This window comes from Dendrobates tinctorius, unplaced genomic scaffold, assembly GCF_039654945.1.
Source record: "Dendrobates tinctorius isolate UK_male_01 unplaced genomic scaffold, ASM3965494v1 ptg000233l, whole genome shotgun sequence".
Lineage (NCBI taxonomy): Eukaryota > Metazoa > Chordata > Amphibia > Anura > Dendrobatidae > Dendrobates > Dendrobates tinctorius.
Genome location: NW_027361900.1, coordinates 1370446 through 1514624, shown reverse-complemented (window position 1 = coordinate 1514624; position 144179 = coordinate 1370446). Strand labels below are relative to the sequence as shown.

The 144179-nt window shown below is 45.8% G+C and overlaps 2 protein-coding genes across 2 annotated transcripts; both read right to left on the bottom strand.

Moving 5' to 3' along the window:
* Positions 1 to 32522: 32522 nt before the first annotated feature.
* On the bottom strand, positions 32523 to 110437 carry LOC141060257 (uncharacterized). The gene is made up of 4 exons (XM_073556482.1): positions 110422 to 110437; positions 99182 to 99279; positions 98893 to 98983; positions 32523 to 33754 (listed from the first exon to the last, which is right to left on the bottom strand). The coding sequence occupies exons 1-4, from the start codon at positions 110435 to 110437 to the stop codon at positions 32649 to 32651; spliced, it is 1311 nt and encodes a 436-aa protein (XP_073412583.1). The 3' UTR covers positions 32523 to 32648.
* LOC141060243 (uncharacterized) lies at positions 49023 to 55538 on the bottom strand. The gene is made up of 4 exons (XM_073556474.1): positions 53536 to 55538; positions 49556 to 49705; positions 49247 to 49426; positions 49023 to 49163 (listed from the first exon to the last, which is right to left on the bottom strand). Exons 1-4 carry the CDS (start codon positions 53770 to 53772, stop codon positions 49023 to 49025), a joined length of 708 nt encoding a protein of 235 aa, XP_073412575.1. The 5' UTR covers positions 53773 to 55538.
* Positions 110438 to 144179: the final 33742 nt, after the last annotated feature.

Here is a 144179-nt window from a genome sequence, read left to right as displayed (position 1 = left end):
ACATAGGGAAGCATTGCGCAGGGAGGGGGCTCCTTGCGTGCTTCCCTGAGACCCTCAGGCCAACGCGATGTTATCACATTGTTCCGAGCGCCTCCTCCCTGCAGGTCCCCGGATCCAAGATGGCCACTGGGTCCTGCAGGGAGGTGCCTTGTCAGAAGCCTTCTACACTGCCTGTCAGATCGCCGATCTGACAAAGTGCTCTGCAAAGTGTCAGATCAGCAATCTGACACTATATAGCAATGTTCCACCCTGGGAAAAAGTAAAAAAAAAAAATTAACATGTGCAAAAATAATTTTTAAAAAATTCATAAATAAAGAAAAAAAAATATTTCCCAATAAATTAATTTCTTTATGTAAATAAAAAAAACAAAAATACACATATTTAGTATCACCACGTCCATAACAACCCACTCTATAAAACTGTCCCACTAGTTAACCACCTTTATTGAACCCCTTAAAAAAAGGCAAACAATGCTTTATCATCATACCGCCAAACAAAAAGTGGAATAACATACGATCAAAAAGACGGATATAAATAAACATGGTACCACTGAAAACGTCATCTTGTCCTGCAAAAAAATGAGCCACCATACAACTTCATCAGCGAAACAATAAAAAAGTTATAGCTCGCAGAATCGATGCAAAAATAATCATTTTTTATATAAAATTATTTTCATTGTCTAAAAGCGCCACAACATTAAAAACGACATAAATGAGGTATCGCTGTAATTGCACTGACCCGAAGAATAAAACCGCTTTATCAATTTTACCACACGCGTAACAGTATAAACTCCCCCACCAAAAGAAATTCATGAACTGCTGGTTTTTGTTCATTCTGCATCACAAAAATCGGAATAAAAAGTTATCAAAAAATGTCATGTACCCGAAAATGGAACCAATAAAAACGTCAACTTGTCCCGCAAAATACAAGACCACAAGTGACTCTGTGGGCCGAAATATGGAAAAATTATAGCTCTCAAAATGTTGTGATGCAAAAACTATTTTTTGCAATAAAAAGAGTCTTTTAGAGTGTGACAGCTGCCAAACATAAAAACCAGCTATAAATAGTAAATCAAACCCCCCCGTTATCACCCCCTTAGTTAGGGAAAAATAATAAAATAAAAAAGTATTTAATTCCATATTACCATTAGGGCTAAAGTTAGAGTTGGGGCTAAAGTTAGGGTTAAGATTGGGGCTAAAGTTAGGGTTAGGGTAGGGGCTAAAGTTAATGTTAGGGTTGGGGCTAAAGTTAGGGTTAGGGTTGGGGCTAGGGTTAGGGTAGGGTCTAAAGTTAGGGTTAGGGTTGGGGCTAAAGTTAGTGTTAGGGTTGGGGCTAGAGTTAGGGTTGGGATTAGGGTTAGGGGTGTGTTAGGGTTAGGTTTGAGTTTAGGGCTATGGTTAGGGTTGGAATTAGGGTTAGGGGTGTGTTGGGGTTAGGGTTGAAGTTAGAATTTGGGGGTTTCCACTGTTCAGGCAAATCAGGGGCTCTCCAAACGTGACATGGCGTCTGATCTCAATTCCAACCAATTCTGCGTTGAAAAAGTCAAACGGTGCTCTTATCCTTCTGAGCCCTGCCAGGTGCCAAAACAGTGGTTTACCCCCACATATGGGGTATCAGCATACTCAGGATAAATTGCATAATAACTCTGGCTGTCCATTTTTTTCTGTTACCCTTGGGAAAAAAAATTGGGGCGAAAATATCATTTTTGCGGAAAAAAATATTATTTTTTCATTTTTATGGCTCTACGTTATAAACTTCTGTGAAGCACTTGGGGGTTCAAAGTTCTCACTATACATATAGATAAGTTCCTTGGGGGTCTAGTTTCCAAAATGGGGTCACTTTTGTGGATTTCCACTGTTTAGGCACATCAGGGGCTCTCCAAACGTGACATGATGCCCGCAGACCATTCCATCAAAGTCTGCAATCCAAAATGTCACTACTTCCCTTCCGAGCCCCAACATATGCCCATACAGCAGTTTTCTCCCACATATAGGGTATCGGCGTACTCAGGACAAATTAGAAAACAACTATTTCTCCTGTTACCCTTGGTAAAATAAAAAAAATAGGGCACTAAATATCATGTTTGTGGAAAAAAATATGATTTTTTTATTTTCACACCTGGTCGTTATAAACTTCTGTGAAGCACTTAGGTGTTCAAAGTGCTCACCACACATCTATATACGTTCCTTGGGGGGTCCAGTTTCCAAAATGGGGGGAGTTTCTACTGTTTAGGCACATCACGGGCTCTCCAAATGCAAATGACGCCCGCAGATCATTCCATCAAGGTATGAATTCCAAAACATCACTATTTCCCTTCCGAGCCCTGACGTGAGCCCAATACAGTAGTTTTCTGCCACATATGGGGTATCAGCGTACTCAGGACAAATTGCACAATAACTTTTGGGATCTTGTTACCCTTGGGAAAATAAAAATTGGGAGTGAAAAGATCATTTTTGTGGAAAAAAATATAATTTTTTAATTTTACGGCTGTACGTTATGAACTTCTGTGAAGCCCTTGGGGGTTCAAAGTACTCACCGCACATCTAGATAAGTTCCTTTGGGGGTCTAGTTTCCAAATTGGTGTCATTTGTGGGGGTTTTTACTGTTCAGGCACATCAGGGGCTCTCCAAATGCGACATGGCGTCCAGCCAATTCTGCGTTGAAAAAGTCAAACGGCTCTCCTTTCCTTCCGAGCCATGCACCCAAACAGTGGTTTACCCCCACATATGGGGTATCAGCATACTCAGGACAAATTGCACAATAACGTTTGGGGTCTTGTTACCCTTGGGAAAATAAAAATTGGGCGTGAAAAGATCATTTTTGTGGAGAAAATATGATTTTTTTTAATTTTACGGCTGTACGTTATAAACTTCTGAAGAACTTGGAATTTCAAAAATTCACACATCTAGATAAGTTCCTTGGGGGTCTAGTTTCCAAAATGGGGTCACTTGTGGGGGGTTTCCACTGTTTAGGCACATCAGGGGCTCTCCAAATGCGACATGGCGTCCGATCTCAATTCCAGCCAATTTTGCGTTGAAAAAGTCAAACTGCGCTCCTTCCCTTCCGTGTTCTGCCATGCACCAAAACAGTGGTCCCCCCCCACATATGGAGTATCAGCGTACTCAGGACAAATTGCACAATAACTTTTGGGGTCCTGTTACCCTTGGGAAATAAAAATTGGGGGTGAAAAGATCATTTTTGTGGAAAAAATATGATTTTTTAATTTTACGGCTGTACGTTATAAACTTCTGAAGAACCTCTAGTTTCCAAAATGGGGTCACTTGTGGGGGGTTTCCACTGTTTAGGCACATCAGGGGCTCTCCAAATGCGACATGTCGTCCGATCTCAATTCCAGCCAATTTTGCGTTGAAAAAGTCAAACTGCGCTCCTTCCCTTCTGTGCTCTGCCATGCACAGGAACAGTGGTTCCCCCCCACATATGGGTTATCAGCATACTCAGGAAAAATTGTACAATAACTTTTGGGGTCCAATTTCTCCTGTTACCCTTGGTAAAATTAAAAAAAATTGGACCTGAATTAATTTTTTTTGTGAAAAAGTTAAATTTTAATTTTTAAAAAAACAAAAAAGTGAAGTGCCTGAAGGGTTAATAAACATCTTGAATGTGGTTTTGAGCACTTTGAGGGTTGCAGTTTTTAGAATGGTGTCACTTTTGGGTATTTTCTTTCATATAGACCCCTCAAAGTGACTTCAAATGTGATGTGGCCCCTTAAAAAATGGTGTTGTAAAAATGAAAAATCGCTGGTCAACTTTTAACCCTTAAAACTTCCTAAGAAAAAAATTTTGGTTCCAAAATTGTGCTGATGTAAAGTAAACATGTGGGAAATGTTTGTATGCCATATCTCTGTGATTTAAGGGCATGAAATTTCAAAGTTGGAAAATTAAGAAATTTTCAAAATTTTTGCCAAATTTCCATTTTTTTCACAAATAAACGCAAGTTATATGAATGAAATTTTACCACTAACATGAAGTACAATATGTCACGAGAAAACAATGTCAGAATCACCAGGATCCATTGAAGCGTTCCAGAGTTATTACCTCATAAAGGGACAGTGGTCAGAATTGTAAAAATTGCCCAGTCATTAACGTGCAAACCACCCTTGGGGGTTAAGGGTTTTTTTTAATTTTACGGCTGTACGTTATAAACTTCTGAAGAACTTGGAATTTCAAAAATTCACACATCTAGATAAGTTCCTTGGGGGTCTAGTTTCCAAAATGGGGTCACTTGTGGGGGGTTTCCACTGTTTAGGCACATCAGGGGCTCTCCAAATGCGACATGGCGTCCGATCTCAATTCCAGCCAATTTTGCGTTGAAAAAGTCAAACTGCGCTCCTTCCCTTCCGTGTTCTGCCATGCACCGAAACAGTGGTCCCCCCCCACATATGGAGTATCAGCGTACTCAGGACAAATTGCACAATAACTTTTGGGGTCCTGTTACCCTTGGGAAATAAAAATTGGGGGTGAAAAGATCATTTTTGTGGAGAAAATATGAATTTTTAATTTTACGGCTGTACGTTATAAACTTCTGAAGAACCTCTAGTTTCCAAAATGGGGTCACTTGTGGGGGGTTTCCACTGTTTAGGCACATCAGGGGCTCGCCAAATGCGACATGTCGTCCGATCTCAATTCCAGCCAATTTTGCGTTGAAAAAGTCAAACTGCGCTCATTCCCTTCTGTGCTCTGCCATGCACAGGAACAGTGGTTTCCCCCCCACACATGGGTTATCAGCATACTCAGGAAAAATTGTACAATAACTTTTGGGGTCCAATTTCTCCTGTTACCCTTGGTAAAATTAAAAAAAATTGGACCTGAATTAATTTTTTTTGTGAAAAAGTTAAATTTTAATTTTTAAAAAAACAAAAAAGTGAAGTGCCTGAAGGGTTAATAAACATCTTGAATGTGGTTTTGAGCACTTTGAGGGGTGCAGTTTTTAGAATGGTGTCACTTTTGGGTATTTTTTTTCATATAGACCCCTCAAAGTGACTTCAAATGTGATGTGGCCCCTTAAAAAATGGTGTTGTAAAAATGAAAAATCGCTGGTCAACTTTTAACCCTTAAAACTTCCTAAGAAAAAAATTTTGGTTCCAAAATTGTGCTGATGTAAAGTAAACATGTGGGAAATGTTTGTATGCCATATCTCTGTGATTTAAGGGCATGAAATTTCAAAGTTGGAAAATTAAGACATTTTCAAAATTTTTGCCAAATTTCCATTTTTTTCACAAATAAACGCAAGTTATATGAATGAAATTTTACCACTAACATGAAGTACAATATGTCACGAGAAAACAATGTCAGAATCACCAGGATCCATTGAAGCATTCCAGAGTTATTACCTCATAAAGGGACAGTGGTCAGAATTGTAAAAATTGCCCAGTCATTAACATGCAAACCACCCTTGGGGGTTTAAGGGGTTAAAAATTTGCAAAAATTTCTACTTTTCTGTTTTTTTTCAGTCAAGATGGGGTGCAGCGTGAACATTAATGAGAAAAAAAAATTAACTGTTTTGAATTTACCAAATGGCTGCAATGAAACAAAGAGTGAAACATTTAAAGGGGTCTGAATACTTTCCATACCCACTGCATAAAGAGAGGAAAACCTCCATAGGTTCACAGAATCCACCATGTATATGCATAGCGTACATCAAATACATGAGATCACTTATACACACACTCTTTGCTATAATTATAATTGTATATATATATTATAATTATAGTGAACAGTGTGTCTATAGGTCATCTCATGTGTTTGATGTACGCTATGCATATACACGGTGGTTTCTGTGAACCTATGGAGGTTTTCCTCTCTTTATGCAGTGGGTACGGAAAGTATTCAGACCCCTTCTTTTTGGTGGTGCTTCTTACTTCCTCAGAAAACGCGAAGTCCACAACGCTATTAGTGGTATACTGAGGCATCTGAAAAGTTACTCGCCAGATATTATATTGCTTCGAGAAACCTATCAGGAAGAGGATTTTTTTAGGCTCAGCAAGTTGTGGGTGAGGAAAGTAGTGGGCTCGGCAGCTCAAGGTAGACACGCAGGGGTAGTGATACTATTCCATCGTAATTTTGTTTTTAATCTGCTGTCCCAGGAGTGTGATGATCAGGGGAGATGAGTTTGGGTCACCATAGAGCATGGAGGAGAAATCTATTCAATCTACAATGTATATGGTCCTAAAGGTTCACACAAAGTCTTCTTTGATGAGCTGGAGAGGAAAAATGTCTTGGACAACTCGCCTTTGATAAGATAATTACTGGGGAGACATGAATACGGTTCACAATGGGGAGGAGGACAGAAAAAGCCAGAGTCTGATCCCTCCAAAAAGAGAGACTGTTCTCCCCTCCTTCTTTGAACAAATTGGATTGAGAGATATTTGGTGTTGGTTACATCCAGAGGATAGAGAGTTTAACTACTCTCATGCCCACCAATCCTGGTCAAGGATAGACTATCTGTTGATCTCAGAGAGACTAGTAAAGAGAATGAAGTCAATGAAGATCCACGACCTGGTCATATCTGACCTGACAAATTATGGGGCTGGAGGGAGGAATTTCAGTTGGATAACAGAGATCATGGAAACCAACACGCTTTGTACTGAAATACAACGAAAGCAGTGCTAAGAGGCAAAATCATGATCTTTGTGGCCTCACTCAAGAAAAAGAATAGCGGAAAAATATTCAGATTCTAGTGTAAAGTTAAGAAATCTATATACAGAGTTCTTGCAGAGCCCCACAACTCAAAACTGGGAACAAAGGAAGCTGGCCAAACAAGAGTTTGAAACCTGGATTGATAGGAGGGAGCATCTGTTCTGCTCTAGGCAGGAGGTTGAATTTCTGAGATATGGGAACTGTCAGGAAATGTAAATTACATGCCAGCTCAGTACACACACGCTTCCCTTCCCCCATTAATATTGCATAGATGACATACACAAAGCCCTGCAGGCACATGTCTGCAAGCCCCTCTTTCTCCCTACTATAATTACTCCCCCCTTCCATCTCCCCTGCATACAGCTGTAACGCGAGACCCTAGTGTGTGCCAGCCACACAAAGAGTAGCTCTATGACCAGCTAAATCCGGTTTACCCGGAAGCACATGTCTCTTTGTCTCTGGACAGGGTTACTCGACTTAAAATATAATGGCACCGATTAAACGATATAGGGATGAAACATACATTTTTGGAATGTGCATCAGTAGAACTACACACCAGTGAGTTTTCTAAGCCCTGGGAAAAGCAGAATCCAAGAAATGGATTTCTCCATATCCGGGTCATACAACTACTTCATGTTTGGGCTCAAATTAACGCCAATCTCATACTCATAAGAATGATAGTCTTGCTGTCATGCTACGAGCCTAGCAGCCCAAGTTATGATGGTTATGAGTTTTTAGTAAGTTCTTAGTAACTTTGGAAAAGGGGAATACATCCCACAGCTCCACCCCCTCAGTGATGTCATGGACAGAGGGCATAAATATATTGAAGCTCACTTAGGACAGGGTCTTTGCCTGGGAAGTCAGCTACCAGAGGCTGTGCAACCTGACCTGATGCATTGGGACGTCTTCCCTCTCCCACCAAACATGGCTTGCCAGTAACTGAAATATCTAAGTCTTCACTTTAATCCCTTTTGTTTTTTAATTGTCTGTATACATTGTAATTGTCTCATTTGTAATATCTTTTTGTAAACACTGCCTATTTCTTTTTGGAGTAAAAGCTATAATAATTACTAGCTTCGTTTTCCTTGCTCTAATAACTTATTGCCATGACTTCCGACTAAGTCAACGCTACTGATTGGTTTATCTCCTGTCTAGTGATGGGCGAGCACTAAAATGCTCGAGTCAAGCAAATTGGAATACTCGGGTACTTGGACAGAACAACGAGCCCAATGTAAGTCTATGGGAGACCCGAGCATTTTTGCCGCGATCCCCCCATTTAAGGTGTAAAAACATCTGAAAATAATGGAAACACTGCTCAAATGACACAGGGGCATCATGGGGATCGCCCCTGGAAACATTCCTGACTCCTAGTTCACAGTTTTTTAACAATTTTTTCCGAGATTCGTGCCATTTTTCCCGGTGCAGAAAAAAACATACCAAAACGGATTTTACTGGGAAATATGTAAAGGTACATCCTTTCCAGATTAATGATGCCTGTAAGGCAAAATAATCAACCCCAGACCAAAATGTTCCTCCCCCACTTGGGATTAGGTCAGACGCAGCATTTTTTAACTTTGCTTTAACCCCTTTCTGACATCAGACGTACTATCCCGTCCATGGGACCCAGGCCCCTATGCCCATGGACGGGATAGTACGTCTAGCGCGATCAGCGGCGCCCACGTGGTGAGCGCCGCTGATCGCGGCCGGGTATCAGCTGATTATCACAGCTGACACCCGGCACTATGTGTCAGGGGCGGTCACGGACGGCCCAACATGTTAACCCCTTGTACACCGCGATAAAACACGATTGCGGTGTACCGGGGTTAAAGGGAAGCATCGGCAGGGAGGGGGCTCCCTCCGTGCTTCCCTGAGCCCCCCACAGCAGCGCAATGTGCAGCGCTGCTGCGGGGGGCTCTTTCCCTGCAGGTCCCCGAATCCAAGATGGCGACGGTGACCTTCGGGGGCCTGCAGGGAGCTGGCTTCCTCAGTGCCTGCAAAGCGCAGGCATGAGGAAGTCTGCGTCTATGCCTGTGACAGATTGCTGACAGTGACAGGGACAGTGATGTCCCCCTGGGACAACCTAATAAAGTTTAAAAAAAAAGTGTAAAAATAATTTTTTTAAAATCGCTAAATTAAAAAAAAAAAAAATATTCCCTAATAAATTGATTTTTTGGAAATAAAAAAAACCAAAACAATTAAAGTACACATATTTGGTATCGCCGCATCCATAACGACCCGCCCTATAAAACTGTCCCATTAGTTAACCCCTTTAGCCAACCCTTTAAAAAATAATAAAAACGAAGCAAAAAATAATGATTTATTATCATACCGCCAAACAAAAAGTGCAATAACGCGCGATCAAAAAGACGCATATAAATATCCATGGTACCACTGAAAACGTCATCTCGTCCCGCAAAAAACAAGCTGCCATACAGCATCATCAGCGAAAAAATAAAAAAGTTATAGCTCGCAGAATAAAGCGATGCAAAAATAATTATTTTTTAAATAAAATTGTTTTTCTTGCATAAAACCGGCAAAACATAAAAACACAAAATAAATGAGGCATCGCTGTAACCGTACTGACCTGAAGAATAAAACCGCTTTATCAATTTTATCGCACGCGGAATGGTGTAAACGCACCCCTCAAAAGAAATTCATGAAACGCTGGTTTTTGTTCATTCTGCGTCCCAAAAATCGGAATAAAAAGCGATCAAAAAATGTCACGTGCCCGAAAATGATACCAATAAAAATGTCAACTCGTCCCGCAAAAAATAAGACCTCACATGACTCGGTGGGTCAAAATACGGAAATATTATAGCTCTCAATATGTGGTGATGCAAAAACTATTTTTACAATAAAAAGCGTCTTTTAGCTTGTGACAGCTGCCAAACATAAAAACCGCCATAAATAGTAAATCAAACCCCCCGTTATCACCCCCTTAGTTAGGGAAAAATAATAAAATAAAAAGAAAATGTATTTATTTCCATTTTCCCATTAGGGTTAGGGCTAGGGTTAGGGCTGAGATTAGGGTTAGGGCTAGGGTTAGGGCTTGGGTTAGGGCTGAGATTAGGGTTAGGGGTGTGTTGGGGTTAGGGTTGGAGTTATAATTGGGGGTTTCCACTGTTTGGGCACATCAGGGGCTCTCCAAACGCAACATGGCGTCTGATCTCAATTCCAGCCAATTCTGTGTTGAAAAAGTCAAATGGTGCTCCTTCCCTTCCAAGCTCTGCCATGCGCCCAAACAGTGTTTTACCCCCACATATGGGGTATCAGCCTACTCAGGACAAATTGGACAACAACTTTTGGGGTCCAATTTCTCCTGTTACCCTTGGGAAAATAAAGAAAATGGGGACTAAAAGATCATGTTTGCTGAAAAAATACGATTTTTTTATTTTCACGCCCGGTCGTTATAAACTTCTGTGAAGCACTGGGGGGTTCAAAGTGCTCACCACACATCTAGATAAGTTCCTTAGGGGGTCTAGTTTCCAAAATGGGGTCACTTGTGGGGGATTTCCACTGTTTATGTACATCAGGGCTCTCCAAAAGCAACATGACACCCGCAGACCATTCCATCAAAGTCTGCATTCCAAAACGTCACTACTTCCCTTCCGAGCCCCGACGTGTGCCCATACAGTAGTTTTTTCCCACATATGGGGTATCAGCGTACTCAGGACAAATTGGACAACAACTTTTGGGGTCCAATTTCTCCTGGTACCCTTGGGAAAATAAAATCGCTGGTCAAATTTTAACCCTTATAACTTCCTAACAAAAAAAAATTTTGGTTCCAAAATTGTACTGATGTAAAGTAAACATGTGGGAAATGTTATTTATCAAGTTTTTTTGTGTGCCATATCTCTGTGATTTAAGGGCATAAAAATTCAAAGTTGGAAAATTGCAAAATTTTCAACATTTTCACCAAATATCCGTTTTTTTCACAAATAAACGCAAGTTATTTGAATGAAATTTTAAGACTATCATGAAGTACAATATGTCACGAGAAAACAATGTCAGAATCACCAGGATCCATTGAAGCGTTCCAGAGTTATTACCTCATAAATAGACAGTGGTCAGAATTATAAAAATTGGCCCGGTCATGAACGTGCAAACCACCCTTGGGGCTTAAAGGATTAAGAAGATACAATTTTGAGTTAAAATATTTCCAACATTTTGAACATGAGAAAAGCTTCTCCCCATATGACTTCCCTGATGTTTATTAAGAGTTGATTTCGGTAGAAAACATTTCCCACATTAAGAACATGAAAAGGCTTCTCCCCTGGATGAGTTCTATGGTGATGATTAACCAAATTTGATTTCTTTGTAAAACATTTCCCACATTCTGAACAGGAAAAAGGTTTCTCCCCTGTGTGAGTTCTGTGATGATTAACCAAATCTGAGTTCTGGATAAAACATTTCCAACATTCTGAACATGAAAAATGCTTCTCCCCTGTGAGTTCTCTGGTGCATAACAAAAAGAGATTTCCGTGTAAAACATTTCCCACATTCTGAACATGAAAAAGGCTTCTCCCCTCTGTGACTTCTTTGGTGCTTATCCATATGTGATTTCTGGCTAAAACATTTCCCACATTCTGAACATGAATATGGCTTCTCCCCTGTGTGAATTCTCTCATGTGTAACAAGATGTGAATTCTGAGTAAAACATTTCCCACATTCTGAACAGGAAAATCTATTCTCTGTTATGTCAATTTTTTCGTGTTTAAGAAAAGCCTTTTCAAGAAAATTATTTCCATATTCTGAATATGAAAATGGCTCCTTTCCTTTAGAATCAATTAATTTTTTAATGCTTATATTGTGACTTTGATTTTCCTTAGTAGTTGGTAATGAACCAAAAGATGGGACCTGTTTCATAGGATCAGATGACAGATCTTTGCTATGAAGGGATGATGGTATATCTGGAGTAAGGCCATTAACTTCAGTTGTATCTTGTAGGATCTCGAGATCATCAGATTTAAAAATTGAAGATGTCAGCTGTCCTTCTGATCTCCTGGTACAGTCATCTGCTAAAAATAAAACCAATTAATAATTTTGAATAAAATATCCTCAAATTTTATACTTTTGAACATTTCTACTTAAGTTGTCCATAAAAAATACAAGCTTTTTAATATTATTGAATTTTTCACCAAGACAATGACAGTTCAGTCTAATCGAAAGCCTCATAGCATGAACCAGTGCATCATGGTGTTCAATGATTTATTCATTCTGCTTCCCAAACATGGAATAAAAAGCCAACAATGTTATATAGGCAAAAATTATACCAATAACATATCTACTCATCTCACGGAAACACAAGACACCACTAAGGTCCATCATCTGTCAGAGGAAAACCAAAAGGTTTCCACAATATTTGTGGCTCAAAAGCTCTTGAAAAGCAACATGGCTTCCATAAACCAATCCAGCAATATCCGCTCTCCCAAAGTCAAATATCCACTCTCTTCTGAGCCTTGTAGTGCACCCAAACCATATTTAGCATCCATATATGTGGCATTACTATAGTGAGAAGAACCCACTTAATTTACGGTGTGTGTTTCCTGGGAGCACAATCTGGGCATTATGTGTTGGATAATAAAATGGCAAATGTGCAATTTTCATGTTGCAACTTCCAGTGCGAGCTAATTTCCATAAAGTGTCACTACTCCCATAGAATAATTCACTGAGGGTTATAATTTCCATAATGGAGTCACTTTATGGGGATTTCTACTGCTTTAGTTTTCTGTAATTTTGTTATATTAGGGCATCTGCAGATGGTGTGTCCCCTCTCCACTGGAATCTGCTCCTGCGATGTTTGATTCTATCACCACGCAGCGCCTTATTTATTGTGCAGGCGTTGCTGGTAATAGAAGAGACGTCAAAACCCGAAGTTCTGGGTGGCGCTGGCTCTGTCCAGCCACTAAGATTAGGGTGCCTGAGACCAGTAGTTTCATCCAGCCTGGCAGTATGGGTTTGTGTGCTGTCCAGCAATCTGGTAGCAATCTGCTACCTGCTTAAGCCAATTACAAAGCACCAAACCCTACTAAAGCTTGAAGCATATTCCCGGAATCTGCCAGATACAGCCTTGCTCTCCTCTGGTTCAGTCCTCTGTGCTCAGCTGGTGTATTTGTCCTGGTGTAATCCCAGCCCGCTTACTGACTACACTTGTGTCTTCTGATTTTGTACTTTCTCTGCCCTCCTGGTTATGACCAACTACCTGACTATTCTTCTTGCCATCTCACTCCACAGAATAGTGGGTAACACCATGGCCCAAGCCTAGGGGGTCTCTGTGTAAGTCCAGATCCATGTAGAGGCGTTAAAGGATGATGAGCAAGGTAATCACTGGGATCTGGAAAATAGAGTAGATAGAGCCAAGCCTTCTCATGGTGGCCATCTTTTGATCTGCCAGGTGATCACTAACAGTGCTCCCAATTAGAGTTGAGCGACTTTGGTCGGATCGGGTTTCATGAAACAAAATTTGTTTCAGATAAAACTGGTCCGACTAGGGCAAAATAAAGTTGGAGTTTCGTCCGAAACCTGACCCCAATGCAAGTCAATGGGGAATAAAAGTCGGCATTGAGTGGATGAATGTCATCCGCTCAGTGCCGACTTTTATTTCCCATTGACTTGCATTGGGGTCCGGTTTCAGACGAAACTCAGACTTTATTTTGCCCTAGTCGAACTAGTTTCATCTGAAACAAATTTTGTTTCATGAAACCCGATCCGACCAAAGTCGCTCAACTCTACTCCCAATACATTGTGTCTGCAAGCTATTCCATCAAGATCTGTGTACGAATAGCTAAATGGCGCTCCTTCCTTTCTTAACCCTACCATGTGCCCAGAGAGTAGTGTACATCCGTATACAGGGTATTGTTGGATTCAAGAGACATTGGGAAATAACTGGTAAGGTCCATTTGTTTCCTATTATCCTGGTGAAAACTCTCTAGGTAATTAGAGTATGGGGCTCGGTGGCTCTTGGCAATCTAAACTATGGTAAGCTCCAATATTTTCTGTCAGATGAGTTTCAAGAAGAAATGTTAGACATTTATAGAGAAGTGTTTATAATAATGCAGAGCTGATGTGTCTTAAATTTAGATCTCAGGCATCTGGCAGAGGTAATGGGACCTTATTTTAAAGGCTACCAGGTAGTTGGAGACTCACATAAGTGAGGCAGGCTGATCCCACCATCATCAAACTACCATACAAAATGAACCTGTACAAAAAGAACTAGAATAAAAAAAAATGTTACCGTATTTTTTGGATTATAAGACGCTCCGGATTATAAGACGCACCCCAAATATTGAGGAGAAAAATAAGAATTTAAAAAAAAACAAAACATGGTGGTGCTTATAATCCATGCGTCTTATTGCTGTTGAAATGGGGTCCCAGTGTTGCTGCTGGAGGAGGCAGGAGTGTGGTGATGCTGCAGGCCGCAGGGTGGGATGAAGGGGTGTCCGATGTGCAGTGCGCCGCTGCAAGTGTTTGGTGCTGCTGGGGTGCCTTGCGCTGCTGCCTGGGGTGTCCGCTGCTGCTGCCCGGGGTGGCCACCGCTGCGGGGGGGGCTCTGCCGACATTTCGTGAAAGGCCAGAGCCCCCTGCATGTCTGTGATTTCCTCCTGTGCGGTGGACTCCGTGAACATGGCCACCGGGGGGTGGCGCCTGCGCAGATGAAGATCTCGGTGTCAGGATCTCGGGAGATGAGATTTCAGCCCTGAAAGTAGATTTCAGGATTCTAGGAAGCCAACAGCATCATTACCCTCCGCTTCCTCTAAACAGGTCCATCATAATGTTTTTCTTCAAGTGATTTTCTAACTTGTCAGCACATTCTACGTACGCTGTCATTTGGCTTTATAGTTTACAGGTCTGGGCAGGTAACGGTCAGCATTTTGAGGTAGATGGATCCTCCAGGTTGTAAGTTCTATAGAAAAGGGCTTTCAATGCCCAAAGTCATTTGAACAGTTTTGGGTGGAGAAGAATGTTGTGGTCGGGAGGCAAAATGTTGATCATGGAAATACGGCCAGACTACACCACCGATAAAGCAGCCACAGCCGGTGACTGAGAAGAATCTGTGACTTCTCTGCATTCAGTGGTTACTACTCACTTGGGTAGTCATATGTGGGAATCTCCTCTTTACACCACTCATCATCTCTCACATATGTCTCTGTAGTATTAATATGGGTCAGATCTGCACCCTGAAACAAATATTTTAAAAGTCACAGGCAGATGGAGAAGTCCCATCTATGATCAGCTCTAATCCTGCCATCTCCACCGTTCTCATTACACAAGTTGTTGGAATATGTTTGGTGCAACAACTCCATTCCAGTCTATGAGTGTTTAGTTGCTAGTTTTGTATGCTGTTTATAAAGTTTAAAAAAACTCCCAGAGGCTCACATAGGAAGAGCATGTGACTGTACTTCCTGTTTTCCTGCTGTGTCTGTGTATGAGAGAAGCAGCCTGTTGTAGATGCTGCACAGATAGAGACACATAAATGATTTATTCTTGATCTATTAAGCTTATCATATATTGTTCCTGATTATTCCTGAAAAACCAAGTTCTGTTGTCACACGCTTGAAGAGAATCGTGAGTAATCTGCTGCCAACAGGTTATGGGCCCAGAGTGACACAGAACCCCAGAGTAACACAGCAACTATAGCCCAAAGCAAAAGCAGCACAGAGCAATAGAGATGTCCACTAGCAGCAATCCTGTCAAGTTCTCAGTGCCAAGCCTCACTAACCAGAACTACAAGTCCTGGAAATTCAAGGTGAAGATGCTGCTCATAAGAGAAGGTACGTGGAAATACACTCAGGATCAAGTGCCTCATCCATTACCAGATGATTGGCTAGAGCAGGATCAGAAAGAACAAAGCACGATCTCCCTCAGTGTAGATGATAATCAGATTGTGCATATACTGTATGCAAGTGTGGAACTGTAAAACAGATGTGGGATGAGTTACAGAAAGTGTATGAAAGATCAAATCTCAGCAATAACCTTTATATCATGAGAAAGCTGTATCAGTCTAAGTAAGTGATGGACAGAATATGCAGGACTAGATAAGAAACACCCTAGAGATTGTGGAGCATGTCAGTGGTATTGGAGAAGAAATTAAATATTTTCATGCTGCTGCACTTCTATTAAGTCATCTTCCAGAGAGTTATGACACACTTATGACTACACTAGATGCACGGCCAGATGATGAGCTGACACTAGAGTATTTTAAAGGCAAACTTGTGGATAAATTCAAGAGAAAAACCCAGCATTTAAGCAGCAGTAATGAATCCAGAGCAGAAACAGCATTAAAGACACAGGATTTCCCTAAATATAAGACCAATCTAAGAGACACTTGTGAATGTTTTGTCTGTAAAATGCCCGGCCACCTTAAAGCAGACTGCAGAATTTGGAAAGCAAGAATGAGTCAACTTGAAAAGCAGAAGTCATCAAAGGTTAAAAGAGCTGTAAAGGAAGATTCTGCATGTCGTGAAGCTGCATTTAATGCCAGCACAAGCCCATCTGCAAAGTGTATATGGTGTATAGATTCTGATGCAAGCAGCAATATGACAAATAATAAGGATTTCTTCACTGACCATAATGAAAGCAAATCAGAAAAGGTCATCTTAGCTAATGGTCACTATATGACTTCAGAAGGAGTAGTATATTGCTACCTCCACTGTCCAGTTTCCACATCACGAAGCAGAAAGATCCCAATAAAGGCATAAAGCTGCTGCAGCACAGTAGCATGCAACCTCCACCAGGGGGTGTTGGTGAGGAAAAAAGGTTGCACTCACAGCATACCACCACAGTGCAGCAGTGCAGGGGCCACTAACTGGTGAAAGAGTGGTCAGACAAGCCGGGTTGGTAATGGACAGGGAACACAGTACCAGAGGAAACAGCAATACACATGGTCAGATACAAGCCAGAGAAGTCGGAGCCGGTCGGGAGCAGAGATGTCAGAGACATGAGACAGTCAAACAGGTCAGAGAACAAGCCGGGTCAAATACCAAAGGGTAACAGCATGGGGAGCAAACACTAAGACAAGCGGGGTAGCAAGAGTGGGCAGACACGGGAACTCAGTAAACAGGCAGAGGACAAATCAGGGTTTAACGGGGTCAGCCGCTCAAGCCAGGGGCAGGAACTACAACTGACGCTGCCTGCAGGCAGCAGCGGACTGAAGTAGCCAAACAGATCCCAAAACGAGGCAGAGAACGTTAACCCCCTCATGACCAGGCCGAGGAGAGAATAACAAGAAACAAACCACGACCTGGATCATGACAAAAGGATGTTCTCTATGTACAGTGCTAGACAAGATCTGCATAAGAACTGTATCCATGTATGGCACAGACGTCTTTTTGGCACAGAGACCCAAAAGCAGTAAGGAAGCTAGCTCAACTTGCAAATGGTATTGAAATCAACCAGTGTAGTCAAATGATGAAGTGCACTAGCTGTCTTACAGGGAAAATGTCCAGAAAATCCTTTCCTAAAATAAGCACCACTAGATCTGCACAGCCGCTAGATCTGATACATACAGATGTATGTGGTCCACTGAGTGTTCAAACTCCTAGAAAGATGAGATATTTTCTCACATTTATTGATGACTACTCCAGATATACAGTCGCCTACCTGCTTCACAGTAAGGATGAAGTTCCACAGAAACTTGAAGAATATCTTGCTGTAGTGTTTAACAAATTTGGAAGAATGCCAAAAGCCATGCGTGCAGAAAATGGAACCGAATATACAAGTGGTAAGGTGCAAACCATTTTGAAAAAGGATGGAATCGTGTTCCAGACAACCATTCCATACAACTCAGAACATAAAGGCATTGCAGAGAGAAAGAACCGTACTCTCTGTGAAAGTGGAAGTAGTATGTTGTTTGATGCGAATCTACCTACAACGTATTGGGTAGAAGCCATCATGACAGCTTGCTATCTTCAAAACAGAGTGCCAGGTAAATCCACAAATAAAACTCTATATGAGCTATGGAACTGCGAGAAGCCTAACCTGAAGCACCACTAGATATTTGGAAGCAAAACATTTGTGTATGATTCCAAAGAAAAATGTTCCAAGTGGGAATCACACGCAAAGCAAGAAGTCCTGGTGGGCTATAGCGAAACTCAAAAGGGATACAGAATCCTACACTCAGAGACCAACACAGCAACAATCAGCAGAGATGTAGTGATTGATGAAAACTCTATCGCTCAAATTCCATGAGGTTACACCAGTTATTCAACCTAAGAAGCAAGAACAAGAATCACAATCACCAAACCCAGACACCGAAAAGGAAAACACTGAAGTGTGGATAAACTCTGAAGCCAAGGAAGACACAGAAGAACCAAGTCAACCTCCATCCAGGAGATCAGAAAGGCCAAACAAAAGTTATCCCAGCTAGACGCCTTTCTGATATGGTCAGAACACTTCCTGAACGAGAGCCACAGTCATGGCAAGAGATGCAAAAACTGCCTGTCCACGAGAGGCAGAAGTGGATAAATGCTGCTAATGAAGAGATGGAGTCCCTTCACCAACTCCAGACATGGGAGCTTACTGAGCTACCACAAGGAAAAAGAGCTGTCGGATGTAAGTGGGTCTTCAAAAACAAATATGAATCTGAAGGTAACGTTCATCGGTTTAAGACAAGATTGGTCGCAAAAGTATGGTGAAGATTATGATGCTACATTTTCTCCAGTTGTGAAGCAAACCACATTCAGAACTTTAATGTCCATAGCTGCAGTTCAACAGATGACAGTGAGACTTTTTGACATCAATACAGCCTTCCTATATGGTGACATTGATAAATCCACCTGAGGAAGACAGCGGTCCGCTGCCAAAATGCGTAGTGGCCTAATAAAAGGCTGTTCACTTATTGCAGTGTGCTCTTTTGCCATAGTGCTCCTCAAATTGACCACATATCATTTTTTCCAAAAAAATACATGGTGACATTGAAGAAGAGGTACATGAGCCCACCCAAGGGGTATATTAAAAAGGGTGAAGAATTCCTTGCCTGAGGAGGTGGTGATGGCGAACTTGGTCCAGGGGTTCAAGAGAGGCCTGGATGTCTTCCTGGACCGTAACAATATTGTATCTCACAGTTATTAGGTTCTTTAGAAGGACGTAGATCTGGGGATTTATTCTGATGGAATATAGGCTGAACTGGATGGACACATGGCTTTTTTCGGCCTTGCTAACTATGTTATTATATTTAAGAGCACCTTGTTTGTAAAATGCAAAAATCTCTCTATGGACTTAAGCAGTCGGCAAGAGCTTGGAACTCAAAAATGAACAAAGTCTTGATGGCTGAAGGAATTAAAAGATCTCAAGCTGATCCATGTTTGTATATGAAAAATGTAGCAAAGGAGTGGATGTATGTTCTCCTATATGTAGATGATGTAATCATGTCTTCTCAAGATGAAAAAGAAATTGCAAAGCTAGGTGAAATTCCCAACCAGCACGACTAAGGACCTTGGAAATATGACATATTATTTAGGAATCCTAATCCACAGAGAGGAAGATGGGAGTTTTCTTCTCAACCAACGTTCTAAGCCAAAGGTGCGTCAACACCAATGGATCCGTCCTACTTAACCCTAGAACGCATACCCATAGAAATCTACACATTCATGCACCTGGGGCCTTTTAGGCCTGTTTACAATTATCATGGAATAACTCAAATAAAAATACTTTTTAAAGTTTATTGCAAAGCATGCATTCCCACTAGCGCTGGGGTCCGCCAGGACGGGATTCCGTAATGGATCTGACCTCCTGGTGACCCCAGCTAAGGCTGGCGGACGCATACCTGGGGCCTCGCAGGCCTGCCAGGTTACTTGTTTTCTATTTTCTGTAAAATTACTTGTTAGAATTTTGAAACTCTAGGTATTCCTCAGGTATATAGTTGTTAGTAATTTCCAGTTGTTCATATATTTTTATGTTATAGGCATTTCGGTATAACAACTTTTTTTTGGGACTACCCCATATTCACGCACTTGGGGCCTTTTAGGCCTGTGTGCAAATAACACGGAATAACTCAAATAAAAATACTTTTCAAAATTTATTTTACAATTGCAAAGTAAGGATGCATTCCCACTAGCGCTGGGGTCCGCCAGGAGGTGATCCGTAATGGATCCGTAATCCGTAGAGCAAGTGTTTTTACTATGTCGGAACATAGGTCTTTCTGGACTGGAGCATCAGCTTCTTTGCCACAGTAAATCAGACCTTTCATCCCATAATAGCTTGCTGAATCGCACATCCAGAAAATTTTTATGCCATACTTAGCTGGCTTACTGGGCATATACTGAATGAATTTGCAACGTCCCCTAAAGGCAAGAAGTTGCTCGTCCACTGTCACATTATCACTGGAATGGTAAAGCTTTGTACAGTTCTTGATAAAAAGATTCCAGATATAGCTAATAGGGGCTAATTTATCGGTTGCCAACCTCACAGGGCGAGTTCTCTTTTCATCAAAACGAAGGCATCTCCGAATACCCTCAAATCTATTGATGGACATAGTAGCTTTGTAGTGTGGATCTGCAAATGGGTTCTGAAATAACTCTCTGATTGGAACATCGTATGAATTTGTCGACCCTGCCAGAAGAGTAAGGCCAATATAAGCATATAGTTCCTCTTTAGTTATATTTTTCCATGTTTCTTTTCTTCCTGACGCGATACGTTTTCCTTCTACGTTAGTACACAAAACTACCTCATCTGCAATATCATCTGAAACAAATTTACAGAAAACATCTCTTTTGGGCATGAATTGGGGAATTCCGACAGCTCCTTGAGCAACTCTAATAATGTTATGTGATGGGGTACGTGCAGGAGCCGCAGCAGTACTGTTCCAAAAAATATTCGTTTTAGATGTTCTATTTGAACGTTCTGCTGGATCCACTACTTCTTCATCATCTGAAGAATCGCTGGACGATGAAGTTGATACATTAGCTGGTGGCATGTACTCTTCATCAGACAAAGAAATTTCACTTTCTTCATCACTATTGAAAACAATCACCTCGATTTCATGGTCAGTCAATCCCCTGGAAGTAGACTGTGCCATTGTAATTTTAGATGTCAGTAAACTAAAAAGAAAAAAAAAAAAAGATTACAATCAGGCTTGTGCACTGTAAACAGTATGTGATAAGACTCTTTGTTAGGGTCCCAGCACACCAAGCGATATAAAGCAGGTAAAGTGCAGCCCCCCTCCTCTTACCTCCAACAGATCACTTTCTTGTAGTGCAGTAGAAGCCTCTGGTTTTGGAGCTCAGAAAGTTTCTATTTCCAGACAAAAGAAAGCTGACTTCTTCCTCCAAAGTCTCTCCAGCAATTAGGACAAAAAGACCTGCGATAAGGTCAGAGACACATGACTTTGTGAGGCAGCCTCCCTTCCAAGATCACATGACCATGTTGTCATGCAGAACCCACACTCTTCCCAGCAATAGCAGAGTCATAAAAGTTCTTCCCCAGCAACAATACAGACAAAAAGACTGAGTATCACATGTAAACCTAGTACAGGCCTAAAAGGCCCCAGGTGCGTGAATATGGGGTAGTCCCAAAAAAAGGTTATTATACCGAAATGTCTGTAACATAAAAATATATGAATATCTGGAAATTACTAACAACTATATACCTGAGGATTACCTAGATTTTCAAAATTCTAACTAATGTACTTTTACAGAAAATATAAAACAAAGTAACCTGGCAGGCCTGCGAGGCCCCAGGTATGCGTTCTAGGGTTAATTACAGCAGGGTTTTTTCATTTTGTCTTTTATAGATTTTGTATGCTTTTTGGCCATGTGAACATGCATTTATATGCTGCATGTGGACCAACTCAAACCAAGCTCAATTTTTGTGCTTTTTCTATACAGAGGCCTGTAACCTATTTTTAGACTAAACAAGTGTCCCTCATTCAGTATTTCCATAAAGGGTAAGAATGGAGATGAGATTATTATAGCATTACTTGATTATTTAAACTATTTGCATAGTTTTTCCCTCTCTGCTTTAGAAGTCAACAAACTGGCTCCATAACACAATGCATAATTAGCATATCAGCAAACATCACCAGTGATCAAGGATAAGCGCACAATAAAAGTCACTATTACCGACTTACACAAACAAAAGTCTGTTTTCTTGACCAACCAGAATTCTTCGTTTGCTAAAAATAGTCGTCTGGTTAATTAAGATACAATGCTGTATGTCTTCACAATGCCAAAAGTAAAAAAAAAGTTTTTAAAAATATTTAAAAAATATCAAAGTTAAAATCACCCCCCTTTCGCCCCTTTCAAAATAAAATAAAAAAATCAAACATACACATATTTGTTGTAGCCGCGTTCAGAATCGCCCGATCTATCAATATAAAAAAGAATTAACCCGATCGCTAAATGGCGTAACGAGAAAAAATGTCAAAACGCCAGAATTACTTTTTTTGGTCGCCACAACATTGCATTGAAATGCAATAAAGGACGACCAAAAGATCGTATCTGCACCAAAATGGTCTCCATAAAAATCATCAGCTCGGCACACAAAAAATAAGCCTTCACCCAACCCAAGATCATGAAAAATGGAGACGTGACGGGTATCGGAAAATGGTGCAATTCTTTTATACTTTACCTAATAAAGAGGAGTTATTTTTACTGATACAGTGGGTATGGAAAGTATTCAGACCCCTTTAAATGTTTCACTGTTTGCTTCATTGCAGCCATTTGGTAAATTTAAATTCATACTATCTATTCCTGACACTGGAATGGCTTATAAACTTCCGAAGTATATAGTTTGAGGTAGAATCATACAATCATAGAATCGTAGAGTTGGAAGGGACCTCCTGGGCCATCTGGTCCAACCCCCTGCTCAAAGCAGGATTTGCTAAATCATCCAAGTCAGATGTCTGTCCAGCCTCTGTTTGAAGACTTCCATTGAAGGAGAACTCACCACTTCTCGTGGCAGCTTGTTCCACTCATTGATCACTCTGTCAAAAAGTTTTTTCTAATATCTAATCTGTGTCTCCTCCCATTCAGTTTCATCCCATTGCTTCTAGTCTTTCCTTGTGCAAATGAGAATAAATTTGATCCTTCTATAATGTGACAGCCCTTGAGATATTTGTAGACAGCTATTAAGTCTCCTCTCAGTCTTCTCTTCTGCAGCTAAACATTCCCAAATCCTGCAACCTTTCCTCATAAGACAGGGTTTGCAGACCGGTCACCATTCTGGTCGCTCTTTTGAACTTGCTCCAGTTTGTTGATGTCTTTTTTAAAATGTGGTGCCCAAAACTGGACACAATATTCCAGATGAGGTCTGACCAAAGAGGAGTAGAGGGAAATAATGACTTCACGTGATCTAGACTGTATGCTTCTGTTAATACATCCTAGAATTGCATTTGCCTTTTTGGCTGCTGCAGGTCTGAGATCTGTCAATATGGGGCTAGTTTTCTGACTGTTTCGAATAACATGATTCATGATTTTAGTTCTTTTTCCGATTAGTCTCGCTTGAATATAGGTAAATATTAAATAGTCTCTTGATGAGTCATCTTTGGTGAGGACGATGAAACCCATAGAAATGAGAGGCTTGGAGAGTAGAGTTGAGCGACTTTTGGTTTTTTAGGGTCGCGTTTCGTTTCGTGAAACCCGACTTTTCCAAAAGTCGGGTCGAGCAAGATCGTCCGATTATAGGGAAAAGTCGGGGTCGTCCTGAAACACGAAACCCAATGTAAGTCAATGGGGAATAAAAGTCGGCAGTGAGAGGAGGACAGGAAACACACCTACAGTGCCCATTTGAATGCCAAAAGCATCAATTCTTCTTACTTAAGCTTGTCAACCTTAATTAACTTCATAATACAAGTTACGCACTGAAAAATGGGGGTTATTTGGCTAAATTTGTGGGGGGGGGAGGGCTGGCTGCAGGTTTTCATGTGCCCTGGGCGAAAGAGCGCCCCTTTAACACATACCACAACTCATCATGCTCCGATACGGCAGAGAAATAGCGGTATAGTACAATGAAAAATACCTCACTTTTTACATCTCATGACGAGGCCCATCTATTTCTCCATACAGAATCATTGGTCCCATATAATGTTTGAAACAGTATATGATGAGCTCCACATAATGCTACAGTATATGTTGGTCCCCATGGATGAAGCTCCACTGTCTTATGGGCCCAAATAATGCTCCAAACATAATGGGCCCCATTTCTAATGCTCTAGTGTATAATGGGCCCTGTAAATGCTGCTCCGGTGTCTGATGTCCACCTTTGGAATGTTCCAGTGTATGGTGGGCCCCATCTATCATTCTCCAGAGTATAGTGCTCCCCAAAAATTGCTGTCCCAACATAGAAAACAATCAAATAAGTCTCCTCGCTAGGGAATCCCTGTACTTGTCTGGACAGGTGCTGTAGCTTGCTTAACAGCTCGCCAGCCGTTCTCACACCCAGTATGGATTGCACGTGATTGCACAAAGGTTAGAAAGGGTACCGTATCCCTGGATAACATGTATGGATAGCGTACACATTCAAAATATATGTCTATACAGCATGAGGCAGGCTCAGACGGTGTTAGACCCAGTATGGATTGCACGTCATTGCACAAAGGTTAGAAGGGGTACCATATCCCCGGATAACATGTATGGATAGCGTACACATTCAAAATATATGTCTATACAGCATGAGGCAGGCTCAGACGGTGTTAGGCCCAGTATGGATTGCACGTGATTGCACAAAGGTTAGAAAGGGTACCGTATCCCCGGATAACATGTATGGATAGCGTACACATTCAAAATATATGTCTATACAGCATGAGGCAGGCTCAGACGGTGTTAGGCCCAGTATGGATTGCACGTCATTGCACAAAGGTTAGAAGGGGTACCGTATCCCCGGATAACATGTATGGATAGCGTACACATTCAAAATATATGTCTATACAGCATGAGGCAGGCTCAGACGGTGTTAGGCCCAGTATGGATTGCACGTCATTGCACAAAGGTTAGAAGGGGTACCGTATCCCCGGATAACATGTATGGATAGCGTACACATTCAAAATATATGTCTATACAGCATGAGGCAGGCTCAGACGGTGTTAGGCCCAGTATGGATTGCACGTCATTGCACAAAGGTTAGAAGGGGTACCGTATCCCCGGATAACATGTATGGATAGCGTACACATTCAAAATATATGTCTATACAGCATGAGGCAGGCTCAGACGGTGTTAGGCCCAGTATGGATTGCACGTCATTGCACAAAGGTTAGAAGGGGTACCGTATCCCCGGATAACATGTATGGATAGCGTACACATTCAAAATATATGTCTATACAGCATGAGGCAGGCTCAGACGGTGTTAGGCCCAGTATGGATTGCACGTCATTGCACAAAGGTTAGAAAGGGTACCGTATCCCCGGATAACATGTATGGATAGCGTACACATTCAAAATATATGTCTATACAGCATGAGGCAGGCTCAGACGGTGTTAGGCCCAGTATGGATTGCACGTCATTGCACAAAGGTTAGAAAGGGTACCGTATCCCCGGATATCATGTATGGATAGCGTACACATTCAAAATATATGTCTATACAGCATGAGGCAGGCTCAGACGGTGTTAGGCCCAGTATGGATTGCACGTCATTGCACAAAGGTTAGAAGGGGTACCGTATCCCCGGATAACATGTATGGATAGCGTACACATTCAAAATATATGTCTATACAGCATGAGGCAGGCTCAGACGGTGTTAGGCCCAGTATGGATTGCACGTCATTGCACAAAGGTTAGAAAGGGTACCGTATCCCCGGATAACATGTATGGATAGCGTACACATTCAAAATATATGTCTATACAGCATGAGGCAGGCTCAGACGGTGTTAGGCCCAGTATGGATTGCACGTCATTGCACAAAGGTTAGAAGGGGTACCGTATCCCCGGATAACATGTATGGATAGCGTACACATTCAAAATATATGTCTATACAGCATGAGGCAGGCTCAGACGGTGTTAGGTCCAGTATGGATTGCACGTGATTGCACAAAGGTTAGAAAGGGTACCGTATCCCTGGATAACATGTATGGATAGCGTACACATTCAAGATATATGTCTCAGGAGGCAGGCTCAGACGGTGTCAGGCACAGTATGGATTTGACGGCCCAGATTACACAGCGGAGAAGCAGGGAGAGGTAAAGATTGCAAATGCTGGGGCCCTGGCCAAGCAAGGGGGGCCCACTCGTGGGCGTCGGTACTGGCACTGGGCCCCTCATAGTACAGCGGTGTGTCTGACGGCGGGTGTGCACCACCACCGTCAGAGACACTTGATTGCACTATGAGGGACCCTGTGCCAGTGCCCGCGCCCAAGAGTCGGCCTACCCACCTGTCCAGGGCAACGGCACTCGCACGGTGTCGTGCGCTAGGTGGTGACCCCGGCCATGGGGGTGGGGAGGCAGCACAGTTAGGGAGTTTTAGAAAGTGGCATATGTTGATGTTGGACATTCAACTGATGCAAATGGCGAAATAGGTGAAGTACCAGGAAGAGGTGGACCAAAGCAAGCCATTTTTCTGTCACCCTATGTGTCATCAGGGGAAGGTGGGACAAAATCCTTGGAAACCCATGCGTGGTTCATTTTAATGAAGGTTAGATCATCCACATTTTGGGTTGACAGACGGGTCCTTTTTTCTGTCAGGATTGATCCAGCTGCACTGAAGACTCTTTCCGATAGCACACTTGCAGCTGGGCAAGCGAGCTCCTGTAAGGCATATTGTGCCAATTCAGGCCAGGTGTCCAGTTTAGCGGCCCAATAGTCAAAGGGGAATGACCTGTGTGGGAGAACATCGATATGGGAGGAAAAGTAGTTTGTAACCATAGTTGACAACTGCTGTCTCCTGTCACTTTCCATCGATGCAGTATTACCAGTTGTGTGAGCGGTATTTGAAAAATCAGTCCACAACATTGTCATGAAACCCCTGTCTCCAACGCCACTTCTGCTGTGTGCACCACGAACACCTCTGCCAAGCTGCCCCTGGCCCGTACGGCTCGTGTGAGAACCATCACCGCTGCTGTGTGCTGGGAATGCCTCAAGCAACCGATTTACCAGAGTTGCTTGTTTATTAGCCAATATTAGGTCAAGGTTCTCCTGTGGCATGATGTTTTGTAATTTGCCTTTATAGCGTGGATCCAGGATGCTGGCCAACCAGTAGTCGTCATCGTTCATCATTTTGGCAATGCGGGGGTCCCTTTTTAGGATCCGCAAGGCATAATCTGACATGTGGGCCAATGTTCCCGGTGTCAATGATGCACTGCGAGTGCTGGGTGGAGGAGCACTTTCTGGCAAATCCACATCCCTCCAGTCACACACAAACCCTGTACCAGACCTTGCCACGCCAACATTTTCACTTGCCCCACGAGATGCATCCTCCTCCCCTAAGTAATCATCCCCATCATCCTCCTCCTCCTCCTCTTCTTCCTCCACCTCGTCCAGGAGCGGTCCCTGAGCAGACAATGGCTGAATGTCATCAAGGATTCCCTCCTCCTCTTCCTCCTCATCAACATTGGCTGCAGACGCCTGCTCCTTAAGGTGCGTCAAAGTTTGCATGAGCAGACGCATAAGTGGGATGCTCATGCTTAGGATGGCGTCGTCTGCGCTTACCAGCCGTGTGCATTCCTCAAAACACTGAAGGACTTTACAAAGGTCTTTCAGCTTCGAAGACTGCACGCCTGTCAACTCCATGTCTGCTCTCAAAGTGCCTGGCCGTGTATCCTCCCACAAATGCATTATGGCCTGCCTCTGCTCGCACAGCCGCTCCACCATGTGCAGGGTGGAGTTCCACCTTGTTGCAATGTCGATAATGAGGCGGTGGTTGGGAAGGTGGAGCAATCGCTGCAGCTTCTGCATACGAACGGAGTGTACAGGCGACCGGCGGATGTGCGCGCACAGTCTTCGCACCTTCTGGAGCAGGGCTGTTAACTCCGGATAATTTTTGAGGAAGCACTGCACCACCAGGTTCAAGGTGTGAGCCAAGCAAGGTATGTGGCTGAGTTTTGAAAGGGCTATGGCTGCCACAAAATTACGGCCGTTATCACTAACTACCTTGCCTGCCTCAAGATGTACACTGCCCAGCCATGACTCAGTTTGTCGCTTCAAGTACTCGGCCAGCACCTCGGCGGTGTGTCTGTCGCCCAAACACATCATCTGCAACACAGCCTGCTGACGCTTTCCACTAGCTGCTCGATAGGGGGACACATCGTGTGCAACAGTGGCAGCTGCAGATGGAGTGCTCGTACGACTGCGCTCTGTGGACGAGCTGTCGCTTCTGGAGGAGGAGGAGGAGGAGGAGGGTCGAACGCCTACAGCCAACTGTTTCCTATACCGTGGGCTAGGCAGCACTGTCCCACCACCGCTGTCCCCTGTGGACCCTGCATCCACCACATTAACCCAGTGCGCAGTGATGGACACGTAACGGCCCTGGCCATGCCGACTGGACCATGCATCAGTTGTGAGGTGCACCTTTCCGCTCACTGACTGCTTGAGTGCATGGACAATGCGGTCTTTCACATGATGGTGGAGGGCTGGGATGGCTTTGCGAGAGAAGAAGTGGCGACTGGGTAGGTCATAGCGTGGTACTGCATAGGCCATGAGTTCGCGGAAAGCTGTGCTTTCCACCAACCGAAAGGGCATCATCTCAAACGAGATTAGTTTGGCAATGTGGGCGTTCAAACCCAGTGTACGCGGATGAGAGACTGAGTACTTTCTTGACCTACTCATAGTGTCTGGGAGGGTGAGCTGGACTTGAGAGCTGCATATGGTGGAAGTAGCGGTGGACAGGGCGGACTGAGAGAGGGTTGATGATGGTGATGGAGTTGTTGTTCTTTCTGATGGCCTAGAATCAGTCTTTCGTTGATATAACAGTGGGATTCCCTGACTGCTGTGGCCTTGCAACGACACCTCAACATTTGCTGCTGTGCTAACCGGTGGGCTTACAGTGGGGGAAACAATGTAGCGTTGCTGACTACCTTCGTTGTGATCAGTTGCACATGTGGCACTTGAGGTTTGGTGTTGTGTCCACGCTTGCAAGTGCATGCTGGTTAAATGTCTAAGCATGCAACTGGTATTCAAATTTTTCAGATTTTTCCCTCGGCTAAAGGTCTTTGCGCACTTCTTACAGATAACCTTGGCCTGATCATGAGGATTTTGTTCAAAAAACTGCCACACTGCACTCTTCCTACTTTGGCAGACATTTTGCGGCCTAGCACGCTGTGATCTTTTGACCCTCTGGACAAGCTGTCCAGCAACTCTTTTGATGTTTGGAACCTGTCTTTGGAGTGCTCCGGGCCTGCCAGATAACAGCTGTTGTGATGTCGATGTCTGCTGTGGATGCTCCTCATCTGAGCTATTGGAAGCAGCACCCTCTTCCCCCAATGGATGCCAATCTGGGTCAACAACTGGGTCATCCATCACCTCCTCTTCTATGGCATGTGCACCTTTCTCTGTGTCACCGTGTATGGTGGTATAGTGTGCGGGAAGGGGCACCTGAGTCTCATCAGGGTCAAAATCTGGCTCTGTACACTGCGAGGACAATGTAGTGCTCTGAGTGAATGTACCAGCAGAATCATCCATCAGCGGCTGTGCATCAGTGCACTCCATGTCAGATTCATCTTGGCCTGGGTAATTCACCATTTGACTTGATAATCCAGGCATGGTATGTGAAAACAGCTCCATGGAGTAATCAGTAGTATGGCCTGCGTCATCCTTCAATCTTGGTTGGGGTGAAGGACACAAGGAAAGGTGTGGTTCATGAACATGAGCCTCCAATGACGACTCAGTGCTTTTACTTTTTACAACTGAAGAAGAGGAGGCGATAGAGCTGGAGGCTGAGTCAGCAATGTAAGACAAAACTTTTTCCTGATGCTCTGCCTTTTAAAAGCGGTTTGCCAACTCCAAGAAAACTAAGCGTTCGAGTCCTTATGTAGCCAGACGATGACGCAGGGTCAGCACCTCCTGCATTCGGTCCTATTTTGCTCTTGCCACTACCATCAGATCCACCACCAACACCATCATTACCAGCTGCCAACCCCCGCCCAATTCCACGGCCTCTTCCACCAGCCTTCCTCATTTTTGGTAGAAATGTAGACAAAATCCAACAAACTATATAGTAATGTAAAACAAGGTACAAGGTGTCTATAGGACAGGGGAGATTTAGAATTTCTGCACACACTTGTGGACAGTGGACACTTGTGGATTGTGTGCGGCCCACTGATATCTGAGCGCTATGTGACACGCTCGATGGCACAGCTGCCTGTGACCAAAGTGACGAGAGGATAATGGAGATTTTGAATCTCTGCGTACACTTGTGGACAGTGGACACTTGTGGATTGTGTGCGGCCCACTGATATCTGAGCGCTATGTGACACGCTCGATGGCACAGCTGCCTGTGACCAAAGTGACGAGAGGATAATGGAGATTTTGAATCTCTGCGTACACTTTTGGACACTGGACACTTGTGGATTGTGTGCGGCCCACTGATATCTGAGCGCTATGTGACACGCTCGATGGCACAGCTGCCTGTGACCAAAGTGACGAGAGGATAATGGAGATTTTGAATCTCTGCGTACACTTGTGGACAGTGGACACTTGTGGATTGTGTGCGGCCCACTGATATCTGAGCGCTATGTGACACGCTCGATGGCACAGCTGCCTGTGACCAAAGTGACGAGAGGATAATGGAGATTTTGAATCTCTGCGTACACTTTTGGACACTGGACACTTGTGGATTGTGTGCGGCCCACTGATATCTGAGCGCTATGTGACACGCTCGATGGCACAGCTGCCTGTGACCAAAGTGACGAGAGGATAATGGAGATTTTGAATCTCTGCGTACACTTTTGGACACTGGACACTTGTGGATTGTGTGCGGCCCACTGATATCTGAGCGCTATGTGACAGGCTCGATGGCACAGCTGCCTGTGACCAAAGTGACGAGAGGATAATGGAGATTTTGAATCTCTGCGTACACTTTTGGACACTGGACACTTGTGGATTGTGTGCGGCCCACTGATATCTGAGCGCTATGTGACACGCTCGATGGCACAGCTGCCTGTGACCAAAGTGACGAGAGGATAATGGAGATTTTGAATCTCTGCGTACACTTTTGGACACTGGACACTTGTGGATTGTGTGCGGCCCACTGATATCTGAGCGCTATGTGACACGCTCGATGGCACAGCTGCCTGTGACCAAAGTGACAAGAGGATAATGGAGATTTTGAATCTCTGCGTACACTTGTGGACAGTGGACACTTGTGGATTGTGTGCGGCCCACTGATATCTGAGCGCTATGTGACACGCTCGATGGCACAGCTGCCTGTGACCAAAGTGACGAGAGGATAATGGAGATTTTGAATCTCTGCGTACACTTGTGGACAGTGGACACTTGTGGATTGTGTGCGGCCCACTGATATCTGAGCGCTATGTGACACGCTCGATGGCACAGCTGCCTGTGACCAAAGTGACGAGAGGATAAATGGAGATTTTGAATCTCTGCACACACTTTTGGACACTGGACACTTGTGGATTGTGTGCGGCCCACTGATATCTGAGCGCTATGTGACACGCTCGATGGCACAGCTGCCTGTGACCAAAGTGACGAGAGGATAATGGAGATTTTGAATCTCTGCGTACACTTGTGGACAGTGGACACTTGTGGATTGTGTGCGGCCCACTGATATCTGAGCGCTATGTGACACGCTCGATGGCACAGCTGCCTGTGACCAAAGTGACGAGAGGATAATGGAGATTTTGAATCTCTGCGTACACTTTTGGACACTGGACACTTGTGGATTGTGTGCGGCCCACTGATATCTGAGCGCTATGTGACACGCTCGATGGCACAGCTGCCTGTGACCAAAGTGACGAGAGGATAATGGAGATTTTGAATCTCTGCGTACACTTTTGGACACTGGACACTTGTGGATTGTGTGCGGCCCACTGATATCTGAGCGCTATGTGACACGCTCGATGGCACAGCTGCCTGTGACCAAAGTGACGAGAGGATAATGGAGATTTTGAATCTCTGCGTACACTTTTGGACACTGGACACTTGTGGATTGTGTGCGGCCCACTGATATCTGAGCGCTATGTGACACGCTCGATGGCACAGCTGCCTGTGACCAAAGTGACGAGAGGATAAGGGAGATTGGATTGCTTTTAAAAAAGCAGTTTGCGGAGCAGTGGGTAAACAGCAATGCCAGCGTGTCAGGAAGCCTTAAAAAGCAGCCCAACAACCAACACCACTGATACACCACAATATAGCCTCCCCTTGCACTGCACACACAGTGACTTGTGTGTTGTGCAGGCCAAATCGCTAGCAGCAGAAGCAGTTTTTTTGTCTTCTTCCCTGCCTAACGCTCACCCTACAGAATCAGCAGCAACCTCTCCCTATACTAAGATCGGCAGAAGTAAGATGGCGGTCGGCGTGCACGCCCTTTTATACCCCCTGTGACGCCCACCAAAGCAAGCCAATCACTTGCATGCCCTTCTGAAAGATGGTGGTGACCCGTGCCTATGTCATCACGTTGCCCACAGTGTCCGTGGATCCTGATTGGCTGAAAAAGAGCGCAAAACAAACTTTTGAAACGCGACTTTGGCGCGTAAGTCGCCGACCTCGTGGCCGACCTCATCCTAGGGTCGGGTTTCGTTTCATGAAACCCGACTTTGCCAAAAGTCGGCGACTTTTGAATTTTTTCGACCCGTTTCGCTCAACTCTATTGGAGAGTGAATGTGTACACGTCACCTCACCCTATATACTGAGATGTGGGGTACATGTTTTTTCTATTAGTCACCTACTGACTAACCTTCAGGGGGTGAATTATGGGTATAGTTTTACATTTGGAATTAATAAAGTTTAGTTTTATCCTTTTGTCAGCAAACATGAGGAATGACAAGAGACAACCCATTTAAGAAGATTTAATTTTGGGTAAAACTATTCCAACATTATGAATATAAAAAAGTCTTCTCCCCTATGTGACGTCTCTGATGTTTATTAACAGTTGATTTCCAAGTGAAATATTTCCCACGTTAAGAAAATGAAAATGGCTTCTCCCCTGTGTGACTGCTCTGATGTCTAACAAGATTCCCTTTATGGTTGAAACATTTTGCACATTCTGAACATGAAAAAGGCATCTCCGCTGTGTGAGTTCTATGGTGTTCATCAAGACTCCCTTTCTGGTTAAAACATTTCCCACATTCTGAAAATGAAAAAAGTTTCTTCCCTGTGTGAGTTCTATGGTGCCTAACAAGATGATGTTTCAGTTTAAAACATTTCCCACATTCTGAACACGAAAAAGGTTTCTCCCCTGTGTGAGTTCTGTGGTGACCAATAAGATGTTCTTTCATGTTAAAACATTTCCCACATTCTGAACAGGAAAAAGGCTTCTCCCCCGTCTGAGTTCTATGGTGATTAACCAATTGTGATTTCCGGTTAAAACATTTCCCACATTCTGAACAGGAAAAAGGCTTCTCCCCTGTGTGAGTTCTCTGATGTCTAACAAGAATCGCTTTCTGGCTAAAACATTTCCCACATTCCGAACAGGAAAAAGGCTTCTCCCCTGTGTGAGTTCTTTGGTGCCTAACCAATTCTGATTTATCGATAAAACTTTTCTCACATTCAGAACATGAAAAAGGCTTCTCCACTGTGTGAGTTCTCTGGTGAGTAACAAAATTAGATTTCTTGTTAAAACACTTCCTACATTCTGAACAGGAAAAAGGCTTCTCCCGTGTGTGAGTTCTTTGGTGCCTAACCAATTCTGATTTATCGATAAAACATTTCCCACATTCTGAACATGAAAAAGGCTTCTCCCCTGTGTGAGATCTATAGTGAGTAACAAAACGTGATTTCCATGTAAAACATTTCCCACATTCTGAACATGAAAATGACTTTTTTGCTTTAGGAGCAGTTTGTTTTTTAATGTCTCTTTTGTGACTTTGATTTTCCATAGTAGTCAGTAATGAATCAGAAGATGGGACCTGTTTCATAGGATCAGATGACAGATCTTTGCTGTGAATGGATGATGATATATCTGGAGTAATAGCAATCACTTCAGTTGTATCTTGTAGGATCTCAAGATCATCAGATTTAAAAATTGAAGATGTCAGCTGTCCCTCTGATCTCCTGGTACAGTCATCTGCTAAGATAAAAAAACATTTTTTTAAATAAAATATCCTTGAGTTTTATATTTTTGAACATTTCTACTTAAACTGTACATAAAAATGGCAAGCTATGTAAAAGCTTTAATTATTTACCAAGACAATGACAGTTCACAGTCTAATAGAAAACCTTGTTGGATGAGCCAGTAGTGTGTGGTGTTCAACTGTTTGTTCATTCGGCCTCCCAAATATCAAATATAAAGAAACCAATCAATGTTATGTAGGCGAAAATAATACCAATTCTCATCTCACAAAAAATAAGTCCCCACTCAGGTCCATCATTTGTCAATAGAAAAACAGATAAGGCAGGTTAGAGTTAATGCTATACTTATGGTTAGTGTTAGGCTAAAGATAGGGTTTATTCTAAAGTTAGGGGTAGGGTAAAGAATTAGGCTTTTCTCAATTGTCTCCCCAATAATTTGGTCACATCAGTCATGTCAGAGATTTCTATTTCCGGAAAAAGAAATAAAAATGAATAAAATGTCCCGTCAGTATTATAGTGCAGAGGAGGCTTATGCACTTTTATGTTCTGACAGTGAAGAAAGTGCAGTGTCAGATGGCGATGTGGATTTCGAGGGCTTTAGTAGCAGTGACAGTGATAGCTCAGAAATGAGCAGTGATTCTGGTCCATCCTCACACACAAGGACCAGTACAACAAGAAGGACAAATAGCGCTTCTGGAGAAATGTCTCCAACTCAGGGAACAATGCCCAGTACTAGCGCTGTCCCTAGTGCTCGTGAATTGGCGCACACCAATGTCCAAGGGGCTTTGCCTCTTGATGTAGCATTTCCCAGATGGGAGGCTTCGGATTCGGCTACTCCATTCATCCCTAATTTTAATGCCATTCCTGGTATAAATGTGGAGGTGGAAAATTTTGGACCAATTATTTTTTTAAATTTGTTTATGACAGATAGCTTGCTAGAGGATATTGTCCTACAAATTCATATGTGTCCCAATTCATCAGCCAGAATCCACGATCCTATTATGCTAGGTCAAATTTATGGAACCAACTAATATCCTAGAAATGAAAACATTTTTAGGACTTACATTCGCTATGGGGCTTGATAAAGAAATGAGCATTCGGTCCTATTGGTCCAACCGCCCTGTTCAAGCCACCCCAATGTTTTCTGCTGTTCTTCCTAGGACCCGTTATGAAAGCTTTTCGCATGTATGAGGGGAAAGATAGCCAACTAAACCCACCAGGACGCCCTACTTATCTGGGGACATCTGGAAAAATGGTTTGGGAGCTGATAACTCCATTTTTACAAAAAGGCTACAATCTGTATGTTGACAACTACTGCACCAGTATACCCCTATTTAAAAGTCTGGTTGAACATAACATAGGGGCTTGTGGGACCATTCGCAAAAACCGTCACGGGTTTCCAAAATCATTGGTCAGCAAAAAGTTCTGAAAGGGGCAGTCAGGGGCTTTACACAATGGAGAGCTGCTTGTCCTTAAGTATAAGGATAAAAAAGATATTTTTATCCTGACCTCGATCCACACAGATGCCACAAGGGCCACTGCAGACCAACAGGGATCCACTACTCCAAAACCTGTGTCTGTCATTGACTACCACAAATATATGGGGGTGTGGACCTTACAGATCAGGTTCTACAGCCATACCAGGTATCAAGAAAATCATATATCTGGTATATAAAGTTAGTCATGTATTTGTTTTCAGGTGGCCACATATAATTCTTTTGTGTTTTTAATGGAAAAAAAAATTGTCCATTAAATGTCACCTGCTTAACCCAGCAGGAAGTACAGCGGCGTCTAAAAATCACTAAAATTGGCAAATCCCCGGGCCCGGATGGGATACACCCCCGAGTACTGCAGGAATTAAGCACAGTCATAGATAGACCATTATTTTTAATCTTTAAAGATTCCATAATAACAGGGTCTGTACCACAGGACTGGCGTATAGCAAATGTGGTGCCAATATTCAAAAAGGGGACAAAAACTGAACTTGGAAATTATAGGCCAGTGAGTTTAACCTCAACTGTGGGTAAAATCCTGGAGGGTTTTCTAAGAGTTACTATACTGGAGTATCTGGAGAAGAATAAACTTATGACCCAATATCAACATGGGTTTACAAGGGACCGTTCCTGTCAGACTAATCTGATAAGCTTTTATGAAGAGGTAAGTTCCGGACTGGACCAAGGGAATGCAGTGGACGTGGTGTACATGGACTTTTCAAAAGCTTTTGATACGGTGCCACACAAAAGGTTGATACATAAAATGAGAACAATGGGGATAGGGGAAAATATGTGTAGGTGGGTTAAGAGCTGGCTCAGGGATAGGAAACAAAGGGTGGTTATTAATGGAGCACACTCGGACTGGGTCACGGTTAGCAGTGGGGTACCACAGAGGTCAGTTTTGGGCCCGCTTCTTTTTAACATATTTATTAATGACCTTGTAAGGGGCATAGAGAGTAGAATTTCAATATTTGCAGATGACACTAAACTCTGCAGGGTAATCAATTCAGAGGAGGACAATTTTATATTACAGGAGGATTTATGTAAACTAGAAGCTTGGGCTGATAAATGGCAAATGAGCTTTAATGGGGATAAATGTAAGGTCATGCACTGGGGTAGAATGAACAAGATGTATAATTATGTGCTTAATTGTAAAACACTGGGCAAAACTGTCACTGAAAAAGACCTGGGTGTATGGGTGGACAACAAACTCACATTTAGTGGCCAGTGTCAGGCAGCTGCTGCAAAGGCAAATAAAATAATGGGATGCATTAAAAGAGGCATAGATGCTCAGGAGGAGAACATAATTTTACCTCTATATAAGTCACTAGTGCGACCACACTTAGAATACTGTGTACAGTTCTGGTTTCCGGTGTATAAGAAAGACATAGCTGAACTGGAGCGGGTGCAGAGAAGAGCGACCAAGGTTATTAGGGAACTAGGGGGTCTGCAATACCAAGACAGGTTATTACAATTGGGGTTATTTAGTTTGGAGAATTGAAGGCTTAGGGGTGATCTTATTACAATGTATAAATATATGAGGGGACAATACCAAGACCTTTCTAAAGATCTTTTTACTCTTAGACCTGTGACGGGGGGACAAGGGGGCATCCTCTACGTCTGGAGGAAAGAAGGTTTAAGCATACTAACAGACGCGGATTCTTTACTGTAAGAGCAGTGAGACTATGGAACTCTCTGCCATATGATGTTGTAATGAGTGATTCCCTACTAAAATTTAAGAAGGGCCTGGATGCCTTTCTTGAAAAGTATAATATTACAGGGTATATACACTTAGTTTCCTTAGTGTTGCGTTGATCCAGGGAGCTAGTCTGATTGCCGTATGTGGCGTCGGGAAGGAATTTTTTTTCCCTAATGTGAAGCTTACTGTTTGCCACATGGGGTTTTTTGCCTTCCTCTGGATCAACATGTTAGGGCAAGTTAGGATAGGATGGGTTGAACTAGATGGACTTAAAGTCTCCCTTCAACCTTAATTACTATGTTACTATACAAAAAAGCCGGAAATGCAGATACTTTCCTTGATTATCAGGAAAAGGTCACTGAAAATCTTGTTTTTGAAAATTTTGTCCCCGCCAATCCTTTAGAATGTGAAGATGTAAGAAGACTCACTGAGCGACATTTTATTGCACTCATCCCAGTAACTGAGACAAGAAAGAACCCCCAGAGAAGATGTCGTGTATGTTCCTAGAGAGGAATGAGGCATGATCCCCGCTATTATTACCCACAATGCCCATCACTGCCAGCCTTATGCCTCCATGACGGCTTTACAATCTTCCACACAGAACCACGTTTTCGAACTGTTTTGACATTCAAGCATTTGATTTAGTGACAGACACATTTGAGTAGAGCTGACTTAACAATTTCCGGGGGTAGGTGGGGGGAGGTCTCCAGAGACACAAGCTGGGCACAATATATTGGGCACCACAATGACATTTTTGCAATTTTTGCCCTAAAATTCTACTAGGTGTTTCTAGAAATTATCCATGTAGTGAAAATGGTCACTATATCGATAGATGAATTCCCAGAGGGGTGTCATTACAAAAATGGGGTCACTTCAGGGGGGATTCTGTTGTTCTGGTACTTATCGGCTCTCCAAAGTGCCATAAAAGCAGAATCCCCCTGAAGTGACTCCATTATGGAAATGACACCCCTCTGGGAATAGGAAATGACCCCCTTCTGTGAATTCATCTCTGGGTGTAGTGACCATTTACCTGTCTATATATTTTCCAATGTAAAATCTGGGGTTAAAACAACATTTTAGTGGTAAAAATGTAATTATTTTTTCTTCACTGCCCAATGGTATAATATTCTATGGAACAGCTGTGGTGTCAGTATGCTCACTGCACCACTAGAAGAATTCATTCAGGGAAGTATTTGGTAAAATGCAGTCACTTTTGGGGCTTATGCTGTTCTGGCACCTCAGGGGCTCTGACAATGTGACATGTCACCCACTAACAATTCCAGCAAAATCTGCTCTCCAATATGGCGCTCCTTCCCTCCCGAACTCTGCCATGCGCCCAAACAGTAGTATTCTCCCACATATGGAGTATCGGCGAGCACAGGAGAAATTGCACAACAAATTGTTTGGAACAATTTCTCCTGTGGCCCTTATAAAAATGCAAAATATGGAGCTAAAAAGATTTAGAAATTTTTTTTATTTTTTTTATTTCCACGGTTCTACGCTATAAACTTCTGTGAAGCACCTGTGGGTTCAAGATGCTCAATACACATCTAAATAAGTTCCTTAGGGGGTCTAGTTTCCAAAACGGTGTCACTTGTTGGGGGTTTCCACTGTTTAGGCACATCAGGGACTCTCCAAATGGGACATGGCTGTAATGCTGCTGCAGCGCAGTAGCGTGCATCTTCCACCAGGGGGTGATGGTGAGGGAAGGAAGGTTGCACTCATAGTGTAACAGCACCATGTGGCAGCATAGATGCCACTAGGTGACGTGAGGGTGGTCAGACAAGCTGGGTCAGGAATGCACAGGAAACGCAGTACCAGAGTAAACAGCAATACACGTGGTCAAATACAAGCCAGAGAAGTCGGAGCCAGTCGGGGGTAGAGATACCAGAGACGTGAGACAGTAAAACAGGTCAGAGGACAAGCCAGATCCGATACCAAGGTCACAGCACGAGGAGACAACACCAAGATAAGCGGGGTAGTAGGAATGAGAAGGTACAGGAACTGAGTAAACGGCCAGAGGACAAATCAGGGTGTAACGGGGTCAGTTGCTCAAACCAGGGGCCGGAAGTGTAACTGACGCTGCCTGCAGGCAGCAGCGGACTGAAATAGCCAAACATATCCCAAAACGAGGCAGAGAAAGTTAACCCCCGCAAGACCAGCCTGGGGAGAGAATAACAACAAACAAACCCCGGCCTGGATCATGACAATGGCAACCGCTAATTATTGCAGCATATTTTGCCTTCCCTTCCGAGCCCTGCCGTGTGCCCAAACAGGAGATTTCCCCCACATATGGGGTATCGGCATGCTCAGCAGAAATTGCAAAACAAAATGTATTGTCCATTTTCTCCTGTTACCCTTGCGAAAGTAAAAAAAATTAGGTGTAAAGGAAAATTTGTGTGAAAGTAAATGTTTATTTTTTCCTTCCACATTCCATTCATTCCTGTGAAGCACCTGAAGGGTTAATAAACTTCTTGAATGTGGTTTTGAGCACCTTGAGGGGTGCAGTTTTTAGAATGGTGTCACTTTTGGGTATTTTCTGTCATAATGACCCCCCAAACTCACTTCAAATGTGACGTGGTCCCTAAAAAAATGGTTTTATAAATTTTGTTGTAAAAATGAGAAATCGCTGGTCAACTTTTAACCCTTATAACTTCCTAACACAAAAAAATTGTTTCCAAAATTATGCTGATGTAAAGTAGACATGTGGGAAATATTATTTATTAACCATTTGGTGTGATATGACTCTCTGATTTAAGGGCATAAAAATTAAAATTTTGAAAATTGTGAAATTTTCTAAATTTTCGCCAATTTTCCATTTTTTTGACAAATAAACGCAAGTCATATCAAACAAATTTTACCACTAACATAAAGTACAATATGTCACGAGAAAACATTCTCAGAATCACCAGGACTTGTTGAAGCTTTTTAGAGTTATGACCTCATAAAGTGACACTGATCAGAATTTAAAAAATTGGTCACAAAGGCAAAAACAGGCTCTGGCGCAAAAGGGTTAATGTTTTGTTTCACAACCTTTTGAGGCAATCACTGCGATCAAACGATTCCTGTAACTGTCAATGAGACTTATGTGGTGCTCTGATTACATATTCCTCTGTATCGGCTTATGACAGGTCGCTGACCCCTCACTGACCTGCCCCCATTATTACATAATGCATATAATAGCATTGATATTATTGTTGATACTGCCTATAATATTGTGGCTATTGTGAGACTTAGAAAAAAAATTACATCCAGCAAAATGTCACCGGCGATGGCGGCGCCTGCACAGTAGCCTCTGTCTCTTACTTATAGATGATACTACGCAGGCGCTGCCATCGCCGGTGACATTTTGCTGGATGTAATTTTTTTTCTAAGTCTCACAATAGCCACAATATTATAGGCATTATCACCAATAATATCAATGCTATTATATGCATTATGTAATAATGGGGGCAGGTCAGTGAGGGATCAGCGACCTGTCATAAGCCAATACAGATGAATATGTAATCAGAGCACCACATAAAGCCCTGCCCCCAGCCCCACCCACAGCCCCGCCCCAGAGCACGAGAATCTCATTAACTGAAAACTACAAATACAGATTACACAACAGTAAACCAGAGTTGCCCTCATTTATGGTGGACCATTGGAGCTACTATGGATCCTGACCAGAAGATTAGAGAAAATAATATTGGTCCCCATTTCAGGAGAGATTGTGCAGTAATCTGAATTCCTTAGGATCAAAAACAATGTAATGTATGATGTGGAGTGAATCCATGACACCAGGGCTGGAGCCAACACATCTCCTGCAGGCGGGAATAAATGTATATTACAGCCCTCAGCCACGCACAGCTTAGAGATCTATCATGGCACAGGCGGAATGTTTGTCCTGGAGATTATCACAATCCTCCTGGAAGTTAGTTGGTTTTAATACAAATTGAAAAGTCAGGATAAAGGGAAACTCTGCTGTTATTGGACAGAAATTCACACTTGGCCTCACTGCACATTTACTGGTGTCACTCATAAAAGGGAAGTTTGGCCAGAAAGACTGGACCTGGTCTTGTAGGGACCATGAGACATTCAGCAGCACAGAAGGCTTTAAACTAGAAGAGGGGATGGGAGGAAAAACAGCCGACAAGAACATGCAGCAGAAGGACAAACTAATCAAGGATACTAGATGTGGTAAAGAGGACCCAAGACAGGGTACTCAGAAGGAAGCTTAGAAAAATTAAGCAAAACTTCTTTCCTGCATGCTGACCAACGCAAGAAGCCTGACCAATATGATTGAAGATCTGGAGTTGGTAATGTATGAGGAAAAATACGACATAGTAGGAATAACTGAGACATGGTTAGACGACAGCTATGACTGGGCGGCTAACTTGCAAGGATATGATTTGTTTAGAAGGGATCGTAAAAAAAGGAAAGGGGGTGGAGTCTGTCTATATATAAAGCCCACACTAAGAGAAGATATACAAGAGTGAAATGAAGAGGTGGAGTCTCTATGGGTGGAGATACAAGGAGGGAAAAGTAATAAAATCCTCATAGGGGTTTGTTATAAGCCACCAAATATAACAGAAACCACTGAGAATGTATTATTGAAACAAATAGACAAAGCAGCAAATCCCAATGAGGTGATTATTATGGGGGACTTCAACTACCCCGACATAGACCGGGAAACTGAAACCTGCGGATCTCAGAAAGGAAACCAATTTCTGTCAGTGACCAAGGATAATTCTCTGTCATAACTTGTGCAGGGCCCAACTAGAGGGACGGCCCTTCTGGACTTAATGTTAAGCCACAGGCCAGATAGAATAACAGAAGTCCGAGTCGATGGCACCGAGGGAACAGTGACCACAATATAACACAATTCCACTTGTCCTTCAGTAAGGTGCCCTGGAAGGGGGTTACCAAAACGCTGAATTTCAGGAAAGCAAAGTTTGATCAGCTTAGAGAGGACCTTTGCCGAATTGATTGGGACAATGTCCTCAAAAATAGGAGCACAGAAAATAAATGGGAAATATTTAAATCAGTTTTACACCCCCACTGCGAGCTAGCCATACCGTACAGAAATAAAAGGGCTAGGAACAGGAGAACACCAATGTGGCTAAATAAGGATGTAAAAAGGGCAATAAATAACAAGAACAAGGCATTTAGGAAGCTAAAACAAGAAGGCAATGAAGAAGCATTAAAAAGTTATAGAGAAAAAAATAAAATGTGTAAAAGACAAATACATTTAGCAAAAGTGGAAACTGAGAGACTCATTGCTATGGAAAGTAAAACAAACCCCAAACTATTCTTTAATTATATAAACAGTAAAATGATTAAAATTGATGGTGTCGGCCCTTTAAAGAACAATGAGGGTGAAATCATAGAGAGCGATGTGGGAAAAGCAAATGTTTTAAATACTTTTTTCTCAACAGTTTTCACACAGGAAAAGGATTTGCCAGGGGAAATGCAGAGTGATAATGTAAACTCCCCATTAAGTATTACCTGCCTAACCCAGGAAGAAGTGCAGAACCGCCTTAGTAAGATTAAAATTGACAAATCACCAGGCCCTGATGGCATTCACCCTCGGGGATTAAGGGAGTTAAGTCATGTGATAGACAGGCCTCTATTCCTTATATTTAAAGACTCTATAGAAACAGGGTCTGTTCCTTTTGATTGGTGGCAAGCAAATGTGGTACCAATATTCAAAAAGGGGTGTAAAAGGGAACCTGGAAACTATAGGCCGGTTAGCTTAACATCTGTTGTGGGTAAAAGTTTTGAAGGATTTCTAAGGGATACCATTATGGAATATCTCAATGTTAATAAATGTTTAACTCCATATCAACATGGATTTATGAAGGATCGCTCCTGTCAGACTAACCTGATCAGCTTCTATGAGGATGTAAGCTCTCAAATGGACCCAGGAGAATCATTGGATGTCATTTATCTCGACTTCTCTAAAGCATGTGACACTGTCCCACATAAAAGATTGGTAAGTAAGATGAGAAAGCTTGGGCTAGGGGAAAATGTGTGTAGATGGGTAGGTAGCTGGCTTAGTGATAGAAAACAAAGAGTGGTTATTAATGGGGCATACTCAGATTGGGCCAGGGTTACTAGTGGGGGACCACAGGGGTCTGTATTGGGCCCCCTACTATTTAATATGTTTATTAATGATCTAGTGGATGGCTTACACAGTAAAATATCAGTATTTGCAGATGATACAAAACTATGTAAGGTAGTTAACACAAAGGAGGACAGTTTGCAACTACAGACAGATTTGAGTAAATTTGAGAATTGGGCTGAAAAATGGCAAATGAGGTTTAACACAGATAAGTGTAAGGTTATGCACATGGGAAGGAGAAACAGATGCTACAGTTACTTACTAAATGGGAAACTGCTGGGGAAATCAGACATGGAAAAAGACTTAGGCATCTTAGTCAATAAGAAGCTAAACTGGAGTGCCCAGTGTCAGGCAGCTGCCACCAAAGCAAATAGTGTCATGGGATGCATTAGAAGAGGTCTGGGGCACGAGATGAAAACATAATTCTCCCTCTGTACAAATCACTCGTCAGACCACACTTGGAGTATTGTGTGCAATTTTGGATGCCGGTGCTCAAGAAAGGCATTACTGAACTTGAAAGGGTTCAAAGGTGGGCTACTAAAATGATAAATGGAGTTTGTTCACTACAATACCCAGAAAGGTTATCAAAATTAGGTCTATTTACTCTAGAAAAGAGAAGACTTAGGGGAGACTTAATACATATGTACAAGTATATCAGAGGGCAATACAGAGATCTCTCCAATGAACTGTTTGTACCAAGGACTGTGACAAGAACAAGGGGGCATTCTCTTCATTTGGAGGAAAGACAATTTCTGCACGAGCATAGAAGAGGGTTCTTCATGGTAAGAGCAGTGAGGCTCTGGAATTCTCTTCCTGAGGAAGTGGTGATGGCCAACTCACTGAATGAATTTAAGAAAGGAATGGAGGCTTTTCTTGTGAGTAACAGTATAGAAGGTTACGAATAATATAATATTATAGGTAGATGGTTGACCCAGCTTTGGGGAAGGAATTTTTTTCCCTATGGAGAAAATTGGCTTCTACTCTGTGGGTTTTTTGCCTTCCCCAGGATCAACAATACAGAACAGCTGCACTAAAAATAGGCTGAACTAGATGGACATAAGGTCTTCCTTCAGCCTTCAAAACTATGTTATGTTATGTTACTATGTTACCAAGACAATGAGACTTTACAGTCTAATAGAAAACCTTGTTGGATGAACCAGTAGTGTGTGGTGTTCCACTGTTGGTTCATTCTGCCTCCCAAATATCGAATAAAAAGAAACCAATCAATGTTATGCAGGTGAAAATAATACCAATTCTCATCTCACAAAAAACAAGTCCCCACTCAGGTCCATCATCTGTCAATGGAAAAACAGAGGTTCCCACACTATCAGTGGCTAAAAGCCGGTTGAAAAGCTCCAGGGTTTTAAAGCTCCAGGGTTTTGATAAACCAATCCAGCAAAATCCGCTCGCACTTCAGAGTCTTGCAGTGTGCGCAAACAACATTTAGGATCCCTGTATTTAGCAATATTATAGTGAGAAGAACCCACTTAATTTGCGGTGTCTCCTGGAGCACAATCTGGGCACTATGTGCTGGGTAATAACATGGCAAATGTGTAATTTTCACTCTCCAACATCCACTGTGTGTTAGTTTCCGGAAAGTTGCTGTGGAGTCAAAATATTCACTGCTCCTACACACGTGGTCAAAATTGTTGGTACCCCTCATTTAATGACAGGATAACCCACAATGGTCACAGAAATAACTTTAATCTGACAAAAGTAGTAATAAATCAAAAATCTATGAAAATTAGCAAATGAAAGTCAGACATTGCTTTTCAGCCATGCTTCCACAGAATTTAAAGTAAAACTCATGAAATAGGCCTGGACAAAAATGAAGGTTCCCTTAACTAAAATATTTTGTTGCACAACCTTTTGAGGCACTTACTGCAATCAAACGATTTCTGTAACTGTCTATGAGACTTCTGCACCTCTCGACAGGTATTTTGGCCCACTCCTCAAGAGCAAACTGCTCCAGTTCTTGAAAGTTGCCTTTTCCAGATGGCATGTTTCAGCTCTTTCCAAAGATGCTCAATAGGATTTAGGTCAGGGCTCATAGAAGGCCACTTCAGAATAGTCCAATGTTTTCCTCTCAGCCATTCTTGCATGTTTTTAGCTGTGTATTGCATGTCATTATCCTGGTGCAAGACCCATGACCTGCGACTGAGACCAAGCTTTCTGACATTGGGCAGCACATTTCTCTCTAGTAGAATCCCTTGATAGTCTTGAGATTTCATTGTACCCTGCACAGATTCTAGACACCCTGTGCCAGATGCAGCAAAGCAGCCCAAGAACATAACAGTAGGAACAGTGTTGATTTTGTGATATGCTTCATTTTTCCATCTGAGAACATAGAGCTGATGTGCCTTGCCAGAAAGTTCCATTTTTGTCTCATCTGTCCATAGGACATTATGTGAAGCTTTGTAGCTTGTCAACATGTAGTTTGGCAAATTCCAGTCTGTTTTTTTATGATTATTTTTCAACAATGGTGTCCTCCTTGGTCGTCTCCCATGAAGTCCACTTGGGATCATACAACGATGGATGGTGCGATCTGACACCGATGTTCCTTGAGCTTAAACTTCACCTATAATCTGTTTAGAAGTTTTTCTGGGCACTTTTGTTACCATTCATATTATCCATCTCTTTGATTTGTCATCAATTTTCCTCATATGGTCATGTCCAGGGAGGTTGGCTACAGTCCCATGGATATTAAATTTCTGAATAATATGTGCAACTTTAGTCACAAGAACATGAAGCTGCTTGGAGATGGTCTTATAACATTTACCTGTAACATGTTTGTCTATAACTTTCTTTCTAATCTCCTGAGACATCTCTTTCCTTCGCTTCCTCTGGTCCATGTTGAGTGTGATACACACCATGTCACCACACAGCACAGTGAGTATCTGTAGCCTCTATACAGGCCACTCACTGATTCCAGGATTGTAGACACCTGTGATGCAAAGTAGTGGACACACCGCGATTTACACATTCTGTGGAAGCTTGATTGAAAAGCAATGTCTGACTTTCATTTGCTCATTTTCATAGATTTTTTATTTATTATTACTTTTGCATTACTTTTGTCAGATTCAAGCTATTTCTGTGACCACTGTGGATTTTTCTGTCATTAACAGAGGGGTACCAACAATTTTGACCACGTGTGTATAGATTATAACCCTCAGTGAATTAATTAATTACATGGAATCACTTTATGGGGATTTCGACTATTCTGGTTTTGTGTGATTTAGTTATATTAGGGCTTCTGCATATGGTGTGTCCAATCTCATCTGGGATCTGTTCCTGCTGTCCAGCTGGAGTAATCTGCTCCCTACTTCAGCCAATTGGAAAGTACCACACCCTACTAAAGCGCAAAGCACATGGCCGGAATCTGCCAGATACAGCGCTGTTCTCCTCTGGTTCAGTCCTCTGTGCTCAGCTTGCGGCTTGTGTATTTGCTTCCTGCTGTGACCGTGGCCCGTTTACTGACTACTCTTGTGTCTTCTGATTCTGTATTCTGTCCTTCTGGTTCTGACCCAGATACCTGACTATTCTTCTTGCCATCTAACACCACAGAATAGCAGGTAACACCATGGTCCAAGCCTAGGGGTCCCAGTGTAAGTCCAGATCCATGTAAGGGTATTGAAGGACGATGAGCAAGGCAATCCTTGGGATATGGAAAGCAGAGAAGATAGCGCCAAGCATGTTCATGGTGGACATTTTTTGAGCTGCCAGGTGACCATGAACAGTGCTCCCAATACATTGTGTCTGCAAACTATTCCAGCTAGATCTGCATTCAAATAGCTAAATGGCGCTCCTTCCCTTCTGAACACTGCCATGTGCCCAGACAGTAGTGTACAATCGTATATAGGGTATAGTGCGAAGCTGGAAAATAATTTGTAAGATCCATTTGTTTTCTATTATCCTCTGTGAATAATTTATCACCACATAAAGTGACACACGTCAGATATTAATAATGGGGCCTGATTAAGAACACAAAACTGGCTGCAGGAAGAGGTTAAATCAGAGGATTTTGGACACTACAGTAATCAAACACTGTGACTATACACAATAACATCTACTGAAATGATCAAACTCCACAGTCTCCATCAGTAATAAATGAGCAGCTAGTGGTGAAACCTCTCTGGGGTAATTAGAGTATGGGGCTCGGTGACCTCACAATCTAAACTATCGTAAGGTCCAATATTTTCTGTCAGATGAGTTTCATGGAGAAATATTACACATTTATAGAGAACTGTGTATAATAGTGCAGAGCTGAGAAGTCTTAAAGGGAACCTGTCAGCAGGATTGTGCTCAGTAACCTACAGACACTGTCAGGTCAGCGCCGTTATACTGATTACAATGATACCTGGTGATGAAATCCGTCTTGTGGTTGTTGTTTAATCTGTATTTGTAGTTTTCAGTTAATGAGATTCTCGTACTCTGGGGCGGGGCTGTGGGCGGCATGTGGGCAGGGCTGTGGGTGGGGCTGTGGGCGGGGCTTTATGTGGTGCTCTGATTACATATTCATCTGTATTGGCTTATGACAGGTCACTGATCCCTCACTGACTTGCCCCCATTATTACATAATGCATATAATAGCATTTATATTATTGTTGATAATGCCTATAATATTGTGGCTATTGTGAGGCTTAGAAAAAAATTACATCCAGCAAACGACACCAGTGGCGCCTGCGCAGTAGCCTCTATCTCTTACTTATAGATACTACTGCGCAGGCGCCGCCATCGCTGGTGACATTTTGCTGGATGTAATACAGATGAATATGTAATCAGAGCACCACATAAAGCACATATTTTTCTACAAGTGATTTTCTATCTTCTCAGCACACTCTACGTACGCTGTCATTTGGCTTTATAGTTACAGATCTGTGCAGGTAACGATCAGTGTCTCCTAATGTGAAGTAGAGAATGGCTACTGAAATCAATTATTAAACCTTATATAAGTCAGTTCAGATATGGTGTACCAAGATGGCGTCTGTGTCTTCAGACAACACCCTGGAAGGAATCCTTGGAATGCAGAAGCTGAGATACTGGATACCATATATGGAAGTGAAGCTGAAATGGACCTATCATAGACTGACACTGGCTACTCAGAAGATTGTGTGACACCCATTTCCTGTCTCTCTGTCTTGAGAATAAACTTCAGTTGTGTGCAAGCCTTTGCTGAGAAAGGAGTAGACATCTAACTCTGTGCTCAGTGTGACTCTTTAAGCGCGCACTCGGCCTATATTGGGTCAGGTACGAGCAATCATACAGATCTTGCCTTAAGGGATCACCCTCACACTAATCCCAGGGGGTAGGTGGATCCTCCAGGTTGTAAGTTCTATAGAAAAGGGCTTTCAATGCCCAAAGTCATTTGAACAGTTTTGGGTGGAGGAGAATGTTGTGGTCTAGAGGCAAAATGGTGACCATGGTAATACGGCCGGACTACACCACTGATAAAGCAGCCACAGTCGGTGACTGAGAGGAATCTGTGACTTCTCTGCATTCAGTGGTTACTACTCACCTGGGTAGTCATATGTGGGAATCTCCTCTTTACACCACTCATCACCCCTCACATATGTCTCTGTAGGATTAATATGGGTCAGATCTTCACCCTGAAACAAATATTGTGAAAGTCACTGACAGATGGAGAAGTCCCATCTATGATCAGCTCTAATCCTGCCATCTCCACCGTTCTCATTACACAAGTATAAAACATATAATACTGGTGGATAAAACAAGACTGAGCACAAGACCTTCACAGCCGTCTACACATCATAGGGGAGATCTCCTGACACCTTCTCTCCATCTACCTGATGATCCTGAGGAGCACTGGGATCTTCTTGGTTACAGTCCTGTGGAAGAAGAGGACGGGGACATCTCTCTGGTGTTGTCCTCTTACTGGATAGATCTGGAGGAAACACATACAGGGACTGAATTCATTCTCTACATACAGATAATTATAGGCCATGTGTATTTAGTCGTGTCTATTACCTGGTGATGTGAGGGGCTGGGGAACCTCCATTATGACGTTCTTGTACAGATCTCTGTGTCCTTCTAAATACTCCCACTCCTCCATGGAGAAATAGACAGCGACATCCTGACACCTTATAGGAACCTGACACATACAATGATACCGTCATCCCCCCGATCCCTTCATAGCGTTACTGTATAATGTCCCAGCATTCCCAGCAGTGTCACCTCTCCAGTCAGCAGCTCAATCATCTTGTAGGTGAGTTCTAGGATCTTTTGGTCATTGATGTTCTCATGGATCAGGGGGTGAGGAGGAGGCCCTGTGATTGGGCTCAGGGGTCTTCCCCATCCCTCAGACACAGGGTCCTGACAGCGATCACTAGAGGTCTTCTTCACCACTGTGTAATCCTGGTAATGGAGAGACACATTAATAACTCTCACTCCAGACATTTCCAGAGTCCTCACCTCTCCAGTTCTGTCCATCTGTTATTCCCATAGATAAGAATGATGTAATGTGACGTCATCAGAATCTCTCACCTCTCCAGTGAGATGGAAGAGGATCTCTAGGGTGAGGTGTAATATCCTCTCCGCCATCTTGTCTCTGTCCATATCCATCCTTGATGGGTAAATCAGGAAAATTCTCTTCTGTAGAAGATCTTCACTGAGAGGATCCGATATTGTAGAGACCTGAATGAGAAGAAGATGATCCGATGTAACATCATAAGAATCCTGTGTAATAATACAATTACTGGAGATAATAAGGGAAACATATGAGGAGATTTATTATCTTACAGGGTTTTGTTTTCTTCCCTGACATCTACTAATAAAACCTATATATTTAGGCCACAGACAACAAGCAGTTTCCTCCTCGGAGTCGGCAGCTGAACACGTTCCTCATAGACTCATCTTCCATAACGCTAATTCTCCTCTCATTACCGACACTGGAATCGGCATTAGCAATACTGCAGGAGATATTCATTACACGCGACATGAGAAATAACTCCTTCATGATGAGGACGACATCTTCATCTTCTACTATGGCTCTAGAGACATATTTGGCCAAAGTCGGTCACTGACTCCATCCCCACCGGCCGTCTATATGAAGGTTTCCCGTCTTCCCCGCACTGGAATCTTCTCTCACGTTAGATCTCAGCTCTCAGTCACACACAGAAGTTTGAGGCTTTTAGAAAAGATTTTTTGTTTCGACAAACACAACGGACAGAAATGATCTGATCCCAAAATCTCCATGTACAGTGATTTATGGGGATTATTTCTGGCCTTAGGCTTTCCTATATTAAAGAAAACTCCAGATAAAGCCGATATTAAAATGTTTCTAAAGAAAATTAGCTCCAACAATTCTTGTAAGAAGAAAAAAATATGCAAAAAGCAGAAGACACATTTTATAATTTTTAACATGTTGAACATCTATTAAAAAGAAATTAAGCTTTTTGTGCACCAGAACATAGATGTACACCGCAGGGACGGCACAGATGAGGCTGCAACAAAACCACTTGCTGCTGTGAAAAGCAAACATGGCATCTAAGAAGGTGTGACAGAGTTTGGCTGAATGCCCTCCGCCTCCAAGTACTCGATAGTATGGGGCGGCCTAGTTACTCCGATACTTACATGCCTAATAATGGGGTCTAGGCTGCAATGTATGAAGGTCTATTAGGCTGGGCCAGAGGCAGCGTCCAATAAGTTACCTTATAACGCCCCCATACACATTAGACTAAAGTTCCATGAAAGCTCTGATTTCGGGGGGTTTGGCCGACCATATAATGTATTTGGGGGCCTCCCGACAGATGATGTCAGGGCAGAGAAGGATCTGACATCCTGAATTTCAGAGGATAATCCGTCTGTTCTTCCTGTAGATAATCCTCCTCTACAGGAGTCTGGAGGCGACTCTCTCATACAGACCACAGGAAAGCTGGAATATTTGTGTGTATGAGGGAGTCGGGAGAGATCGCCGTCTGACAAATGACCATTCAGCCAACTCTGATCTCATGTGTATGGGGCCGTCAGTACTACACTGACAGGCAGTGATGATACACGGCACTACAGTAGTACAGGGCATCACCGGAGACATCAGAGGCTTGTATGTTGTATGATCGCACTGATCAGAGGGGTTAAAAAAAGGTTTAAAATGGAAAAAAATCACAGTTTCAGCAACAAGAAATATCCATCAGCCTACTTTGCACTCCTTATGTCACTCCCCCGACTTGACATGTTCTTGATATGTCAATAAATCAGTGAAACTTCAATCTCGATGAGTGCGACCTCTTCTCTTTGCATGGATTCCCAGGATTGACTGTTTCCAGGTCTGGCACCCGAGGTTTCCAGATGCTGGGCTTCTGCATGCCGCACATCATTTGAAGTCACACGGTAACAGCGGTGCCGTCCGCTTTTTATCTTGAGTTTTGTGATTTAGTTTTGGGTTGCACCCATTCTCTAATTGGTCGGATCTTGGCAGGATTCATGCAGAACCCCTTAGCAGAAATCATGTACCCCAAAAATTGTACCTCCTCAGCCATAAAAACACACTTCTCCAGCTTGGCAAATAGAGAATGTTCTCTAAGTCTCTGGAGCACAGAACGGACATGTTGCGCGTGTGTAAGAACATCAGCAGAGTAGATCAGGATGTCATCTAAATAAACCACTACATATAACCCACAGATATCCCTGAAGATATCATTCACAAAGTTTTGGAACACGGCAGGTGCGTTACTTAACCCAAACGGCATCACAAGATACTCAAAATGACCAAGGGGCGTTGTTATGAATGGGTCACCGAGAAGGAACAACAAAAAAGCTAAGTCCCAGAAAAAACAGAGAGGTTGGTAACTATGCTGATTGCAGATCCCTGATCTTAACCACACAACTAACAGTAGTAGTGGAGCGTTCCTACGATGTTCCTAGACGCCTCGTCACCGCCGGAGGACCACATAAACCTAAAGCAGGAAAAGGGAAAACTAACTGCCCCAGAGCAGACCCCAAAGGAATAGATAGCCCCCACACATGTATTGACAGTGAAGCAAGATGAAAACACAAACACAGGCAGGAAAATAGGCTGAGCAAACGATGGGGCCCGACTAACTATAAAGGAAAGGAAAGGAAAGCCACTGTCTGCAATCTGCCAAAAAACCCTACCAAAATAATGTCCAACTCGTCTGATAGCAAAATTAACCCTGAAGTCACTAGACTTCTCCCACTATATCAGCACTCTGAAATATTCTGAAACAGAGCAAAAAGAGGCCAATCTAATAAGGGCCACAAAGGCAAATTGTCAAATACAGATAAATAGGAGTGGAAGTTCAGCATAGCCCCAGCTGGGGCAAGCTGACCACACAAGAAACTGAATTGACCAACAAGCGCAAGTGTGAACATTAGCAAAAAACAAACTTAACTTGAGAAGACTGGAAGAGAGCTGAAGTCCAAGACCTGAGAAGCAGACTGAATCACCAGCACTAGGATAGGGCATCGGCTGTCTTATATCCAGTCTGATACTCCAGAGATCCAATCGTTATCCTCCTCATCAGGTGGTAGATCACTACCACTTAAACCAACCTCACTACCTCCTGTCACCACCAGAGGGAGAACAGAAGGAGAACTCTCAACTGGTGGAGCAGAAAATGAGCTCATAACAGATCGTGTTAAACGCGGTTTTCCACTCATCTCCATCTCTTATGCGGACAAGATTGTAAGCTCCCCAGAGATCAAGCTTAGTGAACTAACAGGCTCCCAGTAGCTGGTTAAACAGATCAGGGATGAGTGGAAGCGGATACTGATTTTTTACAGTAATAGCGTTCAGCTCACGATAATCAATACAAGGTCTGAGTCCACCATCTTTTTTTCCACAAAGAAAAACCCAGCCCCTACAGGTGAAGTGGAGGGTCTAATAAAACCTTTTCGTAAGCTGTCTGTTATGTAGTCATTCATGGCTACACGCTCTGGACCAGAGAGATTAAATATTCTCCCCTTAGGGAGACGAGCACATGGGACCAAGTCTATAGGACAGTCATAATCTCTAAAGAGGTAATTTCTCAGACTCCACTATGGAAAAAACATCCTCATAGTCCCTGAATGCATATGGTATAAAGGGTGTTTTAATTTTAATTTGGTTCACTGAGAGCGACATACAGAGATTCTGACACTGTGGACTCCAGCGCACGATATCACCTAAGTGCCAGTCAATAACAGGTTTATGCTGGTGCAACCATGGCATGCCTACCACAACTGCATGTGATAAATTGTGAATAACAAAAAACGACATCTGTTCGGTGTGTAATGCCCCCACTGACATAGCAATTTCTGTAGTGACAAATTCCACTCCACCCTGGACAATAGATGTACCATTAATTGCAGTGGTGTGAATTGGGGCATTAAGTCTTAACAAAGGTACACAAAGATTCCTTGCAAGCAAAAAATCCATGAAGTTGCCTGCAGAACCACAATCCACATAAGCCTTCACACACAGAGATTTCTTAGAAAACGAGAGAGAGACGGGTAACAAAACTTACCGGAGCCTCTGGGCCAGCACGACCAGAGCTGCCCAGAGGCCGATGTCCCAGGAATGTGGATTTCTGACGCTCAGCATTTCCCTTGAAGTCTCCAGGCTGCAGCATGCTAGTATAGGAAGATGGGAGTGTTCCTGCAGGCTGTGCACTGAAGCAGGTGTTAGGCCAAGAAATCAGCTCAGGCAGGAGAAGAAGGGGAAAAAAAAAGTTCAGGAGACTGCTTTTATATATGATGGACATATATACAAAAAGCAGTTTTTTGGGCCGGATATAATGTCATGGCCGTCTGTGAATCTGGGCTGCAGTAGGAACAGCACCCCGAGTAACCCCGAGACCCTTAACCCCTATACAGGGATCTGGAATTGTAGCAAGGCCCATGGGGTAGCTGTTTGGTGGAGCAGTGGACCAGAGCTGGACAGCCGCCAAGGGGTTAAAACTAAAACCCTAATCGTGGTCAGGAGGCAGTAGTCGGAGGCCGGAGGGCAGCAGAGGTGCAAAATCAGCAGGCAGAGAAAGAGTCAAAAGTCTGGGCCAAGGTCAGTAAAACCAGAAGGGCAGCAAAGGTACAGAATCAGCAGGCAGCAGAAGGGTCAGAAATCCAAGCGAAGGTCAGTGTCAAAAAACCGGAAGAGAGGCAGAGGTACAAAAATGGCAGGCAATAGAATGGTCAGAAATCCAGGCTGAGGTCAGAGTTAACTATAGCAATTCACACAGTAACACGCAGGGGAACCAAGAATATATCTGGCGGCTTGCAAGACCAGTCCCAAGGTATTTGAGGGATCAGGTCATCCCTCACAGGTTCCCGGACTGATGATGAAATTAGGACCGCCCCCAGGACCAGGCCAGATGGTGATGCAATAAGCCCTACATGACTGACAGAGGGGCGGAGCCTGCGCCCACCAGATGCCTGCGCAGGAGCCTCTTCTCTGTCACCACCCTCACCCAGGGGCAAACCACGGTGCCTCCCAGTGGCCGAGGCAGGAACAGCCGTCCCCGAGTCCGATGACGACGAGACGGCCAGGCGCCTCCTAGTGGCCGAGACCGGAACAGCAGGCCCCGAGTCTGGTGGCGACGTGTCAGTCCGGCGCCTCCTAGTGCCCGAAGCCGGACCAGCAGGCCCCGAGTCTGGCAGCGACATGCCAGTCCGGCTCCTCCTAGTGGCCGAAGCCGGAACAGCAGGCCCCGAGTCTGACAGCAACGTGACATATATACATGGTTCAAAAAAATAAAGGGAACACTTAAACAACAGAATATAACTCCAAGTAAATCAAACTTCTGTGAAATCAAACGGTCCACTTAGGAAGCAACACTGATTGACAATCAATTTCACATGCTGTTGTGCAAATGGAATAGCCAACAGATGGAAATTAATGGCAATTATCAAGACACCCTCAATAAAGGAGTGGTTCTGCAGGTGGGGACCACAGACCACATCTCAGTACCAATGCTTTCTGGCTGATGTTTTGGTCACTTTTGAATGTTGGCTGTGCTTTCACACTCATGGTAGCATGAGATGGACTCTACAACCCACACAAGTGGCTCAGGTAGTGCAGCTCATCCAGGATGGCACATCAATGCGAGCTGTGGCAAGAAGGTTTGCTGTGTCTGTCAGCGTAGTGTCCAGAGGCTGGAGGCGCTACCAGGTGACAGACCAGTACACCAGGAGATGTGGAGGGGGTCGTATGAAGGCATCAACCCATCAGCAGGACCGCTACCTCCACCTTTGTGCAAAGAGGAACAGGAGGAGCACTGCCAGAGACCTGCAAAATGATCTTCAGCAGGTCACAAATGTGCATGTGTCTGCACAAACGGTTAGAAACTGACTCCATGAGGATGGTCTGAGGGCCCGACGCCCACAGATGGGGGTTGTGCTCACAGCCCAACACCGTACGCTTGGCATTTGCCACAGAACACCAGGATTGGCAAATTCACCACTGGCGCCCTGTGCTCTTCACAGATGAAAGCAGGTTCACACTGAGCACATGTGACAGCCGTGACAGAGTCTGGAGACGCCGTGGAGAGCGATCTGCTGCCTGCAACATCCTTCAGCATGACCGGTTTGGCAGTGGTCAGTAATGGTGTGGGGTGGCATTTCTTTGGAGGCCGCACGATGTTGGGCTGTGAGCACAACCCCCATGGAGACACAATTGTGCCTTTACCTGGAGATAAATTCCCAGTGGAGGCAATTTCCAAAATGCAATAACTTAAGTGGGGAATTCAGCTCTTTTCACACTTAAGGGATCTGTATATGGAGTCTACAAACTACAGTGGGGGAAATAAGGATTTGTTACGCTGCCAATTTCGGGGTAAACTCACATTTTTGTGAGGAAATAAAGTAAAATTGTCATTTTTTCCTTCCACATTGCTTATATTACTGTCACACTATCCGAATTCAGATATTGTCCTGTCAGAATGGAGAATACAGGGAGCGAAAGGGTTAATAGGACTCACAGGAGGAACCGGCCCAGAAAGCAGAAGATCCAGGAGTGTCCGCCACATATATGACTGCTCTGTGCACACAGGACCTGTGATGAGGTCACAGGAGGGGAGGAGTCAGGGGTCACATGATCAGGGGCCTCAGTGTGTGCAGGACTCAGTGTGCTGGAGCGCTCCCGATAATCAGCTGCATGTGTCACGCTGTGTGATAGTCACAGCACCTGCATGGAGGGCGACACATGCAGCTGATTATCGGGAGCGCTCCAGGGATCCGGGGTCCCGATGAAGCTATTCGGTAAGCGATATTAGCCAATAACAACTTCTCCGAGGATATTCGCTCATCTCTAGTAATAACAGCTCAAAGAAATTCACCAAACTTTTCATTAAGTTTAATAGCAAGACCCTATTAAATATTGAGCACCAGCGGGATGAAGCATTGACAGCGGCATGTAAAAGTGTGGGCGCCCCGGGTCAAAATGACCGTTATTGTGAGCAGTAGTAAGATGAAGATGAAATGATCTCTAAAAGGCCAAACCTCTAAGATTGCACATGGCCTTTGTATTTTAGGCAAAAATAATAATAAAACATATATTAGACTTTTTTACAATTTCATAATTGCAAAAAGGAAAAGGGGCGATGCAAAACTTTGGGCACCCTTGGAGATTTGTGTACTGAGATAATTTTGATCAAGATTTCACACCTTAATTAGCTTGTTAAGGTTATGGTGAAATCACATGGTGCCCAGGAGCTACAGTCTGAGGAAAGGGCTAAAAAGCCTTCACTAGACCCCTGTACAGCTGTATAATGAGGCCCAGGCTTTATAGTGAAGGGACAGGAGTGAGGGCCTGTTCCCAGGAGCTACAGACTGAGGAAAGGGCTAAAAAGCCTTCACTAGACCCCTGTACAGCTGTATAATGAGGCCCAGGCTTTATAGTGAAGAGACAGGAGTGAGGGCCTGTTCCCAGGAGCTACAGTCTGAGGAAAGGGCTAAAAAGCCTTCACTAGACCCCTGTACAGCTGTATAATGAGGCCCAGGCTTTATAGTGAAGGGACAGGAGTGAGAGCCTGTTCCCAGGAGCTACAGTCTGAGGAAAGGGCTAAAAAGCCTTCATTAGACCCCTGTACAGCTGTATAATGAGGTCCAGGCTTTATAGTGAAGGGACAGGAGTAAGAGCCTGATCCCAGGAGCTACAGACTGAGGAAATGGCTAAAAAGCCTTCACTAGACCCCTGCACAGCTGTATAATGAGGCCCAGGCTTTATAGTGAAGGGACAGGAGTGAGGGCCTGTTCCCAGGAGCTACAGTCTGAGGAAAGGGCTAAAAAGCCTTCACTAGACCCCTGTACAGCTGTATAATGAGGTCCAGGCTTTATAGTGAAGAGACAGGAGTGAGGGCCTGTTCCCAGGAGCTACTGTCTGAGGAAAGGGCTAAAAAGCCTTCACTAGACCCCTGTACAGCTGTATAATGAGGCCCAGGCTTTATAGTGAAGGGACAGGATTGAGAGCCTGTTCCCAGGAGCTACAGTCTGAGGAAATGGCTAAAAAGCATTCACTAGACCCCTGTACAGCTGTATAATGAGGCCCAGGCTTTATAGTGAGGGGACAGGAGTGAGGGCCTGTGCCCAGGAGCTACAGTCTGAGGAAAGGGCTAAAAATCCTTCACTAGACCCCTGTACAGCTGTATAATGAGGCCCAGGCTTTATAGTGAAGGGACAGGAATGAGGGCCTGTTCTCAGGAGCTACAGTCTGATGAAAGGGTTAAAAAGCCTTCACTAGACCCATGTACAGCTGTATAATGAGGCCCAGGCTTTATAGTGAAGGGACTGGAGTGAGGGACTGTTCCCAGGAGCTACAGACTGAGGAAAGAGCTAAAAAGCCCTCACTAGACCCCTGTACAGCTGTATAATGAGGCCCAGGCTTTATAGTGAAGGGACAGGAGTGGAAGGGCCTGTTCACAGGAGCTACAGACTGAGGAAAGAGCTAAAAAGCCTTCACTAGACCCCTGTACAGCTGTATAATGAGGCCCAGGCTTTATAGTGAAGGGACAGGAGTGAGGGCCTGTGCCCAGGAGCTACAGTCTGAGGAAAGGGCTAAAAAGCCTTCACTAGACCCCTGTACAGCTGTATAATGAGGCCCAGGCTATATAGTGAAGGGACAGGAGTGAGGGCCTGTGCCCAGGAGCTATAGTCTGAGGAAAGGGCTAAAAAGCCTTCACTTGACCCCTGTACAGCTGTATAATGAGGCCCAGGCTTTATAGTGAAGGGACAGGAGTGAGGGCCTGTGCCCAGGAGCTACAGTCTGAGGAAAGGGCTAAAAAGCCTTCACTAGACCCCTGTACAGCTGTATAATGAGGCCCAGGCTTTATAGTGAAGGGACAGGAGTGAGGGCCTGTGCCCAGGAGCTACAGTCTGAGGAAAGGGCTAAAAAGCCTTCACTAGACCCTTGTACAGCTGTATAATGAGGCCCAGGCTTTATAGTGAAGGGACAGGAATGAGGGCCTGTTCTCAGGAGCTGCAGTCTGAGGAAAGGGCTAAAAAGCCTTCACTAGACCCATGTACAGCTGTATAATGAGGCCCAGGCTTTATAGTGAAGGGACTGGAGTGAGGGACTGTTCCCAGGAGCTACAGACTGAGGAAAGAGCTAAAAAGCCCTCACTAGACCCCTGTACAGCTGTATAATGAGGTCCAGGCTTTATAGTGAAGGGACAGGAGTGGAAGGGCCTGTTCCCAGGAGCTACAGACTGAGGAAAGAGCTAAAAATCCTTCACTAGACCCCTGTACAGCTATATAATGAGGCCCAGGCTTTATAGTCAAGGGACAGGAGTGAGGGCCTGTGCCCAGGAGCTACAGTCTGAGGAAAGGGCTAAAAAGCCTTCACTAGACCCCTGTACAGCTGTATAATGAGGCCCAGGCTTTATAGCGAAGGGACAGGAGTGAGGGCCTGTGCCCAGGAGCTACAGACTGAGGAAAGGGATAAAAAGCCTTCACTAGACCCCTGTACAGCTGTATAATGAGGCCCAGGCTTTATAGTGAAGGGACAGGAGTGAGGGCCTGTGCCCAGGAGCTACAGACTGAGGAAAGGGCTAAAAAGCCTTCACTAGACCCCTGTACAGCTGTATAATGAGGCCCAGGCTTTATAGTGAAGGGACAGGAGTGAGGGCCTGTGCCCAGGAGCTACAGTCTGAGTAAAGGGCTAAAAAGCCTTCACTAGACCCCTGTACAGCTGTGTAATGAGGCCCAGGCTTTATAGTGAAGGGACAGGAGTGAGGGTCTGTTCCCAGGAGCTACAGTCTGAGGAAAGGGCTAAAAAGCCTTCACTAGACCCCTGTACAGCTGTATAATGAGGCCCAGGCTTTATAGTGAAGGGACAGGAGTGAGGGCCTGTGCCCAGGAGCTACAGTCTGAGTAAAGGGCTAAAAAGCCTTCACTAGACCCCTGTACAGCTGTATAATGAGGCCCAGGCTTTATAGTGAAGGGACAGGAGTGAGGGCCTGTGCCCAGGAGCTACACTCTGAGGAAAGGGCTAAAAAGCCTTCACTAGACCCCTGTACAGCTGTATAATGAGGCCCAGGCTTTATAGTGAAGGGACAGGCGTGAGGGCCTGATCCCAGGATCTACAGTCTGAGGAAAGGGCTAAAAAGCCTTCACTAGACCCCTGTACAGCTATATAATGAGGCCCAGGCTTTATAGTGAAGGGACAGGAGTGGAAGGGCCTGTTCCCAGGAGCTACAGTCTGAGGAAAGGGCTAAAAAGCCTTCACTAGACCCCTGTACAGCTGTATAATGAGGCCCAGGCTTTATAGTGAAGGGACAGGAGTGAGGGCCTGTTCCCAGGAGCTACAGACTGAGGAAAGAGCTAAAAAGCCCTCACTAGACCACTGTACAGCTGTATAATGTGGCCCAGGCTTTATAGTGAAGGGACAGGAGTGAGGGCCTGTGCCCAGGAGCTACAGTCTGAGTAAAGGGCTAAAAAGCCTTCACTAGACCCCTGTACAGCTGTATAATGAGGCCCAGGCTTTATAGTGAAGGGACAGGAGTGAGGGCCTGTTCCCAGGAGCTACAGACTGAGGAAAGAGCTAAAAAGCCCTCACTAGACCCCTGTACAGCTGTATAATGAGGCCCAGGCTTTATAGTGAAGGGACAGGAGTGAGGGCCTGTGCCCTGGGGCTACAGTCTGAGTAAAGGGCTAAAAAGCCTTCACTAGACCCCTGTACAGCTGTATAATGAGGCCCAGGCTTTATAGTGAAGGGACAGGAGTGAGGGCCTGTGCCCAGGAGCTACAGTCTGAGGAAAGGGCTAAAAAGCCTTCACTAGACCCCTGTACAGCTGTATAATGAGGCCCAGGCATTATAGTGAGGGGATAGGAGTGAGGGCCTGTTCCAAGGAGCTACTGTCTGAGGAAAGGGCTAAAAAGCCTTCACTAGACCCCTGTACAGCTGTATAATGAGGCCCAGGCTTTATAGTGAAGGGACAGGAGTGAGAGCATGTTCACAGGAGCTACAGTCTGAGGAAAGGGCTAAAAAGCCTTCACTAGACCCCTGTACAGCTGTATAATGAGGCCCAGGCTTTATAGTGAAGGGACAGGAGTGAGGGCCTGTGCCCAGGAGCTACAGACTGAGGAAAGGGCTAAAAAGCCTTCACCAGACCCCTGCACAGCTGTATAATGAGGCCCAGGATTTATAGTGAAGGGACAGGAGTGAGGGCCTGTTCCCTGGAGCTACAGTCTGAGGAAAGGGCTAAAAAGCCTTCACTAGACCCCTGTACAGCTGTATAATGAGGCCCAGGCTTTATAGTGAGGGGACAGGAGTGAGGGCCTGTTCCCAGGAGCTACAGTCTGAGGAAAGGGCTAAAAAGTCTTCACTAGACCCCTGTACAGCTGGATAATGAGGTCCAGGCTTTATAGTGAGGGGACAGGAGTGAGGGCCTGTTCCCAGGAGCTGCAGTCTGAGGAAAGGGCTAAAAAGCCTTCACTAGACCCCTGTACAGCTGTATAATGAGGCCCAGGCTTTATAGTGAGGGGACAGGAGTGAGGGCCTGTTCCCAGGAGCTACAGTCTGAGGAAAGGGCTAAAAAGCCTTCACTAGACCCCTGTACAGCTGTATAATGAGGCCCAGGCTTTATAGTGAAGGGACAGGAGTGAGGGCCTGTTCCCAGGAGCTACAGTCTGAGGAAAGGGCTAAAAAGTCTTCACTAGACCCCTGTACAGCTGGATAATGAGGTCCAGGCTTTATAGTGAGGGGACAGGAGTGAGGGCCTGTTCCCAGGAGCTACAGTCTGAGGAAAGGGCTAAAAAGCCTTCACTAGACCCCTGTACAGCTGTATAATGAGGCCAGGCTTTATAGTGAAGGGACAGGAGTGAAGGCCTGTTCCCAGGAGCTACAGTCTGAGGAAAGGGCTAAAAAGCCTTCACTAGACCCCTGTACAGCTGTATAATGAGGCCCAGGCTTTATAGTGAAGGGACAGGCGTGAGGGCCTGATCCCAGGAGCTACAGACCGAGGAAAGGGCTAAAAAGCCTTCACTAGACCCCTGTACAGCTGTATAATGAGGCCCAGGCTTTATAGTGAAGGGACAGGAGTGAGGGCCTGTTCCCAGGAGCTACAGTCTGAGGAAAGGGCAAAAAAGCCTTCACTAGACCCCTGTACAGCTGTATAATGAGGCCCAGGCTTTATAGTGAAGGGACAGGAGTGAGGGCCTGTTCCCAGGAGCTACAGTCTGAGGAAAGGGCTAAAAAGCCTTCACTAGACCACTGTACAGCTGTATAATGAGGCCCAGGCTTTATAGTGAAGGGACAGGAGGGAGAAAAGTGGGGAAAGGAGCCAGAAGAGCCGGACTGCCCATCACTAACCTGCAGAGCCGCACTCCACATATATGGCTGCTCTGTGCACAGGACCTGTGATGAGGTCACAGGAGGGGAGGAGTCAGGGGTCACATGATCTCCGGAGTGAAGAGGCTCCATGGAGCCTTCTCCTCAGTGACATTCCCGCCATTATTCTCCCCTCACTACTGGCACAATTACCCCGCACCTCCTTTTCTACACAGTGTTATGTGTGGAATGTAACGTGTGATTTCTCTGGAGGGAAATAGACCCCACACATGAGGGAATTATCACCAGTTACCGGCCGTCTACTATATGGCGGCATATGATTGTGCTATCGACTCCACACCAGGAGCTAAAATGCCCAAATCTCTAATGTAACCGCTAGAGTTGAGCGACTTTTGGTTTTTTAGGGTCGCGTTTCGTTTCGTGAAACCCGACTTTTCCAAAAGTCGGGTCGAGCAAGATCGTCCGATTATAGGGAAAAGTCGGGGTCGTCCCGAAACACGAAACCCAATGTAAGTCAATGGGGAATAAAAGTCGGCAGTGAGAGGAGGACAGGAAACACACCTACAGTGCCCATTTGAATGCCAAAAGCATCAATTCTTCTTACTTAAGCTTGTCAACCTTAATTAACTTCATAATACAAGTTACGCACTGAAAAATGGGGGTTATTTGGCTAAAGTTGTGGGGGGGGGGGCTGGCTCCAGGTTTTCATGTGCCCTGGGCGAAAGAGCGCCCCTTTAACACATACCACAACTCATCATGCTCCGATACGGCAGAGAAATAGCGGTATAGTACAATGAAAAATACTTCACTTTTTACATCTCATGACAAGGCCCATCTATTTCTCCATACAGAATCATTGGTCCCATATAATGTTTGAAACAGTATATGATGAGCTCCACATAATGCTACAGTATATGTTGGTCCCCATGGATAAAGCTCCACTGTCTTATGGGCCCAAATAATGCTCCAAACATAATGGGCCCCATTTCTAATGCTCTAGTGTATAATGGGCCCTGTAAATGCTGCTCCAGTGTCTGATGTCCACCTTTGGAATGTTCCAGTGTATGGTGGGCCCCATCTATCATTCTCCAGAGTATAGTGCTCCCCAAAAATTGCTGTCCCAACATTGAAAACAATCAAATAAGTTTCCTCGCTAGGGAATCCCTGTACTGGTCTGGACTCCTCGTCGTCCCCATCTTCCATCTCACTGCACAGTATTTCAACCTTGCAAGTGCTGTGATCCTGAGCAAGCAGGGGGGGCCCACTCGTTGGCGACGGCACTGGCACAGGGCCTCTGATAGTACGGTGGTGTGTCTGATGGCGGGTGGGCTGAACCTGCACTTTCATCTGCAGCTTCCTCTTTGTCACCGTGTAAGATGGAACTGTATATGGGAAGGGTAACCTGAGTTTCATCAGGGTCAGATTCAGGCCGTGTAGCGTGCGAGGGGAATGTAGTGGTCTGGGTCAATGTACCAGCAGATTCATCGAGCAGTGGCTGGGCATCAGTGCACTTGTGTCGCCCCCAGGAGTACGGTCGCCACAGTGGCATTACCTTCTTCCTAGGGAGTGTGATGTCATGCTTGGGAGCAACGAACGATCTCTCTAGCAGGTTAACTGATTGGGCGGCGTTATTCCCACGAGTCATGACCCTCCAAACAGCGTTCATGAAGGCAAAGTGTTTGTTTTACGTGGGCAGTATGGTTGCAAAGCTGAACCTTAAAGGAATGTCCAGAAGGGCACCACCAGGAGTGGAGCCTACGGTTAAATTCGACTCCACCTGGGAAACCTCAACCATGCCAGCTACAGAACAGATGCACACATTGCAAGCTTAATTCCGTTAACGAACGAGACTCCGTCATGCCCCGCGGTCCGAGTCCGGCTTACTAGAGGGACACGTGAGGCTCTGGAACATGAGATTGGCCAATAACTGGTGTGTCATGCCCTTACATGTCCGTGGCTGCATGTGCGCTACACTGAAAAGGCCAGCGTTTGTCGCTTACAGGTGCAGATAACCCGCTGAACAACGTTAGTGATGGGAATCACTGATTACAATTATTACCCGCGAACAATGATTTCCCAGTAAGTGCAGGTCAACTGCAGTTCCGGAATTAGGCCTAACCGTCATTCCTGAAAAAATGAAAAACTTACGTGTGCAAACCACAGGTGCTGTAGCTTGCTTAACAGCTCGCCAGCCGTTCTCACGCCCAGTATGGATTACACGTGATTGCACAAAGGTTAGAAAGGGTACCGTATCCCCAGATAACATGTATGGATAGCGTACACATTCAAAATATATGTCTCAGGAGGCAGGCTCAGACGGTGTTAGGCCCAGTATGGATTGCACGTGATTGCACAAAGGTTAGAAAGGGTACCGTATCCCCGGATAACATGTATGGATAGCGTACACATTCAAAATATATGTCTCAGGAGGCAGGCTCAGACGGTGTTAGGCCCAGTATGGATTGCACGTGATTGCACAAAGGTTAGAAAGGGTACCGTATCCCCAGATAACATGTATGGATAGCGTACACATTCAAAATATATGTCTCAGGAGGCAGGCTCAGACGGTGTTAGGCCCAGTATGGATTGCACGTGATTGCACAAAGGTTATAAAGGGTACCGTATCCCCGGATAACATGTATGGATAGCGTACACATTCAAAATATATGTCTCAGGAGGCAGGCTCAGACGGTGTTAGGCCCAGTATGGATTGCACGTGATTGCACAAAGGTTAGAAAGGGTACCGTATCCCCGGATAACATGTATGGATAGCGTACACATTCAAAATATATGTCTCAGGAGGCAGGCTCAGACGGTGTTAGGCCCAGTATGGATTGCACGTGATTGCACAAAGGTTAGAAAGGGTACCGTATCCCCTTTCTAGGATAAGTGAGATTTTGAATCTCTGCACACACTTTTGTACACTGGACACTTTTGGATTGTGTGAGGCCCAATGAATATCTGAGCGCTATGTGACAGGCTTGATGGCACAGCTGTGACCTAAGTGACTAGAGGATAAGTGAGATTTTGAATCTCTGCACACACTTTTGGACACTGGACACTTTTGGATTGTGTGAGGCCCAATGAATATCTGAGCGCTATGTCACAGGCTCGATGGCACAGCTGTGACCTAAGTGACTAGAGGATAAGTGAGATTTTGAATCTCTGCACACACTTTTGGACACTGGACACTTTTGGATTGTGTGAGGCCCACTGATATCTGAGCGCTATGTGACACGCTCGATGGCACAGCTGTGACCTAAGTGACTAGAGGATAAGTGAGATTTTGAATCTCTGCACACACTTTTGGACACTGGACACTTTTGGATTGTGTGAGGCCCACTGATATCTGAGCGCTATGTGACAGGCTTGATGGCACAGCTGTGACCTAAGTGACTAGAGGATAAGTGAGATTTTGAATCTCTGCACACACTTTTGGACACTGGACACTTTTGGATTGTGTGAGGCCCAATGAATATCTGAGCGCTATGTGACAGGCTCGATGGCACAGCTGTGACCTAAGTGACTAGAGGATAAGTGAGATTTTGAATCTCTGCACACACTTTTGGACACTGGACACTTTTGGATTGTGTGAGGCCCACTGATATCTGAGCGCTATGTGACAGGCTTGATGGCACAGCTGTGACCTAAGTGACTAGAGGATAAGGGAGATTGGATTGCTTTTAAAAAAGCAGTTTGCGGAGCAGTGGGTAAACAGCAATGCCAGCCTGTCAGGAAGCCTTAAAAGGCAGCCCAACAACCAACACCACTGATACACCACAATATAGCCTCCCCTTGCACTGCACACACAGTGACTGGTGTGTTGTGCAGGCCAAATTGCTATCAGCAGCAGAAGCAGTTTTTTTTTCTTCTCATCAGGACAAAAAAAAAAAATTGGGATTGCTTTTAAAAAAGCAGTTTGAGGCCCAATGAATATCTGAGCGCTATGTGACAGGCTCGATGGCACAGCTGTGACCAAAGTGACTAGAGGATAAGGGAGATTGGATTGCTTTTAAAAAAGCAGTTTGCGGAGCAGTGGGTAAACAGCAATGCCAGCCTGTCAGGAAGCCTTAGAAGGCAGCCCAACAACCAACACCACTGATACACCACTATATAGCCTCCCCTTGCACTGCACACACAGTGACTGGTGTGTTGTGCAGGCCAAATCGCTAGCAGCAGAAGCAGTTTTTTGGTCTTCTTCCCTGCCTAACGCTCTCCCTACAGAATCAGCAGCAACCTCTCCCTATACTGAGATCGGCAGAAGTAAGATGGCGGTCGGCGTGCACGCCCTTTTATACCCCCTGTGACGCCCACCAAAGCAAGCCAATCACTTTCATGCCCTTCTGAAAGATGGTGGTGACCCGTGCCTATGTCATCACGTTGCCCACAGTGTCCGTTGATCCTGATTGGCTGAAAAAGAGCGCAAAACAAACTTTTGAAACGCGACTTTGGCGCGTAAGTCGCCGATCTCGTGGCCGACCTCATCCTAGGGTTGGGTTTCGTTTCATGAAACCCGACTTTGCCAAAAGTCGGCGACTTTTGAATTTTTTCGACCCGTTTCGCTCAACTCTAGTAACCCTATAAGAGAAGATATAACAAATTTCCCCTAAACTCACACAGCGGAGGAGGCCTCACTTGGAGCAATGTGACTCGCGCACAGAAAATCTATTCCCGGTTCTGTGATTAAGTTATCGGCCGACAGGAAGAAGAAAGGTCTGAATTACAGCCCAGACTGGAGGAGAAACTGCAGGAGTTAGAATTGGCCAATCAGCGCTCTTCACCCCTATACTTATCTACACAAATACAAGATATGAAATGACAATTAGACGCCATTCTCACCACCAGAACGGAGAGGCGCTAACTTGGAGTAAAGCCGCGTTTTATCACCATGCCAATAAGCCTAATAAGTTGCCGCTCGTAAGCTCAGAATGAGAGAGTCACTGCATATAATCTCCTCTATAAAAGACCCTAAGGGTCAGACCTCAGCCCACCCCGATGTCATGTATAGCACTTATAATGAATACTCCCAGAGTTTGTATTCGCCCCCACAATCACCCCCCCCTCACTACTGGAGTCATTCCTTCACACACTACATCTACCTAACCTGACTGAGTCCGCGGCACAACAACTCCATTTACACATCTCTGAGGAGGAAATAGTTTCAACAATCAAAAAACTAAAAAGAGGAAAGGCCCCGGGGCCGGATGGTCTTACAGCAATATATTATAAAAAATGCAGCGATGTGCTGACACCACATATAAAAACCTCTGTAATTCACTACTAAATGGCTCACAGCTGCCCCCTGAGCTCTACGTGGCGCATGTAACCGTAATCCCTAATCCTAAGAAAGATCATCTCACAACAAATTATAGACCTATATCCCTCTTATTCATTGACTTCAAAATCTTTACATCCATTGTGATTAACAGGATCAATAAAATCCTCTCTCACCTCATCCATCGGGATCAGGTTGGTTTTATACCAGTGCGACAGGCCCCAGATAATATTAGGAGAGGGTTAAATATTATTCATACAACTAACCTACAACGAAAGCGACTTCTCCTGCTTGCATTAGATACTGAGAGGGCTTTCGATTCGGCGTCCTGGACGTATCTCTTTACGGTTCTATCGGAAGTCGGATTCTCCCCTAAACTTATAAAGTGCCTCCAATTGTTATATGATAGCCCTATCGCTTATGTAAAACTCCCGTCACCACACCCCCCTCCAATTAATATTCAGAGGGTACCAGGCAGGGCTGTCCTCTATCTCCGGATCTTTTTGCACTTCCAATGGAACCCATTGTGGAAGCAATAAGGAGAGATCAGAATATCCTGGGCCCTGAGAATATGGGAGACCAATATAAAGTCAGCCTCTTTGCGGATGATCTCCTGCTAACATTAATAAGTCCCCACACTACACTCCCTCACTTGTTTTCCCTCCTTCACGAATTTGAGAAGATCTCAGGGTTAAAGATTAACATTGATAAATCCAGAAGCATTATTTGTAAATTTTCCGAAGAGCAAACTAATATAGCCTCCCATTTTGGGTTTATACACAAAGAACATTATCTAACATATCTGGGTATCAACTTAACAGCCAACAGGTCACCTCTGTTTAGGTGGAATTACACTCCACTGATCCAAAACTTCCAGAGGGACCTGGATAGATGGGCTTCCTCAAAGTTATCCTGGCTCGGCAGAACACAGGCATTAAAAATGGTGTCACGGCCTCGCTTCTTATATCTATTTAGGTCCCTCCCAATTATGGTACCAGCCAGAACGTTCACTCATTTACACTCTATGATGTCTAGAATCATAGAATCGTAGAGCTGGAAGGGACCTCCTGGGCCATGTGGTCCAACCCCCTGCTCAAAGCAGGATTCGCTAAATCATCCCAGACAGATGTCTGTCCAGCCTCTGTTTGAAGACTTCCATTGAAGGAGAACTCACCACTTCTTGTGGCAGCCTGTTCCACTCATTGATCACTTTAACTGTCAAAAAGTTTTTTCTAATATCTAATCTGTGTCTCCTCCCATTCAGTTTCATCCCATTACTTCTAGTCTTTCCTTGTGCAAATGAGAATAAAGTTGATCCTTCTACAATGTGACAGCCCTTTAGATATTTGTAGACAGCTATTAAGTCTCCTCTCAGTCTTCTCTTTTGCAAGCTAAACATTCCCAAATCATGCAACCTTTCCTCATAAGATAGGGTTTGCAGACCGGTCATCATTCTGGTCGCTCTTTTCTGAACTTGCTCCAGTTTGTTGATGTCTTTTTTAAAATATGGCGCCCAAAACTGGACACAGTATTCCAGATGAGGTCAGACCAAAGAGGAGTAGAGGGCAATAATGACTTCACGTGATCTAGACTGTATGCTTCTGTTAATGCATCCTAAAATTGCATTTGCCTTTTTTGCTGCTGCATCACACTGTTGACTCATTCAGTCTGTGATCTATTAGTATACCCAAGTCTTTTTCACATGTGCTGTTGCTTAGCCCTATTCCTGAATCATAGAATCATAGAATCATAGAATCATAGAATCGTAGAGTTGGAAGGGACCTCCTGGGCCATCTGGTCCAACCCCCTGCTCAAAGCAAGATTCGCTAAATCATCCCAGTCAGATGTCTGTCCAGCCTCTGTTTGAAGACTTCCATTGAAGGAGAACTCACCACTTCTCGTGGCAGCCTGTTCCACTCATTGATCACTCTAACTGTCAAAAAGTTTTTTCTAATATCTAATCTGTGTCTCCTCCCATTCAGTTTCATCCCATTGCTTCTAGTCTTTCCTTGTGCAAATGAGAATAAAGTTGATCCTTCTACAATGTGACAGCCCTTTAGATATTTGTAGACAGCTATTAAGTCTCCTCTCAGTCTTCTCTTTTGCAAACTAAACATTCCCAAATCCTGCAACCTTTCCTCATAAGACAGGGTTTGCAGACCGGTCACCATTCTGGTCGCTCTTTTCTGAACTTGCTCCAGTTTGTTGATGTCTTTTTTAAAATGTGGTGCCCAAAACTGGACACAATATTCCAGATGAGGTCTGACCAAAGAGGAGTAGAGGGAAATAATGACTTCACGTGATCTAGACTGTATGCTTCTGTTAATACATCCTAGAATTGCATTTGCCTTTTTTGCTGCTGCATCACACTGTTGACTCATATTCAGTCTGTGATCTATTAGTATACCCAAGTCTTTTTCACATGTGCTGTCACTTAGCCCTATTCCTCCCATTCTATATATGCTTTTTCCATTTTTATTGCCCAGATGTAGTACTTTGCATTTCTCCCTGTTAAAAACCATTCTGTTAGTTGCTGCCCACTTCTCCAGTTTATTTAAATCTTTTTGAATCCTCTCTCTCTCTTCTCTAGTATTAGCTATCCCTCCTAGCTTTGTGTCATCAGCAAATTTAATCAGTTTACCCTCAATTCCTTCATCTAAATCGTTGATAAAGATGTTGAACAATACAGGGCCCAGGACAGAGCCCTGTGGTACCCCACTTGAGACATTCTTCCAACTGGATATGCAGCCATTTACGACCACTCTTTGGGTCCGATCACTAAGCCAGTTATGAATCCACCTAACAGTTGCCTTGTCCATTCCATACTTAATCATTTTTTCAATAAGGATTGTATGAGAGACTTTGTCAAATGCTTTGCTGAAGTCAAGATATACTATATCTACAGCATTTCCTTGATCCACCCAATCAGTGATACCGTCATAGAAGGAAATTAAGTTAGTCTGACATGACTTATTAGTTACAAACCCATGCTGACTCTGTTTAATCACTTCATTCTTATCCAGGTATTGACATACATGTTGTTTAATAATTTGTTCAAAGATCTTTCCTGGTATAGAAGTCAGACTCACCGGCCTATAGTTACCTGGGTCCACCTTCTTCCCCTTTTTGAAGATAGGAACAACATTTGCTCTTCTCCAGTCTTCTGGCACTTCTCCTGTTCTCCAAGAATTTTCAAAGATTATAGAGAGGGGTTCAAAAATTTCTTCTGCTATCTCCTTCAGTACTCTGGGGTGTAATTCATCTGGACCTGGAGACTTGAATTCATTTAGGCTAGCTAAGTGTTTCCTCACTATCTTTCTGTTTATAGATATCCTGGATTCTTCTATTCCCTTAATAGGACAGTGAATAACAGTTGATGTTACATTTCCTTTCTGAGAGAAAACAGATGCAAAATAGGAATTTAAAAGTTCAGCCTTCTCAACATCCTGTCTTACCATTTCATCATTTTCATCCTGTAAAAATCCTATAGCATCTTTGACTTTTCTTTTACTTTTGACATATCCCCAAAATCCTTTATTATTGCTTTTGACATCTCTTGCAAGCCTCAATTCATTTTCAGCTTTAGCTAATCTGATTTGTGCCCTGCAGGTTCTGTATATGCTTTTTTTCATTTTTATTGCCCAGATGTAGTACTTTGCATTTTTCCCTGTTAAAAAACCATTCTGTTAGTTGCTGCCCACTTCTCCAGTTTATTTATATAATTTTGAATCCTCTCTCTCTCTTCTCTAGTATTAGCTATCCCTCCTAGCTTTGTGTCATCAGCAAATTTAATCAGTTTACCCTCTATTCCTTCATCTAAATCATTGATAAAGATGTTGAAAAATACAGGGCCTAGGACAGAGCCCTGTGGTACCCACTTGAGACATTCTTCCAACTGGATGTGCAGCCATTTACGACCACTCTTTGGGTCCGATCACTAAGCCAGTTATGAATCCACCTAACAGTTGCCTTGTCCATTCCATACTTAGTCATTTTTTCAATAAGGATTGTATGAGATACTTTGTCAAATGCTTTGCTGAAGTCAAGATATACTATATCAACAGCATTTCCCTGATCCACCCAATCAGTGATTCCATCATAGAAGGAAATTAAGTTAGTCTGACATGACTTATTAGTTACAAATAGAGTTGAGCAAAACGGGTCGAAATATTTCAAAAGTCCCCGACTTTTGGCAAAGTCGGGTTTCATGAAACGAAACCCGACCCTAGGATAAGGTCGGCCATGAGGTCGGCGACTTAAGCGCCAAAGTCGAGTTTCAAAAGTTTGTTTTGCGCTCTTTTTCAGCCAATCAGGATCCACGGACACTGTGGGCAACGTGATGACATAGGCAGGGGTCACCACCATCTTTCAGAAGGGCATGCAAGTGATTGGCTTGCTTTGGTGGGCGTCACAGGGGGTATAAAAGGGCGTGCACGCCGACCGCCATGTTACTCATGCTGATCTCACAATAGGGAGAGCTGCTGCTGCTGCTGATTCTGTAGGGAGAGCGTTAGGCAGGGAAGAATACACCAAAAACTGCTTCTGCTGCTAGCGATTTTGCCTGTACAACACACCAGTCACTGTGTGTGCAGTGCAAGTGGAGGCTATATTTTGCTGGATCAGCGTTGTTGGTTGTTAGGCTGGCTTCTAAGGCTTCCTGATGGCTGCATTGCTGTTTACCCACTGCTCTGCAAACTGCTTTTTTAAAAGCAATCCCAATTTTTTTTTGTGTCCTGGTGAGGTACTGAGCGTGCATTTTTTCACACCATACAGCGGTGCACACTCCTCACACAGTACCGTGTAACGGCTGTTATCACAGCCACAGTGAAGCTATCTGTGTGTCACTCTGTAAGAATAAGTCGAGGACATGTTCCGTTCTTACAGACCTGCACCTTCTAGTTTTGTCTAGTTTTCAAACAGTTAAATATATTTGCTGTTTGATCACATTCAAAACTATAGAGAGACAGCGTGTGTCAGTCCGTATACTTAAAAAACACGGAGCTTGACAATTTTACGTACACCAGACAGCCGTGTACGTGCACGCTCCTCTCTCAGTACCGTGTAATGGCTGTTATCACGGCCACAGTGAAGCTATCTGTGTGTCGCTCTGTAAGGATAAGTCGAGGACATGTTCCGTTCTTACAGACCTGCACCTTCTAGTTTTGTCTAGTTTTCAAACAGTTAAATATATTTGCTGTTTGATCACATTCAAAACTATAGAGAGACAGCGTGTGTCAGTCCGTATACTTAAAAAACACGGAGCTTGACAATTTTACGTACACCAGACAGCCGTGTACGTGCACGCTCCTCTCTCAGTACCGTGTAACGGCTGTTATCACGGCCACAGTGAAGCTATCTGTGTGTCACTCTGTAAGAATAAGTCAAGGACATGTTCCGTTCTTACAGACCTGCACCTTCTAGTTTTGTCTAGTTTTCAAACAGTTAAATACATTTGCTGTTTGATCACATTCAAAACTATAGAGAGACAGCATGTGTCAGTCTGTATACTTAAAAAACACGGAGCTTGACAATTTTACATACACCGGACAGCCGTGTACATGCACGCTCCTCTCTCAGTACCGTGTAACGGCTGTTATCACGGCCACAGTGAAGCTATCTGTGTGTCACTCTCTAAGAATAAGTCGAGGACATGTTCCGTTCTTACAGACCTACACTCTAGGGAGATTCCTATTCTGCCCAATTCTATATACACCTTGTAGTTTGTCATACACTAGCCAATTTCTGCCTGTGACATAGTGCTGTGATATTCACTGGGCCTCACACAATCCAAAAGTGTCCAGTGTCCACAAGTGTGTGCAGAAATTCAAAGTCTCCGTTATCCTCTAGTGACATTTTTCACACTTGCGACATCGAGCCTGTGACATAGCGTTGTGATATTCAGTGGGCCTCACACAATCCAAAAGTGTCCAGTGTCCACAAGTGTGTGCAGAAATTCAAAATCTCCGTTATCCTCTAGTGACATTTTTCACACCTGCGACATCGAGCCTGTCACATAGCGCTGTGATATTCAGTGGGCCTCACACAATCCAAAAGTGTCCAGTGTCCACAAGTGTGTGCAGAAATTCAAAATCTCCCCTGTCCTATAGACACCTTGTACCTTGCTTTACATTACTATATAGTTTGTTGGATTTTGTCTACATTTCTACCAAAAATGAGGAAGGCTGGTGGAAGAGGCCGTGGAATTGGGCGGGGGTTGGCAGCTGGTAATGATGGTATTGGTGGTGGATCTGATGGTAGTGGCAAAAGCAAAATAGGACCGAATGCAGGAGGTGTTGAGCCTGTGTCATCGTCTGGCTCCACAAGGCCTCGAAGGCTTAGTTTTCTAGGAGTTGGCAAACCGCTTTTAAAGCCAGAGCTTCAGGAAAAAGTTTTGTCTTACATTGCTGACTCAGCCTCCAGCTCTATCGCCTCCTCTTCTGAAGTTGTTCTGTCCCCACTTAATGGCGATTAAAGGTATGCAGACATGTAAGTGAGAGAAGTTCCTACCTTTGTGTATCCAATAAGCGAGGCAGACATGACCCTTAGCAGCTTCTCAGATAAGCATACACGCGTTGTGATGAAGAACAATGTTGGTTTATTCCGTAGATAACGATCCAAACATTACATTGAATCTCTTGCATGGAGCTTGTCTCTGGAGTCGCTACTTGCGGGTCAAAAGACTTTGCTTCCTCAGCTCATGAGGGAGAACAGTTCTCTCAGGTAAGATGTCTGCCGATGACTGAGCAAACAGGAAGAGAAGAGGCTGAAGAGAAGCCCCTCCCCATAGGCTGAACAAGGAAAGACCGAGGAACTAAATGGTCTGGCCAGTAGATGGCAGCAGAGACAAGCGAAAAAACATAAATACATTTCTTTAACTAGAAACATGCATGGAACAGCACACTCCCCGTCTGGAATTCACTATGGGGATTCCACTATTGTCAATAATAATAATAAACCTAAAAGAAAGGGCATGTTAAATGCAACAATTAAAGTTCAAAAAATCAGAAAAACGGCCAAACTTCGGGTGCAGAACGCTCATCCCGTAGTGGCGCTCTCGATAGGCAGTAAGAGGACGAGTTCATGGATTGGCCTCGCAAAGATCTTCGTCTCACCCTTCCTAAAGACCCTCAGCTCCACCTTCCGCACGTTGCCGTCCTGGCTAGGCAGTGTCCTGGTAACAAGTCCCAGAGGCCAGTCAGTCCTTTCAGTGGTCTGGTCTTTCATGAGGACCAGATCTCCTTCCTTGATATTCGGCTTGGGATGTCGCCACTTCCTTCTCCCTTGAAGAATGGTAAGGTATTCCTTCCTCCATCGGTTCCAGAAGTAGTCGGCCAAATATTGGACTCGTTTCCAGTGTCTTTGGTAGGTGTTGGCATGAGTGAAGTCTCCGCTGGGAATTACCGCGTTGTCGATCTTCTGGGTAAGAAGGATGTTGGGAGTCAACATGGTTGGTACCTCTGGATCCATTGACACCGGCACAAGGGGTCTCGAGTTGATGATGGCTGAGACTTCGGCTAAAAGAGTCACTAGAGTCTCGTGCGTGAGTCTCGAGGAGTTGACGTCCTTTAGCATGGAGTTCAGGATGTTGCGTGAGATTCCGATCATCCTCTCCCAGGAGCCTCCCATGTGAGAGCTGTGAGGAGAATTGAAGATCCAGGTGCAACCCTTGTCTGCCAGCTGGTCTTGGATTGGCTTGGTGTCGATGTTCAGCTCTCTACATGCACCGACGAAGTTGCTGCCGCGGTCGGACCTCAGCTGCTTTACTGGTCCTCTGATGGCGAGGAATCTTCTCAAGGCGTTAATCAGGCAGGAGGTATCCATGGACTCTAACACCTCGATGTGAACAGCTCGGATGCTCAAGCAGGTGAATAGCACAGCCCACCGCTTACTGTCCGCACGGCTGCTACGAGTTCTGTGTGTGGATACCATCCATGGTCCGAAAACGTCTAGGCCCACATAGGTGAAAGGTGGTTCCATGGAAAGTCTATCTGTAGGTAGGTCGGCCATTTGTTGGCACAGTTGCTTTCCTCTCACTTTGCGACAGTGCACACAATCGTGAAGTATTTGTGCTACACGTCTCTTCATCCCGACAATCCAGAGGCCTGCAGACCGTAGAGTGCCCTCTGTAATTTGCCTGCCTTGGTGTTCAGCCCTTTCATGATGATGACGGATCAGTAAGACTGTAACGTGGTGTTTGTTGGGAATGATGAGAGGATTTTGCTCTGCGACACCGAAACGAGCCTGGCTTAAACGACCGCCAACCCTCAGTAAGCCGAAGCTGTCCATTACTGGGTTTAAATTGGCGAGGGGGCTTCTTAATGGAATCTGCTGTTTGTTATTTAAGCACTTCCATTCGGTGGCGAATTCGCTCTGTTGGAGGTGGCGTATAATGAGGGACTCACTACGGGAGATGTCCTCAGCAGAAAGAGGTCTGTGGCATACATGCCAGCGATGACAGTCCTTGTCTTTAAAGTCTGCACGATAACATCTGGCGATGTGCACTAACCTGGCAACAGTCCTGACGAGTCTTAACCAGCTGGAGAAACGTTCAAAACGTTGGCAGCCGAGGTTGGATGTTTTCTCAGCACTGGTGGTCAGGGTATGGACCTCAGTTCGGACATCTGGATCGTTGTCTGGATCTAGGATGCTGAAGTCTTCCTGGACACCTTCTTCTGACTGTCTCAGCAGGAACTCTGGACCTGTAAGCCAAGAAGAGTTAACGAAAGAAGATATAGACATGGGTCTGGTTGCAAGATCTGCTGGATTCAGCTCCGATGGTACGTAACGCCATTGTTCCGGTTTGGAGGATCTCCTGATCCTTTCGATGCGGTTACTGACATACACGTAGAATCGTCTCGATGTATTGTAGATGTAACCCAAAACGACCTTGCTGTCGGTGTAGAATTGGACCTCATCTATTTCGATACACAGTTCTTGTAGTATGAAGTCAGCAATTTCCACTGCCAAGACGGCTCCACAGAGTTCGAGTCTGGGGATGGTGTGGTCGGGCTTCGGGGCTAGCTTCGCCTTGCCGAACACCAATCCGACGTAGCTTTGCCCGCTGGCGTCCATCACCTTCAGGTATGCAACCGCCGCTATGGCTTCTGTGGAGGCGTCTGAAAAGACGTGGAGTTCTTTCCTTCCGCTAGAGGCAAGGGAGATTTTGGTGTAGCATCTCGGGATGTGAATATTGTTCAATCCGCACAACGACTGTTTCCAAGTTTCCCATTTTTTCTCTTTGTCGGAGGGGAGCGGGGTATCCCAATCCTTGACAGTTTCAGATAGTTGTCTCAACAAGGATTTGCCTTGTATGGTGATGGGCGCCACGAACCCCAGCGGGTCAAATAAGCTGTTCACTATGGAGAGGACACCACGTTTTGTGAACGGTTTGTCCGAGCAATTCACTTGAAACCCGAAGGAGTCGGCTGCGAGATCCCATCTGATGCCTAGGCTCCTCTGCACGGGTGGGCTGTCTAGCCCCAAGTCAATGTCCTTGAATCCAGGGGCGTGATCACCCGAATCAAAGGCTCTCATTACGGTCGGGCTGTTTGAAGCGATTTTATGAAGCCTGAGCCTTGCCTGGGCCAGCATACCTTGGGTCCTCTTGAGCAAATCAATGGCTGCTTCTTCAGTGGGCAGTGATTTGAGCCCGTCGTCTACATAGAAGTCTCTTTCAACGAAGTCTCTTGCGTCTGTGCCATACTCAGACTCTCCCTCTGATGCGGTCCTTCGGAGACCGTAGGTTGCTACTGCGGGTGAAGGGCTGTTCCCGAAGACATGGACTCTCATTCGGTATTCCACCATCTCTTTGTTGGTGTCGTTGTCCTTGAACCACAGGAATCTGAGGAAGTTCCGGTGGTCCTCCCTGACTAGGAAACAGTGGAACATCTGTTCGATATCTGCAGTGATGGCGACGAGTTCTTTCCGGAACCTCAGCAACACTCCTACTAAGTTGTTCGTCAGGTTGGGACCTGTGAGGAGGACATCGTTGAGTGATACGCCTCCATGTTTGGCGCTGGAGTCAAAGACAACCCTGATTTGGTTCGGTTTCCGTGGGTGGTAGACACCAAATGAAGGCAGATACCAGCACTCTTCGTTCTTCTTCACGGGAGGAGCGGGTTCCGCGTGGTTGTTGCGAAATATTCTGTCCATAAAGGCGACAATATGCTCCCTCATTTCAGGTTTGTGGTTCGTTGAACGTTGAAGAGAGTTGAATCTGTTCTGAGCTTGGTCTCGGTTGTTTGGCAGTCTTACCCTGGTGGATCGGAAGGGTAATGGAGAGACCCAGTGGTCGGTTTTGTCCTTAGAGAACTCACGGTCCATTATGTCGATGAATTCTCTGTCCTCCACTGACAAGGCTACTTTATCGTCGTCCTTGGTGATGTGAAAGACTGATCTTCCCAAGTTGTCGGTACGCAGAGAAGAAGCGATGTCAGGCAGCTGTATTGAGTCTGGGGGCTTCTCTTTCACTTCATAGTGATGAGGACATGGCCTTAGGCAGGTTGTGCGTCCGTCTCCATGGACGTAGGTCCTGAAGGAGTCGATTTCTGATCGATCAACGCACACGTTTCCTATGACTACCCATCCGAGGTCCAGTCTCTGGGCGTATGGTGCGTAGTCAGGTCCGTTGCACTGTTGTCGCACCTTGTGTACCCTCAGGTTGTCTCTGCCGAGCAGGAGTAGAATCTCCGCGTTGTTGTCCATAGGTGGGATGACGCTTGCGAGGTGCTTCAGGTGCGGCTGATGAAGTACAGCTTCTGGGGTAGGAATTTCACTCCTATGGCTGGGTATTTGGTCACATTCAACTAGCGTTGGCAGAGGTATTTCAGTCTTCCCGTTGATAGGAGAAGCGATGAATCCCTGGGCTCTTCTGCCGCTAGTCTCTATGCGGCCTGAGCAGGTGTTCAAGGTGTAGGGCTCTGATGGTCCACTAATTCCGAAGGCTTCAAAGAATTTGGCTCCTGCCAGGGACCGGTTGCTTTGGTCGTCTATGATGGCATACACCTTCATTGCCTTTTCTGGATGTCCTTCGGGGTAAACCTTGATGAGGCATATTCGGGCGCAACATTTCTCCATGCGGCCCTCTCCACATACTTCTGAGCATGAGCAGGAGACAGTTGTGGCGGTGTCGGTCTGATTCTGTGGCTCCCCGCCATGACTTGGAGCGGGAGCGGTGGTGACTGCAGCCGGTGTGTCTCTAGCTATTCGGGTTGAGTGCATGGCTGAAACATGCTTTTCGCTGTGGCACTCCCCACACTTGACTGTGGATTTGCAGTCCTTGGCCATGTGCTCAAGTGATGCGCAGCATTTGAAGCAAACCCCGAGCTCTGTGAGGATCTTCTTGCGCTCCTGTAGGGTTTTGGATCTAAACCCTTTGCACTTGGTCAACGAGTGTGGCTTCTTGTGGATGGGACATTCACGATTAAAGGATTTATCTCGTGATGAGACGATGTTCTGTTCGTCTGTGGGCGTTGCAGGTGACGGTAGCTCGGTCTTCCTAACGCTCACAGCTCTCTTAGTGTCTCTGCGTTTGTTTGTGGTGTTTTCATACCTTGGCGCAGGAGTTGGTGCGGCTGTCGAAGCGTTGGACTCTAGGAAGTCGAGGCTGGGGTCATTCCTCATCTGGGCCTGTTCATCGATGAACCTGCAGAAGTGGATGAATGGAGGGAAGGTAACGTCGTTCACTCTTTTGTATCTTGATACTGACATTGCCCACTTTTCCTGCAGGCTGTATGGCAGCTTCACCACGATCGGGTTTACTCCATGGGCTGAATCCAGATAGCACAGCCCAGACAGACGAGGGTCTCTTTTGGCGAGCTCCAGCTCCATTAGCAGGTCACTTAGGTCTTGCAGCTTGTGGACGTCTTTAAGGTTGATCTTTTGGAAATCCTGCAGTCTCTTGAATAAGGCTTTCTCTATTGCCTCTGCGCTGCCAAAGGTGCGTTCCAGCCTTTGCCATGCGGCAGCGAGACCTGCATCTGCTTGTCCCACGTGGACCGCTCTGAGGCTCCTGACGCGGGTTGAAGAGCTTGGACCTAACCACTTTATCAGGAGGTCAAGTTCCTGTTCTTCAGTTAGGTTGAGATTGGCGATGGCTGCCTTAAAGGTTGCTTTCCAGGTCCTGTAGCTCTCTGCACGATCATCAAACTTCGTAAGACTGGTGTTGATTAGCTCTCTGCTCACCATGAACCTGGCGAACTCGGACATATCCAACTTCTCACCACTCGTTGCCACGACGACTCGTGATGCCCCTGGGGCGTATGGGCCGCCTGGTGTGAATGGATGAGCTGTTCCCGGATAGAATGATGTTGCTGCAGGGTTGAGCTGTGGTTTAGCCCTTGAAGAATCTGACGAATACCGCTTGAGCTGTGAAGGTGGGTCAGGAAACACTTGGTTGCCATCTTGTGGTGGTGACTGTGTTTGAGAAGGTATCTCTGGGTGACTGTCATTAATCAGCTCGGGTGCCTTCGAGGGTACTGGCGCCTCTGGAAGTACGTTGGAGGTTTTGGTGTCGTCGACTTGGACGGTACTGTAGACCGGGGTTGCTACAGGTAGCTGGTTTAGTACATAGTCTTTCGTGCGATTGACTGGATCGTCTGATTCCAGTGGTGGCGAGTTAGCTGCATCAGGACCTTGGATCAACGCCTGCTCAAGTAGTCTCACTTTAGCTAATGCGACCTCCTCTTCCATCTGTGACCGAAGAATCTTCAGCTGAGCCTCCGCTTCTGCTTCTGCTCTCTTGGCTTCCACTTCTGCCCTTTTTGCTTCCATGTCTGCTTCTGCCCTTTTTGCCTCTGCCTTAGCTTCTCTCTCAGTGAAAGAACGTCTCACTCTGGATTCCTCTGCCTTTATGCGGGCCTCTAGTATCCTGTCGCTCATGGTTGAACTTCTTGAGGACGATGCCCTGGATGACCGAGAGGAACGTTTAGATGAGGTCGATCGGTGTGACCTGGTTTCTTGCAGGTGAGAGATATGGTGTTCAGCCTTGTTTATGGCATGTTGGACCTTGGCGTCTCTCTCCTTGTCCGTCTCTAGCGCCTCACTGAGGTCTGGAAGAGCTTCATCAGAATTAAAATCTTTTAGAAGAGCGATGTACTTTGCTGATAGTCTCTTGTACCTTTCACGGGCGGTGTTCAGCCGCTCCATGACGGATTGCAAGCTTGCGGCATTGCCTGATGAGGATTCGAGTCTTGACATATAAGAGGTGACGCATTCCCACTGTTCTTCCAGGTGATCACATAGCTCATCTTTCATATTGTGATAGTTTTCAAGCACCTTTATAGTTGGTTTGGCAGAACGTTTTGGTCGGGTGACTTGGTCTGCTTGAGATGTGGGGTCTGCCTCCTGGGCTTCATCGTGGACGGTATCAGGTTGTATTTGCACTGTTTCAGCAGTAGGGACCTGTCCGAGGTCTTTTTCGGCCATTTTGAATAAAGGTGTACTGTCTCTTTAAAAAATTCAACTTTTGAATCGGGGTCCGAAAATCGCTGTGCGGCTCTGCGGGAGGTCCCGGATGAGATTCCCAGAGTGGCTTTGGCGAAACTTGGGGGTTCGCGGATCGCTGATGCGCGGTAATGAGGTATGGAGTACTGCAGGCCTTTAGGAGCGATGTGGCCAGAAGGAAACAGCAGGTGCATAGACAGTCCTCATTAACAGTACGAGCAGAGTTATTGCAAGATGTGGCAGGTGGTGGAGCTACTTCTAGGCTTGTCCAGACGTGCACTGCTGCAGGCAGACTGGTGTGCGAGGCTTGTTGCTGGGCAGATTACACATAGGGAGACGGGGCAGATGGAGATCTGTAGCTGGGGTGCTGGGCTATAAGGAGGTTTTCTAGCTGCTTATGAGCTTTAAAAGTAGTCTTCTGACTTGTATGGGCCGGCAAGCTAGTCTTTTGACTGTTCTGTCCCCACTTAATGGCGATTAAAGGTATGCAGACATGTAAGTGAGAGAAGTTCCTACCTTTGTGTATCCAATAAGCGAGGCAGACATGACCCTTAGCAGCTTCTCAGATAAGCATACACGCGTTGTGATGAAGAACAATGTTGGTTTATTCCGTAGATAACGATCCAAACATTACATTGAATCTCTTGCATGGAGCTTGTCTCTGGAGTCGCTACTTGCGGGTCAAAAGACTTTGCTTCCTCAGCTCATGAGGGAGAACAGTTCTCTCAGGTAAGATGTCTGCCGATGACTGAGCAAACAGGAAGAGAAGAGGCTGAAGAGAAACCCCTCCCCATAGGCTGAACAAGGAAAGACCGAGGAACTAAATGGTCTGGCCAGTAGATGGCAGCAGAGACAAGCGAAAAAACATAAATACATTTCTTTAACTAGAAACATGCATGGAACAGCACAGAAGTTGTAAAAAATAAAAGCACTGAGTCGTCATTGGAGGCTCATGTTCATGAACCACACCTTTCCTTGTGTCCTTCACCCCAACCAAGATTGCAGGATGACGCAGGCCATACTACTGATTACTCCCTGGAGCTGTTTTCACATACCATCCCTGGATTATCAAGTGAAATGGTGAATTACCCAGGCCAAGATGAATCTGACATGGAGTGCACTGATGCACAGCCACTGATAGGTGATTCTGCTGGTACATTCACTCAGAGCACTACATTGTCCTGGCAGTGTACAGAGCCAGATTCTGACCCTGATGAGACTCAGGTGCCCCTTCCCGCACACTATACCACCATACACGGTGACACAGAGGAAGGTGCACATGACATTGAAGAGGAGGTGATGGATGACCCAGTTGTTGACCCAGATTGGCATCCATTGAGGGAAGAGGGTGCTGCTTCCAATAGCTCAGATGAGGAGGAGCATCCACAGCAGACATCGACATCGCAACAGCTGTTATCTGGCAGGCCCGGAGCACTCCAAAGACAGGTTCCAAAAATCAAAAGAGTTGCTGGACAGCTTGTCCAGAGGGTCAAAATATCACAGCGTGCTAGGCCGCAAAATGTCTGCCAAAGTAGGAAGAGTGCAGTGTGGCACTTTTTTGAACAAAATCCTCATGATCAGGCCAAGGTTATCTGTAGGTTATCTGTAAGAAGTGCGCAAAGACCTTTAGCCGAGGGAAAAATCTGAAAAATTTGAATACCAGTTGCATGCTTAGACATTTAACCAGCATGCACTTGCAAGCGTGGACACAACACCAAACCTCAAGTACCACATGTGCAACTGATCACAAAGAAGGTAGTCAGCAACGCTACATTGTTTCCCCCACTGTAAGCCCACCGGTTAGCACAGCAGCAAATGTTGAGGTGTCATTGCAAGGCCACAGCAGTCAGGGAATCCCACTGTTATATCAACGAAAGACTGTATCTAGGCCATCAGAAAGAACACCAACTCCATCACCATCATCAACCCTCTCTCAGTCCGCCCTGTCCACCGCTACTTCCACCATATGCAGCTCTCAAGTCCAGCTCACCCTCCCAGACACTATGAGTAGGTCAAGAAAGTACTCAGTCTCTCATCCGCGTACACTGGGTTTGAACGCCCACATTGCCAAACTAATCTCGTTAGAGATGATGCCCTATCAGTTGGTGGAAAGCGCAGCTTTCCGCAAACTCATGGCCTATGCAGTACCACGCTATGACCTACCCAGTCGCCACTTCTTCTCTCGCAAAGCCATCCCAGCCCTCCACCATCATGTGAAAGACCGCATTGTCCATGCACTCAAGCAGTCAGTGAGTGGAAAGGTGCACCTCACAACAGATGCATGGTCCAGTCGGCATGGCCAGGGCCGTTACGTGTCCATCACTGTGCACTGGGTTAATGTGGTGGATGCAGGGTCCACAGGGGACAGCGGTGGTGGGACAGTGCTGCCTAGCCCACGGTATAGGAAACAGTTGGCTTTAGGCATTCGACCCTCCTCCTCCTCCAGAAGCAAAAGCTCGTCCACAGAGCGCAGTCGTACGAGCACTCCATCTGCAGCTGCCACTGTTGCACACGAGGTGTCCCCCTATCGAGCAGCTAGTGGAAAGCGTCAGCAGGCTGTGTTGCAGATGATGTGTCATGGCTGGGCAGTGTACATCTTGAGGCAGGCAAGGTAGTTAGTGATAATGGCCGTAATTTTGTGGCAGCCATAGCCCTTTCAAAACTCAGCCACATACCTTGCTTGGCTCACACCTTGAATCTGGTGGTGCAGTGCTTCCTCAATAATTATCCGGAGTTAACAGCCCTGCTCCAGAAGGTGCGAAGACTGTGCGCGCACATCCGCCGGTCGCCTGTACACTCCGTTCGTATGCAGAAGCTGCAGCGATTGCTCCACCTTCCCAACCACCGCCTCATTATCGACATTGCAACAAGGTGGAACTCCACCCTGCACATGGTGGAGCGGCTGTGCGAGCAGAGGCAGGCCATAATGCATTTGTGGGAGGATACACGGCCAGGCATTTTGAGAGCAGACATGGAGTTGACAGGTGTGCAGTGGTCGAAGCTGAAAGACCTCTGTAAAGTCCTTCAGTGTTTTGAGGAATGCACACGGCTGGTAAGCGCAGACGACGCCATCCTAAGCATGAGCATCCCACTTATGCGTCTGCTCATGCAAACTTTGACGCACCTTAAGGAGCAGGCGTCTGCAGCCAATGTTGACGAGGAGGAAGAGGAGGAAGGAATCCTTGATGACATTCAGCCATTGTCTGCTCAGAGACCTCTCCTGGACGAGGTGGAGGAAGAAGAGGAGGAGGAGGATGATGATGACGGGGATGATTACTTAGGGGAGGAGGATGCATCTCATGGAGCAAGTGAAAATGTTGGCGTGGCAAGGTCTGGTACAGGGTTTGTGCATGACTGGAGGGATGTGGATTTGCCAGAAAGTGCTCCTCCACCCAGCACTCGCAGTGCATCATTGACACTGGGAACATTGGCCCACATGTCAGATTATGCCTTGCAGATCCTAAAAAGGGACCCACGCATTGCCAAAATGATGAACGATGACGACTACTGGTTGGCCAGCATCCTGGATCCACGCTATAAAGGCAAATTACAAAACATCATGCCACAGGAGAACCTTGACCTAATATTGGCTACTAAACAAGCAACTCTGGTTAACCGGTTGGTTGAGGCATTCCCAGCACACAGCAGCGGTGATGGTTCTCACACGAGCCGTACGGGCCGGGGGCAGCTTGGCAGAGGTGTTCGTGGTGCACACAGCAGAAGTGGCGTTGGAGACAGGGGTTTCATGACAATGTTGTGGACTGATTTTTCAAGTACCGCTCACACAACTGGTAATACTGCATTGATGGAAAGTGACAGGAGACAGCAGTTGTCAACTATGGTTAACAACTACTTTTCCTCCCATATCGATGCTCTCCCGCACAGGTCATTCCCCTTTGACTATTGGGCCGCTAAACTGGACACCTGGCCTGAATTGGCACAATATGCCTTACAGGAGCTCGCTTGCCCAGCTGCAAGTGTGCTATCGGAAAGAGTCTTCAGTGCAGCTGGATCAATCCTGACCGAAAAAAGGACCCGTCTGTCAACCCAAAATGTGGATGATCTAACCTTCATTAAAATGAACCATGCATGGGTTTCCAAGGATTTTGTCCCACCTTCCCTTGATGACACATAGGTTGCCAGAAAAATGGCTTGCTTTGGTCCTCCTCCTATTCCGTGAACTTTACCTATTTCGCCTTTTGCAGCAGCTGAATGACCCACATCTACATATGCCACTTTGTAAACATCCCTAAGTGGGCGGCCCCCCCCATGGCCGGGGTCACCACCTAGCGCACAAAACCGTGTGAGTGCCGTTGCCCTGGACAGGTGGGTAGGCCGACTCTTGGGCGCGGGCACTGGCATAGGGTCCCTCATAGTGCAATCAAGTGTCTCTGACAGTGGTGGTGCACACCCGCCGTCAGACACACCGCCGTACTATGAGGCGCCCAGTGCCAGTACCGACACCCACGAGTGTGCCCCCCTTGCTTGGGCAGGGCCCCAGCATTTGCAATGTTTACCTCTACCTGCTCCTCCGCTGTGTAGTCTGGGCTGTCAAATCCTTCACTGGGACTGCCACTACAAATTGATTGAACTGAAAGATGATGGTTAAGATGTAGCTATGCCCTGTCCTGCTGGCCGGGCTCTAGCTCCAGATGATCAATGGCTTCCATTTCTTATGGACGTCGACTCACAATTACATGCAGTGGTGGTTTATCATCAGCTTTCACAGTTTTCCTACTCACAAACGTGTGACATTCCGGCGCACATTTCAAAATGTGCCCTCTCATGCCAATCAAATAGAATCGCCTACGGCCTGTGGCTTCTGTCTTTTGCACTCCAAAGTTACGTGACAGATCATGATAGCCAGTGAGCACCATGTTTACATCGCTCCCTGTGATAAAAATTGGATTGAGATGAGTAACAGTGATGGAATCAACGGAAGTGCGATACAGCAAGACTTTATTCACAAAAAAATGTTTTCACTGTCTCAACACACAAATTAATTGAGGGTCAGCTTCGCCTATGAGAATTGTGACGGAAGTTTTTCCCGTGAATAATAATTCCTAGATTTCTGCAATCAATAGCCTTTATGTCACTAATTGTATGCATCTCATTTCCTATTGCGGAGAGGCTGGACTGTATTACTGAGACAGAACTATATATGAAGATTTAAAAATAACACCAAAAGTACAGTATATAGTTGTGTACGCCTCAAATGCATTTCCTTTTTTCCACTTTTTAGATTGCTGTGTAATCCATACTGAGAACACAGAGATTTTACTTGTTTAAACTATGCTATATATACCTGCTATCCAGTGATAAAGTACCCTTTCTCAACTTTGTACAATCTGGTCAAATCCATACTGGGCCTGAGAACATCTGAGTCTGCCTCCTGATCTATAGACATATATTTTTAATGTGTAAACTAGGCTACATATATACGTGTTATCCGGTGAAACTGTACCCTTTATCAACTTTCTACTGTCACACGGCGGCTGCCGCGGACTTCTCCTCTTACCTCCCTCCGGCCCCGGCTCACCCGCTCTCCGGGGGTCTCCTCGCTGTCGCGCCGGCCGCTGCAGGCCTCGGCGCGGTCTCTCCCGGTCTCTCGTCCACGGCCCACGGCCGCCTCGGTCCAGCCCCCTGGTGTGCGCTCCCGCTCCTCCTCCTCGGCAGGCGCGTTTCCTCGCTATGGCCGGGCGCGCGCCCTCCCCCACCTGATGACGCGCGTCTCCTCCTCCAGCTGGAGGTCATGACCTGGAAGCCCTTCTCTCTCCCTATATCAGGCCGCCTCCTTCTGGAGGCGATGCCTGACTATCACTAGAACTTGCTAGTGACTCTGGCCGCCCTCCTAGTGCTCCCTAGCTTTCTCCCGTGCATTTACCCAGTTCCTCTTGTGCTCTCCTTCCTAGGTTCTGTGGCTTCAGTCCTCGTCCGTTTCCCTCCTGTGTCTTCAAGCCGTGCCATCCCTCCTGTCTCGCCAAGCTGTGCCGTTTCTCCTGTGTCTTCTAGCCGTGCCATCCCTCCTGTCTCGCCAAGACGTGCCGTCTCTCCTGTGTCTCCGAGCCGTGTCGTCTGTCCAGTACCTGCTATTTGGATCTACCCGTCTGTCCGCTTATACTTTCCCGGGTACCGGCTACCGTGGTGATAGTTACCCGTGGGCTTGCCCCATACACTCCCTGTATAGGGGGTGGTCCACCTGGTCTGCTCGCCCTCGGGAGGTTCGTTGCCACTTTCTAGTGGGTCCACCCCAGGAGTACCTTACAGGATAGTCAGGCCATGGATCCCGCTGGTACCTCGACCCCGACCCAAAAGGAACTTTTGTTCCTTCGTGAGAACCAGGCGAGGATCATGTCGTTCCTCAAATCGATGGAGTCCCGACTTTCCTCTTTGCAGACCTCCGATCCGGGAATTGCCTCCCAGATCTCCGGCCTGCAGCAGGAACTGGCCCAGCAGCGCGACACCCAGGCCCATATTTTGAACTACATTGCCTCTGTAGATAACCGCTTACTAGCCCTACAGACGGCAGCCGCAGTCCCGGCACCTGTGGCAATCCCACACTCCTCTCCCCGGTTGGCCAAACCCCCACGTTATAGCGGAGATCCCAAACTCTGTCGGGGGTTCATCAACCAGTGCCAGTTGCATTTCGAGTTGGCTCCCCTACAGTATCCCTCCGACCGGGCCAAAGTGGCTTTTATGATTTCCCACTTTGAGGGTGAGGCACTGGCCTGGGTGAATCCCTTGTGGGAACGCGATGACCCGATAGTCTCCCAGCTCGCGACCTTCTTGGAGACCTTTCGTAAGGTCTTCGATGAGCCCGGTCGCCTGGTCTCTGCTACCGAGTCTTTATTTTGCCTTCGCCAGGGTACTCTCTCGGTAGGACAGTACGCCATCCAGTTCCGTACGTTATCCTCGGAGCTGGGGTGGAACAATGAGGCCCTGGTTGGGGCTTTTTGGGGAGGCTTATCGTCCCGAATCAAGGACGAGCTGGCAGGCCGGGATACACCCACGTCTTTGGAGGACCTCATCTCGCTGGCAACACGAGTTGATCCACGTTTCCGGGAGCGTTCCCGCGAGATCGCCAGGGAGAGAAGGCCCAATCGTTTTTTTCCTCCGACACACAGCCCACCACGCTCGCGGTCCTCCGCCGCGGCCGCAGCTCCCGAACCCATGCAAGTGGACCGACTCAGGCCCGCGGAGCTTCGCCGCCAGGACAGAATCGCTCATGGCCTTTGTCTCTATTGTGGCAGCGCCTCCCATCTCCTGCGTTCCTGTCCTGTGAGGCCGGGAAACTCCTCCGACTAGGACAGGTAAGAGAGGCCTCCCTAGGTGTCACTGACACCTCTCTACCCTTGACCCTTTCTGTTGTGTTTTTCCTGGGCTCCAAACGTTTTTCGGAGTTAGCCTATATTGATTCTGGGGCTGCGGGAAACTTCATCCAACTCGAGGCGGTGAAGAGATTAGGGATACCTGTCAGGTCCTTGGAGGTTCCCCGGCAGTTAGCCTCTGTCGACGGTGCTCCCTTGCGCGAAGCCGTTACACTGGTCACTGAAGAGCTGGAGTTACAGATCGGGGTCTTGCACCGTGAAAAGATAACCTTCTTCGTGCTGCCGTCTTTGTCCCACACCGTGCTCCTGGGTCTTCCGTGGTTGCGGATGCATGAACCTGTTCTGGATTGGCGGTCCAGAGACATTCTTCGCTGGGGTCGCTTCTGCCAAACCAGATGTCTCCGCCCAGTACGACCCCTCAAATGCTCGTCTCCTGTCTCGGGTCCGGCGGAGTTGCCTTCGGCTTACTGGGCCTTCGCGGACGTCTTCGATAAAAAGGAAGCGAAGGTCCTCCCTCCGCACTGGCAATATGATTGTCCCATCGAGCTTGTTCCTGGCTCGACTCCGCCCCGAGGGCGGATCTATCCGTTGAGTCCACTCGAGTCCCAGGCCATGACCGAATATGTACAGGAGAATTTGGCCAGGGGCTTCATCCGAAAGTCTTCTTCCCCTGCTGGAGCTGGCTTCTTTTTTGTCAAGAAGAAAGACGGGTCCCTGCGCCCCTGTATTGACTATCGTGGTCTCAACGAGATTACCGTTAAGAATAGATATCCGCTACCTCTCATCCCCGAGTTGTTCGACCGGCTACGTGGGGCACGAATCTTTTCTAAATTGGATCTCCGTGGAGCCTACAATCTCATCCGTATTCGCTCCGGAGATGAGTGGAAGACCGCCTTCAACACCAGAGATGGACACTATGAGTATCTCGTCATGCCCTTTGGGTTATGCAACGCTCCCACAGTCTTTCAGGAATTTGTGAACGACGTCTTCCGAGACCTTCTGTATTCCTGTGTGGTGGTGTACCTCGACGATATCCTGGTCTTCTCTCCTGATCTGTCCACCCATAGAAGAGATGTCCGCCGCGTACTGCTCCGTTTGAGGGAGAATCGTCTGTACGCCAAGTTGGAGAAGTGTGCCTTTGAACAGTCCTCTCTTCCATTTCTGGGCTATATCATCTCCGACTCTGGTCTGCGTATGGATCCTGAGAAGGTTTCGGCCGTGCTTAACTGGCCACGTCCTCAAGGGGTGAAAGCCATTCAGCGCTTTCTCGGCTTCGCAAACTACTACCGGCAGTTCATCTCCCATTTCTCCTCTTTGACTGGCGCTATCTCGTCTTTGATCCGTAAGGGAGCCAACCCACACATCTGGACCCCTGAAGCAGAAGGAGCCTTTCTATCTCTGAAACGTGCCTTTGCCACGGCTCCCGTACTCCATCGCCCTGAGGTCAACAAACCATTCGTCCTTGAGGTGGATGCATCCGCAACTGGAGCTGGAGCTGTTTTGTCTCAGAAGTCCTCCTCCGGCAGGCTCGTTACGTGCGGTTTCTTTTCAAAATCATTCTCCACCCCAGAGCGGAATTATTCCATCGGAGACCGAGAAGTGCTTGCCATCAAGTTAGCCCTAGAGGAGTGGAGGTACTTGTTGGAGGGCGCCGCACATCCCTTCACAATCTACACAGACCATAAGAATCTAGCGTACCTGCGGTCTGCACAAAGACTCAACCCTCGGCAGGCCAGGTGGTCTCTGTTCTTCGGCCGATTCGATTTTGACCTGCATTTTCGTCCAGGCAACAAGAACCTCAAAGCCGACGCCTTGTCCAGGTCCTCTCTTTCCACGGATGTCGAGGAGGAACCTGCACATATCTTGGACCCATCCAGGTTCATCACCGTGGCACCGCTTTCTCTCCTCGCTACCCCACCTGGCAAGACTTTTGTTTCTGAGAGGGACCGAAGACGAATCCTCCACTGGGGCCATGCTTCTAAGCTGGCGGGTCATCTCGGCCATAAAAAGACACTTCTTTTGGTGTCCCGCTATTACTGGTGGCCTACCCTTTCCCAAGATGTCCGGGATTTCGTCGCCTCCTGTCTCTCGTGTGCCAAGATCAAGGTGCCTCGGCAGCTGCCTTCTGGTCTTCTACATCCGCTTCCAGTACCCTCGTCACCTTGGCAACACATCGCCATGGACTTTATTACGGACCTACCCTCCTCTGCCAAGTGTACTGTCGTCTTAGTGGTAGTAGATAGATTCTCTAAAATGGCACACTTCATCCCTTTGCCTGGCTTGCCATCGGCTTCCGCCTTGGCGAAGATTTTCGTCCAGCACATCTTTCGTCTCCATGGACTGCCCCAACATATTGTTTCGGACAGAGGAGTCCAATTCACCTCTCGCTTCTGGAGAGCTCTATGCAAATCGATGGATGTCACTCTTGACTTCTCCTCATCTTATCATCCACAGTCCAACGGTCAGGCAGAACGGACGAATCAGAGTTTGGTGAACTACCTCCGGCACTTTTCTAATATCCACCAGGCCGACTGGTCTGAATTACTCCCGTGGGCTGAGTTTTCCTATAATAACCACATCAGTGAATCTTCTGGCAAATCCCCGTTCTTTGTCGTCTACGGTCTACATCCTGGTGTACCTCTACCAGTTCCCCCCGCCTCGGGTGTACCGGCGGCAGATCTTCTGTCCGGCGAATTCTCCAGGATCTGGCAGGAGACCAAGACCGCTCTCGAGTTGGTGCGTAACAGGGTGAAAGAATACGCAGACAAGAGGCACCTGGATGTTCTACCATATCACCCAGGTGATAAAGTTTGGCTAGCCTCCAAGTTTATTCGCCTCAAAGTCCCGTCCCACAAACTGGGTCCCCGCTATATTGGACCTTTTGAGGTCTTGTCCCGTATTAATGATGTCTCCTATAAATTGCGTCTTCCCGCCTCTCTCCGCATCCCTAACGCTTTCCATGTGTCTTTGCTTAAGCCAGTTATTTTCAATCGTTTCCTTTCTGAAGCTCCTCATTCACCTCCGCCTGCCGCCGCAGACGATGTATTTGAGGTGAGAGATATTTTGGCCATGAGAAAGCAAAAAGGGAAAACCTTTTTTTTGGTTGATTGGAAGGGCTTTGGTCCTGAGGAGAGATCCTGGGAGCCCCAGGAGAATATCCAAGCTCCTCGAATCCTGGCTAAATTTTTGTCCGGTCTGCGGGGGAGGGCGCGTAAGGGGGGGGGTACTGTCACACGGCGGCTGCCGCGGACTTCTCCTCTTACCTCCCTCCGGCCACGGCTCACCCGCTCTCCGGGGGTCTCCTCGCTGCCGCGCCGGCCGCTGCAGGCCTCGGCATGGTCTCTCCCGGTCTCCCGTCCACGGCCCACGGCCGCCTCGGTCCAGCCCCCTGGTGCGCGCTCCCGCTCCTCCTCCTCGGCGGGCGCGTTTCCTCGCTATGAGGACGCGCGTCTCCTCCTCCAGCTGGAGGTCATGACCTGGAAGCCCTTCTCTCTCCCTATATCAGGCCGCCTCCTTCTGGAGGCGATGCCTGACTATCACTAGAACTTGCTAGTGACTCTGGCCGCCCTCCTAGTACTCCCTAGCTTTCTCCCGTGCATTTACCCAGTTCCTCTTGTGCTCTCTTTCCTAGGTTCTGTGGCTTCAGTCCTCGTCCGTTTCCCTCCTGTGTCTTCAAGCCGTGCCATCCCTCCTGTCTCACCAAGCTGTGCCGTTCCTCCTGTGTCTTCTAGCCGTGCCATCCCTCCTGTCTCACCAAGACGTGCCGTCTCTCCTGTGTCTCCGAGCCGTGTCATCTGTCCAGTGCCTGCTATTTGGATCTATCCGTCTGTCCGCTTATACTTTCCCGGGTACCGGCTACCGTGGTGATAGTTACCCGTGGGCTTGCCCCATACACTCCCTGTATAGGGGGTGGTCCACCTGGTCAGCTCGCCCTCGGGAGGTTCGTTGCCACGGTCTAGTGGGTCCACCCCAGGAGTACCTTACATCTACAATGTTGTTGAATCCATACTGGGCCTGAGAACGGCTGCCGAGCTGTTAAGCAAGCTACAGCACCTGTGGTTTGGACACGTAATTTTTTCAGGAATGACGGTTAGGCCCAACTCCGGAATTGCGGTTGACCTGAACTTACTGGGAAATCATCGTTCGCGGGGAATAATCTGAATCCCAGATCCCCATCACTATCGGAGTTCAGCAGGTTATCTGCACCTGTAAGCGACAAAAGCTGGTCCTTTCAGTGTAGCGTGCATGCAGCCCCGGACATGTACTGGAATGCTAGACCTGTTATTGCTCGATCCCACGTGCCACAGCCTTGCGTATCCCTCTAGTAAGCTTGACGCGTACCGCGGGGCCATGCCGGAGTCTCGGTCGTTAACGGAATAAAGCTGAGAAATTGCTAGCACAACTACAAACGGACATACCACACCACACACAGAATCGACAAAGCTTGCAATCTGTCCATCTTTTCTGTAGCTTGTATGGTAGTGGTTTCCCGGGTGCAGTCCAATTAAGCCACAGGCTCCACTCCTGGTGGTGCCTTTTTGGACATTCCTTTAAGGTTCAGCTTTGCAATCACACTGCCCCCGGAAACCAAAAACTTTGCCTTCAGGGACGCTGTTTGGAGGTTCGTGGGAATAACGCCGCCCGATCAGCAGTCGGCATATGGGTCGCCCTCCCAGGGCTGTGGGGTACTCGGTACTGGGCCGGTGTCAGTGGGATGTGTCACAGCAGCGGTGACCCGGACGGTGGCCCTGGGCGCCCATGTAAATGGCGTGGTATAACGGTAAAGAGTTTATATAGATAGTTTGACGCCACCTGTGGTGTTCGGCAACATAGATGTTAGGCCGACGCTGCATGCAGATCCTCTGGGACTGATGGTGTTGTCCAGCAAAGATGGTGAAGCTCCCCACAGGTGGAGCTGGAGTCCCAGGGAAGTGTAGATGTAGTGATGGGGGAAAGGCACAGGCGGTGTAGGTGCTGGTACCCAGATGTAGCGGTGCTGGAATAACTGTAGGACACCAGAGCGTGCAGTTCCAAAGCTTTACTCACAGTCTGCAGGTTACACAGACGCCTGCCTCCGTGCTGTGTCCTCCGGGTCAGGACCTCTGCCAACCTCCGGGACCAGAATGGAAAGCTCCCTTCCAACACTCCGCCAACATGTACCTTCCTGAACGTCTCCTTTCTAGCGCTTGTGGGGGAAGCACTCACAGGACCGTGGTTCACTGAAACACCTCCTGTCTAACAGATGTTCCTCAGACTTTACTTGTATGGTAGACAGCTGTAGCCTTTTCCTTCTGCCTCGCACACGTCGATGCTGGGGCCTCCGAGCCTTAGTTGGGTATAGAGCATTTATAGCTGCTACTTCCCCCGGTTTTTGCTGCAGGAACGTCAGTGTCCCTACAAACTCGGAGACCGGAATCCGGACCATGCGCTCCAGCTAGAAGTGAGCCTTAACTCTGCTCATCCTCCAGCTCCCCTTCTCACGTCCACACACTTCCCCTTCCCTGCACAGAGTGCCCAAGCTTACCTCCTCCCGACCACAGAGAGCAGCTGCTCAGCAGTCAAGTTCAGAGGTCTCCCTGCTGGCCTGGAGTGGGAAATGTGTTGTGTGTTGGTTTCACTACTAGAGAGATCCTTTGTTGCTCCCAAGCTTGACAACACACTCCCTAGGAGGAAGGCAATGCCACAGTGGCGACCGTACTCTTGGGGACGCCACAAGTGCACTGAGGCCCAGCCACTGCTGGATGATGCTGCTGGTACATTGACCCAGACCACTACATTCCCCTCGCACTCTACACAGCCAGAATCTGACCCAGAGGAAACTCAGGTTCCCCTTCCCGCATACTATACCACCTTACACGGTGACAAAGAGGAAGGTGCAGATGAAAGTGCAGGTTCCTTGAGCAGGTGGGGGGGCATACTCATGGGCGATGGCACTGGCACAGGGCACCGCATAGTATGCAAAAGTGTCTCTGCCAGTGGGAGGGCCTAAACAGCCAAGTGCAGTGAGATGGAAGATGGGGACGACAAGGAGTTCAGAGTAGTGCAGGGATTCCCTAGCAAGGAGACTTATGTAATTGTTTTCAATGTTGGGACAGCAATTTTTGGGGAGCACTATACTCTAGTGAATGATATATGGGGCCCACCATACACTGGAGCATTCCAAAGGTGGACATTAGACACTGGAGCAGCATTTACAGGGCCCATTATACACTAGAGCAGTAGAAATGGGGCCCATTATGTATGGAGCATTATTTGGGCCCATAAGACAGTGGAGCTTCATCTATTGGGACCAACATATACTGTAGCATTATGTGGAGCTCATCATATACAGTTTGAAACATTATATGGGAATAATGATTCCGTATGGAGAAATATATGGGCCTCATTACTCTGTATAGCGCACTAAGCGCTGGCCATAATACTGTATGGAGTTATATACTGTCCGTTTTTGGAGGTATTGGAGAATTTAAAATGGATATCAGTCATGATATGTAAGAAGTGAAGTATTTTTCATTGTACTATACCGCTATTTCTCTGCCGTATCGGAGCATCATGAGTTGTGGTATGTGTTAAAGGGGCGCTCTTTGGCCCTGGGCCCACGAAAACCTGGAGCCAGCCCTCCCGCCCCCACAACTGTAGCCAAATAACCCCCATTTTTCAGTGCGTAACTAGTATTATGAAGTTAATTAAGGTTGACAAGCTTCAGTAACAAGAATTTATGCTTTTGGCATTCAAATGGGCACTGTAGGTGTGTTTCCTGTCCTCCTCTCACTGCCGAATTTAATTCTCCATTGACTTACATTGGGTTTCGTGTTTCGGGACGACCCCGACTTTTCCCTATAGTCGGCCGATTTTGCTCGACCCGACTTTTGGAAAAGTCGGGTTTCATGAAACGAAACTCGACCCTAAAAAAACAAAAGTCGCTCAACACTAGTCAACACTTAAGAAGATACAGTTTTGAGTTAAAATATTTCCAACATTTTGAACATGAAAAAAGCTTCTCCCCGTATGACTTCCCTGATGTTTATTAAGAGTTGATTCCAGTAGAAAACATTTCCCACATTAAGAACATGATTAAGGTTTCTCCCCTGTGAGAGTTTTTTGGTGACTAAGAAGAGATGATTTCATCACAAAACATTTCCCACATTCTGAACAGGAAAAAGGCTTCTCCCCTGTGTGAGTTCTCTGGTGAGTAACAAAATGTGATTTATCTGCAAAACATTTCCCACATTCTGAACAGGAAAAAGGCTTCTCCCCTGTGTGAGTTCTCTGGTGCTTAACCAAATCTGATTTCTGGATAAAACATTTCCCACATTCTGAACAGGAAAAAGGCTTCTCACCTGTGTGAGTTATTTGGTGCCTAACCAAATCTGATTTTCGAATAAAACATGTCCAACATTCTGAACATGAAAAAGGCTTCTCCCCTGTGTGAGATCTCTGGTGCTTAACCAAATCTGATTTCTGGATAAAACATTTCCCACATTCTGAACAGGAAAAAGGCTTCTCACCTGTGTGAGTTATTTGGTGCCTAACCAAATCTGATTTCTGGATAAAACATTTCCCACATTCTAAACATGAAAAAGGCTTCTCCCCTGTGTGAATTTTTAGATGTATATCAAGATTACATTTTTGTATAAAACATTTCCCACATTCTGAACATGAAAAAGGCGTCTCCCCTGTGTGAGTTCTGTGGTGGTTAACGAAATGTGATTTCCGTTTAAAACATTTACCACATTCTGAACAGGAAAAAGGCTTCTCCCCTGTGTGAGTTCTTTGGTGCCTAACCAAATTTGCTTTCTGGCTAAAACATTTCCCACATTCTGAACATGAATATGGCTTCTCTGCGGTGTGAATTCTCTCATGTGTAGCAAGATGTGAATTCTGAGTAAAACATTTCCCACATTCTGAACAAGAAAATCTATTCTCTGTTATGTGAATTTTTTCATGTTTACGAAAAGTCTCTTCAAGAAAACTATTTCCATATTCTGAATCTGAAAATGGCTCCTTTCCTTTAAAATCAATTAATTTCTTAATGCTTATATTGTGACTTTGATTTTCCTTAGTAATTGGTAATAAACTAAAACATGGGACCTGTTTCACAGGATCAGATGACAGATCTTTGCTATGAAGGGATGATGGTATATCTGGAGTAATGGCAGTCACTTCAGTTGTATCTTGTAGGATCTCAAGATCATCAGATTTAAAAATTGAAGATGTGAGCGTTCCCTCTAATCTCCTGGTGCAATCATCTGCTAAAAATAAAACCAAATAATAATTTTGAATACAATATCTTCAAATTTTATACTTTTGGACATTTCTACTTAAGCTGTCCATAAAAAATACAAGCTTTTTAAAAATATTGAATTATTATCCAAGACAATGACCGTTCACAGTCTAATCGAAAGCCTCATAGCATGAACCAGTGCATCATGGTGTTCAATGGTTTGTTCATTCTGCCTCCCAAACATGGAATAAAAATCCAACAAACAATGTTATATATGTGAAAATTATACCAATAAAACTTCTACTCATCTCACGGAAAGACAAGACACCACTAAGGTCCATCATCTGTCAGAGGAAAAATCAAAAGGTTTCCACAATATTTGTGGCTCAAAAGCTCTTGAAAAGCAACATGGCTTCCATAAACCAATACAGCAATATCCGCTCTCCCAAAGTCAAATATCCACTCTCTTCTGAGCCTTGTAGTGCGCCCAAACCATATTTAGCATCCATATATGTGGCATTACTATAGTGAGAAGAATCCACTTAATTTACGGTGTGTGTTTCCTGGAGCACAATCTGGGCATTATGTGCTGGGTAATAAAATGGCAAATGTGCAATTTTCATGTTGCAACATCCAGTGCGAGCTAATTTCTGGAAAGTGTCACTACTCCCATAGAATAATTCACTGAGGGTTATATTTTCCATAATGGAGTCACTTTATGGGGATTTCTACTGCTTTAGTTTCCTGTAATTTTGTTATATTAGGGCATCTGCAGATGGTGTGTCCCCTCTCCCCTGGAATCTGCTCCTGCGATGTTTGGTTCCATCACCAAGCAGCGCCTTATTTATGGTGCAGGCGTTGCTGGTAATAGAAGAGACCTCGAAACCAGAAGCTCTGGGTGGCGCTGGCTCTGTCCAGCCACTAAGATTAGGGTGCCTGAGACCAGTAGTTTCATCCAGCCTGGCAGTATGGGTTTATGTGCTGTCCAGCAATCTGGTAGCAATCTGCTACCTGCTTAAGCCAATTAGAAAGCACCAAACCCTACTAAAGCTTGAAGCCTATTCCCGGAATCTGCCAGATACAGCCTTGTTCTCCTCTGGTTCAGTCCTCTGTGCTCAGCTGGTGTATTTGTTTCCTGGTGTAATCCCAGCCCGCTTACTGACTACACTTGTGTCTTCTGATTTTGTATTTTCTCTGCCCGCCTGGTTATGACCAACTACCTGACTATTCTTCTTGCCATCTCACCCCACAGAATAGCAGGTAACACCTTGGCCCAAGCCTAGGGGTCTCTGTGTAAGTCCAGATCCATGAAGAGGGGTTAAGGGATGATGAGCAAGGCAATCACTGGGATCTGGAAAATAGAGTAGATAGAGCCAAGCCTTCTCGTGGTGGCCATCTTCTGATCTGCCAGGTGATCACTAACAATGCTCCCAATACATCGTGTCTGCAAACTATTCCATCAAGATCTGTGTACGAATAGCTAAATGGCGCTCCTTCCTTTCTTAGCCCTACCATGTGCCCAGAGAGTAGTGTACAACCATATACAGGGGATTGTTGGATTGAAGAGACATTGGGAAATAATTTGTAAGGTCCATTTGTTTCCTATGATTCTGGTGAACACTCTCTGGGTAATTAGAGTATGGGGCTCGGTGGCTCTTGGCAATCTAAACTATCGTAAGGGCCAATATTTTCCATCAGTTGAGTTTCAAGACGAAATATTAGATATTCATAGAGAACTTTTTATAATAGTGCAGAGCTGATGTGTCTTAAATTTAGATCTCAGGCATTTGGCAGAGGTAATGGAGACCTTATTTTAAAGGCTACCAGGTAGTTGCAGACTCACAAAAGTGAGGCAGGCCGATCCCACCATCATCAGACTACCATACAAAATGAACCTGTACAAAAAGAACTAGAAAAAAAAAACATGTTACCGTATTTTTTGGATAATAAGACGCTCCCCAAATTTTGAGGAGAAAAATAGGAATTTTTTTTTAATAACACGGTGGTGCTTCTTATAATCCATGCGTCTTATTTCTGTGGTGAAGCGGGTCCCAGGGTCGCTGCTGGAGGAGGCAGGAGTGGGGTGATGCTGCAGACCGCAGGGTGGGATGAGGGGGTGTCCGATGTGCAGTGCGCAGCTGTGAGTGTTTGCAGCGGCTGGGGTGCCTGGCACTGCTGCCCGGGGTGCCCGCTGCTGCCCAAGGTGGCCGCCTCCGCTGCTGCTTCCGCAGCTCGGGGTGTCCACCGCTGCTGCTGCCTGAAGTGTCTGCTGCTGCGGGGGGGACTATGCCGACTTTTCGTGATAGGCCAGAGCCCCTCGCATGTCCGTGGTTTCCTCCAGTGCGGTGGACTCCGTGAACATGGCTGCTGGGGCGCGGCGCATACGCAGATGGAAATCTCGGTATCAAGATCTCAGGATATGAGATTTCAGCCCTGAAATGAGATCTCAGGATTCTAGGAAGCCAACAGCATCATTACCCTCCGCTTTCTCTTACAGGCCCAGTATAATATTTTTCATCAAGTGATTTTCTAACTAGCCAGCACATTTTACGTACGCTGTCATTTGGCTTTATAGTTTACAGATCTGGGCAGGTAACGGTCAACGTCTCCTAATCCCAGGGAGTAGGTGGATCCTCCAGGTTGTAAGTTCGATAGAAAAGGGCTTTCAATGCCCAAAGTCATGTGAACAGTTTTGGGTGGAGGAGAATGTTGTGGTCTAGAGGCAAAATGGTGATCATGGTAATACGGCCGGACTACACCACCGATAAAGCAGCCACAGCCGGTGACTGAGAGGAATCTGTGACTTCTCTGCATTCAGTGGTTACTACTCACCTGGGTAGTCATATGTGGGAATCTCCTCTTTACACCACTCATCATCTCCCACATATGTCTCTGTAGTATTAATATGGGTCAGATCTTCACCCTGAAACAAATATTGTAAAAGTCACAGACAGATGGAGAAGTCCCATCTATGATCAGCTCTAATCCTGCCATCTCCACCGTTCTCATTACACAAGTATAAAACATATAATACTGGTGGATAAAACAAGACTGAGCACAAGACCTTCACAGCCGTCTACACATCATAGGGGAGATCTCCTGACACCTTCTCTCCATCTACCTGATGATCCTGAGGAGCACTGGGATCTTCTTGGTTACAGTCCTGTGGAAGAAGAGGACGGGGACATCTCTCTGGTGTTGTCCTCTTACTGGATAGATCTGGAGGAAACACATACAGGGACTGAATTCATTCTCTACATACAGATAATTATAGGCCGTGTGTATTTAGTCCTGTCTATTACCTGGAGATGTGAGGGGCTGGGGAACCTCCATTATGACGTTCTTGTAGAGATCTCTGTGTCCTTCTAAATACTCCCACTCCTCCATGGAGAAATAGACAGCGACATCCTGACACCTTATAGGAACCTGACACATACAATGATACCGTCATCCCCCGATCCCTTCATAGTGTTACTGTATAATGTCCCAGCATTCCCAGCAGTGTCACCTCTCCAGTCAGCAGCTCTATCATCCTGTAGATGAGTTCTAGGATCTTCTGCTCATTGATGTCCTCATGGATCAGGGGGTGAGGTGGAGGCCCCGTGATTGGGCTCAGGGGTCTTCCCCATCCCTCAGACACAGGGTCCTGACAGCGATCACAAGAGGTCTTCTTCACCACTGTGTAATCCTGGTAATGGAGAAACACATTAATAAATCTCACTACAGACATTTCCAGAGTCCTCACCTCTCCAGTTCTGTCCATCTGTTATTCCCATAGATAAGAATGATGTAATGTGACGTCATCAGAATCTCTCACCTCTCCAGTGAGACGGAAGAGGATCTCTAGGGTGAGGTGTAACATCCTCTCCGCCATCTTGTCTCTGTCCATATCCATCCTTGATGGGTAAAACAGGAAATTTATCTTTTGTAGAAGATCTTCACTGAGAGGATCCGATATTGTAGAGACCTGAATGAGAAGAAGATGATCCGATGTAACATCATAAGAATCCTGTGTAATAATACAATTACTGGAGATAATAAGGGAAACATATGAGGAGATTTATTATCTTACAGGGTTTAGTTTTCTTCCCTGACATCTTCTAATAAAACCTATATATTTAGGCGACAGACAACAAGCAGTTTCCTCCTCGGAGCCGGCAGCTGAACACGTTCCTCATAGACTCATCTTCCATAACGCTAATTCTCATCTCATTACCGACACTGGAATCGGCATTAGTAATACTGCAGGAGATATTTGTTATGAATGAGTCACCGGAGGGGAGAAAACAAAAATACAAGCTAAGTCCAGAAAAACCGGAGAGGTTGGTAGCTATCGGATTGCAGACCCCTGATCCTATTCACCACAACTAACAGTAGCCGTGGGGGGGTTCCTACGGTGTTCCTAGACCCCTCGTCACAGCCAGGGAGCTAAATAAGCCTAAAGAAAGAAAGGGGAAATCTAAACTGCCCCAGAGCAGACCCCAATGCAATAGACAGCCCCCAACATGTATTGTCGGTGAAAAACAGATGAAAACACAAACACAGACAGAAAGACAGGCTGAGCAAACAATGGGGCCCAACTAACTAGATAGGACAGGACAGAAAAGATGCTGGCTGCAATCCGCAAAAACCCTGCCAAAAATGTCCCAACCGTCTGATAGGAAAAAAGGCCCTGAAGTCGCTAGACTTCAAAATCACTATATCAGCACTCAGGTATATTCTGAAAAAAGAGCAAAGAGATCAACTGATCAGAGACAAAAATGGAATTCAGCCAGTCCCAGCAAGAGCTGGCTGAACACAAACACTAAGTAAACCAGACAAAATCTCATGGAATAATAGCAGGGCAAAAACTTAGCTTTAGAAGACAGGAACTAGACTGAAGGCCAGAGCTCAGAGCAGAGAGGATCACCAGCAACCTTGCAGGGCGTCGGCTGCCTTATATCCACTCAGAGATTCCGGATGTCCAATCACCCTCCGCCTGCTCTGATGACAGGTTCTTCCCATCTAAATCAATTTCACTACCTCCCTTCACCAGCAGAGGGAGTTCATCAGACATCAATGCTGAAGGGGAAAATGAACTCACAACAGTACCTCCCCCTTGAGGAGGGGTCACCGAACCCTCATCCACGCCTCCAGGGCAATCAGGATGGGCCCGATGAAAAGCACGAACCAATCTTTTGGCATGAATATCGGATGCAGGGACCCAAGAATTATCCTCCTGGCCATAACCCTTCCACTTAACCAAATACTGGAGTTTCCGTCTAGCCAGACGAGAATCCAGTATCTTCTCAACCTCATATTCCACATTACCTTCAACCAATACAGGGTCAGGAGGTGCCACCACAGGAACTACTGGCTCAACAAAACTCTTTAACAGAGACTTATGAAACACATTATGGATCTTGAATGTAACAGGAGCCAATCGAAAAGAGACCAGATTAAGAATCTCCAAAATCTTGTAAGGTCCAATAAATCTAGGTTTAAACTTTGGAGAAGCCACCTTCATAGAGATATTCTTTCATGACAACCAAACCATATCACCCACCTTAAACCGGGGATCAATGGTCCTATGCCGGTTGGAAAACCGCTGGGCCTTTTCCTGGCAAAGAGACAACTTATACACTACGTGGTCCCAGATCTGGTGCATTCTCTCCACCACAGTGTCAACACCTGGGCAGGCAGAAGACTCCACCTGTCCTGAAGAAAATCGAGGATGAAACCCAAAGTTACAAAAAAAAGGTGACATCAAAGTGGCAGAACTAGCTTTATTATTTAAAGCAAATTCGGCCAAGGACAAAAATGAAACCCAATCATCCTGATCAGCAGAAATAAAACATCTCAAATACGACTCCAAAGTCTGGTTTGTTCTCTCCGTCTGCCCATTGGTCTCAGGGTGAAACGCAGAGGAGAAGGACAACTGAATTCCCAGCTTGGAACAGAAAGTCCTCCAAATTCTAGAAAAAAACTGAACTCCTCTGTCAGATACAATGTTCTCAGGAATCCCATGCAAGCGAACCAACTGTTGCAAAAACAAGGGCACCAACTCTGAGGAAGATGGCAACTTAGGGAGTGGTACAAGATGGACCATCTTAGAGAGTCTATCACAAATCACCCAAATAACAGTCATTCTCTGAGAGACAGGCATATCAGAGATAAAATCCATTGAAATATGGGTCCATGGCCTCCTGGGCACCGGCAAAGGCATCAACAACCCACTAGAGCGAGAACAAGGTTTAGACCGAGAGCAAGTCCCACAGGACTGCACAAAATTCCTGACATCACGAGACAAGGCGGGCCACCAAAAAGACCGACTCACCAAATCTCTAGTACCAAAAATACCTGGATGACCAGCCAATGCGGAGCAATGAACTTCAGACATTACTCTCTTCCTCCACTGGTCAGGAACATACAATTTTCCAATGGGACAACGATCAGGTTTGTCCTCCTGAAACTCTTCCAGAGCATGTCTCAAATCGGGCAAGATGGCAGAAAGAACTACCCCCTCACCTAAGATGGTAGCAGGCTTGGTCACAATAGGAGAATTAGCAAAGAAACTCCTAGAGAGGGCGTCTGCCTTGACATTCTTAGTGCCCGGAAGAAAAGAGACCACAAAATCAAAACGTGTGAAAAACAAGGCCCACCTGGCCTGTCTAGGATTCAAGCGTATGGCCGACTCAAGGTAAATCAAATTCTTGTGGTCAGTAAGGACCACGACTTGATGTTTAGCTCCCTCCAACCAATGTCTCCACTCCTCAAATGCCCATTTCATGGCTAACAGTTCCCAATTCCCCACATCATAGTTACGTTCGGATGGGGAGAACTCTCGGGAAAAGAAAGCACAGGGATTCATTTTAGATGTTACAGGATCTTTTTGGGACAAAACAGCTCCTGCACCAATCTCAGAAGCGTCCACCTCTACCTGAAACGGGAATGAGACATCAGGTTGCCGCAAAATCGGAGCATAAGTGAACCTCCGCTTCAGCTCCTGAAAGGAAGAAACAGCCTCCGGAGACCAATTCAGCACATCAGCACCCTCCTTAGTAAAATCAGTCAATGGTTTGGCAATACCAGAAAAATTAGCTATAAATTTACGATAAAAATTAGCAAAACCCAAAAACTTCTGGAGGGCCTTCAAAGAAGTGGGCTGAACCCAATCATAAATGGCCTGTACCTTGGCCGGGTCCATTTCAATAGTTGACGGAGACAAAATAAATCCCAAAAATGAAATCCTCTGTACACCAAAAAGGCATTTCGATCCCTTGACATACAGGGAATTCTCCCTCAAAATCCGGAACACAGTCCGAACCTGTTCCACATGAGAGTCCCAATCCTTGGAAAAGATCAAAATATCATCCAGATAGATGATCAAAAATTTATCCACAAAGTCCCGGAAAATATCATTCATGAAGCACTGGAAGACAGAAGGGGCATTAGTGAGCCCAAAAGGCATCACCAGGTACTCAAAATGTCCCTCCGGAGTATTAAACGCCATCTTCCATTCATCCCCATGCTTAATGCGAATAAGATTATACGCCCCCCTGAGGTCAAGCTTGGTAAACCAGCAAGCACCTTTAACTCTGGAGAATAGATCAGAAATCAGGGGTAACGGATACTGATATTTAACAGTAATTTTGTTGAGGGAACGATAGTCAATACAAGGCCTTAATGAACCATCTTTCTTGGCCACGAAAAAAACCCCACCACCTAAGGGTGAAGAGGATGGTCTAATATGACCCTTCTCCAAAAACTCCTAAATATAGGATCGCATAGCCTCGTGCTCGGGTACAGATAAATTGAAAAGACGACCCTTGGGAAATTTACACCCAGGGCTCAGCTCAATTGCACAGTCATAACTCCTATGAGGAGGCAAAGACGCAGACTTACTCTCACTAAACACATCATAAAAATCAGCCAAATAGTCAGGAACCTCATGCGACTGGGGAGAGGTGGAGAAAACAGGAGCGTCACTAAGGGCACACCGACAACCCCAACTCACCACAGACACAGATTTCCAATCCAAAACTGGATTATGGATTTGCAACCAGAGAAACCCCAGAATAATGGTATCATGCAAATTATGCAACACCAAAAATCTGCAATTTTCTTGATGGTCTGGGGCGACCCGCATTACCACCTGGGTCCAAAACTGAGGTTTATTTTTCTCCAAAGGAGTAGCATCAATCCCCCTCAAAGGGATAGGCGTCCGCAGAGGTGTCATAGGAAATCCACAACGTTTAGCAAAATCCAAGTCCATTAGGTTCAGGGTTGCTCCCGAATCCACAAAAGCCTTGGCGGAAAATGTGGACAGGGAGCAGATCAGAGTAATTGCCAGAAGAAACTTAGGTTGAACACCACCCACAGAAAACGTGTGTGCAAAGCGTTTCTCTCGTTTAAGACAGAGAGAAATAATATGCGAGGCATCTCCACAAAAAAACACAGCTTATTACACCTATCACATTGCATAGGTTCAGACACTTGTTCAACAGGTGGCAACACCTCTCGTGCAAGTCCTGCGTTCACGCAAACGCCGATTAACCTGAATGGCTAATGACATAGAATCGTCAAGACCAGAGGGAACAGGAAATCCCACCATAGTATCTTTTTCGGTTTCTGACAAACCCTTCCGAAAGAGAGCTGCCAAGGCACCATCATTCCAGGTAGTAAGGACCGCCCACTTTCGGAATTTTTGACAGTACAACTCTGCAGCATCCTGACCCTGGCTCAATGCCAACAGGGCCTTTTCAGCCTGATCAATAGCATTAGGTTCATCATACAACAACCCCAAGGCTTGAAAAAATGCGTCCACATTAGTTAGAATAGGATCATCAGGTTTCAAAGAAAACACCCAATCCTGGGGATCGCCGCGCAGCAAAGAGATGACAATTTTAACCTGCTGCGCGGAGCTCCCTGATGAGTTAGGCTTCAAGGCAAGAAATAATTTACAATTATTCTTAAAATTCAAAAATTTAGACCGATCCCCAAAAAACACATCAGGAGTAGGGATTTTTGGTTCAGCAGCATGTGAATGAGCAAGATAGGCGGAAATTTCCCGCACTTCAGCAGTGAGCTGCTCCACACGATCAGACAATTGCTTAATCTCCATTAAGAAAAAATTCCCCCTACGGCCTCAGAGAAATAGAGGAAAAAATATACACAAAAAAAAAATTCTGACACTTTTTTTTTTTTTTAACAATTCTTTCCTGCTATTGAGTACCCTAGAATCTGCGGTATGGCTGGTGATTCTGTTATGAATGAGTCACCGGAGGAGGAGAAAACAAAAATACAAGCTAAGTCCGGAAAAACCAGAGAGGTTGGTAGCTATCGGATTGCAGACCCCAATCCTATTCACCACAACTAACAGTAGCCGTGGGGGGTTGCTACGGTGTTCCTAGACCCCTCGTCACAGCCGGAGAGCTAAATAAGCCTAAAGAAAGAAAGGGGAAATCTAAACTGCTCCAGAGCAGACCCCAAAGCAATAGACAGCCCCCAATATGTATTGTCGGTGAAAAACAGATGAAAACACAAACACAGACAGAAAGACAGGCTGAGCAAACGATGGGGCCCAACTAACTAGATAGGACAGGACAGAAAAGATGCTGGCTGCAATCTGCAAAAACCCTGCCAAAAATGTCCCAACCGTCTGATAGGAAAAAAGGCCCTGAAGTCGCTAGACTTCAAAATCACTATATCAGCACTCAGGTATATTCTGAAAAAAGAGCAAAGAGATCAACTGATCAGAGACAAAAATGGAATTCAGCCAGTCCCAGCAAGAGCTGGCTGAACACAAACACTAAGTAAACCAGACAAAATCTCATGGAATAATAGCAGGGCAAAAACTTAGCTTTAGAAGACAGGAACTAGACTGGAGGCCAGAGCTCAGAGCAGAAAGGATCACCAGCAACCTTGCAGGACGTCGGCTGCCTTATATCCACTCAGAGATTCCAGATGTCCAATCACCCTCCGCCTGCTCTGATGACAGGTTCTTCCCATCTAAATCAATTTCACTACCTCCCTTCACCAGCAGAGGGAGTCCATCAGACATCAATGCTGAAGGGGAAAATGAACTCACAACAGATATTCATTACAGGCGACATGAGAAATAACTCCTTCATGGTAAGGACGACATCTTCATCTTCTATTACGGCTCTAGAAACAGATTTGGCCAGAGTCGGTCACTGACTCCATCCCCACCGGCCGTCTATATGAAGGTTTCCCGTCTTCCCCGCACTGGAATCTTTTATCCCGTTAGATCTCAGCTCTGAGTCACACACAGAAGTTTGAGGCTTTAAAAAAGATCTTTTGCTTCCACAATCAACGTGGACAGAAATGATCTGATCCCAAAGTCTCCATGTACAGTGATTTATGGGGTTTATTTCTGGCCTTAGGCTTTCCTATATTACAAGAAAAACTCCAGAAAAAGGTGATATTAAAATGTTTCTAAAGAAAACTGGCTCCAACAATTCTTGTAAGAAGAAAAAATCAGAAGACACATTTTATAATTTATCACATGTTAAACATTTATTAAAAAGAAATGAATCTTTTTGGGCACCAGAACATAGATGTACACCGCAGGGACGGCACAGATGAGGCTTTAACAAAAACCCTGAAAAGCAAATATGACATCTAAGAAGGTAATATGACATCTAAGAAGGTGTGACAGAGTCCGGCTGAATGCCCCCCGCCCCCAAGTACTCGATAGTATGGGGCGGCCTAGTTACTCCGATACTTACATGCCTAATAATGGGTTCTGGGCTGCAATGTATGAAGGTCTATTAGGCCGGGCCAGAGGCAGCGTCCAATAAGTTACCTTATAACGCCCCCATACACATTAGACTAAAATTCCAGGAAAGCACTGATTTCGGGGGGTTTGGCCGACCATATAATGTATTTGGGGGCCTCCCGACAGATGATGTCAGGGTAGAGAAGGATCTGGCATCCTGAATTTCAGAGGATAATCCGTTTGCTCTTCCTGTAGATAATCCTCCGCTAGAGGAGTCTGGAGGCGACTCTCTCATACAGACCACAGGAAAGCTGGAATATTTGTGTGTATGGGGGAGTCGGGAGAGATCGCCGTCTGCCAAATGACCGTTCAGCCAACTCTGATCTCATGTGTATGGGGCCGTTAGTATTACACTGACAGGCAGTGATGATACACGGCACTACAGTAGTACAGGGCATCACCGGAGCCATCAGAGGCTTGTATGTTGTATGATCGCACTGATCAGAGGGGTTTAAAAAAGGTTTAAAGTGGAAAAAAATCACAGTTTCTGCAACAAGAAATATCTGTCACTATATGGAAAGCAGAGTCACTGCACAATGTTAGTTACGTCACGTCCATAACTACTTTATTATACTCTATTATCCTATACACAGTGGAGTAGATAGAAATCACAGGTCCCACAGCAATAGCTGGAACTGGACCCTCCAATGTAAAGAAAAAAAAATATCTCTATCTACTGTATCTATATACACTGTTCAAAAAAATAAAGGGAACACTTAAACAACAGAATATAACTCCAAGTAAATCAAACTTCTGTGAAATCAAACTGCCCACTTAGGAAGCAACACTGATTGACAATAAGTTTCACATGCTGTTGTGCAAATAGAATAGACAACAGATGGAAATTATTGGCAATTATCAAGACACCCTCAATAAAGGAGTAGTTCTGCAGGTGGGGACCACAGACCACATCTCAGTATCAATGCTTTCTGGCTGATGTTTTGGTCACTTTTGAATGTTGGTTGTGCTTTCACACTCGTGGTAGCATGAGACGGACTCTACAACCAACACAAGTGGCTCAGGTAGTGCAGCTCATCCAGGATGGCACATCAATGCGAGCTGTGGCAAGAAGGTTTGCTGTGTCTGTCAGCATAGTGTCCAGAGGCTGGAGGCGCTACCAGGAGACAGGCCAGTACACCAGGAGACATGGAGGGGGCTGTATGCGGGCAACAACCCAGCAGCATGACCATTACCTCCACCTTTGTGCAAGGAGGAACAGGAGGAGCACTGCCAGAGCCCTGCAAAATGATCTTCAGCAGGCCACAAATGTTCATGTGTCTGCACAAATGGTTAGAAACTGACTCCATGAGGATGGTCTGAGAGCCTGACATCCACAGATGGGGGTTGTGCTCACAGCCCAACACCGTACAGGATGCTTGGCATTTGCCACAGAACACCAGGATTGGCAAATTCACCACTGGCGCCCTGTGCTCTTCACAGATGAAAGCAGGTTCACACTGAGCACATGTGACAGACGTGACAGAGTCTGGAGACGCTGTGGAGAGCGATCTTGTCATGCCTGCGCCACCAGTACCGGCGCCGCCTGTCAGGTAGGGGCCGGCGTCACCTATCTCACCGGGTCCCGCTCTTCCTGCTGCTGCTGCTCCCAGGGTTCCCCCTCGGATCCCCGCTTACCGCTCTGGCCGCCGCACGACACCCTCAGCCTCCCATCCTGCAGCCCGGGGGATTCAGCAAGAGGGTTCCTCTTCCTGTCCTGCTCCAGGTATGCACCTTAGGCCGCGGGCGTGCTCCCTTCTCCTCACTTAACCCCTTCTGCACCACCCCATGTGGAGCGATCACCAATCAAGCTCCTGCACAGGGTATATCAGGCGGCTCCTCCCTCATGGAGGCGCCTGATTATTGTGTGCCTTCCATACGGTATTCTGGCCCTGTCTGGTCACTGCTGTCTCCAGTCGCTCCTGACTCCTGTTGCTCCTGTCTCCAGTCGCTCCTGACTCCGGTTACTCCTGACTCCGGTTACTCCTGACTCCTGTCGCTCCTGACTCCTGTCGCTCCTTACTCCAGTCGCTCCTGACTCCTGTCACTCCTGACTCTGGTTACTCCTGATTCCTGTCGCTCCTGACCCCTGTTGCTCCTGGCTCCGGTCACTCCTGACTCCGGTCACTCCTGACTCCAGTCGCTCTGCCTTGTCTGTCTCACCCGCACCTGAGCCACCCCTCTTGGTATCAGCTGTCACGGTATTCGGCTCCTTCGGGCCTGCTCCTGTCGGACCCTGTATAGGGGTCGGCACCACCTGGCCAGCTCTCCCCAGGGATCCCGGTACCGTGACCCAGAGGGTCCACTCTTGCTACTCATAACAGTATAATCAGGCCATGGACCCCGCTGGTGCCTCGGCAGCCACCCAAAAGGAACTACTCTTTTTGCGGGAGAACCAAACCCGGATTATGGCTTTTATGAAGTCCATGGACACTTGGTTATCCGCCATTCAAACCTCCAATCCAGGGAGCGCCCCTCTGCTGGTGGGACTCCAGCAGGAGCTCGCACAGCAGCGTGATACTCAGTCCCATATTCTAAATTACATTTCGTCTGTTGATGACCGTTTGAAGTCCCTGCAGTCGTCCACAGCGGCCTCTGTCCCGCCCCGCGACCCTGCACCTCACCCACCGCCACGTTTGGGGAAGCTTCCTAGGTATAGCGGGGATCCCAAATTATGCCGGGGGTTTCTTAACCAGTGCCGCCTACATTTCGAGCTGCTGCCCCAGCAATACCCGTCTGATAGGGCTAAGGTGGCATTTATCGTGTCCCATCTCGAGGGGGAGGCCTTGGCATGGGTGAACCCCCTGTGGGAGCGGCATGATCCGGTGGTATCCAGCCTACATGACTTTCTGGATACTTTCCGCCGGGTCTTTGATGAGCCCGGGCGTCTGGCCTCCACCACGGAGTCCCTTTTCAATCTCCGACAGGGAACTCTTACCGTGGGATAGTCCGCTATCCGCTTCCGGACCCTGGCCTCAGAGCTCGGGTGGAATAATGAGGCATAGGTAGGGGCCTTTTGGAGGGGGCTTTCGGGGAAAATCAAGGACGAGCTTGCTGGTTGGGACACCCCCACCTCTTTAGAGGACCTTATATCTCTGGCTACTCGCATTGACTTGCGGTTCCAGGAACGCTCCCGTGAGACAGTCAGGGAGAGAGGCCCGTCTAGGTTCAATCCTGCCCCCAGTCCTCATTCGTTCAAGCCTGCCAGTAGTTCTGCCCCGGAGCCCATGCAGGTGGATCGCGTTAAGCTATCAGAGCTGCGGCGCAGGGAAAGGTTACAGCAAGGTTTATGCCTCTATTATGGTGGAACCAACCACTCCCTGCGTTCCTGTCCTGAGAGGCCGGGAAACTCCTCCGCCTAGGCCAGGTAAGAGAGGCCTTCCTAGGTGACTCTGTTCCCTCTCTACTCATTACCATCTCAGCTTTAATTCTCCTAGGTCGGGAGCGTAGATCTGTGGAGGCATATGTGGACTCGGGTGTGGCGGGCAACTTCATTCGGATGGAAAAGGTGGACAAGTTCCGGATTCCTGTCGTCACCCTTGAAGAGCCGTGTGTGATCACCTCAGTGGATGGCAAGCCGTTACCTGTTCCCATCACCATGGTCACTCTCGTGCTGGAAATGCATATCGGAGCTCTTCACCGGGAGAGAATAGCTTTTTATGTTTTGCCTAATTTGTTTCACGCTCTGCTCCATGACCTGCCCTGGCTCAGGTCGCATGAGGCAGTCCTTGCTTGGCACTCCGGGGAAGTCCTCCGCTGGGTCACGCTTGCCAAGAACGTTGTCTGCTGCCTGTTACCCGTACCAGTCTGCACCAAGTGCCCGCAGACCTTCCGGGGCTTCCCGTGGCCAACCATTCATTTGCGGATGTCTTCAACAAGAAGGAAGCTGAGACCCTTCCTCCGCATCGGGTCTACGATTGCTCAATCGAGCTAGTTCCTGGAGCTACTCCTCCCAGGGGAAGAATATACCCTTTGTCGCCTGCAGAAACCTCAGCCATGTTGGAGTACATCCAGGAAAACTTGGCCAGGGGCTTTATCCGGAAGTCGTCTTCTCCAGCAGGGGCCGGGTTTTTCTTTGTTCGTAAGAAGGATGGATCCCTTCAACCTTGCATTGACTACCGAGGCTTAAATAACATCATGGTCAAGAATAGGTATCCTCTACCACTTATCCCCGAACTGTTGACCGCCTGCGTGGTGCCCGGATCTTTACCAAACTGGATCTACGGGGGGCCTACAATTTGGTCCGAATACGTGCTGGAGATGAGTGGAAGACCGCCTTCAACACGGCCATTATGAATATTTGGTCATGCCCCTTGGACTTTGTAACGCCCCAGCGGTCTTCCAAGAATTTGTTAACAACGTTTTCCGGGATCTTCTAAACTACTTGTGCCTCGTGGTGTATTTAGATGACATCCTCATCTTTTCATCAGACCTGTCCTCTCACAGGAGGAGTGTTCGCCTGGTCTGGCAACGCTTGCGGGAGAATCAACTTTATGCCAAGTTGGAGAAATGCCTGTTCGAGCAGACCTCCCTACCCTTCTTGGGGTATATCATCATGGACTTGGGGTTGCGAATGAACCCAGAGAAATTGTCCACGCTGCTCAAATGGCCACGACCTGCCGGAGTGAAGGCCATTCAACGCAAATTACTATAGGCAATTCATCCCGCACTTCTCTGCTTTAACCAAGCCTATTGTTGCCCTTACCCAGAAGGGAGCAAGACCGAACATCTGGCCCTAGGAAGCTGAAGATGCATTTTTCGCCCTGAAGCGGGCCTTTGCTACGGCTCCGGTTTTGCATCGGCCAGAGGTCGGCAAGCCCTTCGTCTTCGAGGTAGACGCATCTTCTACTGGGGCTGGGGCGATTCTTTCCCAAAAGGGCGCTTGGCTCCATGCAGGTTCTTCTCCAAGTCATTTTCACCTGCAGAGTGTAACTACATGATTGGGGATCGGGAGTTGCTGGCCATAAAGATGGCGCTGGAGGAGTGGCGTTATCTCCTGAAAGGGGCAGTCCATCCCTTCACCATATTCACTGACCACAAAAACTTGGCCTACCTCCAGTCGGCTCAAAGACTTAACTCCAGACAAGCCAGGTGGTCATTGTTTTTCTCTCACTTCGACTTTGAGCTCCACTTCCTACCCAGTGACAAAAATACCAAAGCAGATGCTCTCTCCCGGTCCCTGCAGTCACCTGAAGTGGAGGAGGCTCCGTCGAATGTTATCAATCCTGCCCGAGTTATCACAGTAGCTCCTGTGAATCTTGATTCCGTGCCGCCTGGCAAGACCCTCATCCCGCAAGACAAAAGGGCAGAAGTACTACGCTGGGGCCACTCCTCCAAGATCGCTGGACATGTCGGCATCAAGAGGACCCTTGTGCTGGTTTTCCGTTATTACTGGTGGCCTTCTCTACGCCAAGATGTCAGACTTTGTGGCCTCCTGCTCAATTTGTGCCAGGAACAAGGTACCTAGAAGCTTGTCCTCCGGCCTTCTTCTGCCGTTGCCTGTTCCCGAAGCTCCTTGGCAACACATCACCATGGATTTTGTTACCGACTTACCCCGCTCTTCTGGATGTACGACTGTTTTGGTGGTAGTCGATCGATTTTCCAAGATGGCCCATTTTGTCCCGTTACCCGGCTTGCCCACAGCTTCTGAATTGGCTAAAATCTTCATTCATCAGATTTTCAGATAACACGGACTTCCTCAGCAAATCGTGTCTGACCGCGGGGTACAGTTTACCTCCCGCTTCTGCAGAGCACTCTGTAAACTCTTGGGCATATCCCTGGATTTCACTTCCGCTTATCATCCACAGACCAACGGGCAAGTCGAACGGATCAACCAAGTCTTGACCTCCTACCTGCGGAACTTCTCTAACGCTCATCATGACAATTGGGTCGATCTTCTTCCATGGGCAGAGTTTTGCGCATAACTATCACTCCAATGAATCTACCACCAGGTATCCGTTTTTGTGGGCTCTGGTCAGAATCCAGGTGTGCCTCTTCCATTATCTTCATCCTCCGGCGTACCCGCCGCCGATGTTCTCTCCCAAGAGTTTTCCCAGGTCTGGAGGAAGACCAAAGAGGCTCTTATACTGTTAAGGGAAGAATATATGGCACATGAATATATACAAGAATCAAAACTGTATCACTATATGGACGCTTTGCTGGATATTGGGATCATGTTGCTTTAAGATACTTCTGATTTTCTTATATTTTCTTAGAGTTGTTTCTGTATGGTATCACTCACCTAAGCTTCATCAAATATTGAATAAACTGGGTGGATCAGGGTAAGCCAAGCTAGAAAACAATACTTGTGTATATAAGTATTGTTTAGCAATATGGGAGCAGTAAACGGTAACCCAGAAATGTACATAATGATTGTGTAGCGACCTGGGAAAAGCAAATAGTAACTGGAAACATGTCCATGATGTAACTGATGATGTAGCTCAAATTCTGTTATAAAAGCTGTACAAGTTTGATTAAAGACAGAGAAGAATCATACTGACACGATACCCTCTTGTCTTGCGTATTCTTTTCTCGAGTATACGTATACCTTGTGCCAAAGCTACAATTCGGCCACAGACAATTAAGACGGGTCGCACCTTAGTGTGACAGAATCATCAGTTGGCGCTCAAACAGTGGGGCTCAGGACGATACCAGATGATCACAGCCACAACAAAATCTCCCCCCAGGACGGACGTCTTTCCAGCGGGACGAGACTGCAGCTCGAGACCTGGTGAGAAAATATATCATCTTACCTAACCTTCTGTATTCACGTCCGGCTGGGAGGAGATAGTTGGCTGTCTTCTCTGAACCCTTAAACTGACCACGTTTGAAAGTCCTGAGCCTACGGACCCGGTCAGGTATATAATTCCTTAATTGTCTGTGTGTATTGTCCGGTCTAACCAATTCAGAGGGTGTGTCTAGAATCTGTCAAGTATCTGATAAAAACTATTTCATACTGCACTAGCGCTACTAGAAACAAAACAGAGCAGAGTACAAAGGGGGTGTTCACACTGGGTTATCACCCTGGTTCCGACCTTAGAAGGTCGAAGAAGTTATAGGTATATATATACACATATAGGTGCTCACGTCCGGCCATACGCCCACAGTATAAACTGGGCCCGGTGACGTGAATGACACGGTAGTTTTTAAGGAAAGAGGTGATTACTAATTTTTCCCCCCTCTGCTGAAATATCAACCACCTATCTAGAGGTGATTACCACTATTTACTATACCTAAAGTGACAAAAAGCCCAGCCCTAGTTGCCTTGGTAACAAAAGAACAGTGAAAGGGATAAGGAATACATTCATAATATTTTTTTTTTATGTTTGAAGTATTGATGCATTGTTGTGACACGCCTGTCCGCAGCTCTCATATTGAATATACTGCCATACTGGTTAGACTGCTATTTCAGCTGCATTTCCTGAATCCAAAGTGTTTAACAATCACGCTACATTATCTGTATTCAGTCCGGAGGATATAAAATATAGAGTGTAATAAGTTGTTTTATAGTATACACACAGTAACCCTTCAAGCATATTTATAATTACGGTAATCTAAAAGTTTAATTGACTGCCTTATCTGCTTTGCCTCTCTGCTTTGCTGTTTTGGTTGTTTGCATACGTGATTGTTACCTCAGCCAGCCTGAAAGGGAAAAAAATATAGATAGGGAGACGTACTGAGCAAATTCACGGTCACTCTGGTTCCGGTCCTGCTCTCGGCTTGACCGATGATCGCAGAAGTCTGAACTGTGTCTCTCCCAGTGGGCAAGTGGGAGTAGGGGCTTGATTACTCTCAGTGATTTTCCAACCTCTAAGTGGTTGGTGACTTCTTGCGGGTTTCCCACCGGACATCATCTGGCTAAGATGATGGTGTTTTAGCTGCAGCATAGGTTCATAAGTTATATGAGTGGAAGGGTAATTTCAATTACCGTGTTGATGTGACTGAGTGCTCTCTCCCTGAAAAGTATGGTTTGCCCAGGTGTAGATTTTTCACCTCTACAAATCAGGCTGGCATATGGATAGGTAAATTGCGAATTGTTTTGGTGTCAAGGATTCGCAGTATTTGATGTCAGTACCAGTTTTAAATTTATTGTCTTTTGTAGTGTGTATAATTTGCAGGAGGCGTACTAGCATGTGGTTAAAATTTTTGAATGCATTCTATGTGTGTATACATATATATGTTGTGAAATTAGAGAATTGGATAAACTGGTTTTGTTCTGCATACTATAATTATAAGGTTAGTTGGTTCAGGTAGAAAGAGAATTACTTGAATGGTAATTGCTTGATTTGTACAGATATCTCTGTGAGATCCGAGGTCTATTGTTACTTTTTAGTTATTGTTTTACTAATGTCACTACATTTCTCTATGAGATGTTTTCTTTGAAATATTTTAGAGCGAAAGTTTTGAGGAAACAGAAATTTTAACAATTTATAAGGTATTTTTATACTACGCAGTTTCTGGATACACAAGATTTGTGAAATACTCTGGTGTTAGTTGTGGGTTAATTCCCTATATTACTGTGTTCAAGATAGCTAGACATCACTATGTTCACTGAAGACCCCTTTACTCGGACATAAGGAGTACATACAGCTTTTACAGTCACATATCCAACTGTTCATAACCCCGTGAGAATTTGTTTCAAGACGCACACATACACATGTTTTTCAGATATACTCAGAATTCAGATGATAGAATGGGTGGGAGCAGTCAGTCAATATCTATAAGACAGATATGACCCATAGTGGAGTGAGGAAGAAAATGTACGTTAAGAAACCCTCCGATCACGAGGGGAGGAGCATTAGATAAGAAGGAATAGAAGAATGTGTTAATGAGTGGAGAGCAGCGTCCCAGCCTCAGGTATTATGAGGTGTTACAGGACCCGGAAGCATTTTATAAGATGGCAGAGGAAGTTAGGAAAAAAGGCATGAGGAGAGGAATATAACAAGATTGCTGAATTTTGTGCAAAACAAATATTTACACAGGAAGATGTCAGTTGCAATATCTGCATTACATTCATTTATACTTCTATATACATTCCCGATGACTGGACGTGTGCCAGCTGTCAAACGCAGAATGCAGAATATCGTGAGACCTGTTCTGACTGTCAGATGACCAACCCGAAGAGCCGTACCTTCTTTCCAACTATTTATATAGACGGCACGTCTTATGCTACATCCTGTCCAGCATCCATTATAGGTTTATTAATTAATGTAGTTTATGAAAAGAATAATGAAGAAAAAGATGAATATGACATGGAGGTATATAATTAAACAGAACAGGAGGAGACAGGAAATAAATAGCTCAGACTGATAATCTACAGTATTTATCGTTATATGGTGAGGGGACATAATCATCATCATCATCATCTTTTAAGCCTCAAAGCTCATTCTTTTGTACACAATCTACTCCACACAAGGACTCCTGGAAATATGCAGGGAAAAGGAGAACCTGTGGATAATTTCTTCCACCAATGTAACAAAAAGTTTCTGGATCTCAGATTTGAAATACTCTTGCAGCCCCCCCCCACAAAAATACAATAGAGAAACAACATCTCTCACCCAGACAGAGGTTGAGGATACTCCTCTCAAATTCCTGGTGGGTCCCGATGCAATCAGAAGATTGATCAGGGACATTGATCTACTTGCTGAAGAAGTATGTAGTCTTATCTTTTTTTTTTACAGGACACATCTGTAGATCATGTGGGCGTTGAACTAATGGCACTGATTCCAGATTCAATATTGGCAGGCTGAAAATCCAGTTTGTAAAGGTGGGGCAGAAGCCAGTAGCCCAGCTGCCAAGGAAATTGCAATATTTACCCTCCATTTCATAATTTGCAATTATTTCTATGAAGTTATGGATAATACATGACTTATGTGCTGTCAATGAAGTTATAGTACTGAACACATCTATGGTACCAAACCCACACACTATGTTTTGTTTTTATCAATTCTATTTATTTTTCTATGGTTCACGGTGATTGACCTGGCCAATGCTTTCTTCAGTTTATTTCTACATGCTGCAAGCCAGTACCTGCTTGTTTTCACACGAGGGCCAGCAATATATTTGGACTATGATGCCTCAAGGGGCACAGTATAGCCTCTCTATGTTCACCCGAGCCATGACCACGGTCCTGGAGCCCTGGAAGAGGATACATCCCACAGCCACTTTTTTTTTTACAATACATATGGATGACCTCCGACCCTGACTGAAGACAACCAAGACAATACTGCTCTTCTACACATGCAACCTTTTTTATAACTATTTTAAGGTTAACCAAAGAAGGTATCGGTGTGTTTTATATGCTAAATTGCAATCACATTTTCACAGCTCTAGGACTGCCACGCTATACCGAACTGTTTTGTCTGTTTGTCATGAAGAAGCCTGACCATGTAAATGGAGTCCTAACACAGCTTCACGGAGGAAGACAATGCCCTCCTGGCTTCTACTCTCCAAAACCTGACCAAGTGACTCGTGAAGTCCAAACCTGCATGAGAACCGTGTTTGCAACCCACCTGTGCTGGATAAAGCTTCTGATATTTCTGTCTGCAATGCCCTACTCTGCTCCCGGACAACGTCACCATCTCCAGATGTGCTGTCCATAATCCAGCTACTCTTCTACCTCTGCCAAAGGGGGGAGGAAGATGGAGGATGAAAACCACATCTCTGACACATTAGTGGAAGAGGTAGTCGACTCTGAAATGGCTGAACGCGATTGTCTTGCTGTCATGAGGCAAGAGAACACCTGGAAGATCCTGACCTGATGCTCTTTGTGGCTAGACCAAGGTATGCAGACCAAGAAGGCCGTTCGCACACTGGTATAGCAGTAGCCACAGAAGTAACTTGCTGCCAGCAAAACCACTGCCTACATCCAAAGGCAGGACTGCGGGCCTTGACAGAAGCATACGAGAGGTCCACTCAACATGAAGCTGTCAAGATCAATCTGGAGGGAAAGAGGCTTCATCACGGCTAACGGAACGCCAGTCTGACACCACAAAGCCATACAAGAATTAATGGAGTCCTTGTTGATGCCAGGAAGAGTTGCGGTGGTAAAAGTAAAAGCACACACACTGGAGACACTTCAAGGGAAGCAGTGGGCAACAGACTAGCTGAAGTAACAGCAAAAGAAGCAGCAGTAATACCGGTTGACACGGAAACAGAGGAAAAGGAATAACACTCCAGAAACAAGTATCCAAGGAAGAAAAGAAGAAATGGACCTAAGATGAAGTTATACAGGATGAAATACGCCTAAGGATGAACAAGGAAAATTTAAGGCCTCGAACAAAACTCTACATACTTGATGCTATACAGGAAACAGGGGTCATAGCATAAGAGTTTAGTCTTTCCCTTGGGTCACATACACGCACAAGTATAATTGCCTATATGTAGACTAAGTTTAAAAACATGTGACTAAAATGCATTTTCGAGTCTTTTCATCCATCCCAGATCCTGAGGACATAGGAGCCCACCAGATCCTGCCCGGTGACTGAGTCCTCATCACCAAGAGGTTCAACAGACGTACCCTTGAACCTAGAGATGACAGCCTGTTCCAAGTCCTGTCAACTATCGCAGCAGTCCATGGGTCCTCGCTTCCCACTGCAAGGAGATGCCGGATCCAGAGTCCAGTAGCGGCTGCCACTCTTCATCCATCTGGCACTTATCCTTTTTCCTAGCTCAAGGGGTAGTCAGTCACCAAGGGGTAGTCACTCATGAGAAGGGCATACTGACTTTCTGGTATAATGTCTCCACCCCAAGAGTAACATATCAATTTGACTACTGTCTCACAATAAGAATGTCCAGGCCCCATGGCACAGTTTCATATCAGGTTTAATACACAATTCATCTGTGTCACTACTGCTGAAATAGGGGAAGGTTCAAACTGGGAGGATTAGTCTCTTGTTGGGTGGTACACTGGTGAAAGTGACTGTAGACATCAACCAGCCCAGGCCCTACAGCGAAGGGACAAATGGGGAATAAGCCTATTAAGTCGCATGACCCTGTCCAAAGCCCATTTTAAGGGTCAGAGTGGCCTTCCAGATTTAATACTCCCTGTCACTGCCACTCACTGCCCCAAGGAGGGATGCATAGTTCTGTACCTTACTATTGACAACCCTTCAGAGTATGAGCAAGGGTTATATGTACTAGGCTCAAGTACTAAACTTGGGAGGGAAAATGGTGACACAAAAGGTAAATTTTGGCTAAGAAGCATAGATACCAGTGGGGGCACACAGGGAGCACCTGACAAATTCAAAGTCGAGAACGAGACAATAGTTGTGTTTAAACCCACCATCCCCGCAAATAAGAATGCAAAGCGGATAAACTATTTATACAATAATCAACAACGGTTTATAAAATACACTGGGGATGTCATAAAGGCAATTATTGACCCATTAAGTTTGCAAAAGTTATTTTATGTCCTTTGATCATATTTTCTTTAATTCTATGCTGCATAGTGCCATGCCTTAAGAAAATGATGATGAAAACTATGGAAACCACAGTGATGACCATGCATGCCGATTTTGAAGATCCCCTGTATGAAAGATGTCCCAATGAAAATATGCAAGCACCACCTCCGGAATATGCCTGCTTGAAGCAAGCCAATGAGGGAAAGTCCAGGATCTGACTTCCTCCTGTGCAAAGTCCGTTAGGAGGGGGTCCATCTACTAGAGATGGGTCGTCTCATATATACGGTGAAGATTAGTTAGTTAGGTTCCAGCATTGTTGAGATAGGTAGGCCGGGAGGACAGATCGATAGGTTCGACGAGATTAGGATTTTGATTTTGCATATCTCCAAAGAAGGGACTGTTAAGGGAAGAATATATGGCACATGAATATATACAAGAATCAAAACTGTACCACTATATGGACGCTTTGCTGGATATTGGGATCATGTTGCTTTAAGATACTTCTGATTTTCTTATATTTTCTTAGAGTTGTTTCTGTATGGTATCACTCACCTAAGCTTCATCAAATATTGAATAAACTGGGTGGACCAGGGTAAGCCAAGCTAGAAAACAATACTTGTGTATATAAGTATTGTTTAGCAATATGGGAGCAGTAAACGGTAACCCAGAAATGTACATAATGATTGTGTAGCAACCTGGGAAAAGCAAATAGTAACTGGAAACATGTCCATGATGTAACTGATGATGTAGCTCAAATTCTGTTATAAAAGCTGTACACGTTTGATTAAAGACAGAGAAGAATCATACTGACACGATACCCTCTTGTCTTGTGTATTCTTTTCTCGAGTATACGTATACCTTGTGCCAAAGCTACAATTCGGCCACAGACAATTAAGACGGGTCGCACCTTAGTGTGACAGAATCATCAATACAAGCCGTGGCCGGGATGAAAAAACATGCCGACAAGAGGTGGAGGGATCTCCCACCATACCATCCAGGAGACAAGGTCAGGCTGTCGTCCAAGCACATCCGCTTGAAAATCCCTTCATATAAATTGGGCCTCCGGTACATGGGTCCCTTCGAGGTTCTTGGACGCATCAACAATACGGCCTACAGATTGAGGCTGCCTGCTTCACTCCGGGTCCATAACGTCTTCCATATCTCGCTCCTGAAACCGGTCATCCTCAATCAGTTCTGTCCTGCGCCTCCCGTTGTTCCTCAGCCAGTAGGGGACGATGATGTCTTCGAAGTGAGGGATATTTTGGCCATGAAAAAGGTTAGGGGAAAGACCTTTTTTCTCATTGATTGGAGAGGGTTCGGGCCTGAGGAGAGGTCTTGGGAATCGCGAGAGAATGTTGATGCTCCTCACATCATGGACAGATTCTTGGCCAATCTCAGAAGGAGGAGACGTAAAGGGGGGGTACTGTCATGACTGCGCCGCCGTTGCCTATGACTGCTCTGTGCACACAGGACCTGTGATGAGGTTACAGGAGGGGAGGAGTCAGGGGTCACATGATCAGGGGCCTCAGAGTGTTCAGGACTCAGTGTGCTGGAGCGCTCCCGATAAACAGCTGAGTGTGTAGCGCTGTGTGATAGTCACAGCACCTGCATGGAGGGCGACACATGCAGCTGATTATCGGGAGCTCTCCAGGGATCCGGGGTCCCGATGCAGCTATTCGCTAAGCGATATTAGCCAATAACAACTTCTCTGACGATATTCGCTCATCTCTAGTTATAACAGCTCAAAGAAATTCACCGAACTTTTCATTAAGTTTAACAGCAAGGCCCTATTAAATATTGAGCACCAGCGGGACGAACCTCTAAGATGACACATGTCCTTTGTATTTTAGGCAAAAATAATAATAAATATATATATATATATATATATATATATATAGACTATATAGACTTTTTTACAATTTCATAATTGCAAAAAGGAAAGAGGGACACCTTAATTAGCTTGTTAGGGTTATGGTGAGATCACATGGTGACCAGGAGCTACAGTCTGAGGAAAGGGCTAAAAAGTCTTCACTAGACCCCTGTACAGCTGTATAATGAGGCCCAGGCTTTATAGTGAAGGGACAGGAGTGAGGGCCTGTACCCAGGAGCTACAGTCTGAGGAAAGGGCTAAAAAGCCTTCACTAGACCCCTGTACAGCTGTATAATGAGGCCCAGGCTTTATAGTGAGGGGACAGGAGTGAGGGCCTGATCCCAGGAGCTACAGTCTGAGGAAAGGGCTAAAAAGCCTTCACTAGACCCCTGTACAGCTGTATAATGAGGCCAGGCTTTATAGCGAAGGGACAGGAGTGAGGGCCTGTTCCCAGGAGCTACAGTCTGAGGAAAGGGCTAAAAAGCCTTCACTAAACCCCTGTACAGCTGTATAATGAGGCCCAGGCTTTATAGTGAAGGGACAGGAGTGAGGGCCTGTTCCCAGGAGCTACAGTCTGAGGAAAGGGCTAAAAAGCCTTCACTAGACCCCTGTACAACTGTATAATGAGGCCCAGGCTTTATAGTGAAGGGACAGGAGTGGGGGCCTGATCCCAGGAGCTACAGTCTGAGGAAAGGGCTAAAAAGCATTCACTAGACCCCTGTACAGCTGTATAATGAGGCCAAGGCTTTATAGCGAAGGGACAGGAGTGAGAGCTTGTTCCCAGGAGCTACAATCTGAGGAAAGGGCTAAAAAGCCTTCACTAGACCCCTGTACAGCTGTATAGTGAGGCCCAGGCTTTATAGTGAAGGGACAGGAGTGAGGGGCTGTTCCCAGGAGCTACAGACTGAGGAAAGGGCTAAAAAGCCTTCACTAGACCCCTGTACAGCTGTATAATGAGGCCAGGCTTTATAGTGAAGGGACAGGAGTGAGGGCCTGTTCCCAGGAGCTACAGTCTGAGGAAAGGGCTAAAAAGCCTTTACTAGACCCCTGTACAGCTGTATAATGAGGCCCAGGCTTTATAGTGAAGGGACAGGAGTGAGGGCCTGTTCCCAGGAGCTACAGTCTGAGGAAAGGGCTAAAAAGCCTTCACTAGACCCCTGTACAGCTGTATAATGAGGCCCAGGCTTTATAGTGAAGGGACAGGAGTGAGGGCCTGTTCCCAGGAGCTACAGTCTGAGGAAAGGGCTAAAAAGCCTTCACTAGACCCCTGTACAGCTGTATAATGAGGCCCAGGCTTTATAGTGAAGGGACAGGAGTGAGGGCCTGATCCCAGGAGCTACAGTCTGAGGAAAGGGCTAAAAAGCCTTCACTAGACCCCTGTACAGCTGTATAATGAGGCCCAGGCTTTATAGTGAAAGGACAGGAGTGAGGGCCTGTTCCCAGGAGCTACAGACTGAGGAAAGGGCTAAAAAGCCTTCACTAGGCCCCTGTACAGCTGTATAATGAGGCCAGGCTTTATAGTGAAGGGACAGGAGTGAGGGCCTGTTCCCAGGAGCTACAGACTGAGGAAAGGGCTAAAAAGCCTTCACTAGACCCCTGTACAGCTGTATAATGAGGCCCAGGCTTTATAGTGAAGGGACAGGAGTGAGGGCCTGTGCCCAGGAGCTACAGACTGAGGAAAGGGCTAAAAAGCCTTCACTAGACCCCTGTACAGCTGTATAATGAGGCCCAGGCTTTATAGTGAAGGGACAGGAGGGAGAAAAGTGGGGAAAGGAGCCAGAAGAGCCGGACTGCCCATCACTAACCTGCAGAGCCGCACTCCACATATATGGCTGCTCTGTGCACAGGACCTGTGATGAGGTCACAGGAGGGGAGGAGTCAGGGGTCACATGATCTCCGGAGTGCAGACCTCCATGGAGCCTTCTCCTCAGTCAGTGACATTCCCGCCATTATTCGCCCCTCACTACTGGCACAATTACCCCGCGCCGCCTTCTCTACACAGTGTTATGTGTGGAATGTAACGTGTGATTTCTCTGGAGGGAAATAGACCCCACACATGAGGGAATTATCACCGGTTACCGGCCGTCTACTATATGGCGGCATATGATTGTGCTATCGACTCCACACCAGGAGCTAAAATGCCCAAATCTCTAATGTAACCGCTATAAGAGAAGATATAACAAATTTCCCCTAAACTCACACAGCGGAGGAGGCCTCACTTGGAGCAATGTGACTCGGGCACAGAAAATCTATTCCCGGTTCTGTGATTAAGTTATCGGCCGACAGGAAGAAGAAAGGTCTGAATTACAGCCCAGACTGGAGGAGAAACTGCAGAAGTCAGAATTGGCCAATCAGCGCTCTTCACCCCTATACTTATCTACACAAATACAAGATATGAAATGACAATTAGACGCCATTCTCACCACCAGAACGGAGAGGCGCTAACTTGGAGTAAAGCCGCGTTTTATCACCATGCCAATAAGCCTAATAAGATGCCGCTCGTAAGCTCAGAATGAGAGAGTCACTGCATATAATCTCCTCTATAAAAGACCCTAAGGGTCAGACCTCAGCCCACCCCGATGTCATGTATAGCACTTATAATGAATACCCCCAGAGTTTGTATTCGCCCCCACAATCACCCCCCCCACTACTGGAGTCATTCCTTCACACACTACATCTACCTAACCTGACTGAGTCCGCGGCACAACAACTCCATTTACACATCTCTGAGGAGGAAATAGTTTCATCAATCAAAAAACTAAAAAGAGGAAAGGCCCCGGGGCCGGATGGTCTTACAGCAATATATTATAAAAAATGCAGCGATGTGCTGACACCACATATAAAAACCTCTGTAATTCACTACTAAATGGCGCACAGCTGCCCCCTGAGTTCTACGTGGCGCATGTAACCGTAATCCCTAATCCTAAGAAAGATCATCTCTAGTGTTGTGCGATACCGTCCGATACTTAAAAGTATCGGATCGGATGGTATCGGCCGATCTAAAAAAAATATCGGGTATCTCCGATTCCGATACCAGAAGTCCCATTCAAGTCTATGGGACTTCCGGTATCGGAATAAGAAAAACCCTATTTTTGCCTTGTACAGCCTCTCTGGGGTCTGAACGGGCCTTTCGGGGGGCTGTGCCAGCCTGCCGGGGGGGTCTGTGCAGGCTCCGGGGGGCTGTGCAGGCTCCGGTGGTCTGTGCCGGCCTGCCGGGGGGCTGTGCCGGCCTGCCGGTGGTCTGTGCAGGCTCCGGGGGACTGTGCCGGCCTGCTGGTGGTCTGTGCAGGCTCCGGGGGGCTGTGCCGGCCTGCCGGGGGGCTGTGCCGGCCTGCCGGTGGTCTGTGCAGGCTCCGGTAGTCTGTGCAGGCATCGTCCGATGGGACTACAAGTCCCATCGGGCGATGCCTGCTACCATGACAGTGATTGACACATTAGCCAATGATGGGACAGTAGTAGTCCCATCATCCGGCTAATGTGTTGAATGTAAAAAAAAAAAAAATTTACATGCTACATACATGCTACATACATACAACATGCATACTACATATATACTACATGTAACATACATACTACATACATGCTACATACTACATGCATGCTACATACTACATACATGCTACATACATACTACATACATACAACATATATACTACATGCATGTAACATGCATACTATATATATACTATATATACTACATGTAACATACATACTACATATATACTACATGCATACTACATACACGCTACATACATACTACATACATACACTACATGCATGCAACATACATAATACATATATACACATGCATGCAACATGCATACTACATATATACTACATGCATGCAACATACATATATACTACATACAATACATACATATAGACATACAGTACATATAACATAGAGTACATACTCACCGTCACTTGTCACTTTGATCCCCGAAGCCATTGTCGCCTGAGGAATAAATATCAAAATACCACTTTAAAAAAAAAAAAAGTCCCTAGTCTCACTTTATGCCATTGCTGCGTGGGAAATTCCCACGCAGCAATGGCATAAAGTGAGACTAGAGACTTTTTTTTTACAGTGGTGGAGGAATACATTGCGGAAGGATACCTACCTTCCGTCATTGTATTCCTGGAGCTGGTAGAGAACGGTAGCATCAGCTGATGCTGCTGTTCTCCACGCAAGATGGACGTGGGACCCTCGTGGACTTCTGCGGATCGGGGTAAGTATATTGGTGTTTTTTTATTTTGATATTTATTCCTCAGGCGACAATGGCTTCGGGGATCAAAGTGACAAGTGACGGTGAGTATGTACTCTATGTTATATGTACTGTATGTCTATATGTATGTATTGTATGTAGTATATATGTATGTTGCATGCATGTGGTATATATGTAGTATGTATGTTGCATGCATGTAGTGTATGTATGTAGTATGTATGTAGCATGTATGTAGTATGTATGTAGTATACATGTAGTATGTATGTAGCATGTATGTAGTATGTATGTAGTATGCATGTAGTATATATGTAGTATGTATGTTACATGTAGTATATATAGTATATATGTAGTATGCATGTTGCATGCATGTAGTATATATGTTGTATGTATGTTGCATGTAGTATATATGTATTATGTATGTAGTATGTATGTAGCATGTATGTAGTATGTATGTTACATGTAGTATATATGTAGTATGCATGTTGTATGTATGTAGCATGTATGTAGCATGTATGTAGCATGTAAATTTTTTTTTTTTTTTTACATTCAACAAATTAGCCGGATGATGGGACTACTACTGTCCCATCATTGGCCAATGTGTCAATCACTGTCATGGTAGCAGGCATCGCCCGATGGAACTTGTAGTCCCATCGGACGATGCCTGCACAGACCCCCGGAGCCTGCACAGACCACCGGCAGGCCGGCACAGCCCCCCCGGCAGGCCGGCACAGCCCCCCCGGCAGGCCGGCACAGACCACCGAAGCCTGCACAGACCACAGGCAGGCCGGCACAGCCCCCTGGCAGGCCGGCACAGCCCCCCGGCAGGCCGGCACAGACCACAGGAGCCTGCACAGACCACCGGCAGGCCGGTACAGACCCCCGGACAGTCGGCACAGCCCCCCCGAAGGCCCGAACTGACGGCGCATCATGATGCGCACAGACAGCGCATCATGATGACGTCATTTCGGCAGCCAATCAGAGCCACAAAAGTGGCTCATTGCATTTTGGACTTCCGATTCCGGTATCCGATACGAAAAAAGTATCGGTACTCGGTATCGGAATTCCGATACGGCAAATATCGGCCGATACCCGATACTTGCGGTATCGGAAAGCTCAACACTAATCATCTCACAACAAATTATAGACCTATATCCCTCTTATACATTGACTTCAAAATCTTTACCTCCATTGTGACTAACAGGATCAATAAAATCCTCCCTCACCTCATCCATCGGGGTCAGGTTGGTTTTATACCAGCGCGACAGGCCCCAGATAATATTAGGAGAGCGTTAAATATTACTCATACAACTAACCTACGGCGAAAGCGACTTCTCCTGCTTGCATTAGATACTGAGAGGGCTTTCGATTCGGTGTCCTGGACGTATCTCTTTACAGTTCTATCGGAAGTCGGATTCTCCCCTAAACTTATAAAGTGCCTCCAATTGTTATATGATAGCCCTATCGCTTATGTAAAACTCCCGTCACCACATCCCCCTCCAATTAATATTCAGAGGGTACCAGGCAGGGCTGTCCTCTATCTCCGGATCTTTTTGCACTTGTAATGGAACCCATTGTGGAAGCAATAAGGAGAGATCAGAATATCCTGGGCCCTGAGAATATGGGAGACCAATATAAAGTCAGCCTCTTTGCGGATGATCTCCTGCTAACATTAATAAGTCCCCACACTACACTCCCTCACGTGTTTTCCCTCCTTCACGAATTTGAGAAGATCTCAGGGTTAAAGATTAAAATTGATAAATCCGAAGCATTATTTGTACATTTTCCTAAGAGCAAACTAATATAGCCTCCCATTTTGGGTTTATAGACAAAGAACAATATCTAACATATCTGGGTATCAACTTAACAGCCAACAGGTCACCTCTGTTTAGGTGGAATTACACTCCACTGATCCAAAACTTCCAGAGGGACCTGGATAGATGGGCTTCCTCAAAGTTATCCTGGCTCGGCAGAATACATGCATTAAAAATGGTGTCACTGCCTCGCTTCTTATATCTATTTAGGTCCCTCCCAATTATGGTACCAGCCAGAACGTTCACTCATTTACACTCTATGATGTCTACGTTTCTTTGGCTCGGAAAACAACCCAGAATTGTGCAAAAACTTATGTTCCGTCACAGAAAAGAAGGGGGTTTATCCCTCCCTAATTTTACACTTTATTACAAGTCGGCACAGATTGCTCCATTAATAAGTGCGTGTTCATATCCCAATAGTCTGAGATGGGTTATTCTGGAATCATTTCTCTCCAAACCATTCTCTTTATCAGGCCTAATGTGGACCACAGACCGACTTCCACGGGGGTTAATGAATGTGGCTCCTTTTACAGTCCACTCGTTGCTTCTTTGGAGCAAAGTCCGGTTTAAATATAACTTACAATCAAGCCCTTCTCCCCTGACAGCTATATTACAAAACCCCATGTTCCCACCAGGCCTTGAGCCACAAATGTTTTCTTGGTGGAAGCTGAAAGGTATTCATATACTTAAACATTTGTGTTCCCCATTTAATATCTTACTTGACAGACAGGAATTTGTTCAAACATTTGAACCTCCAGTTAGGGAGGTAATGCGATTGAACCAGATCTTCCACTTTGCAAAGCAGATCCTCCCGAGCGGTACTACTCTCAGGGCAACCAGTTTTGAAAATTAATGTCTAAATGACACTTTGGGCAGGGGAACGATCGCTCATTGACAGTAGTGTAGCTACCGGGCAGAGGGGGCGGTGGCCCCGGGCCTCGCGCTCTGATGGGGCCCACCCGAGCTATGCTATGTAACTATATCGGCGTGCAGATCGCACCGATACAATTCCATGCTGCAGCAGGGAGTGAGTCATGTGACCGCTCTTCTGCAGAGGAGAGGGGGAGGGGAGGTCACTCACCCAATCCTGGCTGAGCGCGCTCTCCTTGAAAGCTCCCTGCTGCAGAGAAGTCATCAGCTCCAGCAGCAGCCTGGACGCAGGGGGCTCTGCCTCTGCCTGTGAGCCGAGTTCACTGTCTGCTCTGCACTTGATTGCTTCTGACTGAGAGGAGCCTGACAGCTGAGGAGCCGCTGCTCCAGGACCGGTGGACACTGCACACAGCATGGGGATTGATGAGTATCTATGGTAATTACTATTTGAAGTGTCTAATCTGTTGCTTTGGATATATACATACAACTTACTGCTATTGGGGTGTAATGTTCATTACATGACGCTCTCCTTACGTGTTACACAGTTTTCAGGCACTTTGCAGCGGTCACTGATGCGCTATATGGCGATGCTTTGTCTTGGCCTGGGAATTTACTGCACTTTGGGACTGAGAGAAAACCAGGAAAAGTGCAAACTAGAGATCGCACTGCTGGCTGCAGGCATTGAGCTGTGCAGAGAAAGCGGCGCATCCTCCCTGGCAGAGGGAGGGTTAAACCAGTGTATCACCTTATCTCGCTGTTTGTGCTGGCGTGTAATTATTAACCTACCCGTTACCAGGCTGACAGCGAGTCCTGGAGGATTAGGGGATGTGCACACGTTGTGGATTACTCTGCGGATTTTTCCGCGCGGATTTGGCCAAATCCACAGGTAAATCCACAGGTTAAATGACCGGCGTTTTACCTGCGGATTTAGTGCAGATTTTGTGCGGATTTCCCCTGCGTTTTTACACCTGCGGATTCCTATAATGGAGCAGGTGTCAAAACGCTGCGGATTCCGCACAAAGAATGGACATGCTGCAGATTTAAATCCGCAGAAAATCCTCAGCGTGTGCACTGTGTTCTTCATTTCTCATAGACTGTACTGTACAACGCAGCAGAAACTGCTGCAGATCCACAGGACCAAATCCACTGCAGATCCGCAGCAGAATCCGCAACGTCTGCACACACCCTAACTAGTGTTTGCTGCTCCTACTGGGAAGTGAAGTCTGGCACTTGTAGTGCCACAGCAGCAGTTAGTGCTTGGTGACAAATAGCTGTGGAATAGTGTGTTTCTATACAGCGATTGTTAGCGGCATGGACATGTTACTAGTGTGATACAGTTGTGGCCAAAAGTATTGACACCCCTGCAATTCTGTCAGATAATACTCAGTTTCTTCCTGAAAATGATTGCAATCACAAATTCTTTGGTATCATCTTCCTTTAATTTGTCTTAAATGAAAAAAACACAAAAGAGAATGAAGCAAAAAGTAAAACATTGATCATTTCACACAAAACTCCAAAAATGGGCCACACAAAAGTATTGGCACCCTCAGCCTAATACTTGGTTGCACAACCTTTAGCCAAAATAACTGCGACCAACCGCTTCCGGTAACCATCAATGAGTTTCTTACAATGCTCTACTGGAATTTTAGACCATTCTTCTTTGGCAAACTGCTCCAGGTCCCTGATATTAGAAGGGTGCCTTCTCCAAACTGCCATTTTTAGATCTCTCCACAGGTGTTCTATGGGATTCAGGTCTGGACTCATTGCTGGCCACCTTAGAAGTCTCCAGTGCTTTCTCTCAAACCATTTTCTAGTGCTTTTTGAAGTGTGTTTTGGGTCATTGTCCTGCTGGAAGACCCATGACCTCTGAGGGAGACCCAGCTTTCTCACACTGGGCCCTACATTATGCTGCAAAATTTGTTGGTAGTCTTCAGACTTCATAATGCCATGCACACGGTCAAGCAGTCCAGTGCCAGAGGCAGCAAAGCAACCCCAAAACATCAGGGAACCTCCGCCATGTTTGACTGTAGGGACCGTGTTTTTTTCTTTGAATGCCTCTTCTTTTCTCCTGTAAACTCTATGTTGATGCCTTTGCCCTAAAAGCTCTACTTTTGTCTCATCTGACCAGAGAACATTCTTCCAAAATGTTTTAGGCTTTTTCAGATAAGTTTTGGCAAACTCCAGCCTGGCTTTTTTATGTCTCGGGGTAAGAAGTGGGGTCTTCCTGGGTATCCTACCATACAGTCCCTTTTCATTCAGACGCTGACGGATAGTACGGGTTGACACTGTTGTACCCCCGGACTGCAGGGCAGCTTGAACTTGTTTGGATGTTAGTCGAGGTTCTTTATCCAACATCCGCACAATCTTGCGTTGAAATCTCTTGTCAATTTTTCTTTTCCGTCCACATCTAGGGAGGTTAGCCACAGTGCCATGGGCTTTACACTTCTTGATGACACTGTGCACGGTAGACACAGGAACATTCAGGTCTATGGAGATGGACTTGTAGCCTTGAGATTGCTCATGCTTCCTCACAATTTGGTTTCTTAAGTCCTCAGACAGTCCTTTGGTCTTCTTTCTTTTCTCCATGCTCAATGTGGTACACACAAGGTCACAGGACAGAGGTTGAGTCAACTTTAATCCATGTCAGCTGGCTGCAAGTGTGATTTAGTTATTGCCAACACCTGTTAGGTGCCACAGGTAAGTTACAGGTGCTGTTAATTACACAAATTAGAGAAGCATCACATGATTTTTCCAACAGTGCCAATACTTTTGTCCACCCTCTTTTTTATGTTTGGTGTGGAATTATATCCAATTTGGCTTTAGGACAATTCTTTTTGTGTTTTTTCATTTAAAACAAATTAAATGAAGATAATAATACCAAAGAATTTGTGTTTGCAATCATTTTCAGGAAGAAACTGAGTATTATCTGACAGAATTGCAGGGGTGTCAATACTTTTGGCCACAACTGTATATTAGTATCAGTAATGCAGGTAACTTATTGTTGGAGTGAATCCTACAATGTGGTGAGCTACAGGGGGGAGGGAGGTCACCCCGGGACCAGCACTCTGAGGGGACCCACCCACAGCACGCCGATAGTGTTGCATTCTGCGGCAGATCAGGCAGAATCGATCTCCCTGCTCTGCCACCTGGCCACTATGAGGCCCCTGAGCAGGCGCTAGGGCCCTGAGCAGGCGCAGTGGGTCCCCACCTGTCATTGCAAAATCAACTGTGTTGGCTGGAGGCCATTTCCCCTCTGTCAATCCCTTCACTGGCTCCCAATTGCCCAGAGACTCCATTACAAAACCCTAACCATGACATACAAAGCCATCCACAACTTGTCTCCTCCATACATCTGTGACCTCGTCTCCCGGTACTTTCCTGCACGCAACCTCCGATCCTCACAAGATCTCCTTCTCTACTCCCCTCTTATCTCCTCTTCCCACAATCGCATACAAGATTTCTCTCGCGCATCACCCCTACTCTGGAACTCTCTACCACAACATATCAGACTCTCACCTACCATCGAAACCTTCAAAAAGAGCCTGAAGACCCACCTCTTCCGACAAGCCTATAACCTGCAGTAACCACCGATCGACCAAACCGCTGCACGACCAGCTCTACCCTCGCCTACTGTATTATCACCCATCCCTTGAAGATTGTGAGCCCTCGCGGGCAGGGTCCTCTCTCCTCCTGTACCAGTTATGACTTGTATTGTTTAAGATTATTGTACTTGTTTTTATGTATACCCCCCTCACATGTAAAGCGCCATGGAATAAATGGCGCTATAACAATAAATAATAATAATAATAATTTCAGCTGACTACATTGATGAGAGAAGGAGCATTACGCTCCCTCTCCCATCATCCCCCTCTCATCAGCTTCTGATGTCACTAACGCCAACACTGACAGGGGGTCACGATGACGTCACTGCTCGGAGCCTACAGTCCGGAGATGTGCGGGAGCTCGCAGTAGGGAAGAAACCAGGAGGAAAGGTGAGTTTTGGATTTATTTTTTATGAGGCTGGCTATGGGGTGCATTATATAAAGGGCTGCATTATTCTATAGGGTCTGCCTATGGGGAGTGCATTATACTATACTGAGGACTATAGTGAACTTGTCTGGCACATTATACTATATGGAGGCTATCTAGCGGGCCATCATACAGTGTGGAGATTACAGTGCTGGAGCTATCAAACAATTTGGGGAATACTAAGCGGTCAGTGTATATACAGTGAGGGGGGATTAGACTGTGTATAAGAGAGCATCATACTGTGTATAGGGGAGCATCATACTGTGTATAGGGGAGCATCATACAGTGTATAGGGGAGCATCATACTGTGTATAGGGGAGCATCATACTGTGTATAGGGGAGCATCATACAGTGTATAGGGGAGCATCATACAGTGTATAGGGGAGCATCATACTGTGTATAGGGGAGCATCATACTGTGTATAGGGGAGCATCATACTGTGTATAGGGGAGCATCATACTGTGTATAGGGGAGCATCATACTGTGTATAGGGGAGCATCATACAGTGTATAGGGGAGCATCATACAGTGTATAGGGGAGCATCATACTGTGTATAGGGGAGCATCATACAGTGTATAGGGGAGCATCATACAGTGTATAGGGGCCATCATACAGTGTATAGGGGAGCATCATACTGTGTATAGGGGAGCATCATACTGTGTATAGGGAAGCATCATACTGTGTATAGGGGAGCATCATACAGTGTATAGGGGAGCATCATACAGTGTATAGGGGAGCATCATACTGTGTATAGGGGAGCATCATACAGTGTATAGGGGAGCATCATACAGTGTATAGGGGCCATCATACAGTGTATAGGGGAGCATCATACAGTGTATAGGGGAGCATCATACTGTGTATAGGGGAGCATCATGCAGTGTATAGGGGAGCATCATACAGTGTATAGGGGAGCATCATGCAGTGTATAGGGGAGCATCATACAGTGTATAGGGGAGTATCATACTGTGTATAGGGGAGCATCATACAGTGTATAGGGGAGCATCATACAGTGTATAGGGGAGCATCATACTGTGTATAGGGGAGCATCATGCAGTGTATAGGGGAGCATCATACAGTGTATAGGGGAGCAACATACAGTGTATAGGGGAGCATCATACTGTGTATAGGGGAGCATCATGCAGTGTATAGGGGAGCATCATACAGTGTATAGGGGAGCATCATACAGTGTATAGGGGAGCATCATACAGTGTATAGGGGAGCATCATACTGTGTATAGGGGAGCATCATGCAGTGTATAGGGGAGCATCATACAGTGTATAGGGGAGCATCATACTGTGTATAGGGGAGCATCATACTGTGTATAGGGGAGCATCATACAGTGTATAGGGGAGCAACATACAGTGTATAGGGGAGCATCATACAGTGTATAGGGGAGCATCATACAGTGTATAGGGGAGCATCATACTGTGTATAGGGGAGCATCATGCAGTGTATAGGGGAGCATCATACAGTGTATAGGGGATCATCATGCAGTGTATAGGGGAGCATCATACAGTGTATAGGGGAGCATCATACTGTGTATAGGGGAGCATCATACAGTGTATAGGGGAGCATCATACAGTATATAGGGGAGCATCATGCGGTGTATAGGGGAGCATCATACTGTGTATAGGGGAACATCATACAGTGTATAGGGGAGCATCATGCAGTGTATAGGGGAGCATCATACTGTGTATAGGGGAGCATCATACTGTGTATAGGGGAGCATCATACAGTGTATAGGGGAGCATCATACAGTGTATAGGGGAGCATCATACAGTGTGTAGGGGAGCATCATACAGTGTATAGGGGAGCATCATACTGTGTACAGGGGAGCATCATACAGTGTATAGGGGAGCATCATACAGTTTATTGGGGAGCATCATACAGTATATAGGGGGCCATCATACAGTGTATAGGAGAGCATCATACTGTGTATAGGGGAGCATCATACAGTGTATAGGGGAGCATCATACTGTGTATAGGGGAGCATCATACAGTGTATAGGGGAGCATCATACAGTGTATAGGGGAGCATCATACTGTGTAAAAGGAAAGCATCATACTGTGTATAGGGGAGCATCATATTGTGTATAGGGGAGCATCATACAGTGTATAGGGAGCATCATACTGTGTATAGGAGAGCATCATACAGTGTATAGGGGAGCATCATACAGTGTATAGGGGAGCATCATACTGTGTATAGGGGAGCATCATACTGTGTATAGGGGAGCATTATACAGTGTATAGGGGAGCATCATACAGTGTATAGGGGAGCATCATGCAATGTATAGGGGAGCATCATGCAGTGTATAGGGGAGCATCATACAGTGTATAAGGGAGCATCATACAGTGTATAGGGGAGCATCATGCTGTGTATAGGAGAGCATCATACAGTGTATAGGGGAGCATCATACAGTGTATAGGGGAGCATCATACTGTGTATAGGGGAGCATTATACAGTGTATAGGGGAGCATCATACAGTGTATAGGGGAGCATCATACAGTATATAGGGGAGCATCATACTGTGTATAGGGGAGCATCATACAGTGTATAGGGGAGCATCATACAGTATATAGGGGAGCATCATGCGGTGTATAGGGGAGCATCATACTGTGTATAGGGGAACATCATACAGTGTATAGGGGAGCATCATGCAGTGTATAGGGGAGCATCATACTGTGTATAGGGGAGCATCATACTGTGTATAGGGGAACATCATACAGTGTATAGGGGAGCATCATGCTGTGTATAGGAGAGCATCATACAGTGTATAGGGGAGCATCATATAGTGTATAGGGGAGCATCATACTGTGTATAGGGGAGCATCATACAGTGTATAGGGGAGCATCATACAGTATATAGGGGAGCATCATGCGGTGTATAGGGGAGCATCATACTGTGTATAGGGGAGCATCATATAGTGTATAGGGGAGCATCATACTGTGTATAGGGGAGCATCATACAGTGTATAGGGGAGCATCATACAGTGTATAGGGGAGCATCATACAGTGTGTAGGGGAGCATCATACAGTGTATAGGGGAGCATCATACAGTTTATTGGGGAGCATCATACAGTATATAGGGGGCCATCATACAGTGTATAGGAGAGCATCATACTGTGTATAGGGGAGCATCATACAGTGTATAGGGGAGCATCATACAGTGTATAGGGGAGCATCATACTGTGTAAAAGGAAAGCATCATACTGTGTATAGGGGAGCATCATACTGTGTATAGGGGAGCATCATACAGTGTATAGGGAGCATCATACTGTGTATAGGGGAGCATCATACAGTTTATTGGGGAGCATCATACAGTATATAGGGGGCCATCATACAGTGTATAGGAGAGCATCATACTGTGTATAGGGGAGCATCATACAGTGTATAGGGGAGCATCATACAGTGTATAGGGGAGCATCATACTGTGTAAAAGGAAAGCATCATACTGTGTATAGGGGAGCATCATACTGTGTATAGGGGAGCATCATACAGTGTATAGGGAGCATCATACTGTGTATAGGGGAGCATCATACTGTGTATAGGGGAGCATCATACAGTGTATAGGGGAGCATCATACAGTGTATAGGGGAGCATCATACAGTGTATAGGGGAGCATCATACTGTGTATAGGGGAGCATCATACTGTGTATAGGGGAGCATCATACAGTGTATAGGGGAGCATCATACAGTGTATAGGGGAGCATCATGCAATGTATAGGGGAGCATCATGCAGTGTATAGGGGAGCATCATACAGTGTATAAGGGAGCATCATACAGTGTATAGGGGAGCATCATGCTGTGTATAGGAGAGCATCATACAGTGTATAGGGGAGCATCATACTGTGTATAGGGGAGCATCATACTGTGTATAGGGGAGCATTATACAGTGTATAGGGGAGCATCATACAGTGTATAGGGGAGCATCATACTGTGTATAGGGGAGCATCATGCAATGTATAGGGGAGCATCATGCAGTGTATAGGGGAGCATCATACAGTGTATAAGGGAGCATCATACAGTGTATAGGGGAGCATCATGCTGTGTATAGGAGAGCATCATACAGTGTATAGGGGAGCATCATACAGTGTATAGGGGAGCATCATACAGTGTATAGGAGAGCATCATACAGTGTATAGGGGAGCATCATACTGTGTATAGGGGAGCATCATACAGTATATAGGGGAGCATCATACTGTGTATAGGGGAGCATCATACTGTGTATAGGGGAGCATCATACAGTGTATAGGGGAGCATCATACAGTGTATAGGGGAGCATCATACAGTGTATAGGGGAGCATCATACAGTATATAGGGGAGCATCATACAGTGTATAGGGGAGCATCATACAGTGTATAGGGGAGAATCATACTGTGTATAGGGGAGCATCATACAGTGTATAGGGGAGCATCATACTGTGTATAGGGGAGCATCATACAGTGTATAGGGGAGCATCATATTGTGTATATGGGAGCATCATACAGTGTATAGGGGAGCATCATACAGTGTATAGGGGAGCATCATATTGTGTATATGGGAGCATCATACAGTGTATAGGGGAGCATCATACTGTGTATAGGGGAGCATCATACAGTGTATAGGGGAGCATCATACAGTGTATAGGGGAGCATCATACTGTGTATAGGGGAGCATCATACAGTGTATAGGGGAGCATCATACTGTGTATAGGGGAGCATCATATTGTGTATATGGGAGCATCATACAGTGTATAGGGGAGCATCATACTGTGTATAGGGGAGCATCATACTGTGTATAGGGGAGCATCATACAGTGTATAGGGGAGCATCATACAGTGTATAGGGGAGCATCATACTGTGTATAGGGGAGCATCATACTGTGTATAGGGGAGCATCATGCAGTGTATGGGGGAGCATCATGCAGTGTATAGGGGAGCATCATACTGTGTATAGGGAGCATCATACTGTGTATAGGAGAGCATCATACAGTGTATAGGGGAGCATCATACAGTGTATAGGGGAGCATCATACTGTGTATAGGGGAGCATCATACTGTGTATAGGGGAGCATCATACAGTGTATAGGGGAGCATCATACAGTGTATAGGGGAGCATCATACTGTGTATAGGGGAGCATCATGCAATGTATAGGGGAGCATCATGCAGTGTATAGGGGAGCATCATACAGTGTATAGGGGAGCATCATACAGTGTATAGGGGAGCATCATGCTGTGTATAGGAGAGCATCATACAGTGTATAGGGGAGCATCATACAGTGTATAGGGGAGCATCATATTGTGTATATGGGAGCATCATACAGTGTATAGGGGAGCATCATACTGTGTATAGGGGAGCATCATACAGTGTATAGGGGAGCATCATACAGTGTATAGGGGAGCATCATACTGTGTATAGGGGAGCATCATACAGTGTATAGGGGAGCATCATACAGTGTATAGGGGAGCATCATACTGTGTATAGGGGAGCATCATGCAGTGTATGGGGGAGCATCATGCAGTGTATAGGGGAGCATCATACTGTGTATAGGGAGCATCATACTGTGTATAGGAGAGCATCATACAGTGTATAGGGGAGCATCATACAGTGTATAGGGGAGCATCATACTGTGTATAGGGGAGCATCATACTGTGTATAGGGGAGCATCATACAGTGTATAGGGGAGCATCATACAGTGTATAGGGGAGCATCATACTGTGTATAGGGGAGCATCATGCAATGTATAGGGGAGCATCATGCAGTGTATAGGGGAGCATCATACAGTGTATAGGGGAGCATCATACAGTGTATAGGGGAGCATCATGCTGTGTATAGGAGAGCATCATACAGTGTATAGGGGAGCATCATACAGTGTATAGGGGAGCATCATACTGTGTATAGGGGAGCATCATACAGTGTATAGGGGAGCATCATACAGTGTATAGGGGAGCATCATACAGTGTATAGGGGAGCATCATACTGTGTATAGGAGAGCATCATACAGTATATAGGGGAGCATCATACAGTGTATAGGGGAGCATCATACAGTGTATAGGGGAGAATCATACTGTGTATAGGGGAGCATCATACAGTGTATAAGAGAGCATCATACAGTGTATAGGGGAGCATCATACAGTGTATAGGGGAGCATCATACAGTGTATAGGGGAGCATCATACTGTGTATAGGGGAGCATCATACAGTGTATAGGGGAGCATCATATTGTGTATATGGGAGCATCATACAGTGTATAGGGGAGCATCATACTGTGTATAGGGGAGCATCATACAGTGTATAGGGGAGCATCATACAGTGTATAGGGGAGCATCATACAGTGTATAGGGGAGCATCATACTGTGTATAGGAGAGCATCATACAGTATATAGGGGAGCATCATACAGTGTATAGGGGAGCATCATACAGTGTATAGGGGAGAATCATACTGTGTATAGGGGAGCATCATACAGTGTATAGGGGAGCATCATACTGTGTATAGGGGAGCATCATACAGTGTATAGGGGAGCATCATATTGTGTATATGGGAGCATCATACAGTGTATAGGGGAGCATCATACTGTGTATAGGGGAGCATCATACTGTGTATAGGGGAGCATCATACAGTGTATAGGGGAGCATCATACTGTGTATAGGGGAGCATCATACTGTGTATAGGGGAGCATCATACAGTGTATAGGGGAGCATCATACAGTGTATAGGGGAGCATCATACTGTGTATAGGGGAGCATCATACAGTGTATAGGGGAGCATCATACAGTGTATAGGGGAGCATCATACTGTGTATAGGGGAGCATCATACTGTGTATAGGGGAGCATCATGCAGTGTATGGGGGAGCATCATGCAGTGTATAGGGGAGCATCATACTGTGTATAGGGGAGCATCATACAGTGTATAGGGGAGCATCATACAGTGTATAGGGGAGCATCATACTGTGTATAGGGGAGCATCATACAGTGTATAGGGGAGCATCATACTGTGTATAGGTGAGCATCATACAGTGTATAGGGGAGCATCATACTGTGTATAGGGGAGCATCATACTGTGTATAGGGGAGCATCATACAGTGTATAGGGGAGCATCATACAGCGTATAGGGGAGCATCATACTGTGTATAGGAGAGCATCATACAGTGTATAGGGGAGCATCATACTGTGTATAGGGGAGCATCATACAGTGTGTAGGGGAGCATCATACTGTGTATAGGGGAGCATCATACAGTGTATAGGGGAGCATCATACTGTGTATAGGGGAGCATCATACAGTGTATAGGGGAGCATCATACTGTGTATAGGGGAGCATCATACAGTGTATAGGGGAGCATCATACTGTGTATAGGGGAGCATCATACTGTGTATAGGGGAGCATCATACAGTGTATAGGGGAGCATCATACTGTGTATAGGGGAGCATCATACTGTGTATAGGGGAGCATCATACTGTGTATAGGGGAGCATCATACAGTGTATAGGGGAGCATCATACAGTGTATAGGGGAGCATCATACTGTGTATAGGGGAGCATCATACAGCGTATAGGGGAGCATCATACTGTGTATAGGAGAGCATCATACAGTGTATAGGGGAGCATCATACTGTGTATAGGGGAGCATCATACAGTGTGTAGGGGAGCATCATACTGTGTATAGGGGAGCATCATACAGTGTATAGGGGAGCATCATACAGTGTATAGGGGAGCATCATACTGTGTATAGGGGAGCATCATACAGTGTATAGGGGAGCATCATACAGTGTATAGGGGAGCATCATACTGTGTATAGGGGAGCATCATACAGTGTATAGGGGAGCATCATACAGTGTATAGGGGAGCATCATACTGTGTATAAGGGAGCATCATACAGTGTATAGGGGAGCATCATACAGTGTATAGGGGAGCATCATACTGTGTATAAGGGAGCATCATACAGTGTATAGGGGAGCATCATACTGTGTATAGGGGAGCATCATACAGTGTATAGTGGAGCTGTACAGCAGGAGACTCATGACATTATTAAATGTAAAGTGGGCACTTATTGTTATAGGGAACTCAGGTAACTCTGACTGTCAAAGGGGCACAAATGGCGCTATTACTTTCTAGGGGACAAAATATGGGCACTGTTTCCGAGAGTTGCTTTAGAATTTAGAGAGCACAGAGAACCACACAGCAGGTACAGTTAAAGGGACACATACAGCAGCAGCGGCTCAGCATTGGGGTATCAGCAGGGTAAGGAGTTTGTGCAGGTAGGGAGTAGTCCCATTGGTGACAGTGCTGAAAATATGAGACATGAAATGTATCTTTGTTGTAATCTCTGCAGACGAGTCCTGGCTGGAAGAAGTTGTCATGTTGGTCTGGGCCAGATGGAAAAGTGAACGATTCCATCAGAAAGAACGTCAGCTGTAAGTCACCATCTGTAACTGTGCTGTGATCTCTTATACGGTATGTTGTGTAGGACAGGTATCTACCACTCACTATATGGCGGTAATATCAATATTGGTCTTTATTTAGAAATTATATTCAGCAACAGCGCGGTCCTCTGCTGAGGTTCTCCTCCACTATTACTGGGCGTCACCGAGTTGTAATCAAGGTTACCTGGTTGGGGGCTCACTCAGAAGTTTTGCCCCCCCTGAACCAAAACCCTAGCTACGTCTCTGCTCACTCATCTACTATGCTATAAATTCTCCACAAAATGATAAAAAAATTGAAGTATATGTTACAGTGGGAGGAGGATTTGGGGTTTGAACAGTCAATTGATGAATGGTATCGTAGCTATGACACCCTATCATGAGGTAGTCACCAGACTTCCCTTGTGGAGACCTCCTCAAAACTATTGCACAGAGTCTATTATGTACCAGAAAAAATTCACAGCATTTTTCCTAAAATCTCAGGAGACTGTTTTAGGGGCTGTGGAATATCTGGTGACATGAGACATATTTGGTGGTCTTGTACGGTGGTTTCTGGGCTTTGGGAGAAGGTGAAGCGTCTGATAGCACAGATGTATGGTGGACCGGTTGTTCTGGAACCTTCTACCCTTTTACTGGGAACCAGGCCTTCTCGGCTTCCAGAAAGCTTTCAGAAGCTAGTAAACTACTTATGTATGGCCACTAAAATCCACATTGCGGCAAAGTGGAAGTCGCCCTCACTGCCAATATCTATGGTGAAAGAGAAGATGAACAACATTAGAATCATAGAATCGTAGAGTTGGAAGGGACCTCCTGGTCCAACCCCCTGCTCAAAGCAGGATTCGCTAAATCATCCCAGTCAGATGTCTGTCCAGCCTCTGTTTGAAGACTACCATTGAAGGAGAACTCACCACTTCTCGTGGCAGCCTGTTCCACTCATTGATCACTCTAACTGTCAAAAAGTTTTTTCTAATATCTAATCTGTGTCTCCTCCCATTCAGTTTCATCCCATTGCTTCTAGTCTTTCCTTGTGCAAATGAGAATAAAGTTGATCCTTCTACAATGTGACAGCCCTTTAGATATTTGTAGACAGCTATTAAGTCTCCTCTCAGTCTTCTCTTTTGCAAACTAAACATTCCCAAATCCTGCAACCTTTCCTCATAAGACAGGGTTTGCAGACCGGTCACCATTCTGGTCGCTCTTTTCTGAACTTGCTCCAGTTTGTTGATGTCTTTTTTAAAATGTGGTGCCCAAAACTGGACACAATATTCCAGATGAGGTCTGACCAAAGAGGAATAGAGGGAAATAATGACTTCACGTGATCTAGACTGTATGCTTCTGTTAATACATCCTAGAATTGCATTTGCCTTTTTTGCTGCTGCATCACACTGTTGACTCATATTCAGTCTGTGATCTATTAGTATACCCAAGTCTTTTTCACATGTGCTGTTGCTTAGCCCTATTCCTCCCATTCTGTATATGCTTTTTTCATTTTTATTGCCCAGATGTAGTACTTTGCATTTTTCCCTGTTAAAAATGTTATTCTCATTTGTGGCCCCAGCTTTTCTTGTAGAATAAATCCCTTTCTCACACAGTCCTGTAGCTAGGAGGGATAGCTAATACTAGAGAAGAGAGAGAGAGGATTCAAAAAGATATAAATAAACTGGAGAAGTGGGCAGCAACAAACAGAATGGTTTTTAACAGGGAAAAATGCAAAGTACTACATCTGGGCAATAAAAATGAAAAAAGCATATACAGAATGGGAGGAATAGGTGTACATAATAAAAACAAGTACAATAATGTTAAACAATACAAGTCATAACTGGTACAGGAGGAGAGAGGACCCTACAAGGGATGGGTGATAATACAGTAGGCGAGGGTAGAGCTGATCATGGTCTATGACTGAAGCTGGGGGTATACTGGTGTATACAGCGTACACAGGGGGGTCTGTGACCAAAGCTGGGGGAATACAGGTGTATACAGCGTACACAGGGATCTGCGACCGAACCTGGGGGTATACGGGTGTATACAGTGAACACAGGGGGCTGTGACCGAATCTGGGGGTATACGGTGTATGCAGCGTACACAGAGGGGTCTGCGACCGAAGCTGGGGATATACGGGTGTATACAGCATACACAGAAGGGTCTATGACTGAAGCTGGGGGTATACGGGTGTATACAGCATACACAGGGGGGTCTGTGACCAAAGCTGGGGGTATACAGGTGTATATAACGTACACAGGGGTCTGTTACCGAAGCTGGGGATATACGGGTGTATACAGCATACACAGAGGGATCTATGACGGAAGCTGGGGGTATATGGGTGTATACAGCGTACACAGGGGTCTGCGACCGAACCTGGGGGTATACGGGTGTATACAGCATACACAGGGGTCTGCGACCAAAACTGGGGATATATAAAGGTGCATACAGTGAACACAGGGGGCTGTGGCCGAATCTGGGGGTGTACGGTGTATACAGCGTACACAGAGGGGTTTGCAACCAAAGCTGGGGGTATACGGGTGTATACAGCATAAACACAGGGCTCTGAGACTGAAGCTGGGGGTATACGGGTGTATACAGTGTACACAGGGGTCTGCAACCAAAGCTGGGAGTATACGGGTGTATATAGTGTACACAGGGGTCTGCAACCAAAACTGGGGATATATACGGGTGCATACAGTGAACACAGGGGGCTGTGGCCGAATCTGGGGGTGTACGGTGTATACAGCGTACACAGAGGGGTTTGCAACCAAAGCTGGGGGTATACGGGTGTATACAGCATAAACACAGGGCTCTGAGACTGAAGCTGGGGGTATACGGGTGTATACAGTGTACACAGGGGTCTGCAACCAAAGCTGGGAGTATACGGGTGTATATAGTGTACACAGGGGTCTGCAACCGAAGCTGGGGGTATACGGGTGTATACAGCGTACACAGAGGTGTCTGCGACCAAACCTGGGGGTATACAGGTGTATACAGCGTACACAGAGGGGTTTGCAACCAAAGCTGGGGGTATACGGGTGTATACAGCATAAACACAGGGCTCTGAGACTGAAGCTGGGGGTATACGGGTGTATACAGTGTACACAGGGGTCTGCAACCAAAGCTGGGAGTATACGGGTGTATATAGTGTACACAGGGGTCTGCAACCGAAGCTGGGGGTATACGGGTGTATACAGCGTACACATAGGTGTCTGCGACCAAACCTGGGGGTATACAGGTGTATACAGCGTACACAGAGGGGTTTGCAACCAAAGCTGGGGGTATACGGGTGTATACAGCATAAACACAGGGCTCTGAGACTGAAGCTGGGGGTATACAGGTGTATACACTGAACACAGGGGTCTGCGCCCAAAGATGGGGGAATATGGGTGCATACAGGGCACACTGAAGGGTCTGCGACCGAAGCTGGGGGTATACAGAGAACACAGAGGGGTCCACACAAACATAGCTCCGCTCCATACACCTTGTACACACACGGCTCCGCTCCGTACACCTCGTACACACACGGCTCCGCTCCGTACAGCTCGTACACACACGGCTCCACTCCGTACACCTCGTACACACGCGGCTCCGCTCCGTACACCTCGTACACACACGGCTCCGCTCCGTACACCTCGTACACACGCGGCTCTGCTCCGTACACCTCGTACACACGCGGCTCCGCTCCGTACACCTCATACACACGCGGCTCCGCTCCGTACACCTCGTACACACACGGCTCCGCTCCGTACACCTCGTACACAC

Excerpts from the sequence above, each read along its gene's own strand:
- LOC141060243 (XM_073556474.1), bottom strand. The coding sequence starts at position 53,772 with ATGTCCATCATATATAAAAGCAGTCTCCTGAACTTTTTTTTTCCCCTT. Across the intron at positions 49,706-53,535 it reads GTGCTGGCCCAGAGGCTCCG|GTCTCTACAATATCGGATCC; the intron begins GTAAGTTTTGTT and ends CTTCTCATTCAG. Across the intron at positions 49,427-49,555 it reads TCTTCCATCTCACTGGAGAG|GATTACACAGTGGTGAAGAA; the intron begins GTGAGAGATTCT and ends CTCCATTACCAG.
- LOC141060257 (XM_073556482.1), bottom strand. Across the intron at positions 98,984-99,181 it reads GTGCTCCTCAGGATCATCAG|GGTGAAGATCTGACCCATAT; the intron begins GTAGATGGAGAG and ends TATTTGTTTCAG. Across the intron at positions 33,755-98,892 it reads TCCCACATATGACTACCCAG|ATGACTGTACCAGGAGATCA; the intron begins GTGAGTAGTAAC and ends TTATCTTAGCAG.